The 142,801-nt window shown below is 46.1% G+C and overlaps 1 protein-coding gene, 1 non-coding gene and 1 pseudogene across 6 annotated transcripts; 2 read left to right on the top strand and 1 right to left on the bottom strand.

Moving 5' to 3' along the window:
• The first annotated feature begins 2,876 nt into the window (after positions 1 to 2,876).
• Positions 2,877 to 11,097, top strand: LOC142574683 (uncharacterized; annotated as a pseudogene).
• Positions 11,098 to 13,831: 2,734 nt separating this feature from the next.
• On the top strand, positions 13,832 to 121,147 carry LOC142576175 (venom metalloproteinase antarease TserMP_A-like). Of its 5 annotated transcripts, none has more exons than XM_075686165.1 (14): positions 13,832 to 13,943; positions 54,495 to 54,745; positions 70,333 to 70,428; positions 70,667 to 70,799; positions 73,257 to 73,295; positions 73,370 to 73,494; positions 74,245 to 74,313; positions 74,369 to 74,499; positions 78,685 to 78,734; positions 87,455 to 87,563; positions 91,051 to 91,194; positions 101,812 to 101,968; positions 113,410 to 113,538; positions 120,977 to 121,147. In XM_075686165.1, the coding sequence occupies exons 1-14, from the start codon at positions 13,892 to 13,894 to the stop codon at positions 121,007 to 121,009; spliced, it is 1,518 nt and encodes a 505-aa protein (XP_075542280.1). In that variant the 5' UTR covers positions 13,832 to 13,891; the 3' UTR covers positions 121,010 to 121,147. The 5 variants fall into 5 exon arrangements, with proteins under 5 accessions (XP_075542280.1, XP_075542283.1, XP_075542282.1 ...); XM_075686168.1 differs by having other exon boundaries at positions 70,730 to 70,799; XM_075686167.1 differs by having other exon boundaries at positions 70,333 to 70,414; positions 70,671 to 70,799.
• Positions 111,495 to 111,567, bottom strand: TRNAT-UGU (transfer RNA threonine (anticodon UGU)). Its single transcript has one exon. It is a non-coding gene; the product is annotated as a tRNA-Thr (tRNA).
• Positions 121,148 to 142,801: the final 21,654 nt, after the last annotated feature.

The raw sequence follows: 142,801 nt of genomic DNA on the forward strand, positions 1-142,801 counted from the left end.
ATGAAATACAGTCGCCGCGGTTCAAATGATGTTTCACGACAGTGTCCGCAATGAGGGACTCCCTGTCACACATCTCTTTACTCAAGTAGCTTTCGCGAGCTCCCATTGAAGTGTCTGATTACTAAATTCAAGTTCCGTGAGTCTGGATTATAATGCTGCTTAAGATTTCAGCTCCAGCCCCTTATCACAATGGTATACTGACAAGACTGTACTTGATACATTGAAAATATACTGCGTGAATGCGCACGTCTCAGATGGCGGCACTACTTCGAGACACCAAGGCTGTTTTGTAACTTTTTGTAATATGGTTTCAACTTTGTATATTATCAGCGTGTCAACGAGCAATATGACTTTCTCGTATGTCTTCCTCAAGATTCATATCGCTCGTTCGCCGAGTGCTTGCTCTGCTCCCTGTGTAATAGTCGGTTGGGGCGCTTACCATATTTTTGAAGAGTAGCAGAAGTTCTAGGTAGAAGGGAGCAGCCGCTCCGATGAAGCTTTCGACTCTGCCTGCCATGATGGTGGCACGGAGAAAGCTGTGTGTAGGGTAGAGCTATGGCACAGCACGTTACATTTGTAGACCACAATGGTGAGCGCTGAAATGGCAGAGGTGTACTGCTCTGATGATGACAAAAAAGAGCCAAATTAAAAACGAAACAGCTCTGCTCCCCATTTGCTTGTCAAATACTTCACCAGTGATTGATCCAACAACATTACGTTTCGGTATTGTGCTTTACGAGTGGCTCCAAGCGCGTCGCCGGATGTTTTAGCCAAGACTTACACGAGAAAGACAATTATCGTATTCTAGAGTCCATTTACCATTTCATGAAGCTTCAACGTTGTCACCCATAAGAGCAGATCATAAGTCAAAATACGCAATTGCCGATTAAATGTCACAAAGGAAAGCGTTAAAACATTAAGGACGAGACCAGCGACATATTTGTGTCTACCTTTTCCTACTTTTTAGTAAATACTAAGACATGAAAACGTTTTTACGACACCTTGCCGGCAATTATTATGTAAAACTGTTCATCAATTCTAGACATCAGAGCAGTAATCAAATGAAGATATTCTAAACACATTTCCCACCAGGGTTATATGTATTGTTAATGCTTGTAAACGAGGCTGAATTAATTTGTCGCAGTTGTGCGATATAACAGCAATAATATGAAAGAAATTTTACCCATGATTACATCTTCGGAACCGCAGTGCTAAGAGCACCTTTTTTATCTGCCCCCCCCCCCCCAAAAGAAAATAAATGACGAAACATGCTGCTTACCCGACGACGCTTGTAAAGATCGAAAACCTTCCGATAAACTTTCTGAGCTATAGACTTAGATACGCCCCAGCTGTTGTCTTTAGGGAGGCATTAGCCAGAATTCTCAATGCAAACATAACATAACGCCTTCCTCTCTCTTAATTATTTACCTGTACTACCAAGATTTGAAAGATAATAATTAAACATAGCAAAAAAGCAAGGTTATATATCTCTGCGTCCGTTGCGATGATTTCATTTCCACTTCCACTTCGTTTTTTCTTCTTGGACAAAGTATCATGTTTATCCAAATTAAAATAAAGGCGTCGGCACAGATGGTTATAAAGTGCGTCCATTTTTCATTACTACTGCTATAAAGAAAGAACCTGCAATTGCTGCTTCTGGGATGCACAACATGCACCTTCTACCACGAAAATAAGCGTCTCTGGCGCAAGGCAGAACCAGATGTCTCTTGGCCTTGTTGAACACGGTAAGGACCTTCTCTCGCTTTGCAGCTGTTTTCTGACCTAAACATGTGCCTATCTCGTTTTAGGTTAGAGCTTGTAAAACCTGTCCGCACGCTCGAGAGTGTGATGACATTCAGATTAAATGGTACGTCGTACGTCGAAATAAACTCAACAAGAAGCCGAGCGAATGAACGTTATCCTCCCGTAATAACACCGGCGCCTTTGTTACAAGTATTATCACGCGCATGTGATCCTTTTAATTAAAATACCATTTAATGCTCTCGCCATACCTGCGATACATTATTTTCAGCTTACCAAATTGAACGAAGCAGGAAGAATGGAACAAAGCGCCATATTTTCCAGTTTTGTACAGCTGGCCTCCTATTGTATAATTCAGGTGAATTTCACACGGTCGGTAACCCAAATCACCGAGTTTAAAATGAAATCAAGTTATGCGCTCATTTCGATCTTGTAGAAATATCCACTTGAGAACCGTTACAAAATGTTTAATACACCAACAAAGGTCACATGAAACAATGCCCTCAATTAAATAAAGCGCCTAACAAGAAGGAAGACCTTAAGCACATCAATTTGCTTGAAGATGCTCCATAATAGATTCCAGCTGCCGGAAACTTGTTGAATTTGCTTCCGACCACGAACTCAGCATGATTAACGATGGCAGACCGACGTACTGGTAACACTGAGCTTAATGTCACACATTACTTCCCTCCCTCCTCTGGCTTCTGGATTGGATTGGCGCGGCTCGCTACGTGCTTACGCGCGCTTTTCTGAGCGCAGATTGATGTGCGCCTGGTTTCTGCACTAGGCTTTTATACAGTCGCTTTTTCGAGCGAAGATTGGTGTGCGCCTGGTTTGTGCACTGCGCTTTTATACGATCGCTTGTCGCTACTTTCCTTTTCTCTGGCTTAATTCGGTGCGGCTTGGTGCAGGCGCACATACTTGGTGTGCGCCTGCTTTTTTGCGCTGGTCTTTGAACACATCGCTCGCTGCTCGCGCTTATATATAAGGAAGTGCTGTGCCGCGGGCGTACCGTGTATGAAAGCGCGCCAGAAAACTGCGCTTTGTTTTCCATTACTTTGTCATGTACCTTACCACTGGGTAGCGCCGAGCGATCGCTTCTAACAAACGCAGAAATGAGTGTTTGCAACGCGTGTGGCCATTTGACCGACCCGCCCGACAGCTCGTTCCGAGGGACCGTGCATCTTCTGCGGAGGCAACTCGCACCCAAGGACAGCCTGCCCAGCGAGAGGCCAGAGGTGCTTCAACTGCGGCTTAAAGGGATACTTCTGCAAGGCGTGCCTCAAAGGGACTTCTCGAGGCTACCAGCGAAAGGTACAAGTGCCATCTGTACAAAAGGACAGTGGGGAGGTTTTTTTGGGCGCGGTCGAGGTGCCTCGCGCCAAAGCGCGTTACGCTCAGGTATTACTTAACTCCGTGCCTGTTTTTGCAAAGCTCGACTCAGGCGCAGAAGTGTCCGTAATTCCAGCATCATTTCCGGGACTTCCCACCAGCTTGGAAAAGGCCGACGAGGTCTTGACTGGCGCTAGCGGTGACCGCTTAAATGTTCTGGGCCAGTTTCAGGCGGATATATTTTGGAGGGGACAAACTTCGCGCCAAACGTGCTATGTGTGTCAGTCCTTTGCGCCATGTACAGCTGGGTTTGCCGGCTCTCGAAGCGTTGGGAGTCATCAAGTTCGTTGACTCTGTGGCTCACAAGGAACCCAACTACGAAGTTTTGTGCCCTCAGGTTTTCAACAACTTGGGCACTATGCCGGGGGAGTATACAATAAGGCTTAAACATAATGCTGTTCCATTTGCAATAAGCGCACCGCGCAGAATTCCTATACCGCTTCAGGAGCCTGTAAAACGAGAACTCGAGAAGATGGAACAAATGGGCGTCATTCGTAAAGTCGAAGAGCCAACAGAGTGGTGTGCCGGCATTGTACCTGTACAATATCACTCGGGAGATGTAAGGATCTGCGTAGACCTTACGCAATTGAACAAGTTTGTCTTAAGAGAAAGATACACATTGCCTACTGTCGACCAAGCACTGGGCTCTCTTGCCGGTGCAAAGTGGTTTTCCAAATTAGACGCGAATTCCGGCTTCCATCAGGTGCGACTCAGCAAGGCCCCAGAATTGCTGACCATGTTCATAACACCGTTTGGGCGGTACTGTTTCACTAGGTTGCCATTCGGGATTACATCAGCTCCAGAGTATTTTCAAAGAAGAATGTCTGAAATCCTGGCAGGCCTTCCTGGCGTCGTTAACCTGATGGACGATATTCTCATTTTTGGCGACAGCAAAGCGCAACATGACTCTAGACTATCGAACGTCTTAGCTAAGCTGGCCCAGTCTAACGTTACCTTAAACAAAGCAAAGTGTGTGTTCGGTGTTGGAAGCATAAGCTATCTGGGCCACTTACTCAGCGAGGAAGGCATACAGCCGGATCCGGCCAAACTCAGAGCCATTAAAGAGCTGAAAGCACCCTCTGATATATCGCAATTACGCAGTGTTCTGGGCATGGCCAACCGCCTAGGCCGTTTTTTGCCGAACTTGGCGCAAACCACTGCCCCGCTACGGGAGCTTTTGCAGAAAGAGACCGACTGGACTTGGGGCCCTGCTCAGAACACGGCTTTTGAAAGCTTGAAATATCTTATCTGCTCAGCAAAGTGCATGGCTATGTACGATCCACGCCTTCCCACTATTCTTTCGGCGGACGCCTCTTCTTACGGTCTCGGTGCGGTCCTTTTCCAGAAACAACGCAATGGCGAGCGCCGGCCAATAGCGTTTGCTTCAAGGTCACTGACCAAAACTGAGCAGCGCTATGCGCAAGTGGAAAAGGAGGCACTAGCGTTAACATGGGCTGCCGAAAGATTCGACGAATACATAAGAGGTATTGAGGTGATGCTTGAAACGGACCACAAACCTCTCGTTTCGTTGCTTGGTAAAATGCCGATTGATGTGCTGCCGCCAAGGGTTCAGCGCTTCAGAATGCGGCTGATGCGGTATCACTTTCACATTGTGTACATTCCGGGTAAAAGCTTGATAACGGCAGACGCTCTTTCAAGAGCACCGACGAAAGCAGATAAACTAGCCGGTGAACTTACCGTCTCGGAAGTGTCGTCTTTCGTCAAAACATGTGTGCAACGGCTTCAAATGGGTGACAATTTTGTTAACAGAATACGTCATGTGCAAAAGACGGACGTCGTTTGTCATGCCTTGCTTAAGTTGTGTCGCCAAGGCTGGCCAAAAAAAAGCAAAACTTCCTTGCTACTTAGTTCCGTACTGGCAAGAAAGAGCACTAATTGCCGAATGCAATGGCATGCTGCTAAAAGGGACCAGACTGGTGGTACCTCAGTGCCTAAGAAAGGAAGTACTAAAAAAACTACGTGATGTACATCAGGGAATCGCGAGAACTAGAGCTTTGGCAAAGGAATTGGTCTGGTGGCCAGGCGTCGGCGAACAACTTGCGCGGCAAGTGAAAGAATGTGTTACTTGTGCGCGCTTTGTCAACCAGAACTCGGAGCCATTGATTTCAACCCCAACGCCAAGTTTCGCATGGGAACGAGTTGGGGTCGACTTGTGCTTTATTAACAACTGTCATTATCTTGTCGTGGTCGACTACCTGTCACGGTATCCGGAAGTAGCCCTCCTACCCTCAACGAAAGCTAGTGCGGTGATAGAAAGGCTAAAAAGCATTTTTGCACGCCATGGCATCCCGGAGGCCGTATTGACAGACAATGGACCACAATTTTCTTGTACAGAGTTTGATAAGTTTGCACACGATTATGGCTTTGGTCACGTCACTACTAGCCCTAGGTACCCTCAGGCTAATGGGGAAATTGAACGTATGGTGCAAACAGTCAAGCGCCTGATCCTTAAATCTAGGGACCCGTACCTGGCTCTGCTTGCCTACAGGGCAACCCCAGGCATTCATGGCCCTAGTCCGGCTGAAATCCTCATGGGCCGGCGTCTTAGGACAAGAGTTCCAATAGCGCCGCAGCTGCGTGGTCCAGTGCAGCCACCGCTGCGTAATCTTGCGGCCAAAGACAGTGCCAACAAGAAGCTACAAGCACGGTACTACAACAGGCGCCACAGAACCCGAGAATTGAACAAACTAAAAGCTGGTGATTCCGTTTGGGTAACGGACATGAAGACTAGAGCAACGGTGCTAGCCACAGCCACTACACCGCGGTCCTACATAATACGCACCCAGTATGGGAGTACGCTGCGGCGTAACCGACGAATGCTCAACCACTTGCCAGAACAGAGGAAGGCAGAAGGCAGCTACGAGTTTCCAAACGAAAGTGATTCATCCGAATTGGTTTTTACGAACAGGGAGTCACCCGCTACCTTAACAGATTCGTTACCTTTAGCATCGGGGGCTATGAGTTCAACTTTAGTACCTTCTGCTTCAGTGACTGTGACCAAGTCTGGCAGAGTGGTTAAGCGACCAGTTCGATACGGGATTGATGAATAAGGTTTTCTTCGTGGTAGATTGCCACTGAGGGTTCTTGCTTTTTGTTCATGTGCGGGTGTGCTAAATTTCATGCGTGAAAACCACTTTCATTTTGCAAAAAGGGGGATGTGCTGGAATGTATTTCTCTGCGGCTGAAAGCACGCTCCCGCAGGGCGCGCCGAGCCATTGCGCCTGACGCATGTATGGAACCACGTGTCACTGACGTCACGCTGGTTCTACTTAAACCGCTGTGGAAATAAAGACGGGGCTCTTTCCCCTTGCTGGCGTTTTGGACCACAGTCGTCTCCTGTCTTTCGTCGATCACGCACTGATAGCGGCGGCGCCGATACGACAAACATAAAGTGTATCATTCATGCCAGTAAGGATGTGCACAGCTCACCTTGTGTGCCAATGGCCTGGCTCGTGAAAATCGCAGACGCAGGTCGCAGTTATTGCCGCTGACTACGTTCACGCCACCAATTGATGAACGCGGGACCTCAGAAAAAGTAGGGACTGGGGAATGTATATTGCTTCAGATTTTGTGTGTTAATATTGTGAATAATAACCTTTTTGGCGCTTAGAATATGCCAAGTGACTGATAAAATGTGGCAAGTGTTTTCCAAATCCTTTTTCGTACGGGGGATGTACACGTGACCAACCATACAGTGGTTTGTGGGGGAGGGGGTAGCGGCTCCAAAAACAGAAAATTACTCCTTTTTTCGGGAATGTGTTTTTGTTAACGGCGTAAAACAGTTATTTTCTGTATGAGAACACAAGATTTGCCCAAAATACGCAATATTTGCGTTGTAAAGTGACGTCAGCCGCAATCAGACTGCCTTGCAAGCGCTGACGGTAGGTGCGCTTATCGTTTGATATCTTTCCCTTGTTCTCCCTTTCTCCTTCCCCCTCTTTGTTTCGTATATATACGCTCCGAGATAGAAGCAATAGGTTGATGTTCCGATCTTCGAACGGCGTGCTGTCGTATACAGTAAGACAGGCCACGCATGTCGTAACTATGTAACAGTGGCGACGAGACCAGACAGAACCCTCGAGGTGAAAAAGAATTAAACCAGCCAGCTGGCTCATCACCAGCTACCGGAATACGATTACCAGTCCGACAACTGTAAGGCCTATATAACCAAGGCAGAAGCTTATTTTGAGGCAACTGGCGTCAGTGACTCGGGAAAGAAGAGGGCGTTGCCGGTAGCAGCATTAGGTACGCGCGCCGTGTGTGGGCTCTCAGGACAGGCTGCACCGAGGAAGCCAAACTTGCTGACGTTCGAGGAAGCAGTCAAACTTTTGGATGACTATTTCGACTCCAAGCATCATGAAATAACGAAGACCTACCGGTTCTTCAATGGCTGCCAGTCGGAAGGTGAGTCCATTCAGCAGTTCATCGTTGAAGTTCACCGGATTGCGGATGGGTGTAATATCGGTGGCATGCTAGACGGGATGCTTCGTGACGGTATCGTTTGTGGAGTGATATCAAGCGCTGCTCAGAAGCAGCTATTAGCGAAAGCAGATTTGACGTTCAGGGAGGCTGAAGCAATTGCCATATCAGCAGAAGCAGCGCAAAAAGATACAAAGAAGATGTCTTCTGGCATTGAACCTGTGTTCAAGGTCAATGCACGACCAGCTGATGAACTGGTGTCAGTATGTGGGCGTTGCGGAAGTAAGAAACACACCAGAAACACCTGCGGCTGGGCGAAAGCAAGGTGTTACCGCTGTGGTGGATACGGCCATCTCACAAAGATGTTCCAAAGCGACGTGCGGAAAGGACGCCCAAAAGTACGTTCACAATGCAGGCAAGAAGAAGCGTTTGCAGTAACAGCGGATGTCACTGACGAAAATGAAGACCATGCGCACATTTGAGCACTAACCGCACCGTCCAATGATCGGCTACCACCAACTATTCTTCGTACTTTCACATGATGTGCCATTGACGTACCTATGATTGTGGACACCGGCTCACTCGTCTGTGCTGTGTCCAAAGCGATTTTTGAGAAAAACCGTGAAAAATGGCCGCAATTAGAACCCGCACGCATTAAACAGTCCTGTTATCTCGGAGAACTTCCAGTATAGGGGAAATTGAGCATGTCAGTGTCCTACAGCGACAAGGAGGTCAAGAGTACCTTGATGGTCCTAAACTGTTCAGGTCCGAGCCTCTGCGGACGAGAGTTGATTTCCAAGTTCAATGACGCAGGAGCCTCGGTGTGGAACGTATCAGTGCAACAAAGCTCTGGTTCAGGAAGCAGCCGTACCCCCGCCATGCATGCCGTCCTGTCAGAGTTCAAAGACGTCTTCAGCACCGAGCTGGGTCTAATCGACGGACACCCTGTCCATCTGAAGCTCAAAAAAGGCGCCATGCCGAAATTTTGTAAGGCCCGTTCCCTTCCAGTTGCTTTACGCGATAAAGTTTCGAAAGAGATTGATAGGCTCGTAACGCTTGGAGTACTGTCACCTGTAATGCACGCCGAATGGGCTACTCCCATTTTGCATGTAATGAAGAAAAACGGTGCGGTTAGAATCCGTGTTGATTTTAGGATGACCTCGAATCCCGTCTGTGAACTGGAGCAGTACCCGTAGCCAGCTATTGATGACATTTTCGAGTGCCTGAACGATGGGGACTGCTACAGCACGCTGTATTTTAGAGACGCGTATAACAAAGTCTCCTTCGATGAGGACTCAAGGAAGATGTGCGTAACCAATACACAGCGTGGTTTGTTTTGCTACAACCGACTGCCATTCGGCATAGCTTCCGCGCCTGCCATCTTCCAGCGGAAAATAGAAACAGTTCTGCAGTGCCTGACAGGTGTTCAGGCTTACCTTGACGACGTTTTGGTATCAGAAAATCTTGGTAGTGCCGACAGGTTATGACAAGTACTGCAGTGTCTTCGTGAGCATGGAGTGAATCTTAGACTTGAGAAATTCAGCTTTCGCCAAGAGGCAGTGACTTATCTGGGTCATAAAATTGATTGTGAAGGTCTGCATCCAATAGAGAAGCATGTTAAAGCAATCGCGCGAGCTCCCAACCCACAATATGTTCAGCAGTTGAGGTCGTTTCTGTGCATGATTACATTTTATTCGAAATTGGCGTCCAACAAGTCTTCCGTACTTGCACCGCTGTACAAGTTATTAGAGAACAGCACACGTTGGTTCTGGGGACATGCGCAAGAACCAGCTTTTCGTGAAGCAAAAAAATGCTTCGGGAAGTGGCTGTACTCGCTCACTATGATCCCGAGAAACCCCTCAAGCTAGACTGTGACACTTCACAGGACGGAATAGGTGGCGTGCTTTTCCATACATTCGGATAGATAAACAAACCGGTCGGGTTCCGTTCTAGAACGCTAACAAAGGCTGAGAAAAATTATTCTCAGCTTGAGAGACGAGCCCTCGCTCTTGTTTTTGGAGTGTAAAAATTCTGTGATTACCTCGTAGGCCGAGAATTCGTATTGGTCACCGACAACCAGCCGCTCGTGGCCCTGCTGAAGGTGGATCGACCAACTCCAGCATTGAAAGCCGCCAGAATACAGCGCTGGGCGGTCTACTTAGGCGGATATCGCTATCAGCTTCAATACTCTCCTGGCAAACAACTGCTCAACGCTCAGGCCCTTATTAGACTTCCACAACGGACGTCTGAGCCGAAGCCACCAGAAGCGGACCCACCAGACTATCTATTTGCCTTAACTGTGTTCGATGAGGGAACTGTGTCAGTTGAGGAGCTAACGCAGTTAACTGCTGGTGGCTGTTATGTCAAGTCAAGTTATGCGATTCACTAAGAACGGTTGGCTGCCCTGCGCGAAAGGCTTGAACGTGTGTGTGGCAACATTTTGACAAGAAATTGGAGCTTTCTTTGGCCCACGGGTGGTTATACTGGGGCAAGCGAGTAGTCGTTCCGGTGGAGGCGCGACGTCGCATCTTATATCTTTTGCAGGAGACGCACCAAGAATTCTCCGTTATGAAGGCGGTTGCTCGATCGTCATTCTGGTGGCCAGTGTTAGATCGCAAAATAGAAGAAGTGACAGCGTCATGTCATAGCTGTGTGCAAAACCTGCAAATGCCAGCAACAGCAACGCCAAAAAGCTGGCCCGCTACTCTTGAAAAATGGGCAAGTGTGCATATCGATTTTGCGGGTACTATTGCAGGAAACATGATACTCGTGGTCGTGGATGCATACAGTAAGTGGATTGAAGCTGTGTAACTCCGACAAGCAAACGCTTCATGCACAATTAACGGCCTGCGGGGTATCTGCTGCAGGTTTGGCGTGCCACGAACCACCGTATCTAATAATGGAACGCAGTATACCTCTGACGAGTTCGCTACTTTTGTCAAAAGGAACAACATAAAGCATCTGCGCACAGCTGTATATCGTCCTCATTCGAACGGTCTAGCAGAAAGGGCTGTCAGGACAATTAAGGACGGCCTCAAGGAGATTGGTGAGGGGCAGTTGGAAGATAAGATAAACAGGCTGCTATTCAATTACAGAAGGACACCTAACAGCTCTGGAAAATCGCCGTCAGAGCTGCTCTTCGGATATCAAATTCGATCCCGTTTAGATACATGTTTCCCTGTACGCGTAGGGCCAGCCAACGAATCAGACGAGTGGCCACTGCCATTGCCTGAAGCTACCGTGTACGCCCGCAACTTCGGAAGGGGTTAGAAATGGACTCCAAGAATTGTAACATCTCTCGGATGGTGAACAGGCTCTCGGATGGTGAGCATTCGAGCGCCGGCCGGATTAGCAAGACGGCATGTTCACCAGGTGCGGAACCGGGAATATGTGACGCGCCGCCGCTTGGTACACACCAAGAAGCGGCAAATCGAGAATCAAGAACAGATACTCCTAGGGACTACCCACTGTCACCGAGAATGTCAGCCAAACAAGGGGGCATAACAGAACCTGAGCATGAAGTTCAGCCGAAACTCGCACGGAGCAACGCTGAACCCGTCAGATCACCACAAGCCTTGCGACGCTCTACACGTCAAAGAAAACCAGTGGAGCGACTTCAGCATTAAGGAAGGAGAGATGTTGTAAAGTGACGTCAGGCGCAATCAGACTGTCGTGCAAGCGCTGACGGCGCGTGCGTTTATCGTTTGATATCTTTCCCTCGTACATTCATGTTCCAACCTTCGAACGGTGTGCTGTCGTATACAGTAAACACGCCAAGTGTGTCGTAACTATTTAACAATTTGACACACATTTATTACAGTGTATGTACAATGCGCAAGTCTCTTTGCATGTTACGACAGGTCCGTGTTTTCAGCTAATTTCATTTACTGCTGTTCCTCAGCTGTCTGGAGCTGCAGAGGGGTATTATTTACTACTCCGAGAAAGCGTCTTATGTAGCCTTTTCGCATATTTCCGATGTTGTTAATCGATTCTTTGAGTGATTAGTAGTTCAGAGTACCGTCTTCCGCTTAGTTCCTAAACGCAGTGAGTCCTGCGATGCTGTCGAATGACCCAGCGCTGACGATTTCCGCGCTTTTATACTGCTTAATTGTATGCGAACTCTATTAAATCACGTGAGAGAACTAAGAGAATGCGTAGCGCGAAAGCTATAGTCGAGCTCCAGTGTCGGCCGGGGCTGATTTGAAATGCATGATAACAAAGGCCACAGAATGGGTGCAAGATGGTTGGTTCAAGGTTTGCCTCCTTTAGCCTGTAAAAGACTATCTACTTTTCAGGCATGATTTCCATGATTTGTTGGACTGCACCATCTTGATGCCAGCCTGCACCTGCGCAGTCAACAAAGCTCAGTTGAAAAATACCTCGGTCATTCCACGCGATGTGACCCTAATGTGTCGCTTACTCATATCAGATTTTCTAGTAAAATTTCGTAGCTACTTACTTCATTGGTGATTCTTGTTTTGTTGAAAAACATATTTTTCTCCTGTGACGTGCTTTCCAAGATTACGGTACATGAAAGATGTCTGTATAGAAAGATATTATAAAAGTCGTTTTAGCATGTAATTAATAACCATTTTGTCTTCTGAACCTTCAAAAGCTTATCTATAAAATGAAGTTTACTCTTAATTTGAATCCCAACATGTCAATAGAAACGTAAAATTATTACAAACCTTGCAGATTTGCCACTTTTGCTAGCCAAAATTGCAATTGATTTTTTTTATCCTGGTTATTTTACCTGACTGTCCTAGAGTTGTGCTTCATGGTAAATGTGCTCCTGTGTCAATACGATGCACGGATTTTCATACTAAACAGAAGCAACATGGAAGGCATACGAAAATGTCGGTTTTGGTATATTTTTGGTATAGGTAGTTACGACTACGATGCCATTGACATCTTCCACGACACGGAAGACTACTACCTTGCTTTGTTGTTTCAACATTATTTGATTTAGTGATATCAAGACAATCAAAGGCAAGGGATGATATAAAGACTACATAAGCGCTCACTGCCAACACTTTATTTTTGCAGACATTGAGCACCTAAATGGTATTCTTTGTCATAAAGCATGCGTACTAAGCATATCCTCACACCCTCTCTTCGCATTATCAAAGCGAGCAAGCTTTTTCAGGTAATCCATTTCCGAAACAGACAAGCTCGCCAATGTCTGACTAACACAGTTTATACCTTTACCTTTAATAAAAAAGAATGCCAAGATTTGGCAAGGTGTTTTTAGTCCTTCATAGGATCTATATCTCCGCAAAAAGCGGTAAGCACCCACATGAAGTCACATGTGCGCTTAAATGCGCATTGTCCATATTCCTCACACTTTGTGCATGTTCACGCGACTCTTTTATATTTACCCCTCCGTGGTCATCTATTTGCGCCCTTTGTTTAAAAGTGCAGTGACAATATATTCAACTAATAATTTTTAGCGGTAAATGAATCTTATAGACCTCCAAGCCCCACAAAAATAGGAACTGGCAAGCGCGAGAGCGGCCGGCACATTTTATTCCAACAGTTTTTCTTCTGGTAGCATCGATTTCGTTCTAACCTCCGTCGTGATGTCATGAATCAGATGGTGGTCATGTGGGAAGAAGACACTTAAACTTTTGGACACTTACTGCGAATCGACCGATTACCACCTATGCTCCTGCTCGTTGCGAGAGCCGATGTAGGTGCTTAGGAGACGACTGAGCGCGCTCAATTTAGTGTCAGAACGTCACAGTGTTCTGCTCCCACGTGACCACCTTCTGCGTGATGACTTCATTACACAGGTCCGAACAAAGTAGAGACAAGCTGCGAAGCATTTATATTCAAATATATAAAGCGCACTGGGGTTTGTAAGTACATTTTAGAAAGTTTATGTGTCCCACCCATTTAATTAATGGAAAGGAAAGGAAATTTATGTAGAGCCAAACAATATATCATTAGCTTTTTAAAGTATGTGAACGCACATAAGTAAGGTGTCATTAGTAAGGCGGAGTTCTGCGAACGACATTCCCTGCCACCTTCGCGCACTTTCGTTTTCAAGAAGTCGAACCAATGACACTGAACCTTAGTGCACTTTGCACACTGTCAGAAAAACCCACACCTGAGCTCGTGAAAACGCACCGCCGGCTCACGCATCTCAGTGCGAGGTGCAAGTCGTGTCATTGCTCTAAAGTTCTTCGAACAACTAAATAAAAAATTACTTCCGCAGGACATTAGTCGAGAACTTGATGAGCTCGGAAATGTCTGCAAACACGTAGGAGTGCTCAGGACGTCTCAATTGAGATCAGAAATGGTCCTCTTGAGGAACATCTTGTACTCCCACCTCTTCGTGACGGCTTTCGGTAATTGTACCTACGATTTAGAACGCTTTTAATTTGCCGCTTTGTGTGTTGAACCATGTATACTTCTTGGATTGACTAAAGTGTTGAAAATGTTAGAACAGGACCCGCACTTAAAAAAGCTCTAACTCCAAAATTGTTCGCCAGACAATCTTTATCTAATCTTGCTGATGAACATGAGGCAGCCGACCAATGAGTAAGACCACTAACGAATGAAAAGCTGCGTGGATTCGGCCGCACTTGCATAACCGCATTAAGCGATTTTGTACGCTATTCACCCAGCCACAAACGAATACTATACTTCACTTACCTTTAGCTAACTGCGCTCTAGATTTTACATGTTTGTGATGTTTCTGAATATTTTACAATATCGTTTTCTTATTGTGATTAGTATAGCGTGAAAATGTGTTGCCGCCAACATTGTAGGGTGACTAAATGTCGTTTTATTGTCAGATAAGGAAGCAAAAAATGTAAAAACATTTCTAATTTAATTTGTTTTGGTTGAGTCCCACTGAAGCAAGGATTCCATCGCATTAGAAATACCGAACATTACCGACAGTTACACGTAAAAACAGTCGATTTTATGCCTGCATGGTGTACCTAATCTTCCTCGCGCCAGTTCATCGCATTGCTGTTGTAAGCGTGTCTTTTATTTGTTGGGATATTTTTATTTCTTGTCGAATTCGAACAAAGGAGAAAACAATAGAGCAGCAGGCAGCGTTGGCGGTTTCTAAACAAGAGCAACCCACGCAATATCTAGCTTTCTCCCGGATGACTGATGATGTGGCTGTAGCGCTAGGCATTCCTCTTCGCTACAATCAGCCCCATCGGGAAAAGAATCATCCTGGCGACTCAAGGTGAACACAGTATGCGTCGTCGTTATACGACTTAAAACGTTTTACGTGGACGCTTTCGCGACCGCGACTGCGTTGGACCGTAGACGGCACGACACGTGTGACGATATGGTTCAAAGGTAGTAATAGTATTAGTAGTAGTAGTAGAAAACTTAATTGTTATTTGGTAATGAAGTCCCAGAGGATGGATCCCTCAGTCAATTGCCCCACTTGCTGCTGCTATCCGGCTGGCCCGGTCAATCAGGTATTGCTGGTCGTCCAATGCTGTGCTGGAAAGAGCGGCTTCCCACTGGGATCGGGAGGCGTTAGGTAGGCCGGGTGGTATGGAGCATTCCCACGTAGAATGGTAGAGGTGCGGGTGCTCTCCGCAGGAAGGACATTTGTCGGGAAGCGGGGTAGGGCAAAAAAAAGTTGCGGAGAGCAAGGCTGGGGAACGTATTAGTTTGGAGCTGGCGCCAAGCGGCTGAGTCTGCATGGTTTACTTTCCCGTATGACGGAGGGGATGTTTTACGGGATAGTCTGTAGTGTTATAGTATATCCGTGTATGCAGGTGGTATCTTTTACACCTTGTCTGGGTTGGACGGGCGCTCCACCGGCGCCCGGAGGGCGACGCCACGGGCTGTCGTATGAACGCGCTCATTGCCAGGGAGAGACGCATGCCCAAGTGGCCAAACTAGGTGAACTAGTGGGATATGTTGGTTCTTGTGTAGTGATTTACGAGCCATCAGGGAAATACAGCCTTGTGCGCAGTTTCGACATGCTTGCTGGGAATCTGTGCGAATATATATTATCTTATCTGGGCGTTGAGCGCTGATAGCTAGAGCTATAGCACATTATTCCGCTTCCGCGCAATTGTTAGTCCGTATTGTGGCGGATAATACTGTTTCGTCCCTCCAGTCAGTCACCGCTACCACTTTTCTTTTATTATGGGGTTTTGCGTGCCGAAACCACTTTCTGATTATGAGGCACGTCGTAGTGGAGGACTCCGGAAATTTCCCCTACCGGGGTTCTGTAAAGTGCACCTAAATCTAAGTACACGGGTGTTTTCGCATTTCTCCCCAAACGAAATGCGGCAACCGTGGCCGGGATTCGATCCCGCGACCTCGTGCCCAGCAGCCCAACACCCTAGCCACAGAGTAACCACGGCGGGCCGCTACCGTTTAGGCTGCAATGTCGGGGTAACACACAGCGTCTGTATAGAACGGGTGGCGGTCATTGCCATGTGCTCAACGCAGTGCCATTGCGCATGCAGAGCGCCTGCTTTTACGGTGTTCTCGGTGCATATACCGACCTATGGCGGTCAGGTAATGTTTTCTGTGATGTTTGGTGCGATTGACAAGGGCTCGAATGGACAAAACTTTGATGTTGGCTAAAGTAATTGTTTGAGTACGTGGCTTCAGGTAGATGTGCACTTCAGTCTATCGATCTGATTGACTTTCTGAGCTTTGAAATATTCGTCCAAGGTGTTGTGAAAATCAAGTATAGTGTGACTGTTGAGGTGTATATAGGAAGGCCTGTCGCCGTTTTCACCGCAGTGCGTATGAGGGTGTCTAGCTGACTTGTTTGTTTTTGGGTGAGTCGATGAAGGTACGTGATAGGTACTGCGGATTACGATTAAGGCGTGTACGATGCACGTGACGTGGGATTCATTTAGGCTGTGACGGCGATTGTACACCCCACGGATCATGTGAACTACCTGATTAAATTGTTTCTTCAGCAGTGTCCGGTTATGTGTCGCCATCGCGTTGGCTTCGGCGGGGAGTCCTAGTAGTCGTAATTTGCTTACCTTATTTACAGGTGCACCCTCGACCGTCATCGTTAAGTCAGGGGGTTGGTCATGTTTCCTCTGGCGTTTTTTTTACTATAAGCCGTTATGATTTTTGAGCTGCGCACGTAAGCCCTCCTGCTCGTGCATATTGCTGGGTGACATCCGCTGCTCCTTGTAGTGCGTTCAAAGGCGATGTCCACGCTACAACGTGGTAGGGTCTTTGACATTCGGAGACAAGCTTGAAGGAGAGGGCAGCCCGAACAGCTGGAACCCAAAGCCACACAAGGTAGTCTCGAAGAAATTCACAAGGCGGCTGGTCATCGTCACATCGAACTTTTTGTTGCCATTTGTGGCTGGTTTGGCCGGAGCGGGGGAGCTAACGGCATTCCTTGGTGCAGTGGGTAGTTTCAGAGATGGGCGAACATTGGGATGAGTCGGCTCGGTACGGAAAACTGGGGAGAAACCTGCGGTCGCCTGTGGTGCAGTGCTATAGGGGTACGCCCTGAAGTACAAGATGAGCTCCCAATTATTGTGATAAGAGGGGAAATTTTTGGAGAGCATGTCGCCAAGTGTGCGCCTGAAGGTTTCCGTCAGACCATGAGTTTTAGGATAATAGGAGGCGATGGTGCGATCAAAGATACCACATTCAGCAAGGAATGTTTTCGATTTCGGAGAACACACACTCTCTCTCGTTCAAAAGAACGCGCACTGCGCCGTGGCAGACAATGAAATTTCACAGGAGGAAGGGTGTTATGTCACGGGCTTTCGAACCAGTCAGAGCGGCTGTTTCTGCTTATCGTGTCACATGGTCGGTGGCGACGGCTTTCCAGCGGTTTCTGGAAACCATGCTGTGAAGAGGTCGTACAAGTTAATGCCTATGCAATCTAAGGGCCTGGCAGGGCACGGAATTATCTGGAGCGGACCAGAGACAAGTTGAGCAGGAACCCTGGGGTGTTGGCACTGAGGACACGATCCAACGTATTTGCACGTAAAAACGTAGATGCTGCGCCAATAAAACCAGGAGCAAAGTCCGGTGTATGTTTTGAAGACAGGCGCATTCGCGCACTGTGGGTCAGCGTGAAAGGCCGAACATATTTCACCATAAAGATGTCGAGGTACGCCCAGAAGCCATTTGCGGCCATCAAACAGATAGTTCCTGCGGTAGGGAAGGCCATCGCGTATCTCTAAGGGAGGAGTTTCACAGCGCAAAGCTTAAGAAAGTCGAGGAAGAGCCGATGGGTTTGAAAGGAAGTGGAGAAGAGCGCTAATCCACGCGTGCTTGCATTGCTCCGACGCCCTGTCGAAGCCTACTGGGAACGAAAGTACTTCAATGGCAAAGAAGTGGGCAGCATGTTCAATTGACACGGGTGAAAGTGAAAGCAAGTCGGCATCATTGTGGCGGCCGCCAGACTTGTAGACAACGCGCATGTTGAAATCTTGCAACCCTAAAAAGCCCAGCGAGCTAGTCGACCTGAGGGATCCTTCAACATGTACAGCTAATAAAACGAATGGTGGCCTGTAAGTACGTCGAAGGTACAGCCATAGAAGTAAGGTCTATATTTACCAAGTGCACAGGTGATAGCCAGACATTCGTTTAGACTCAAGAAACAGGACCTGATCAAACTAGGGCAGGCTCTGGTTGTGAGTCTCATTGCGTACTCGGCAAAATAACTAAATTTCAGCAAGGTAGAACTGGAGGTACTCGACCTGCTGATACGCAAGGCATATAAGCAAGCGCTCCGTCTCCCGCCCGGAACGGCTCCATTTCGTCTCGAGGAGACGAGGGTGTACAACAACGCACGGGAAATTATAGAGGTCCACTGTTAGATCATAAGGAAAGGTTACAACGAACTACAGCGAACAAGGCGTCTTGAAACGTCTTGGATATTCCTTGCGGAAGACCAGCGCACTGACGAAAATCCCAACGTGAATACAGGAAACCACGCACGTCCGACCAATAGCCAGAAACATGCACCCGACCTTCCACATCGAAGGGCGAAATGCCCGAGCGTAGGCGCTCGCGAGGAAGTATGAGAACCACCCCAATGTCTTGTACGTAGACATGTCCAGCACATCAAGAAGGGCTGCATTTCTCACCAGCGTAGTCGACAATCACGGAACCGAAATGAATGCGTCTTCAGTTTCCAGAGCGAGCGCTGCAGAGTTAAAGGAACTAATTATAGCGATAGCCATCACGACGACACCACACTGGTAGTGCGTCATATTTCTGACGAACTCTCAGACGCTATACAGAAATGTTTTCCGGGGCAAAATTTCTTCGGCAACACATCGCATTCTGATTGGGGCGCACCAGCTCCCTCCATACATACAAGCATTGTGGACTCCGGGGCATGAGTCGTTACGCGGAAATCAGCAGGCACACGCTGATACCCGTGCGAATGCACACCTGCAGCCGCGAGGGGGTCACGACGAGCAGGTCCACCGCGAGCCCACACCGTTAACCTACACGCACATCCTACCACATTATCACCTTTCACGAAGAGCACTGTCGCCTTCTTATAATGCTCCGACACGACAGGAAGCAGCAATATGGCGAAAACTCTAAACAAACAGATATCCACATTTGAATCTCTATTATAACATACACCCTGCGCTGTATTCCTATAAATTCCCACACTGCGATTAATGCGCAACACTTTACCACATGATATGGCCTTGTGCAAGCACACTAGAACTTACACCCATAACACACTCCACAACGCGGCAATCGGAGGCAGCACTGTCCAGCTCTGACTCGACGGATAAGCTCGACCTGGTCAACCATGCGAGAAAGGCAGCTAAGGCTACTGGACTCCTGCACTGAGGGGATCTTCCACTGTACAGCGGAAGAGCTACCTACGTTTATGTGCACTTTCTTATATAAAGTTAACTCTCTCTCTCTCTCGTCGGTCGACTGGCCTGCCCACAGTTGATCTTCTTGGGCTGATGTGCGCAGCACAGCACACCAACGCGCGCGCAGGCTTTCGCTAGAGACCGTCTCCCCCTTGCTACTCGTCTGCCCATTGCAGTCCCAGGGCATACACCGAAGTGTTGCTCTTGAGCAACATACTTTAGATTCGTTTGTGTTGTATATGTCCAGATAAAGTATATTTCACGTTAATAGATTAGGGTGTGCCCTTTCTTGTAACTACCGTAACTGTAGAGACTGCAATTTATTTAGTTTTCGATGAGGTGGTGGATAAATTCACCTCTGCATTTTGTTATATCTTTGTGACCCGCCGTGGTTGCTCAGTGGCTATGGTGTTGGGCTGCTGAGCACGAGGTCGCGGGATCGAATCCCGGCCACGGCGGCCGCATTTCGATGGGGGCGAAATGCGAAAACACCAGTGCTCTTAGATTTAGGTGCATGTTAAAGAACCCCAGGCGGTCGAAATTTCCGGAGTCCTCCACTACGGCGCGCCTCATAATCAGAAAGTGGTTTTGGCACGTAAAACCCCATAATTTAATTTTTTTAATATCTTTGCATTTTGTCAATCTGGCTTCCTCACTCCCAATCACCGTCTTCACATTCTTTGGCGGCCCCCGACTTGACGGCAGCAATGTTTGCAGTAACTTGGTCGGTTGGCCCTCGAGCTGTATTGCGTACCACCTCGTTGTTTCCGCCGTCCCATGATGCAGTCTGAGTATGGGCAGATGTCCACAATAATTCAGCGTTTGTCTCTTTTTTTGGCTCCTTTCAATAATATGTGTAGTGCCTCCGAGGGAATTCGCCTATTTGCATGCTTGCAATTTGCTGCCTGTGACTCGCTCATTATTATGTGCGCCGAGGTTATGTTATTTCTTGTGCTATCGCTGTTTCTTCTGCTTCTTTTGTATATTATGTCTTTATTGTGGCGCTTTTTACAGATTCTTTTTTGTGATCTACTACAGCTGCAGTGGATCCTTTTCCGCGTTTGAGTCTAGCTGCGTCTACAAAACCTGTTGCTTTATGTCGTCCAAATGTTTCCTGTATCTCATTGGGCCTGCTGTGTCAACGTCCTTCATGTAGTGCGGGGTGCATGTACTTTGGCAGGTGGGGAATCTTTATCATATTTCTGAGCTGTTGTGGCATTTCCTTCTTTTCTCCGTGTTGTGTGTGGTAGTTAATGCCCAATATTTCTAATAAGTTTATTCCTCTTTTTGTCTGAGACAGTCTTTTATACTGTGTTATTCGTTGAGCTTCTGTGAGTTCATCCAATCTGTTATGGAGTCCTAGTGCTAGTCGTCTTTCTGTACTAACGTTTATTGGAAGTCCTAATGCTTGCTTGTATACTTGTCTTATTAGGCATTCTAGTTCCTTCTTTTCAGCGGCATGCCATCTGAGATATGATGCCACGTATACTATTCTGCCTGCGACAAATGCCTGTAGCAGATTTATTGTCTCTTTTTCTCGTTCCATTTGGTTTGATGGTATTATTTTAATTATTATCATTACTTGAGAGGCCGTTCCCTCAACCTCTAGTTTCGTGATTGTTTCGCCGTTGTTTCCTTTGGCCTGTATTAAAGTCTTAGGATTCTGACTTCATCTACTTTAGGTATGAGTGTTCCATACGAAGTTATTAGTTATATGTCTGCTTTTTCGGGCTCGTTCCCCTCTGTCCTATTATTCTGTTTGCGTCCTCTTCATGTGGGCCTGTATAGCAATATTTCTTACTTTTCACCCGAGCAGGCAAGCCCCGTCGCTTTTAAGTAGCGCTCTTCTGTCTCTATCGCGTTCTGAAATGTTCGTTCTATTTGCCCATCACTGCCTCTAATCACCCATAAGGTGATGTCTTTGGCGTATATGGTGTGATTTGGGTCTTCCATTACGTTCAATTTGGTTGACAATGCAATTAATTCTAGCTTAAGGAGTATTGGCGATGTTACCGACTCTTGTGCCGTGCCTTCGCTGACTATATTTATTTTTTTCCGATTCCAAGCTTTCTATATTGATTTTTTTCTATTCTGCCATTTAGTAAGTGTCGAATATATTTGTAGGTTCTTTCTCCTAAGTCTAGCTAATTTAGTCTGTTCAGTATTTCAGTGTGCGTCACGTTGTCAAATGCCTTTTTTAAATCAAGGCCGTGAATGGGTCTGGTTGATCTACTTGGGAAGTCTATGACTTGGTGCTTAAGCTGGAGCATTGCGCATTGAGTAGAGAGGTTCCTTCTAAATCCAAGCACTGCGGCACGGAGAAGATCTCTGTCTTCCATGTAATTAGAAATTCTCGTTAAGATTGCATGTTCTATTAGCTTTCCTGTAATACTCACCAAATGTGACTTATGCAGGTCTTAGATTCTCCAGGCGTTTGCCTGTCTTAGGTATTAATGACATCAGCTCTCTTTCATTGTTTCCGAATTTTGCCCACTTTCAAGTATTCATTCATATGATCTGTTAGTTTTCTTATAGAAAGATCGTCTAAGTTTCTGAACGTATGTTGGTTATGCCGACTGGTCCGGGTGCCGATTTGGTGTGGAATTTATGCAGTGTTGCTCTTACTTCTGGTTCACGCGAGTCTTCGTCTATATCTTCGTTGGTTATTCCGGTGACATTTCGCTGTGCAATTGGCTTGGCTTGCGAAATATGTTTTTCTGCGAGTTCCTTTAGTAGGGCACGTTCCGTTTATTTATAGGCATGGATTATTTTATTATTATTTGCATGTATGCTGTTTGGGTTTCTTCCGGATTGAGCAGGTATCTGATTAAATTCCATGTTTTTACTCATCGTAACATACTGTCCGTGTCATTACATGTTTCTTCTCAGTCCTGCCTACATAACTGTTGTGCATGTTGTTCTATCTTTCCATTGAGCTATGCAACTTTTTTCTGAGTGTTCTCTTATGTCTGCTTTTTCGATCTCGTTTGTAACCCCTCTTTTGATTCCCACATATGGAGGAGTCTTGTCTTTACCTTCCAGTTGTGCTTCAAGCTGGACGGTTATGCTACATTGGTTACGTCTTTTTTTAGCTGTTCGGTGGAGCTCTGAATACTTCTTATTTACTCGTAGTTACTTATTCCCCCTGATACTTCAAAATTTGTCCCAATCAACAAATTTGAGCTTTCTGGCTTTATTCTTGAGCGGGCCTGCTGTGACAGCTATATTTATTATATTGTGATCGCTAATCAGGTCGTGTAGCGTATTTTTCTACGGTGCTTCTCTGGTATTCTTGGTAAATTTTAGGTCTGGTGTGGTATCCGCGCACACGCTAGTACCTCTTCTTGCTGGACTTGTCCAATCTGTTGCTAGAGTTAGACCTTCGTGTTGCGTATGTAGCCAGAGGATTCTCAACTTTGTATCCCCATGCCGCGTGTTGGGCATTCAAATATCTTCCTAATAACAGCGTCCAATTTTAAGCTATCTGCCTTTTTTCCAGTGGGTATTATTTCTATTGGAATGTTTTCTATGTCTTTGATTTCTGTATCGTGTTGCACGACAATGAGTATTCCTTACACTAATGTGGTTGTGCCCTGCCTCTCCCCTTTAGCACTGCCAATTGGCTTGTAGCGTGACTGTACACTTTATGACGTAGGATTGTGCGGTGACACTGTGTACGACTAGGAACGTCTTTGCGAGCTGCGTGAATGTGCCCACAGAAACTGTTCGTGTGTGCGTGCGTGTACGTGCATGTGTAGGCTTTTTCCTTTTATTTAATCTTTTTCTCTCTCACCTATCACATCCCCTTGCCCCTCCCCCAGTACAGGGTAGCCAACCAGAGATAATCTCTGGTTAACCTCCCTGTCTTTCCTTTGCCTTTCTTTCTCTCTCTCTTGTAGCGTGACAGTTTTGTTAGCCCCTGCGTCTCTTGTAGTATTATATCTTGATTCTTTTCTTTAATCACATGCTGTAGAAAGGATCTTTTCCTATTTTACCTGCACAATTTCATTGCCAAATTTTGCATGTACAGTGTCTGCCGATGACGGCGTTACGCCTTTAGTGCCACTGGTTCCCAATTAGGGCGTCTGCTATAGGGCTTGCCTGACATTTTAATGGGGTCCCCTCCTCTGGATGCAGGTCCCCATTTTCTTTCAAGTTCCGCTACCCTTGATACTAGTTCCTCAAGTTGTAGTATAGTTCTCAACTATTGCATTACTTCTGCACCATTTCTTTTATCTTTGCTCCCCAGGTTTCCGCCATTGTTTCCTCCGTTTTGTCTATTTTCCTCCCCATTTCTTCTAATTTCTTTTCGATTCTGTGTATGAATTCACCCAGAGGTTCTTGAATCGTTTTGGTTGTTTTCGCTCTCTTTGCACTGCTACTTATTTCTCGCGTGCCTTCTGTCGCTTTGCGTTTTGCTACAGCCATATCTTTTTCCTCTTCCATATCAGTACATTGCCTTTGATTACTGTTATCGCTTCTTCTCGTTTTCTTTTCCCTTTCTTATATTTATGAAGTTATGAAAATTTTCTATTTTCGTGAGATATGCAATTATACTCTCATCATTTTTGCCCTAGCATTTCTTTAAGCTCTGCTAGTCCGTCATTTGTTCTGTTAAATCTTGTTAATAGTAGCAGCTTAAGCCTCAGGGCGTGCTCCGGCGACTGCGCCTGCCGAGCTCACCTTTAATGATCCAGACTGTCCGCCTCTGCTTACTTCTCTTCTTTCATGGTTTCTGTGATGTCCGGTCTCCTGGTACACCCGTGTCGACACTTCTATCTCGATCTAGAGCCACCCCTGGATCTCGATCGGCTTGTTCCTCCGGGTCCTCTTCCTTTATTTGAGTCCGGTAATCTAGGAAAGGATTCCGAGCGATCTCTTGTCTGATTGTTTCTTCTGTCCTCTGTTGTTCTTGTCTCTTTGTTGTACCCATTGCTGTCTGTTGTTTGGATCTCTTGATTCCATCTTCTTTGGCTTGCACTTCCTCCTCTTCTCTTCGTCTTTCCCATCTTCATCCTTTGACTAGGCATGAAATTTTGTATCTGGCCGTACACCTGTGGTCTCCTGTTGGGTGGTCCTATCCGCACAACTGCCACTATATTAGGTACTCATGGTCAAGTTGTGGATTGTTCTCTCCACATCCATGGCAGGCTTAGTCACTGGGATTGCGGTACACGTCCACTTTATGACCAAGCCTGCCGCATTCGTAACATGTGTCGAACAGTTCCTTGTATAGCGCACAACGAACAAGTGGGGCACCATAGTTCACAAATTTTGGCACGTAGAATCCGTCGAATAGGACGATTACATTGGTCGTGGCTCCCATTCTTTTGCCCTAGAGCACAATGGGACTCGAAGTGACCAGTTTCCTTAAAATTTCTTCTGGACTGACTTCCGTGGAGATGCATTTTCTCGTGATATCCTTAGATGTACTTTGGCGCTGCTCTGTACATACTGATTTAGTATTCCTTCTTCCTCATTCGCAGTCACGTTAGGGTGACGTACTGTTTGGCCCGATCCACTGAAGGTGCGCTGAGGACTATCATGTTTTGTTGTTGTTTGCTGTTGTTGTCCTGAGTGGTTGTGGCACATACCCATAGTTGGGGCATTGGTCATGAATCGAGTGGTTAACTAGTTGTAGAAAAACAAGGAAGTTAAAGATTTTAACGTTGGAGCGCAAAAATTAAACACTTTGTATGTAAAGAAAAATGTAATCAGAAGAAAACCATGTACAAAAAAAACGGAATAATGGACCAGAAATAAAACCTATGGTGGGGAAGGAGAACTACCAGTCTAACAAGGTAATCGATTGGTTTCAATTAGGTAATTTTGGATTGCCAAGCAAACATTTCTGTGACTGAACCTAATGATGGAGGCTCCAAAAGATCGGATCACCGGCACTGATAAATTTAGGCCAATATTTCGAAGCGACATTTCATGTAGTCGTTTTCTTATAATAGATAAGCGCCTGCAATACAACAAGCTTGGTCTATTGTTTCCGCTTCGCCACAGAGTGAGCATAATGGTGAGGGGACCAGACCAGACATGTGTAGATGGCAGTTCAACACAGGTATACGCCAGTACAGCCAAGTGATAGACACTTCAATTTTTCGTGTTTCGCAAAAATCTCTGTGCCAAGGGTATAGAAGATGTCGGTAATCCACAGAGTTGGTAAGTGCGGAGTCTGATACTGCTTGCATAATGACACTCATGCGAAATTTGGCAGCAGTAACGTGACCAGTCAAAGGGGCAATAAGGAAGAATCGGGTCACTTATTGATGCCTTGGCTAGACAGCCTGCAATTTCATTTATAATTAGTTCTTTATGGTCAGGCACCCAAATCGAACCCACGCTTCTCAAACAGTAAAGTACCAATTATTAAAACGTCATCATCACGTGAGAATCACGAGAAGCAGTAAGGAACGAGCACAATTAGAACGAATCAGTGATTGTCCCGGCTGACCTAATTGATGGTCATAATTTGCGTAATTCCAGCACCACTGCCATGAATTCGACTAAAAGGATCGGTATGAAATCTGACAACTGAAGAGAAAATGTCCAACAAAGAAACGGCGCAAATATTCCTACACCTGACTTTTTTTCACACTGTGAGGCATCTATCGCAATTAAATATTTGTTTGATAGTTCTTCAAATGATATTGTAATATACCGTCTAGAATACGATGTGGAAATAATTTTGCATTATTCGGAAAAAATGTCATCGAATGTGATATACATGGTGACAGCTCTGTCGGGAATAGGAAGTGCATCGTATATGCGCACGTCCGAAGAGTCAAGTAATTTTCCCATGAATGCACTTTCGGAGATATGTGATCGCGGCCAGTTGACATAGAAAAACAACTCAGGTTATGAAATCAAGAATGTTTGGGGATGACACTGCAGTGACTCATAAATCCTTAAGAACGTCTGCAGTGTGAAAAGCCGGAACCTGCACTAAAGAGGAGGAACACGGTATTCTAGATAAAGAATAGGATTTGCAAGAAACTTAGGAAGACCTAAACACAAACGTAATGCTTCTCTTTCTACGAGGAATAGAGGACGGGATCTGTAGGCTGGAGCTCCAGAGAAGAGCACGCAACCAAATTCTTATACAGAGCGAACGTACATACGATATATCATTAGCAGTGTATCTCTTCTCAATGCTATTCGACAACTACTCAGCCTACGCAATACGCCAATTGCACGGGTACTTTTTCCAGTCACGTGATCTATGGGTACGCGCCAGTTGAGAGAGGCGTTATAAATAATTCTAAGATATTTAACAGACTTTACCTGTGGTAGAGATTGTTAAGGTGGTAGACAATGAAAGTGGTAAGACAATGAGATATGCACTGTGTCATGTATCGGAAAAACGAGAACAGCACATTTGCTGGCATTGAGCACAAAGTAATTAGCATCAATCCATCGCTCCAGTGCATAAAGGTACGTTTGCGGTCGTTCTTATACCGTGTGGACGTCGTATATACTGTCTGTTGTGTTGGCAGATGCCTTCTTCCGCTTCTTGACCCATTCCTGTTTCTGGGCACATACTTTGTTGTATTCCGTCAACTCTGTGTTCAGTCACGTTGAAACCTCCTCTTGGTTTTAATAAGTTTCAGCTGTTTTCAGTTGGTAAATTGGTCATGCCGCGTCTCAATATTAGTTGTATAATATTGCGGGCTCCTTTCTTGCTTCCTCCCTCATTTCTGCTTGCACGCTGTCATTGCTTCGTGCCTTTTCTATCGTATGTGTGTCTGGAATACTGGCGGTCCTGTCATTTAGTTCTTCTCTTAACCTCGTACCATCCTGATGCGCTGTTCACTTCTGCCGCTTTGTTATTTTCTCCTTCCATTGTCACGCCCTCCATATGTGCCGTCCTAAGACTGCTACCGCCAGCGCGGGGTCTACGTTGTTGTGTCTGGCGTGTGGCCTAAGTCTCGCGGCCATCGCAGCAGCTAGGTATAGGGCAGCTGTGATTCTTTTAAGCTGAGCGTAGTCTCCAGCGTGGCACTCCAATAAAAAATTGATGTGCCTTGATAAATTGCTTATTTCACGTGTTCTTGGTGTGCAGGTAGTCCTTGTACATTCTCGCTTCCGCTCGTAGAGGTCCTTCCTAAGAAATCTTCGATATAACGCCGAAAATAATTCCAAAACTGTGGAGCTGACACGACGCGCATCTGCACTCACTGCTTTTTCTTCGTCTCTTTCTCCATCTTAGAATATTTGAAAAGTTACTGTCTTTATTCTGTTCCGAGCTCTTCAGCCGATATTCTGGCTGCACTCCTCTCCTTTCATCACATAGGTTCTCTCTGCTTCGGTATATGTGTGTAACGCGTAATGTAGGTAATTTTGTGTTATTGCTTGATTTTCGCTGCTTATGTCCCTGTTTGTCTTGATATTTATTGCTTTACGCTTCATCCTTTATTATGTAACTTTCGGTCATAGTTGCTTTACTTCATCTTTTTTTGTGTGCTCAAGTATTTAGGCCACGGGCTGTCCCTGGACGCAAAAATATTATTGATTGATAAGTATGATATTATTATTATTATTAATATTATTCAAAGATGACGCCAAGTCAGGACCCCTATGTTTTGTGCTCCCGGCCTTTCATCGGAAAACAGCAGTTCTTTCGCTATATTTCTTGCGGAAAACATGCACACGCGAAGTGTACTGCGTGGCCAGACAACTACCTCGAGCTGCTGAATTCTGGGGAACAGGCATTCACCAGACCCAGCTTATCCCACTAGGTGTGGTACATCTACATGCAGGGACTCCACCCCAGACCTTACTTTTGTATCAAACTTAGCGAACGCTGGCTGGAATAACTCCAATATTGACCTGGGTAGTGATCATTACATATTACAAATACTACTGGAAACACCAAGTAATGAGATAAAGCACTTTAACTACATTGACTGGGATCTTTTTCGGAAAGCAAGGAAAATCAGAGCTGAGACAGAGGAAGGACAAAAGAAAACACTCCAAACTTGGACCACTCAGCTCAGGGAAGATGTAAAGGCGGCAACGAAGGATATTACCACAGAGGAGGATATCGAAATCATGGACAGTAGGCTGGCGCACTTGATTAAAGCGAAACAATCCATGTTAAATAGATGGAAAACGCAACGGCTGAACAGGAGACTCAGGAAGCGCATAGCATTGTTGAATAGGGAGATTGAAGAACACTCCAGAAATTTACAGAAACAACAATGGGATGAGCTTTGTAATTCCATAGATGGTCGAATCAGACGTGGTGGGAATTGGAACTTACTTAGACATTTGCTTCATGAGAACGACACGAAATCTAATAGGAGAACAGCAGTAGCACGACTCGTCCATCGTGAGAGTCAGGACACAACGGAGGAGGCCATTCTGGATCGGCTCGCAGCTAAGTATTTACCACTTAAGGATAGCGATGAGAGTACAGACCTGCCTGAATATACAGGGGAAGACTGTGAGCCTATGGATCAAGACTTCACAGAAAGCGAAGTTCGTGCAGCCCTGTACGACCTCAACAGTAGATCTGCTGCCGGTCCAGATGGCATTTCCAATAGGCTGTTGAAAAATTTGGACGATCATTCCATAAAATATTTAACAGAGTATTTCAACGAACTCTGGAAAAACGGTGATTATCCGAAGGAATGGAGAATTGCTAACACAATTCTTATTCCCAAACCAGGCAAGCAACTCAATCTAGATAACCTAAGACCCATATCATTAACATCATGTCTGGGCAAAACCATGGAGCATGTCATACTCAATAGACTGACTAAGTATGTAGAAAACAGAAATATTCTTCCGCATAACCTGATTGGTTTCCGTCCTGGACTTTCGACTCAAGATGCAATGCTTTTAATCAAGCATCACCTTATTCTTGCTAGCCCGCTACATACGAGAGCTCTTCTAGGCCTAGATGTAGAAAAGGCCTTTGATCGCATCAAGCACAGGGCCATATTGGATATCCTCTCGGAGATGGGATTGGGTAAGCGATTGCACAATATCGTCAAAGCCTTTCTCGGTGGCCGTTCTGCTTGTCTCAGGTTAGGCGAACTCCAATCGACAACCCTGGAACTTGGTAATCGTGGGACACCACAAGGGTCTGTCCTATCTCCCATGTTATTTAATTTGGCAATGTCAAAAGTGGCTCGAGGTCTCGCGCAGATTGAGGGTATCCACTTTGCTATATATGCAGATGATGTAACAATCTGGAGTGCCGAAGGTAATATCGGACAAACAGAGATCAAACTACAGGAAAGCATTTATGTGGTAGAAACAACACTTGAGGGTATGGGACTGAACTGCTCTGCTAAAAAATCTGAACTATTGGTATTACGGAGCAGTAAGCGTGGGCGCAGGCCGAACGGATATATCCCAGAGGAAGAACCCCGCATTGAGATATGCGCCAAGAATGGAGAACCAATCAGGCAGGTGGAGACTATTAGAGTGTTAGGACTTCTCCTGCAAGCAAACGGATCTAATTGCAGGATGATAGAATACATCTCTAACAAGTCAGAAGAAGTCATTAGGCTTCTGCGTAGAGTTACCAACAAGCATAAGGGGCTAGGAGAAGACAGTGCCATAAGATTGGTACATGCATTCGCCTTTTGCCACTTCTCGTACGTGGCTGGCATGCTCCAATGGACACAGGCTGATAAGAACAAGCTAAACGCTTTAATCAGACGACTTATAAAGACTGCACTAGGACTTCCCATCAGCACGGCCAATGATAGCTTATTGCGCCTAGGGCTGCATAACACACTAGAGGAGATAGCTGAGGCTCAACAGGTGGCCCACCAGGAGAGACTAATGGGGACACGCCCTGGGAGGGCGCTACTTGAAGAAATTGGCGTAGAAATTAACCACACCAACGAAGGAGAATTATTAACACAATTGCAAGCGGGACTACGGGAAACAATAAAGACGACCCCGTTCCCTAGGAACATGCACCCGACACATAACCTCGAGAGACGGAAGGCAAGGGCGAAGGCACTCCTTCAAGACATAGATCAACATAAGCAGCAGGCGGTGTTCGTTGACGCTGCCTGGGTTAAAAATAAGGATGCGTATACCTCCGTTGTCGTAGACACTCAAGGTAACATACAGGATGCCATCACCGTCTATACCAAGGACCCCACAGTAGCAGAACAAGTAGCAATCGCCTTAGCCATCCGGGCTAATCGGTGGACACATATTTACAGCGACTCTAGAACAGCCATACGCAACTTTACCAACGGATATGTGACACGGATAGCAACAAAATTATTAGAGAAGGTCAAGAGTGAGAGGATCGAAATCCGCTGGTTTCCTGCACATCTGGGGGTGGTGGACGGAGCTCGGAGAAACCTCAATGAGGTGGCAAATGAAGCAGCACGAGGACTTTCTAGCCGTGCTCTTCAAGACCGAGCAACTTACACTTCACCCGGGGAACACAGGGATCGATTATTAACATATAACGAAATCACGAAGCATTATTATTTAAGCAGAAGGGAATACCCATTGCCACACGGTAAGCTTTGCAGAGCCCAAGCGGTCACATTACGTTTGCTACAGACAAGAACATACCCAAGTCCATATTTTATTAACAGGAGCTATCCGGAGAGGGAAATTCAAACCAACTGTAATAAGTGCAATGGCATCATTACTCTTGACCACATGCTTTGGCAGTGCCCCGCGGTCTTCACAGACCGTGACAAGGAACAAGAATGGTGGCGGCAAATGCTACACAGTGAATCACTCTCTGACCAATTACGGGCAGTCCAGAAGGCCCGCGATGTGGCTGAAGGGCTCGGCCTGACAGTCCCAACGTGGGAGCGGCCCGCGTCAACGTATGGTTGACCTTCAGGACCCAATAAAGTTCTCCATACCATACCATACAGGCATTCACCTGTAACTCGTGCCAGAAAGCCGACATTTCTGCGATTAGGCTTAGCGGCATCAACACACTAGCCTCCCCATCGGCGGCCACGTCTCCCGTCGTCACAGATTCCGATGCGGTCTTCTCGTTCAGGCACTTGAGGGAATATCCTACCTCAGCGACGCAGCGGCGCAATGATAACGCATGGTGGCGCAGGGAAAGCGCGCAGCTTTCAAAAGATGAAGCGCTAACAGGGATAGCACACTAATGAAGAAACATCCATGTCAGGACAAGGCGCTTCCTGCCCTTGATGTTTCTTGACTGTGCTTTCTTGTATACGTACCGAATACGAGGGACTCCGGGGCCAGAGCCCCCTCTAGAGCTTTCCGAGAGCGGGGGGTTTCCTGAGCTCCGCCCGGGCGATACCAAAGCTCCCCCCTGAACTAACGCAGAAAAGCGACAACGGCCCAGGAACAGAAAGGCAACTGACTTTATTGCCAAGAATGGCTTCTTTTTATACAGAGAACGCTATGACGTCACCGGGCCGAATGCAATCTTTAATCGCACCATATAGTTCGACATCATATGATGTCCCACACAAAGCTTGCGCTACGACAGTCCTTCCAACTTAGATTAAGTCCACACTTCCTAAAGTCCTCATGTCTAAACCTATCCGGCGGACGTCGCGCACGGTCGCTTCGTCGAGGCATGACTTCGGGCTTGCTGGGAACTTATGTGCTCTGCTCTGTTTCGGATGTGTCCCTGTGCGAAGTCGCTGGTACCGTAGTCGGAGAGTTGGTCGAAGCCCGAGCAGTTGGACTCTGCACACAGTCCAGCAATGCAGACTCCCTGGGTTGTGCGGCGGCCATCGGGAGTCTTGTAGGGGTGACTACGGGATCTGTATGTGGCAGTTCTTGCGGCTCGGCCAGGCGCACCGTGTCGGAAAGCAGCTGCAATGGTTCAGCTGATACATGTCTCGCAAAGGAGTGACGCAAATGTTCAGCTTGCACAAAGCGCGCTTCACGCACCACATTCACCAGATATGTCACTAGCCTAATAATCTGCGTAACTACGTCGTCTTCCCAAGCCACATTTTCATAACGAACAAATTTAACAAACAGTTTGTCACTCACTAAGAATCCACGTTCAGAACTCTGGTGCTTGTCTTTCTGCCGCTTGCTGCCCAGCTGTTTATTGAGTATTTCTTGATGAAAATCGGGTTTGAGGTTTGACAACTTGGTTTTAGGTTGCCATTTTAAGAATAGCTCTGCCGGAGTGCTGCTTTTCTAACTATGTGGAGTGTCTCGATAGCTGATCAAAAAGCTGTCTAACCCGGTTTGCACCGATTCTTTGATTTGCGAGACATCTGATAACAGTTGTTTCAGCAATGCGCGCTTCGTTGTTTGCACCACACGTTCGGCTGTGCCGTTCGAAATTGGGTGATAGGGCGGCATTCTTGTAAGATTTATGTTGTTTTAGCCAAGAGGCCTCGAACTCTTGCGATACAAATCGCGGCCCACTATCTCTCACAATTTCGTCGGGAAATTCGTAGGCCGCGAAGACACATCGAAATTTCGAAATCATTTGGCTTGTGACGGTTGAGGTCATTAGCCATACTTCAATCCACTCAGATTAGGCGTCAACTAAGACTAGAAAGTCAAACTGTCCTTTCATAGCGAAGTCAACATGCAGCCTTTGCCGAACCTTGGCCAAGGTTGTAAGTTCTTAATAAGGCCAAGGGTGTGGTGGTACAGGCTGCGCGACTGGTTGCACGACTTGGCCAACCCGACAGGTTCGTACGTAATCTTCTACTGCTTTATCGAGACCTGGCCACCAAATGAAGCCTCTAGCCAACGTTCTCGTCCTTGACCTACCTGGGTGGTCCTCATGCAGCAAAGACAACACAGCCAGCTGCAATGCATAGGGCCCGATCACCCTTGTGCCCCACGTGACACAACCTTGCGCGAGGGGTAGCTCTAGGTGTCTAACATAGTATGGCTGGAGTTCGTTGGGCACTTCTGAAAGCCAACCACAGCGCGTGTACTCGACGACTCTGCACAGTTTACCATCACGTGCACTGGCCTTAGCTACGTCAGAGGATTTCAACGGAGTACTTTCGAAGAAGGAAAAGCCTTCCGAACCCTCAGATTTGGGACAAGATGGTAACGGTAGACGAGACAGAGCATCATCCACTTCAATTTCAGCCCTTTTCCGGTACTTGAGCGTATACCGATACGCTGATATCATCAAAGACCATCTTTGCAATCTGGCTGCTGCTTGCGACGGTGTCGCTTCGTTTTGTCTCAAGATGTTTACGAGTGGCTGATGGTCTGTGTACAAAATAAAGTTTCTGCAAAAAAGAAACTTGTGGAACTCTTTAAGTCCATATACAAGCGTTAAGGCCTCTCTTTCACATACGCCTTACGCAGACGCGTCACATTGGAACCCGAGTGGCTTGCGTGTGTCGTAGTAGGCAAGAGCACGGCTGTTTAGAAGCAGATGCTTAGTCACTTTGAAAGCGTTACTACACTGCTTCGTCCACAGCCATCGTTCTCCCTTCCATAACAATCTGTACATTGATTCCGCTACAGATGACACATTCTTCATAAATTTGCTGTAAAAATTGAGCAGCCCTGAGTATGCTCTTAATTCAGTTACATTTGTCGGATCAGGAGCGTGCAGGATCGCCTTCACTTTCTCTTCTATCAGGTAGATGCCATCGGCGCTGATCTTGTGCCCAAGGTACGAAACAGAATCTTGGAAACGCTTACAGTTGGTCAGATTTAACGTAATGTTATGCTCAGAAAGCTTGCCTAGCACCCGCTCGAGTATTTTTTGGCAATCGTCCACGTTCTGGCCTGCAATTATGACATCATCAGTATAACAACCAACATTTGGAACACCATGAAAAACCTTATTCATTATGCACTGGAACAAAGCAGGGGCACTTGCTATTCTATACGGAAGTTTGTCATATTGATAGAGCCCGTTCTGCGCGTTAACTGTCAGAGTATACATTGATTCAGGGCACAATACCACTTGTTGGTATGCCGATGACAAATCTAAGACACAAGATACTTTTCCTCCACACAGTGCTGTGAACAATTCCTCTGGTTGTGGTAGTGGGTAGGGGTCTGTTTTAAGTACAGGATTTACTGCGATTTTTTAATCGCCACACAGGCGTATTTAATCACCTTGCTTCTGTGGGACCAAACCCAGTGGAGTTGCCCAATCGCTTCCACTTACAGGCGTGATTACGCCTTGGCTTTCAAGCTCGCGAGGCGTTTTTCTGCTTGTTCGCGCAAGGAAAAAGGAAGCGGGCGTGCTTCACAAAACACCGGCGTACAACCCGTTTGCAAAAGAATTTGCGTCTCGAAGTGCCTGATAGCACCAAACGATTATGAAAACACGTTTGGAAACTTCGCGCGAATCTTATCCACTCTGTCTTCACTGCGCACACTGCAAAGCGATTGTTGTGAACCTTGCAAAGCCACGTTCTTCAGAGCAATTCAGGTAACTCGCGTTCATGGTCTTTCCAACAACGATTGGTGAAACCACACCCTGCCCTCCATAGGTCGCTGCTACATTGCATTACCTTATGACATCCATTTTCTCGCCCGTGTACGTCTTTAGAACAATCCGAGTTGGTTCACAATGCACATGCGAAAACTTTTCGTTGTACACACTTTCAGGTACAACTGTGACTGCGGCTCCCGTGTCCCCCTGAATTGACACTTTCTGGCCCTCCACGTCTACAGTCGCCAGATAACCGTTCTTCACATATGTGACGACTGCGCAGTTATACGGTGTGTGCTCGTCTTCCTTTGATGATTACATTACTACATGTGCCTGCAGCTCACTTTTTCTTGTTCGACACATGTTTTGAAGGTATCCAACTTTTCAACATAGCTTGCAGGAGTAGTTCTTATACCAGCGATTTTCGGGCGCATGCGTCTTGCCACAGTGGTAAAATTTGCGTTTCTTGGTCTTGTTTCGCGCCGAACGTTTAGCCTTCGCTTGGTCATGGTCGCTGCGCTGATGCTCGTTAGTTTTCATTTCCACTGCGTTTATGCTCTCCGCCCGGCTTCCTGCTTGTATTGAGGCGGTTTGTTTCGCGGCCAGGTCACTGTCAAGAGCTATTGTGCATGGCATTTCAGCCGTGAGTGCGTCAGCCGTGCCTTCTGCGTTTCTTCACTTCGAATCCCAGCTACCGATCTATCGCGTAGGGCGTCCAGGAGAAATGCCTCGAAGGTACATTTCCGGGCTAGGTGCTTCAACTCTACCACGAAGTCTTCGACACTTTCGTAGTCAATTTGCACGCGGTGCTTGAATTTCCACCTTTCTGCAATTACAGATGTCTGCGGGCTGTAGTGGCTTTGCAAGTGCTTTTTTCCGCGAAGGTCTTGTCGGCTGGTAGCAATGGAACAGCCAAGTTCTTGAGAACTTCATATGTTTCTGCACCAATTACTATCAAGAAAACGCAGTTTCTTCACTTCCGCTATCTCGTTTGCCCTGACGTAATACTCAAATTGTTCGACATACGATTCGAAGTTCTGAACCTTAGGGTCGTACTCGTCTAGTGTGCCGAGCCGAGACATGGCTTGGTAGGAGAAGTAAATGTGTTACTTATTTGACTTCCGGATCCCTTGCTGGCCTATGGTAGCGACGCCTCTGGTGGTAGCGTGGCCTCGTTGAGCCACCGCATCTTTGTTGATGGTGTCCAGTAGGCCAGGTCACGGCAATCCAATCCTCGTCCCCAGCTGGGCCAACGCAGAAGAGCGACAACGGCCCAGGACTAGAAAGGCAACTGACTTGATTGCCAAGCACGGCTTGTTCTTTTACAGAGAACGCTGTGTGCAATCTTTAATCCGTGTGCAATCTTTAATCGCACCATATAGTTCGATATCACAAGACGTCACACACAAAGCTTGCGCTACGACACGCGCCCCCCCTCCCTCCACACACATACCATACACACCTAATGTGCCATTACAGAGCTTCATCACCCGCATCATTTGAGGTTTCTGTTGACTTTCTTCAACCTTGTCGCTTGAAATTTTACTGGGGCTAATAACTCACTGCATCAATATTGGCGCCGACATCTACAACTTTTAGTTAGTACTTTCACTTCATTTCTGCAAATCCTGTCAATAGGAGGGCACGCGCATTCGAACCTCTAACGGCAGCTGCCTCATCCGTATTTTCTCATTTCAACAGTGCTTTCCATTTCCTCTATAAACACCATGAACACACACAATATATTTAAACATACACACGGGACAAAATTTATTGCATCTTTGAAAGAGATGTAGGTAGCTAATTAAACTTAAATTTCTAAAGGTATGGATACCTTATACTTGTAAAATGAATATATTGCTGTATGTTCACCACGCTTGAAATTGCTTTGCGTGCTTTTTTGACCATGAACAAAACCTATAGACTTCAGTGACCTCTTCGGCAGAGACATTTATCAATGGCGTGTGAAAGGCACGTGAATGTTGTGCATCTCAGTATTCCTTTTCTTTCCAGTAAGAGATGCTAACGACTCATAAAAAAACTCTTCTAATAATTTACAACATTTATAAGAGATCGAAACAGCGTCAGTTGCATGAAAATGTCACAGAAATATACAGCGCGTCCAAATTATCTATCATGCGCCAAGATTAAAAAACAGCCATGCGTTACTCGAAGAAAACCTAGTGTGTATTGGTTAGAGCACTGTGGGGTAGCTGCGAGTAGTTGTTTCGTTACTGAGATTTAATTGGGTAATTGTAACTAATTATCTAACTCGAGAAGTACTATCCTAACTACAACGGGTCAATGAGGCATTTGAAGGCACAGCCAGGGCACGTCTAACTGCGGTATTTTCAGCGATGTACTAATTGCGTACTAATTTTTTTCCGACTGGTAAATAAACCCCGCGAAATAAGAAAAATGTCACTTCACTATGCTCCCACTCGGATAATGAAGCGGCGCCCTCGAACAGGCTCCGTTGGAGTTATCCAGAACAAAATAAAGAAAAACTTCCGTGATCAACCTAGTGCCTCATCTGCCGCGCCCCGGCCGAAGTAACACGGCGCGTTTGGCGTTAGTTGGAAATAAGCTGTGATAGCTGTTGTCTTAGCGTAGATAAAGTGCATGGATTTTCGTACACGGAAATCTTTTGAATAAGAAGAAGATGATAATAAGTTAGATTTATCGCTGTTCCAAACTGTATTAGGAAAATTAAAGTCACCAAAGAAGAAAAGAGGTGTAGAAGGAAACTTCGCCGTAATGGAACTAATTACAGCACCCAATTCATTGGTAAATGTGGGTGACGAAGAAGGTGGACGACAGAAAACGCCTAAAATTACCTTTTGATGCTTTAGAGTTCGTGTAGCCCACACTGATTCCAGATTGGTGCTGATGTAAATGGGTGACGATGGGATGCGTTTCGAAATGGCAAGGAGTACGCCGTCACCACGGCGCTCTATTCGGTCGCAGCGGTATATCGTGAATTGTTTGCTATCATCAAACAGTTCTGAGTCATGAATGTCTTTCGAGAGCCACGTTTCAGTTAAAGCTATTATATTGGCTCAACACGTGCCAATTGCCGATGATAACGAGTCACGGTTTTCCAGAACACTTCTGATGTTGGTAGAAAGGATGCTGACTTGTTTATTTTGCGCATGCCCACCGCCGCTCCCGTGTCCCTAAGTAGGAACGTGTTGCGAGGCAGCAGAAACATGGTTGAGGCCGACGTTGCGTCTTGGCATCTCCTGAATACTATTCAAGTTAGAATGCTGCATGTAGCATTTATTGTTTAGTAGCAGTTTCTTGTAGCTGAGTTTAAACTATGGTGAACCTGGTTGTGATTTAGCGAACTCAATTTGTTTTTTACGGGCAAGTCAAGTTGCAGGTGAAAAATCCTCATTAACTGTAATGTTGCTAAGTCTTAACTGCGCGGGCGATGAAAGTACTGATTCTTTTGCTTTGTAGTTAGTAAATTTAGCAATTATCTGGCGACATTTGTTAGTTTGGTAAGTGCCGAGCGAGTGGGCTCGCTGAATTGAATTCCTGGGAAAAGAGCCAAGAGCGGCGTCAAGTACTGAGGTTAGTTTTTCTTCTGTCTGTTGCCAGGCTTCTTTCGAACCACGTAGGCCATGAAATATTAAATTATCGCGACGAGACCTGTCTTCCAGATCCTCCAGACGCGATATTAATGAGTTGTTCTGAGCAGCGAGGCTATCTACGTTGTCTTGCATGTGTGTTATGTTAGAGCGTGGAAACGGTCAAGGGATTTTTATTTTTCTTCTAAATCGTCAAGCCTTTTCCTGATACCTGCTAGCTCAGTTAGTATATTTTTCTGCCCGTTTTTAATGGTGTTGACATCCGCTACAAGTTCGGTTTGACACTTCGAAGACTGTAGTGAACGAGAGTGTACGACCTTAAGCAGCGTAAACATTATCTTCATTTGGTCTGCGGGATCATCAAGTAAATCATCCAGTTCAGATAAGGCGACAGTACGTGTGTTAGGTCCAGGGTTAGATTCAATGTCACCAGGGCATAACAATAATATAGCCATCGCATAGCACTGGCGCAACAACTCTCACAACACCCGTGGGCAAGGGAAGACAATCAGGCAGAGTTCATCAGATTTTTTAGTGTATAGCAAGAACTGGTGTACGCGCCTGCATTGCAAAAATGTGCTGATTAGGCACAACGCTGCCAACGCTGGTCCCTTGTCCGCTGAAGAGCGTGTCGGAGTGCCAGCAGTTTAAATTCGCAGGAAGAAGTGATGACGTTGACGATGGCGCTGGGTAGCCTGGCGGGAGCTGCGCGACGGAAGTTGAATTCAGCAATGGACTATCGGCGTAGGAGCCATGTTCGTAGTCGAAGCTCGGCAATGAGGCAAGGCCGGTACGGGATGCGGGAGCTGACGAGAGCCAAGCAAGGGCTAGCGTTAATACCGCCAGCATTGCAAAAACGTGCCGATTAAGCACAACGCTCAGTTAGGTGCAGTTAGGTGTCTTTTTGGGGTGCCTACAAATGCCTCATTGACAGTTTCAAAATTAGGACAGTACTCTTCGAGTCCAACAATTAATTGCAATTACCGAATTTAATTTCAGTAACAAAAGAATTGCTGGCGGCAACTCTAAACAACATACACTAGGTTTTCTTCGAGTAACGCAATTGGTGCATGATAGTTGAGGAACACTGTCTAATTCACTCAGTAACCAATATGAGGTGAAGCCGGATTTACTCGAAATAAGAATCAACAGCAATCATGTGCAACAGCGCTTATGCACGGACTCACAGAAAAAGAAAAAAAAGAGAAAGAGAGAGGCTACAGTTTCGCCGAAAAGTCGAATCAGTATTAGCCATAGCCAAGTACGCGATAATTGCACGAAGGAAGATTACACTACCGAGAGTACTCAGGCTGTTGAACTGAACTGTATCATACTATATAGTCTTGTACGTACTCGTGTAACACTCTCACTTCAGCTCAATTCTTCGAGGCCACTATATATATATATATATATATATATATATATGTATATATATATATATATATATATATATATATATATATATATGTATATATATATATATATATATATATATATATATATATATATGTATATATATATGTATATATGTATATATATATGTATATGTATATGTATATATGTATATATATATATATATGTATATATATATGTATATGTATATATATATATATATATGTATATGTATATATATATATATGTATATATGTATATGTATATATATATATATATGTATATGTATATATATATATGTATATGTATATATATATATGTATATATATATATAAATGGGGTTTCGAAAGCTGGTCGGGCTTTCGCTACCCGCCCCGAAAAAATGAACACTCCGCCTGCGGCTTGTGCCGTCATTGCTGTTCCAGCATTGGTGTGCTGTCTCTGTTGGCGCTTCCTCTTTTGAAAGCTATGAACCAACTAGCCCCTTGCGACGTAACGAGCGAGAACCTTCCGATACTGCATTAGGAAGCGGCTTGTGCCGACAGAATTCACCGCGTTGTTCAGTTTGTTTGGACCGTCTGTTGGACATGGGAAAAGAATGTGCCGGATTTTACTTTCGGAGAGATGGCGACAAGTTCGCCTGTTCTACGGTTGGCTCCACCTGTTATGCTTTTCGCTGGACCCAGTGAGCATTGCAAGCATTAGGCTGCAGTCCCTTAGGAAACTTGTAGCTCAGACCACAGAATTTCCATGGCGTAAGACCGTACCTACTCTTCCCAAAGAAGGCGAGACAAACAAAACCAGCAGTACGGCGCTTCAAGTTGTCGGGGGAGCCTTCATCACAGAAGACCTCCACTGACGTCCTCAAGAAAGGTCCCAAATTCAGCTCCAAGCCGAGGATTCCGGCACATGAGCTTCTTTCCATGAATAGAATAATTTCCAGCAAAGCCGCCCCAGAGGACAAGGAGAGGTGTCTCCTGGACGGAGTTCACAGTATGGCCAGAACGGTGTCTAACAAAGGAACTCATCAAAGAACCCCTACAAAACGTTTCATGATTTTCTTTCAATGACAATGATCTTCAACTGCTGCTGCCCGGCAAGGAAGGAGGGTTTGTAGCCATGCCGTCAAGCATGTTTAATGAAAAACTGTACAAGTATTCATAAGAACTTCAAGCGAACGAAACTGAAGCCAGGAAAGGAAAACAGCCATGCCATCTCTGAAACAGCAATAGTACTGAAGCTCGCTAATTGTGTCCACAAATGCATGGATAATAGTTTAAATAGATTCTTCACTACAAAAATGCACAAAGATGATGTACCGTTGAGAAGTATGGAAAGTGAAAGAGGTTCCTGGCAAAATCAACGTTAGCCCTTACCTTCTAAAAGAGCTTAACATCTTGGTTGTAGATGGCCCGTTTACGGAAAGGAATAGCCTTGACATCATAGCTTTTCTACGTGAGACCAAGTGACTAGATTACTTGTTTTCAATAGATGTTGGTGATCTTCTCTACTCTTTTCGGAAAAAAGAATTGTTAACTGCCGTCGTGAGCTGCACTGAGATGAACGGGCAGGTATCCATCCAGAATACCGCGGGAGTGTCTGTGGACAACTTCACAGCCCTCCTGGGGTTTTATTTGTGTTCAACAGCTGTTTTTTTTCAAGGCCAGTTTTATGTGTAAAAGAAAGGAATCTGTATTTTCCTTGCGTTTCCTTGCGGGCATCGAAAACATTTTCCTTGCGGGCATCGAAAGAGTGCTTGCTATCCAAGGTGTCTGACGAAAACAAAGTGTTCAAGGGTTTTAGGTATAAAGGTGATTTTTTTACTTTACTTAAGAAACGATCTCCCATGAGTTAATCACGTACTGTGCAGGGCATTTTATCTCATTTTGAACAGCACAACAAAGGATTAGATTTTGCTTTTGAACTAGCCGAGAATAACAGCTTGAAGTTTTTAGATGATGCCAAATCCCTTAACGCCGAAGGTGCCGGCTGGATGTACCGCACCTGTGCCCGCAAGCAATCGTTGCCGTATGGGTCGACACACCCTAAGACCGTTAAACACGCGATTGGCACTATGTGCCGTGAATCCCGCCTTAAGAAATCGTGCCGTCATAAGGTACACAAAAGCTTTGACGAACAGTTTTATAATTAAAGGAAGGCTGGCTTTCCTGGTTTGGTTTTGAAATGTCAAAAAAGGTGTAAAAATAAAGAAAAAGAAGCAGAAAAGAAGGTCAAACATTGGCAGAAAGAAGTCAAACCAGTGATGATACCGTATTCCCACAAAGTGGCGCACAATCTTAAATACGTCGCTGTGAAATGCAAAATTCCTGTGGTTTTTCCCGCACACCGAAAACTTGCTACTTTGTGCCGCCTGATTGGGTCTGATGACACTAAGAATCTATAGTGCTCTATTAAACATACAAACCCTTTTCTGAAGTGTGAAGAAGGGGTCCTATACGGCATAACGCTGAAGTATGGTAAAGAATATATCGGACAAACTGGTCAATGTATTAATGAACGCGTACGGGAGCACAAGCTTTCGCTGAAAAATGTCCTGCGGGAAGGGCAAGACTGACAAGGCCTGCTGGAATGAAAATGAGCAACTATGGGAAGCAAGGCTTCATGATAAGACAATATTGTTTAAAAGCAAATATACTGTGGCACGTGAACTGTTGGAGGAGAACCAGATTAAAAGAAAGCGGACGCCTGTGTCAGCAGCCCATCCTTGAATATTTAGAGAAATGAGAGCATGTTTTTAGATAGGTTTTAGATTTTGGGTAATCTTGTGATTCCCTTCCTATGCATCTCCTGCGTTCTAGCACGTGCGCGTTCATATGTTCTGTGCTCCCCCTTTTTCTCCCCCTCTCCCCGTTGCTTTATATTCAGCCGCTTTTGATCTGAATAAAGAGTTGCGAGAGCGCCTTGTCCTGTCACTGATGTCTCTTCATTGGTGGGCTGTCTCTTTGGCGCTTCATCTACTGGAGCTAAGTAATGCTCCCGTAGGCGTTCATTAATACATCGACCATAACATATTCTACTGCAAAGCGCGCAGGCATCCGCACAACGAGCCGAAGCTATGGGCGCACTCTGAGCCGAAGTGCACGTCCTACGAGACAGGCTTGCCAAAGAGCGCAAGCCGTCATCGCCCACTTCTGCTACACCACCGGAGCACCCGTCCAAGGCAACGACGTATGCTGTGCGGACGGCTTCACCGAAAACCACTGACCATCTGCCGCGGTTACCTCCTGCACTAGATCGGCTTGCTTTGTCGTAGGATCCTGCTGCTGAACAGTTGCTATGCCTACCTGCTTCAGTGGACCTGTCACCTGGCAGTCAAGCAATGTCGGAACGAAAATCAACACTGAGTGCTGCCTTCTGTGACACCGCTGGAATCGTTGCTGTCTCTCGCTCTGTGCGCCCTTAAAGTTTGCCGCCCACCCATCAGCAGTTGTTGCCATGCCCCTGTTGAGCACTCGACTAAAAACCAAGTACGATTCTTACGCGTCATTCTATTTTTCCGTAAATGAGGACTGCTATGAGCGACTAAAGAATCCTTCACTGTGGCCGTGCTATTGCCCTGGAGAGGAGCACATTACGATACAATGATACAGAAAAATATTCAGCGAGACGAAAACATGGATCAGTGATACGCAAGTTTTCTATCAGAATGTTTGTTGAATACCCACAGAGGTGAACGAATTTTTCTCCAATGTCATTTCATCGTTTTCCCCCATCTTTGCCTTTACAGAGACCTGGTTGTGCCCGTAAATACCACCTAATTCATACTTACTGCCCGCTTATGAAGTTTTCCCACGAGACAGCAATCCTCCTTCACCGAAATCAAAGGGCGGTGCGGTCGTGATTGTGATCAATCAATTACCCAGATCCGTTCGCCGCCCTAATTTAGAATATGCAACGGAAAGTGTCTGGGGAGAGATTGTTGGTACTGGTAGTAATAGGCTATTAGTAGGGAATTTCTATGTTGCACCTGATATTCCTATTGAAATCTTCATGACCATTTCAGCCACAATTGAAAATGTTATATCGGTCAATGTTAACCACAAAATACTCATAACTGATAATTTTAATACGCCCGGCATTTAATGACAAACTGTTGAAACTTCAACCGATTCTGTTCACTTATCTGTCAAGTGTAACCTGTTACTTGAATTTATATGGTTTGCATCTCAGTACGAATTTAACAATATCCTGAACACATACGGCAATGTACTAGATCTATGCCTTAGTAATGTAGAAACTGAATGTTTCCTGTGACGATTCTCCCATCGTCAAGCCAGATAAATATCATCCTCCACTTCATATTTCATTACAATTCGCTATACCTAGTAGCAGCAGATTAAAGGATACATCAACACCTCGGCCTTTTAATTTCTCAAGCGAAGATTACGTTGGTCTTTGCGACTATCTTAATAACGCGGTAGGTAGGCAATAATGCGGTAGTTTACGATAGGTGGCGAGGCACTGGAAGTGGTAAGGGAATACATCTACTTAGGGCAGATAGTGACTGTGGATCCGGAGCATGAGACTGAAATAATCAGAAGAATAAGAATGAGCTGGGGGTGCGTTTGTCAGGCATTCTCAGATCATGAACAGCAGGTTGCCATTTTCCCTCAAGGGAAAAGTGTATAACAGCTGTGTCTTACCAGTACTCACGTACGGGGCTGAAGCCTGGAGGCTTACGAAAAGAGTTCTACTTCAATTGAGGACGACGCAACGAGCTATGGAACGAAGAATGATGGGTGTAACGTTAAGGGACAAGAAAAAGGCAGATTGGCTCAGGGAACAAACGCGAGTTAAGGACATCGTAGTTGAAATCAAGAAAAAGAAATGGGGGGGGGGGGCATGAGCAGGACATCTAATGAGGAGGGAAGATAATCGATGGTCATTAAGGGCTACGGACTAAATTTCAAGGGAAAGGGAAGCGTAGCAGGGCGCGGCAGAAAGTTAGGTGGGCGGATGAGATTAAGAAGTTTGCAGGGACGACATGGCCACAATTTGTACATGACCGGGTTAGTTGGAGAAGTATGGGAGAGGCCTTTGCCCTGCAATGGGCTTAATCAGGCTGATGATGAATAACGCGGACTGGCCTTGAGTAGTAGAACTAAGAAATGTTAATTACCAAGTCATGGCATTCAAGAATGTTCTTCACGCTGGAATGAAGAATTATATACCACTAAAGGGTGGTGCTAAATACTCTAAATTTGCCCACTGGTTTTCCGTTTAACTGAAAACAGCTTTGAAGCTTAAGGACCACGCTCACAAGAAAGCACAGCGTACAAGTCAGGAACACTGGCAGAAATGTTAAAATGTACAGGGCACTCTCTAAACGTCTTTAGAAGCGTGATCATTCCACCTATATATCACATGTGGAAGCTAGTACTTCTAAGAATGCAAAGTCTTTTTTGGAAACGGTTCTGTGAACAATCATCCAGGAATACCGAACAAGATATCCCTTTACTGCCAACCTGTTCCAGATGTAGTGGGCGCATTTGTCCTACACTACCGGTCGGTGTACGGTGAAGTGTACAGTGACGGTGTTAGTGAGCTTTCCAATCACCCTTTCCTGATTTTGGTAAGTTACCGCAAAGAAAACACGAGATGAAGAAATGAACAGCAGGAAGCGGTTTCTTCAAGTCCCGTATTTTTCTTGCGGTAAATTACCAAAACGACAAATCACCGGCTGGCCTACACCCACAGTCTGCGATGTTACATTACCCCGACCCAAGTCTATCGGTCTCAGAAAAGCTTGTTTTTAAGGGCATCATACTCATTAAACCCTCTTTTTCGTATGGTGCTCATGACATTCCACCTGGTTTGATCAAGACGTACGGGCCCTGCTTGTTCCAGTGATTACGCGTATTATTAATTCACATTTAAGAAGAAGAAGAAGAAGTATTTTAATGACTGGAAAATGTAGAGAGGTCGGCCGGATAATGGAGCATCTGGCCTGCTACTGTACGTAAGGGAAGGGGAAGAGGGGAAGAAAAAGGGTCACAATGGGGGATGATAATGGGAGGAACGAGGTGAAGGACACATTACACAACTGGTATCACAGGCGTGAGTCCAGGCCCGTGTCACCTAGGAAACGTGAAAGAGCACGCATTGTCTCTGTCGTCTGCCAACTCTGTGGCCATGTGCCTAGCAAGAGATCCTCCGACAGTGGTCCATTGTGTAAATGTCTCAAGGTATCTGCCATTGTCAGCCGTTCGCGCGCATACTCAGGGCACACCACGAGCACATATTCTATAATCTCTACAGCGCCACACACTGAGTAGTCCGGGGAGTCTGTCCGTCCAATAATGTGCAAATATTTGCGCGTGAAGGTGATGCCTAATCGCACTCTGTGTATCAGGCATGTATGAGGGCGAGGAATTCCACGCAGAATAGAAAATTTCATATCGGGATCCAGCCTTTTAAGGCGGACGTGACGAGCGTCTGGCTGGGCCCAGTATCTTCTCCTCGCACTCCTCATTAATTCCGACAGGAGGCATGTGATGGCCGGTCTGGAGAATGGCACTACAGTTCGCAGGCCACTGCTGAGGGCGCGCCTTGCTGCATCATCGGCCATCTCATTACCGTTGAGCCCACAGTGTCCCGGGATCCATTGGAACACTATGCGGTGGTGTTTTTCTTGAGCGCATGAAAATAGTTCGGTGATCTGCAGTGCCAGAACCTGATATGCGGTGTGGCGCAGGAAGCATCGCAAAATTTGCAACGCGGGTTTTGAGTCCGTGAAAATGCACCACTCTTGAGGTCTTTCCCGGCAGATGTGGCGAATCGCTTCCCGAATAGCCACAAGCTCTGCAGCGTTTCATGAAGAATTATGGTCTAGTATGAAACCTCGAGTCATCTGTTGGGCTGGTATCACCACAGCTGCTGCTGATGTCTTTGGTGAGGTGGAGCCGTCTCTATAAACATGAACATATGTCTGGTATTCTGACCAGATGTACGCGAGAGCAAGTTGTTGTAGTCAGCTGACGGGAACCAATGATTTCTTTAGTATGCCGGGGACATGCACGCATACGGAAGGTTGAACCATCACCCACGGTGGTTTGACGGGGTGATATGGAAGGGCAAAGCCCGATATTATGTGGGGCAGATGGCAGCGGAGTGCACTTGTGAAACTGCTGTCCGGCCGCTCATGTAGAACCGACGTCAAGGGATGGCAGTGGTGTCGTGTCAGTAAGCGTAAATACACACGAAGTGGTTCGTGGGACAGGTATATCGATAGCGGGCATACGCGGGCTTCCTTAATTCTGCCTTTCTTGGAGGCACACCGTGGCAACCCGCGGCATATTTTGAGTGCCTGCGCTTGAACGCTCTCTAATTTCCCTAAGCAGGAAATGCTCAAGTTTGAGAGTATCCTAAGGCTGTATCGAATGTAGCCTACGAAAAGAAACTGATAAAGTCTTAGTAATGAGCCTTCTGTGGGGCCCCATTTCATGCCTGCTGCGAAGCGAAGAACATGGCAAAACCGATTAAGTTTTTGCTTCAACATATTAACAAGCCTCGACCATGACAAACCGCGATCGATGATAATGCCCAAGAATCTGTGGTCGGAGACGTAAGGTATTATGACCCCGTAATGGAGATCAGGTACCGGCAGACGGATTTGCGCGTGAATACAACCACAGCACATTTTTTGGCAGCTAAGAGCAAACCCTGACGCCGTGTGTATCGTGAAGTAGATGACACAGCCCGATGTAATTTCGCACGTAGTTGTGGGCTTGTTGTACCAGAAGCCCAGATGCAGATGTCATCTGCATATGCACTGATGTGGATGTGAGGTGGAAGTTCGCTCACCAGGCCAATCAGTGCCACATTAAATAATCTTGGGCTAAGAACTCCTCCCAGAGGAACTCCACGGCATACCTGATGACGGTTAGTCTCTCCATCAGGCGTGGACATGTAAACAAAACGGCCGCTGAGGTAGCTCACAATCCACAGGTAGAGCCGGCCGCCGATACCCAAGTCATCTAGGGCATCGAGCATGGCTTCATGAAAGATGTTGCCGTAGGCCCCTTTGATATCGAAGAAAACAGCGGCGGCGATTCGGCGTTGACGTTTTTCATGTTCCACTTTCGTAACAAGGTCAATGACGCTGTCAAATTAAGAACGACTCCGCCGAAAACCCGTCATCATGTTCGGATAAAGATCATTCCTCTCCAGAAACCATTCCAGCCTTGCCGGGACCCTCCCCCCCCCCCCCATTCGTTCCATAACTTTTCCAACACAGCTGGCTAATGCAACTAGCCGGTATGAGGTAAGCTCATAAGGAGTCTTTCCAGGCTTCAAGCGAGCAACCAGGCGGTTGATCTTCCACTGCTGCGGAACAATACCGGAGACCCATGTGTCGTTGTAATAATTGAGCAGCGCAGTGCGACCAGCCCTGCCAAGGTGACAGAGAGACGAGTACGAGATCCCGTCAGGGCCAGGAGCAGATGAATCCCGACACGAGGCAAGAGCAGCCTCTAATTCGGGCATCGTAAAGAGGAAGTCGTAGTGGTCACTTGAGGAACGTGGCGCAAAAACTTCGAATTGGATTGAGCCTGGTTGAGTTGTGCCCGCAATCATTCTGCAGAAGTCGTCCGCTACCTCTACATCATTGCGGCGTTGGTAAAGGGCCAGAACACTGAAAGGGTACCTTTCTTGTGGGGGAAAACGTAGGCTCCTGACTACATGCGAAGTACGTGACAGCGGCTTGCGAGGATCCACTGATGAGCAGAACTTTTTCCAGCGCTTCCTTCCTAATTTCTCGAGATAGCGCTTTATTTGTCGTTGAGCTCGGCGACAAAAGGCGAGATCGTACGTGGATTTCGTCCTTCTATATTTTCTTTCAGCGCGCCGTCGGACTGCGCGCAACCTCTCGAATTCCACGTCGATAGGAGACCCCGGTGTAGGCGCACGTATGTTCCGCGTGGACTCACCGAGGGCGGACGTGATCAAGTCTTATGTTTGGGTTGGTAACTCGAGATTCGCACAGGAATTCTCCACGAATGTCTTAAAAGTGGGCCAGTCTGTGCACCGCACATGGGACGAAGTGGTAGGTGGGAACCACTTTACGGAGATATACGTGGCATGTGATCACTGCCATGTGTTTCCGCATCACTGAACCAGCTAATAGAAGACTAGTCGTGAGGAAACAAACGTCAGGTCCAAGCAGCTACTATAGGACGTGCCACGCAGAAACGTAGGAGAGCCATCGCTAATATTGACGAAATCCTGTGAGTACATAAAGTCGGACAAGGCTTTGCCTCGGTTATTCATTACTGTACTTCCCCATTGGGGGTGATGAGCATTGAAGCCGCCCACAATAATATCAGGAGCTGTGTCACTCTGGATTGCTGAGGACAGGTACGAGAAATCAATGTGATCTTTGGGTGGAATGTAGCCGCCGAGTATCGAGAAGACCCGTCCTTTAAGCGTTAACGTCAATTGTAGTGGTTCGTGTTATGGGGGGGCTGGACGACATGGCGGTAGTGTGGAATATCTCGGCGTATGCACACTAATACCTTGCTGGTTTCACCAGCTTCTCGAGACCACAGCAATACACATCCAGAAAGGCGGAAAGCAAAAGGCATGATGGGCTCACATATCCCAATGACGGGGAAGCGGTATTTCTGAACGCGCTGTCGGACGTCAATTAGGCGACCACGCAGGCCTCGGGCATGCCACTGCATCACTACACTGCGACGTATGTGCATCGACACAGAGGAGGGGTTGTGTGGTAGCGCCATAATGAATTACTACGGTGCCGCCAAGAGCGGCGCCATTGCGTCCAAAAACTGAACAACAACTCTTGCTGCTGGCGCATTGAGGCCTGAAAGCAGCGTGCGCATGGAATGTAAAAGTTGTTTCAGAAGAACGTTCACCTGCTGGCCTTCCGGCTTGTCCTTATTGTCCGCTGGAACGGCACGGAATGATGGACGCGTTGGTTCGACGACTTTGGATGACAGAGCAGGCCATTCCACATCAGAGGAGGTGGATAATATACCCGCATCTTTCTGAATCACCGTGGTAACGTGGGGCGCTGCAGCAGGCGGCGTCTTATCATTCTGCGGCTCAAGACGTTGAGGCAACGGAGCTGAGAGTTGCTGTGACGGCGGCTGAGACAGACTAGTGACGTGTGACTCTGGGCGTCGGCATCCGGAACGATGTTTGGGGCGTCGAATAGACGCGGCCGCTTCTTGGTGACTTCAGTTGTCTTTTACCATGTTCTTCAGGATGAGCCTGTCGTTCTTCTCATTTAACAAGGAACACATTCCGAACGGCTTGGAAAACAGCACGGGTTGTTCCTGTCTTTGTTAGGGGTAAGAACTGCTTCGAGCAATCACATGTCTATTTCTCTCCTATGCGCAGCGTCTAAATTATTTGAGTTAACTCTGCACTCAATAATTTCATCTACTGTTTAAATACTATCATTCCTCAGCAGCATGGTTTCATACCGGGACGCTCAACTACCAACCTGGTTAACATCTTGATGCATGCCTCTCAAGCAGTGTATAAGAAAGGATAGCTGGAAGTCATTTATTTTGAAATCAGTGAGGTGTTTGATATTGTACGCCACAAAATACTCCTTCAAAAGTTAACACAACCTTATCGGCACCACTCTGACACAGCGCTGATAAGAAGCTACCTACGCTACCGGTTCTGCTAGATTAGTGTAAACGATGAGTCGTCAGAACTTTATGTTGTTACAAGTTGAGTTCCTCAAAACTCTGTACTAGGCCCTCTTTTTTCTTCGCTGTTTATTAACGGCATTTGAGCAGTCCCTAAAAACTCTTCAGCTTTGTTATATGCATATGACGCGAAACTTTTGAAAGCGGCAAAATACGATAACGATTGTGCCGCTCTTCAGAAGGACGTTGCGAATTTCGCGTCATGGGGCGCGGAAGCAAGCTGGTCATAAACGCATCAAAAACGAAACTTGTAAGCTTCACGCGGAAGACTAACAGAATCTTATTTCCCTATAGCGTTAAAGAGGTCCTCCTGCCAAGAGCTCAGGGAACAAAGGACCTTGGTGTGTACTTCAATAGCTCTCTGAGTTTGTCGCCCCAGGCTCAACAGACGAGGCAGCGTGCATTTCAAACAATCTGCACAGTATGTCGAGTGACTAGACACTTCAAACAACCCGGGCTCTTTGTAACTTTGTATAAAAACGTATGCCTTCCAGTTCCTAAGTACGCCTACGTCGTTTGGGGCGGCATTTGTTGGTCAAATTGTGAACTGCTCGCAAGTGTGCAAAAAAAAGTTCACCTCTATACTTACACACCGATTCTGTCAAAAGCCTTCCATCTACAATAGAACTAACACGGACACTCACGCTACCTACCCTCACCTGTAGACGAAACAAATCGGATGTTCTTTTTCTCCACAAGAATTATATGTAAAAATCTGCTGCTCACACTTGCCTTCTAATGTGCGATTTTTCATTGAGCAGAAAAGCTCACGGAATGAGCGGCCATTTCAGCCTTCCGATTTTTGTGAACCTCTATCTAGAGTGCAGGCAACACATAATGCCCATTCAGAGTGCTTGGGCATCTTCAAACCTAATTTTAATACTTTCCTGAAAGGAGTTGCAGATGAATTTCAATAACTGAAGAACCGCTAAGCAATTCACTAAATCTCGCTAATAATGAAGGAAATGACGCAGCTTCTGTATTTGTGCATTCAAGCAAAATATTTGAGGAAATAAATCATTGCATCTTATTCCATAAGCTTGAATCATTAGGAATTACCGGTCCAGCACTTCTGGTACTACAATGTAACTTAACAGACAGAATGCAGGTAGTAACTATTTCAGGCGTTCATTCTAGAAGCATCTTGACTCACACTGGCGCGCCCCAGCGTTCTATATTGGGTCCGCTTTTATTTTCACTTTATGTCAATGATCTGACTAACAGCCTCTCTTCTAAATATACACTTTATGCAGGTGATACTACTATCATTAGCTACGATAAATGTCTTACAAATTTAGTATCCAACCTTAATGGCAATTTACACAGCCTGGGCGAGTAGTGTGATACTAACCAGCTACAGATAAGCCTGTCGAAAACAAAATTTGTTGTATTCACTTCCCACCAACGAACAACCCCCCCCCCCCTTTCAATTGATTCCTCCTACCTTTCTTGGGGCCAGCCCTATCCCCGCAAGTCTTCCCTGTAATTATCTTGGTGTAGAAGTAAGGAGAAATCTTAAATTTATGTCACCAATAGCGAAAGTCAAACAGAAAATTACCTACGGGCTCAGGGTACTTCTGAAGATGCGAAGCATGTTTCAGCCTCCAATATTACTATCCTTATATTTTCATTTATTCATTCCCACATTAACTACTGCGTTACTTGTTGGGGAAACACTTACGCAACCCATTTAAACTGATTACAAATTCTACAGAATCAAGCTATTAGGGTAAATACCATTTAGCCCATAGAACCACAATGCCGCATATCGTTTAGGAACTAATCACATTCCTTCAGTCACACAACTTATTAAATGTAACCACGGTACCTTTTTCTTCCGTCGCATCAATTACACATGACGTGATAGCTCGATACCGCAATCTTCTCTAATAAATACCAATCTGAACAGGTTTTCAATAAATAGCAACTTAAATTAACACAATATACATACTAATTATAGCAAGTAGACGGTCCATTTTTCATCTGTCGCATTGTGGAACACACTACCATTAGATATAAAAAAACCTAAAATTCACGAATTCAAGAAACAACTAAAATAAAATACTACATGATGCCTAGTTCATACTCAAAACAATTCCTGCAGTGTGCCTTCATTGCATTTTCATTATCATACCATACATTTCTGTTTGATGTCCTTGCCATGTATACATAAGCGAGTCCACAAATCATGCTTTGACGTCATGTCATTTGCGCTGTCAATTTATTAGTGTCCAACGAGATTATTCATATTAAACGTGCAATTGTTCCTTATTAACGATTTGTTGAAGCAGCCGTAATCTGTGTTTTATTACATTTCGTTCGTAAAGGAGGTACCATTGCAATATTTGAGATCTGGACCTTCTTCTATATATTAACATCATGTCATCTTTCTAATCTTAATAATCCGATTCTGATTCTGATTCTGGAAAACACGCATCTGTTGTGTGTTCCGTCATTCTATAACCCTTTTCCTTTTCTCTACTTTTGCTTTGTATAACCTTCGGGTACACATTTCATTCTTTGTTAAAATCTGTATTCGCAAAATTATTATTTTTTTGTGTAGGTACGCACGTGCGGTATGTGTGCGTGGGCCTGCACCATCATTCCTGTGCATTGTTTTGCCGAGTGCGCGAGCATCAAGACCCTCGAGGTTATTCCTGGGAACTTAAACATACACCTGTGATTATTAATATTATTATTATTATTATTATTATTATTATTATTATTATTATTATTATTATTATTATTATTATTATTATTATTATTATTATTATTATTATTATTATTATTATGATTACTGCGAAGCTGTATATAGCTAGCCTATTCGTCCATCCGTCCGTTTGTCGGTGGTCTGTACGCCGAAAACCCCTCCGGCGGAACTGCATGCGCTTCAACGAAAAAACAGAGAGAAAGAGAGGTCCCGGCTTAGCCAACGCCACCTAGATTTCGCAAATCCTGTTTACTCCGATGAATGACGTCACTCTATCTGGCCAGAAATTTCCACTGACATGGCAGGCGCGATGAAAGCGGTGACGTCAAAATTAGTGTTGCCTACTCGGGAGCATCATTAGATACTATTGTCACGTGGTGGTGACGTTGAAGAACACAGTAGCAATACTGTGAAAGACAAAACTAACTTTTATTGGGCGAACCTGTGCCCACAAAAACAGGCTACACTTCTAGCTCAACGATAGCCGCGAACACGGTCGGTGATCGTCGAAAATCTGACCAGCGGGTCAAGCGCGTCGGCTTTTATACATCGGTCGTCGAACGTTCCAGAGTAATCGCTGGGACCCGCCTGCCTTCCTCAAAGTTCTACACACATGCGATCAGATTACACAAGGTTCGGTCAGAGACAGCGGATAGAAGCATCGATAACATCCCAGAAACTTCCGATACATGCAGGCGCGTCCTGCGCTGTGCGATAACATTTGTTAGGCGGTAAAACGTGTCGCCCGATAAAGACAAACAAGTACACGTGTCACTATGGCAGTCGGGCCAGGTAACATGACTTCATAGATTGGAGTGAAAAGGCCTTGTGATTCTATGTGTTATAGGATTAGTAGCGCCTGTAGTGACTTCGTTGCTTTTCGTCACAGCCGAGTTCGCGCGCAGCACTTTCTCTCCGGCTCTGAACTGAGTAGGCCACGCGTCACAAATATTCCTCAAGAGAAGACAGCTTTCGAACGGTAACGCCTCAAGAAGAACCGGGAACGAGCTTATCTACGACGTGCCAATGCTACAGCACGGGCACAAGAACAGGTTCGTGCAGCCGATCACAAGCAGCAAATGCATACAGAGGATCCGGCAGCCTGCCAAGCCGTGGTTGAATGAACCATCGGGATTCACCCAGTGATAAACAACGGGGCCACACGTTTCAGCTTGGCTGATTAACCATCTGTACGGAGTGCTTCGGCGGTGACTCTTATTGTTCTTATTATATATGGTGTGACGTGCACCAGTAACGTGAGCGATAAGCTGTTGCTGTGAATTTTACAAAACATTGAATCATATTCATTAACAGATTTCCTCCCAGGGATGGCAAGAAAATCCTTGTTCGCCACATTGTCGATGGCCTATCCGTTTGCAAGCAATCAGGATTATTCACCCGGAGAAGGTGTCATGGTTTACCCTCGAGTTTACGAAAGTCGGCAGGAGAACTCGGAGAAAATGCTTGTCATCGAAGGATACTCTCTTGGCCTGAAGAAAGCTTCCGTCCTTGCCGACACAGTCCTACTTCTGGATGTAACAGAAGACGGTATTATTGAGCGATATGTGAGTATGCGCTGCATTTTGAAGTGTTCTGCGTTATTTATTTGGTACAATGTTTACGTGAAGACCAGCGCAAAAAAATCTCGGACTCGGTTAGAAACAGCACGAGGTACCAGAAATTTTTTATGACACTCTCCTGTAATATATTTTCCTATGCGACATTCTGGGCACTGTTTGATTCAACGCAAGAGAGCCCGTTCTTAAAAGAAACATCTTTCTAGTGCTTCAGTGCTGACGAAAGATCTGATTTCGCGAGGATACCCGTGAAACAACATTTTATCAATGGATGCCTCTCCAACATTTCACATGAGCCACTTTTTTGCCAAGGTTGTGTACATATATACTTTATGCACCGTTCATTTCTAATAAGTGGTTTCCCGTAAATATGAGTCCTCTGACAAGATTACCGGAGCATAACTGCGAGTAGGCCTAGTTGGAACAGATTCATCTTAAAACTTTTTGTGCGCAAACAAACAGGGACAAAGAATAGAAGACAATAGAAGAAAGCGCTCGTCCTTGTATTTCTTCTATTCTTTGCCCCTGTTTGTTTGCGCACAAAAAGTTTTAAGATTACCGGCTTTTATTTGTAGGTTCCCTTGGAAACCTACATCTATAAAACAGCTAAAGCCTTCGCCTTGAGAATGGCCCTATTTCTAATACGTATAATACGCACATGTTCAGACGAGTCTTCACAGGAGAATGTCCCTCATTTGTACATGCATCCAGGAATGCATGCTCCTTTATCGCATCAATTAAAGCCCATCTTGACCACGTTCAGATAGCGTTACTGATCAAAGCTAACGTTTTGCTAACGCTCTGTCTGGAGGGAATGACACTGAGTATAGATACCTGTGAGCTAATCTTGTGTTCTACGCTCTGACGGAGAAAGACCGCGCATCATGGAAAAAATATACGATATTGTACTTGATAATCGCAGTTATAACCCTGGCTTCAAGTTACAGGCGATGAATGTCATAGACGCACATAGAGTAAATAAGCGTCATTCTAACAAAAACCGAACTATAATTAAAGAATTCTCTCATTTCAAAGTAGGAGACCATGCTCTTTCATATGGTAGGGAGCTGATGTGTTGTGATTACGGCACCTCCGAGGCCTACTCTCCAACATCAAGGCCCGTTCACAAACAGCTTTTTTCGTACGGCAGGTAACAGCGAATGCTCATTACACATCGGCGTGATAAATGAAATATAGACATCGAAACGTACCAATTTCGTCAGCATCACAACTCCGGTAGCGCACTAAGTCTTCAAAACGTCGTATATTTTATTTTGATTTGAACCTCAAGTGTACCCAGACGGGACCTTACATGAGGGGTGGGCGCATGATGGCAGATAAGAATGGTTGTTGCGCAGAATCATGAAGGGTACATAGCTTCTTTGATGGCATTCTTGAAATCAGCGGGATCAGGGATAAGAGCTTGGGTGCAGGGAAGGTCATTCCATCCGCGAGATGTGTGCACAAAAACTGACGTCTGGAACGTAGTAGTGCGGGCACGATGCGGGATTACGCTGTTGGGATGGCCTGTGCGTGGTGCTCGACTGCTCGACACACTGCTTGGGTGAGCTGGCTGTCGCGGGAGGAACAATGAAAAACTTGTGATAAAGGCAGAGGCGTGAAATACCGCGACGGGAACTGAGAGAAGGTAGCTCTAACTTAATCTTTAGAGTAGATCTACTAGGGGAGTATCGCGAGTAGTTTGAAAGAATGAAACGTGTAACACGATTTTGAACTGATCGGAGAGCTAAGTAAGGTTACACTGATGTGGATCAACGACTGCGCTAGCTTATTCAAGTTTAGGTTGCACAAGTCCTTTGTAAGTTGTTAATTTTAATGAAGAAAGTGTCATGTGCCGGTTACGACGAAGGTTCCCGAAAGTTCGATTAGTTGAATTTATTATGTGGTTAACGTGGTAAGACCATAATTAATCACTGGTGATGTAAGCGCGAAGCTATTTAACGGAGCTAGTGAAAGCAATGGGGGTATCCTTGATTTTATAACTAGGTAGAGTATAATTTCGGTGGCGGTGAAAAGAAATTAGTAATGTCTTTGCAGTATTCCGCGATATTAGCCAAGTAGCGTATCATTTCTGTGTGTTATTTAGGCCATTTTGGAGGACAGAAGAATCGTCAGCCTTAGTTTTAGGGCGGTAGATTACGCAAACATCAGCAAAAAACGGGTAGAAGGTATTGCTACAAAGGCGAGTCGTTAATGTATATTAGAAGAAGTAAGGGCGAAGAACTATGCCTGGGAGTATTCCCGAAAGAACATCTGAGTAAGAAGACGAGAAGCGATTAGCGGAGACAAATTGCATGCTGTCGATTGAAAAGTTTGGAATCCAGTTAAGGACATGAGGATAAAGGTATAAAAGAGACAGTTTGAGTAAAAGGTGGGAATGGGGCACTTTTTCGAATGCTTTCTCGTAGTCTAGGAACAGCGCATCGGTTGAGATATTACGGTCAAGAATATAAGGAACGCCTTCCAGTAACAAAGCTAATCGGGTTTCACACAAGTGGCCTATCCGGGATCCATGCTGGTTGGGATGAAAGTTGACAGATGCTAGAAATTCCGCGACATTGGAGTAAATGACATGTTTCATGATCTGAGAGCATACGCTAGTTAGCGAAATGGGTCGGCAGTTACTTAGGCATGATCGGTCAGCTTTCTTGAAAACTGGGATGACCTTCCCAATTCGTCAGTCATGTGAAACGGAACCACTATCAAATGATTGTTAAACATGGTGGATAGAATAAGACTGCATAAATGTTTAGTATTTTTTAAAAACTTTCAAATTAATTCCATTGATACCAGAAGAAGATGAGTACTTTAGTGAATCAATTATATTGACAATACCTTGTGGGTTGAAGGTGATGGTTTCCATTGATGGATGCTACAGTGGTGGGAGATCGGGAACATCTTAAGTTGTGGTGTTAGTAAAAACTGTACAGAACGTGTGGTTCAGTACATGAGGTACGTTTGCTACGTCTATCGGCGAGCCAGTGCTGTCACAGAGTAAAACAGTGGTGTTTACATTGGGGATAATAGTATTCCATAAGCGCTTTGGGTTGGTTTACAAGTTTACATCTTTAGGGGATGGCAGTGGAGTATAACTAGCGTTTAGCTTGAGCATATAGTCATAGCAGAGTATTGTTCGGCAAAGGTGTGATATTTCTGCCACATGCATTCAGTGTTAGACAGCTTGGCGGAACGAAAAAGGCGCTTTTTTATATTCTTTAAACGTTTTAGTTTGGTATTAAACCATAGAGAACGCGTTCGCTATGTTATGCTGATGGTAGGGATGTAAAGTCTTATTAAGCGCAGCAACTCGGATTTGAACCGAGACCAGTTTGACTCAACAGAACATAGGTCGTAGGTAGAGTCAAAATTGTTATAGAACACAAACAGATCGCGGTTCATGCTAGTGCAGCCTCTATGTCGTATAGTGTTAGTACTTTTTTGGACTTTGGATTTTGCTAATATTGGTAGAGAAAGTAGTGTGCCCTACAACGTTGTCGATGAGGCCCGTATTTACGAAGAAGCGCTGAATTCTTCAGGGTGAGTAGTCAAAATAAGATCAAGAATATTAGATGAATGGTCAGTCGTGCGGGCGGACTCAGAGCTAATTTGACGCCGGCCAAAGGTTCGACAAGTGTTATAGAATTCACTACAACCATAACTTTTTGTTAGGGTGTTGGCCATATCACTGCAATCGATAGACGGAAAGTTGAAGTGGCCGAAGAGCAAAATGAGCGTGCTGGGGTTAGGTCAGATTAGTGAACTGAGCGTTCCATGAAATATAGTTACGAAGGAACTATGCATATCAGGTGGTCAATTGCACATGCCGATGAGAAGGCGGCGGTACGAAGCTTGACAGCACATCCCAATCATTTTTCACGAGGTTACTACGTTCACAACCGAACAATTTAAAAAAATGTTTGGCAGTGATGAGAACACTGCCGACACGGTAGCCGTCAGGTCTCTCTTTCCGGAATATATCAAAATCAGTTAGCTCAGGCATGCTTTCAGAATCTAAGATCGAGGAATTTCGCTACGTTTCGGTTAGCAGAACGACCTTACTGGATGAATAGTTGATAAGACTACATAGGGAATCGCGTTTGGCATTATACAGCAAACGTTAATGTAAAGAAGTGATAGGTGATCGTGTCTGGGCTTTACATTGCTGGGGCTGGGTTGGGTTGGTGGCTGCTATGTTTTACGCCCAAGTACTTTCTCAGCTGCGTGATCAAAGGTGTAAGTTGTGCCACCAGAAACTAGTCTATTGTGACGGAGCTTGCAAGACATGTGGTTAGCTTTCTCGAATTCAATAAGGCGTTTACGGGCGAGTCCAGTGTTAGGGAAGAAGCCTTCACTCTGTGCGTAACCGGTTGATTTAGGGTTGTAAGCTGATGGATAAAACACGTTCTTTGTCCTTCAAATGCAGAAATTTAACTTTTATTGGGCCAGTCTTCTTTGAAAGCACCTAGATGACGCGCGCTTTAAATATGCTTGCTTTCAAGAGCTATATTTAGCTTCTCTTGACTATGGCCAATGGTGATTTTTTCAGACTCCCTCCAGCTTTCGTTTTCTGCATCTCTAAGGCCATACAATACTACGCTGCGTCGGCGAGGCATGTTCACAAGCTCGCCAATGCGGGCAGTCAGAGTGTACACCTGAACAGAGCAGTTAGTGGCACTGCTTTCTATTTGGCCGATCTGGGACTTATCTTTGAAATAGGCTGGAAATCAGACTTGATCTTCGCAAGCCTAGTGTTTAGGTCCGTGAATGTTTTCTCATGGTTAGCAAGGGTTGACCTGATAGACCCTAATTGCACAAGTATTGCTGGTTTCCCAGATTGTAATGCTGTAAGAGCGGCAAGTATATTACTGTAGTTGTCATCGGCAGAAGGAGGGACATGCCCGGGATTTGTTTGAACGTCCCCAGCCAGCAGTAGTAATTTCAACAACATGTAGGAGCACTCGTAAAAAATAGCTCTGGAGCGCCGTGGGACCATACAGCGGTTTCTGGAGAGCTTGGCGTAAATACTTTGGTAGTTAATCACCTGCGTGACGAAGAAGCGAAGGCAGCTAGGGCGATCCATTGTTGCAGTACCGCCGAGCCCACTAAGCGCTGCGATGGTTTGATCGAGCTTTATATAATCGAATCCAAGGGAGGGCGCGGCCATTGTCCCAGATACCGATGACGTTGACCACGGGCAATGGAGATACAGCGGCGGAAACACGGTATCCACGGCCGTCGATGCGTGACACTGCAGCGGACGGTCCGCGTCGGTCGGAACCTGCGTAGGGGTAATCACCAGCAATGGATTGGCTGCTGATGAAGTGCAGGTGGGCTGCACTGTGAGAACAGCGATCAGCCGGGGCCAGGAAAGGGCGGTGAACTGAGTTACTAAGAGTTGAAGGCCATTAGGGCGATCCATTCCTGTAGTCCCACCAAGCCCACATTGAATTTAACGTCTCAAACACATTTTTGACCAAACTCCACGCATTAAAAACATCGCAAGCAAAAGAGCTTAAAAAGGGGGCGTGAATAGGTTTTGAAAACGTTATCATAAGACGGGCAGTATCTGTTCAGTTAGCGTGTTGTATTTTCGATGGAACCGTTCTTGGCGTCGAGAATGAAAGGCGGAAATTAGAGGCCTGCGAAATGCACAGTGGCAACTCCCAGCTCATCGCTGTTGCTTGAGACGGAGTGACGTATCGAGCAAGCAAGCCCCCGCGTTGAGGAGCAACAAAAGAGAGGGTAAAGTGGAAAGGGAGGCATCTGGAAATGCGCGACACGATTCACAGTCGATAAACAGAAACGCGCTACGCGCACGAACCGAAACCCTCATACCACAGTGCTTCAATAACCCATCAACATGGTTCAACCTTACGCAAGGTGGCGATACGATACCGTCGTCACATCGGCCACATGACCAAGCCTGTCGTCAAGGCTGCCGTTTGAAACCGGTATGTGCATAGTTCGGTAATTGTGCACGTTTGGGCAGTCGTGTGTTTCTCACTGTTTTCGGTTGCGCTCTTCTTTGTCAAGCAAGTATCCTGCTTTATTGTCTCACTTGGCACCGCGTGTGCAGTGATTTGTTTGTATGATTTTAATTTGGAGAGCAGCTGAGCTTTTCATTCGAGAAAGCCGAGTAGAGGGCACTAATTTGCTCTTCCAGCTCATTGTCATGTCGCCATGGCTATGCGAAGTGCCTTTTCAGTGGCGCTGTAATTAAGGCGTTAAGTGCAGTATTAAGATCAAAGTTAGAGATGAAACTTCGCTTTTGGGTGACTGGCATCCGGATAGGCTGTCATGCGGGAAACTAGCAAGATTTGCAGGATGCGAGGTAAGGCGGGAATGGCTGTGTCTGCGCACTTTGCCTGTATCAACGTGGTATTTCAATCTCCCGTTATGAAAAATGTTGCAGACAAGGGAACTGACAAACGGGCTCTTTCTTAATGATTCATTTCGTGTACGGTAGCGAAAGAGATGTGGTCAAATGCCCGTCCTATTTTCTTCCCTTGGGCTGCAGTGCATTCGTAGAATATTGCATGAACCACACCGTGCTGTTATCACTTGCGATTCAGCTTCGATTATGCTTTGGCCTACTTTGGCCTACTTTGGGTTCTACTTAAATGGAGGACGACGCAACGAGCTATGGAAAGAAGAATGATAGGTGTAACGTTAAGGGATAAGAAAATAGCAGATTGCGTGAGGGGAAAACGCGGGTTTATGATATCTTAGTTGAAATCAAGAAAAAGAAATGGGGGCATGGGCAGGACACGTAATAAGGAGGGAAGATAACAGATGGTCATTAAGAGTTACGGAATGGATTCCAAGGGAAGGGAAGCGCAGCAGAGGGCGGCAGAAAGTTAGGTGGGCGGATGAGATTAAGAAGTTTGCAGGGACAACATGGCCACAATTAGTACATGACCGGGGTAGTTGGAGAAGTATGGGATAGGCCTTTGACCTGCAGTGGGCGTAACCAGGCTGCTGCTGCTGCTGCTGCTGCTGCTGCTGCTGCTGCTGATGATGATGATGATAATGATGATGATGATGATGATGATGATGCTTTGGCACCTTTTATCCCCCGTATTTCATGGTCTTGCGAGCAACTTCGTATGCAATATAAGACAGCCAAATTCGATTTTCTTTGGCGCCCCGGAATGATATCAATATATTGCGCTGGTCGTAGGTTTGTTCTTGTTATAGTTTTTTTAGATCGCGAATTGTTACCGCATATCTTTTGCGTAACTCGCTAGTGGATGCTGCATTCGTCAGTAGCGAATCCCCTTCGCACAAAATATCCTGTTGCTCCAGGTATAGTCACTATTTTTTGCAGTTTGTTACTGGCGCCGGTCTCTAGGCTGCGCGGCCTTCGCGGCACTTAGTCGCCGCCTGCCGAGTTCGTGCGTGTACCATGTGTAGGCACGGAGTTTTGGGAGTGCTCGGGCGGTTGTTTTTTTTTCTCGATTTGTGGGCTGTTCATGTACTTCGCGCAACAGGCCATCCGTTGTTCGTGGGCCTTGTGCAACAAATTTTCCAAACGTACGTCAAACCGAAGAACCTCTATTTACACGTCAGTTCATTAAGTAAGTTGATGGGTAAAAGTGCATAGCACTTGCTGCATTTGCTGCATAGCATAGCATGTAATATGGGTTATTTGCACAGGCGTATGTTTAATGGCAATTTTAGCCATGTCATCGATTTGTGCATCGTTAATTGAACAAATCGGTCCTTACCTGGAGGTTTTAGTAGAAAATGTCATGGCGACAGTGTGCCAACAGGTGCATCAATATTGAACTAATGCTTAGTAACTTGTGCTGTGTTGAATTGGTGTAAGCAGATGGCAAGTGACGTTAAGTACATATGTAGCGGCTTTAATCCTTGCTCCATAGCAATATGCCAAATGATAGTTCTCATTCAAACTACTGGCATCAACACAGTGGCCCCTGGCCAAATAGCGGGCGAATATGTGGATATACATCGGGACATCCGTCCCCGTCTGCTGTTAAGGACGTCCTCCAAATCGCTTAACAAATGCAAGCAGTCACATTGCTAGCACAGGAAGGGCGAGTGAACACAATTTACGCTGTCATTACATAGTTGAAATGTTTAGTATACTTAATGTAGAATCTTCATATTAGGTGCCCATTTCGTTGAACAGCCTGTACAAAATAATTTCCAGAATACATTTTTAAGGTTAGAATTGGTTATGTTTATTTTTATCATCTGGATACACTGTTGTAGTTGCATAGTTTGGGCTTATACTACTTTCGACGAATAAGTCATCTGGCTTAATACGAATAAATCACAAGCTTTGACGAAATCTCTGTCAGTGAACTCCAGAGAAATTTTCACGCAATTAAACATGTATTGCTATCTCTTTTAAACTCTATTTTGGATGGTGGTGGGATTCCAGTTGAACTGAAAACTGCAATTGTAATTCCCCTTTATAAGCAAGGTTCACGCAAAAATATTGAAAATTACAGACCTATTTTGATAATTCCCTGTATAGCTCAAATATTAGAAAAATACGTGGCTGTTGCGGTAACACAGTTTCTAGATAAGTATAGTATATTATCATGAAATCAGTATGGATTCGTAGAGAGGAAGGGTACACAAACTCTGTTAGAATCTTTCTCCGATCTTTTAAACTTGACACTAGACCGTAACCAGGTAGCATGTGCCTATTTTATGGATGCCTCTAAGGCATTTGACTGCGTTGGCCATGACATTTTGTTACAGAAACTTTATCTGCTAGGCCTTCATGGATCATTCTTTAATTTATTAACTAAATTTCTGCAGCATACACGACAGTGTGTGAAGGTGGGAAGCAGTTTAAATGTTTTTACCTGTATTACCTGCTATGGGAATCTGAACCTGGCAACGTTCAACGTTAGAACGTTATCTAGTGAGGCGACTCTGGCAGTGTTATTGGAGGAATTAGACCGTGGTAAATGGCATATAATAGAGCTCAGTGAGGTTAGGAGGACAAAAGAAGCATATACAGTGCTAAAAAGCAGGCGCGTCCTGTGCTACCGCGGCTTAGCGGAGAGACGAGAACTAGCAGTCGGATTCCTCATTAATAAGGGTATAGCTGTTAACATCCAGGAATTCCATAGCATTACCGAGAGAGTGGCTGGTCTTGTTGTGAAACTTATTAAGAGGTACAAATTGAAGATCGTACAGGTCTACGCCCCTACATCCAGTCATTATGACCAGGAAGTCGAAAGCTTCTATGAGGACGTGGAATCGGCGATGCGTGAAGTAAAAACAAAATGCACTATACTGATGGGCGACTTCAATGCCAAGGTAGGCAAGAAGCAAGCTGGAGACAAGTCAATGGGGGAATATGGCATAGGCTCTAGGAATAGCAGGGGAGAATTGTTGGTAGAGTTTGCAGAGCAGAAAAATATGCGGATAATGAATACCTTCTTCTGCAAGCGGGATAGCCGAAAGTGGACGTGAAGGAGTCCGAATGACGAGACTAGAAATGAAATAGACTTCATACTCTGCGCTAACCCTGGCATCATACAAGATGTGGACGTACTCGGCAAGGTGCGCTGCAGGGACCATAGGATGGTAAGAAGTCGAATTAGCCTAGACTTGAGGAGGGAACGGAAAAAACTGGTGCACAAGAAGCCAATCAATGAGTTAGTGCTGAGAGGGAAACTAGAGGAATTCCGGATCAAGCTACAGAACAGGTATTCGGCTTTAACTCAGGAAGAGGACCTTAGTGTTGAAGCAATGAACGACAATCTTGTGGGCATCATTAAGGAATGTGCAATAGAAGTCGGTGGTAACTCCATTAGACAGGATGCCAGTAAGCTATCGCAGGAGACGAAAGACCTGAACAAGAAACGCCATTCTATGAAAGCCTCTAACCCTACAGCTAGAATAGGACTGGTAAAACTTTCGAAGTTAATCAACAAGCGTAAGACAGCTGACATACGGAACTATAATATGGATAGAATTGAGCATGCTCTCAGGAACAGAGGAAGCCTAAAAGCAGTGAAGAAGAAGCGAGGAATAGGCCAGAATCAGATGTATGCGTTGAGAGACAAAGCCGGCAATATTATTACTAATATGGATGAGATAGTTCAAGTGGCTGAGGAGTTCTATAGAAATTTATACAGTAACAGTGGCACCCACAAATGTACTGTGAGAGAGAATAGTCTAGAGGAATTTGAAATCCCACAGGTAACGCCGGAAGCATTACTTTAGTTTTCTGCAGATTAATTTTTAGACCCACTCTTCTGCTTTGCCTCTCCAGGTCAGTGAGCACGCATTGCAATTGGTCCCCTGAGTTACTAAGCAAGGCAATATCATCAGCGAATCGCAAGTTACTAAGGTATTCTCCATTAACTTTTATCCCCAATTCTTCCCAATCCAGGTCTCTGAATACCTCCTGTAAACACGCTGTGAATAGCATTGGAGATATCGTATCTCCCTGCCTGACGCCTTTCTTTATTGGGATTTTGTTGCTTGCTTTATGGAGGACTACGGTGGCTGTGAAGCCGCTATAGATATCTTTCAGTATTTTTACATACGGCTCGTCTACACCCTGATTCCGCAATGCCCCCATGACTGCTGAGGTTCCGACAGAATCAAACGCTTTCTCGTAATCAATGAAAGCTATATAAACTAAATTAATGCTTAACAGTCTCGGAAGAGAGCAGCAATTTACAATAGGCAGCGAGGCACTGGAAGTCGTAAGGGAATACATCTACTTAGGGCAGGTAGTGATGGCGGATCCGGATCATGAGACGGAAATAATCAGAAGAATAAGAATGGGCTGGGGTGCGTTTGGCAGGCATTCTCAGATCATGAACAGCAGGTTGCCATTATCCCTCAAGAGAAAAGTATATAATAGATGTGTCTTACCAGTACTCACCTACGGGGCAGAAACCTGGAGGCTTACGAAAAGGGTTCTACTCAAATTGAGGACGACGCAACGAGCTATGTAGAGAAGAATGATATGTGTAACGTTAAGGGATAAGAAAAGAGCAGATTGGGTGAGGAAACAAACGCGAGTTAATGACATCTTAGTTGAAATCAAGAAAAAGAAATGGACATGGGCAGGACATGTAATGAGGAGGGAAGATAACCGATGGTCATTAAGGGTTACGGACCAGATCCCAAGGGAAGGGAAGCGTACCAGGGGGCGGCAGAAAATTGGGTGGGCGGATGCGATTAAGAAGTTTGCAGGCATGGCATGGCCACAATTAGTACATGACCGGGGCTGTTGGAGAAGTATGGGAGAGGCCTTTGCCCTGCAGTGGGCGTAACCAGGCTGATGATGATGATGATGAACGCTGGAAGAAGTAAAGAACGCCTTGCGAGCTATGCAAAGGGGGAAGGCAGCTGGGGAGGATCAGGTAACAGCAGATTTGTTGAAGGATTGTGGGCACATTGTTCTAAAAAAACTGGCCACCCTGTATACACAATGCCTAATGACCTTGAGCGTACCAGAATCTTGGAAGAACGCTAACATAATCCTAATCCATAAGAAAGGGGACGCCAAAGACCTGAAAAATTATAGCCGATCATCTTACTGTCCCGTGCCTACAAAGTATTTACTAAGGTAATCGCAAATAGAATCAGGAACACCTTAGACTTCTGTCAAGCAAAGGACGAGGCAGGATTCCGTAAACGCTACTCAACAATAGACCATATTTACACGATCAACCAGGTGATAGAGAAATGTGCGGAATATAACCAACCCTTATATATAGCATTCATTGATTACGAAAAAGCGTTTGATTCAGTCGAAATCTCAGCCGTCATGAAGGCATTACGGAATTAGGGGGTAGACGAGCCATATGTAAAAATACAGAAATATTTCTATAGTGGCTCCACAGCCACCGTAGTCCTCCATAAAGAAAACAACAAAATCCCAATAAAGAAAGGCGTCAGACAGGGAGATACGATCTGTCCAATGCTATTCACAGCGTGTTTACAGGAGGTATTCAGAGAGGTGGAGTGGGAAGAATTGGGGATAAAAGTTGATGGAGAATACTTTAGCAACTTGCGATTCGCTAATGATATTGCCTTGCTTAGTAACTCAGGAGACCAATTGCAATGCATGCTCACTGACCTGGAGAAGCAAAGCAGAAGGGTGGGTCTGAAAATTAATCTGCAGAAAACTAAAGCAATGTTTAACAGTCTCGGAAGAGAATAGCAGTTTACGATAGGTAGCGAGGCACTGGAAGTGGTAAGGGAATACATCTAATTACGGCAGGTAGTGACCACGTATCCGGATCATGAGACTGAAATAATAATCAGAAGATTAAGAATGGGCTGGAGTGCATTGGGCAGGCATTCTCAGATCATGAACAGCAGGCTGCCATTATCCCTCAAGAGGAAAGTGTATAACAGCTGTGTCTTACCAGTACTCACCTACGGTGCAAAAACTTGGAGGCTTACGAAAAGGGTTCTACTTAAATTGAGGACGACGCAACGGGCTATGGAAACAGGAATGATGGGCGTAACGTTAAGGGATAAGAAAAGAGCAGATTGGGTGAGGGAACAAACGCGATTAAATGACATCATAGTTGAAATCAATAAAAAGAAATGGGGCATGGGCAGGGCATTTAATGGGGAGAGAAGATAACCGATGGTCATTAAGGCTTACGGACTGGATTCCAAGGGAATGGAAGCGTAGCAGGGGGTGGCAGAAAGTTAGGTGGGCGGATGAGATTAAGAAGTTTGCATGGACAACAAGGCCACAATTAGTACATGAGAGGGGTTGCAGGAGAAGTATGGGAGGGACCAAATTTGCCCTGCAGTGGCCGTAACCAGGCTCATGATGATGATAACCTGTATTCATTCTGGAGTCCCTCAGGGCTCAATATTAAGCACTCTGCTTTTTTAACATTTACGTGCATGATTTGTCCAATGTAGTAGGTAATTATATATATATATATATATATATATATATATATATATATATATATATATATATGTATATACGAATATGCCGATGATGCGGTTCTTGTATCCTGTGCAACTCATTACTCTGATGCAATCAGCTTCTTACAGAATGAGCCAACTAAAGCTATGAACTGGTTTGAGGCTAATTTAATAAGCATCAACCCTTCTAAAACGCGACTTGTCTGTTTCCATAACCCCATGAAAAAAATCCTGCCTACGACATCATTATCTTTACACACATCTGGCTGTTATGAATGCACATGTCAAACTGTTAAAAATGTGTCTTCTGTTAAATATCTTGGGTTGCTTTTTGACTGCGATCTTTTATAGAACTCGCAATTATCCCATCTCTGTAAAAGGCTGCGCGTGTTCTGTGTATTATACAATATGCGATGTCTTATGCGAATCTCCGTGCGAAAAATCATTGTCCATCATTTAGTCTATAGCGTGCTGCGTTATGGCTTGACTGTGTATGACCATTGTACTCTTAGGTGGAGCTCAAGAATTAATTCAATTTCACGTTCACTGCTGTGAACGCTGATGTACGATTTGTGTTCAAAGCAAGATGCGGACGTCTTTGGGTTGTTGAATATGCCAAACTTCACTTCCCTGATTGTATAAAGTATTGTAATTAAACACTTCTGGCGTATATCGAGCGGACAGGCATATATCGTAAAAATACGATATACGCCTGTCCGCTCCTTAAAACCGAAGGAACCCTACGTCATCCCCAAGACTGCGACAAAATACGGAAGGAGAACGCGGCAATATTATGTTCCAGACGTAATTATAAATGGCCAATGCTTGTCTTAGAAGCAAACACAAGACGTGGGATTAGGAAACTACTTAGAATTTTCGAGATTTAAAGTAACATATTGTGTAACTAATCAATATTTTGCTACGACCCGCTAATAGCTAACTCCGCCATTATCCCTGTGCAATTTTTTGTAATCTTACTGTCAGGCACTGCCAGTCATGGACACAACTTTATTTCAGTCAAGCCCTCTGAGGCTTTGGTAGGCCTGCTATCTGTGCTTTGTTTTCCTTTATGCACAATAAAGATCGTATTGTATTGTATAAGATATAGCATGCCTTTCACATGTTAGCTGAAATCTGCTGCTATATATTTCATTACAAGGTGTAAAAATTCAAGTGTGAGGCCTGCCCACTTATCTGCCAAGCACACCGAGAGGGAACGCTTAAAGTCCAGTGGTACTAAGTGAAGAGTGAGCGAATACATGTCAGGGATAGTATGTGGGCAAGTCCTTCTAGTGAAGCCACTGCATCGGCATTCAAAATATGTCAACTAGCAGCGTAGTTCAAAGTTTCGTGTCGAGATTTCACTCCGTCTCAAAACAGAGCAGTGAGCTAGCCGTTCCCGTTGTGCATTTCACAAGCCTTTCATTTCGGACGCCGCCAGCGCTACATCATTGTGGTTAGACGATCGGCGCGTCTGACCATTCGTGATCACACCAAGCTATGCGTACAAGGGGGCCGAGCTCATACCGTTGGGTCCCATGAATATTAAAGCGAATAGCTTACTGTCTCAGGCTGTTTTTATGGTTGTTAGGAGGTCAGTGGTCGGCAGAAAGTACTGTTGGTGTGCAAGGAAGACGTTCGTTCGTTGTTTCGCTCTCTCTAGCCAACTATATTTCGCCGGCTTTCTCTCGTTCTTTCGTTCGCTCGCACGTTCGGTCTATTCGCTCGTACTGACATTCATCGACGATGGCTCCTGCACATTGTTTTCGCACACATTGTGCTCACAGTAGATTTCACCACGACACCTTCCGCAGAGCACAATTCCTATAGTAACGTATGTGCCGATGCAATCCTTCGGCGCCATCGAAAGTGATGCTCACTCTTAAAGTCGATACTTTTATTCATACGTAATATAGAAAAAGCCTTATAAATACACCGCATGAGAATGCATACAAAATCTAACAGGGTAAAGATTAACATGCCATCGGTAAAATATATCTCATTGTGTAAGAAACTGTGAAAACAAAGCGCATAGGAAGTAAACAAATCCATTAGGTCGGGCACTGCTATCAGTGTCTAGCAGCTCTGAATTTTGCTGCGTATCCTTCGGTGCCATAATATTATTAATAATAATAATGCTCACAAAATAGTACATGCATGCGCCGCTTGGGATCCTGTTCACATCTGACTTTCTAATGCGCTGTAATCTGTCCAAGACCTCGCCATGCGATGCATCTTTGTCAACTACTCCTCTAACTACAGTGTGACTGAGCTTCAATTTGATGACACTGTCGTTTCTACGTTATCTCGTCGTATAATAGCAAGAGTTCCTCTCTCTCTCACATAAATTTTTCTACTTCCATCTATGCAATCTGGTATTACACTGAGTCATCATACGTCAGCATGCATCAGCCATCCATGTGCAGTCTGTCCTCCTCCCACCCAGATATGATCGCGCTAGTTCTCGTATTTTGCCATTACATCAATCGACTGCAGTGACTTTGCCCCTCCTACTCATTTAGCTTTATGTTTTTGTTATGTGAAATGATCAGCTGACTCGGAGCCCACCCATTGTCTAATAACCCCTCATTAGGAGCATTTTAGCTATTCGAAGAAGAAATTCATAAATAAAGCCTCACCAAAAATATGTGCAGGTTCAAGGTGCACATTACGAAAGAGACTTGTTTGAAGATGTGAACAAACAAGCATCCCTGATCCTGAAGCCCGTAGGTCGAGGTGATTATCACATTGTGAGTATATAGTTATCTCAAACTAAAGCGATATTAGCACAGCGCAAGGTATCTGTATACTCCTTTAATTCGCATGGGATGTTTATATTTTGTTCTGTACTTTGAATGCATTTCGCTGTTATCACTTTTTTAATGGGATCAGAGATAGCCCTTATGACTATGCAACAGTGTGATATACCCCTTGCAAACAAAAAAAGAATATTTGCTTCGGGCACTCAAACCCGTCTCATTCGTTCAGACAGGGATGGTAAATTTCACTCATAGAATTGAGCCTTACCGAAGTTTCGAACGATCGTCTCAGGAACGACTCGCTCACCGAATATTCCCAATTGACACCCCACCTGGCACCTATGATGTTGTGGATAAAGTTGGTAAGTCTTGAACTTTCTTATTCACAATTTACGGGCTATTAAAAAAGGTGCGACTCAATTGTTCTTTAAATTTTTTTATTAAAGTGACATTAAAGGACAATAGCTAAATCGATAGATTATACGCCTAGAAATTTATCATGGCTCTCTATGTTCCAATGTATGGCTTTATACGATAAGAAACACAGACAAGCGCTTACTTCCCACTGAGTTTAATGCTGAAAACCAAATATTTTATACGTGTTGCTATTAAGCAGTCTTACAAGGTAAGGGAGAAAACCGCCACATTCGAAACAAACTCTCCACCAAACGTCGGGCGTTGGCAAGTTAACGACTAATCGAAACATCCCGAACGCCTAACGCACCGACCGTTTCATTAAAAAAAAGTCAGTTTCTTTTCTGATAATAACACAGAAGGTTTAATGGCACTTGTGAACTCCTCCCATTTCATTTGTACCCCTTGCACTTATAACCTGAGTGCGGACATCATTGTGCTTGTAAATTACCGTGGTGTCTTCAAACACGGAGGTACAGCCACAACTATTACAATGTAGAGCCACAAAACCGTCTATTTTGTTCCGTACGCTGCTGGCAGCTCTATGAAGGCAGTCATTCAGGCACCTGCCAGCTTGACCGACGTAGCAAACACCACAAGGCAAAGGAATCCTGTGAACCACCTGAAAAACAACTTAGCGTTTATGGTGGTTCATTCTGCACCCATATTTATGTAGTTTTTTTTGTCGCGGCTCTTGTTCCCTTTTGCTATTACAGGCAACTTGAACGGAACGGAGAACACCACACGAACACCTGCATGCTTTCCTATCTCTTAAGTCTGTAAGGCAATTGGTGTTTCAGCGGGGTTACTGCCATTTTGTCCCGTCGTTCCGCGCTTTCTCGCACATTGTTGCTTGCTGCACTCTCTCTAGCCTTCTTTTCTTTGCGCATTTACTCTGCAACAGAGACTAGCAACTCCTCCTGATAACTCCAAGCTTTAAGGCGGTCTACCTGAGCCTTGAAGCTGGCCTCTATAGCATGGTGGCACGATCTGTCGAGGAGGTTCAAGAATAACTTGCGAATTATTGCCCTCTTGACCAGATTACTATGACATGATGTGTAAGGTATCCATGGTTTCTGGACTCGATCATCACACTGCCAACAAGCATGGTCCGCTTCGAGGTGCAATCTAATATCTAAAAGTCCAACAATGAGATTTTCTTGTCGGATTTTATGGGCCCGAGTAAGCGGTCAATGACACGTGTTCAACGTGGCACGCATTTTCGCGGCAAGAGCGACAAAGTCAACTATGCCGCACTCAACAACGACGACAAAATCATCGACGTATTAAACAAATATTTTGACGCAGGTGCTTGATAAAAGTTCATTGAAAACTTTTCTGCCTTGGCGAAATAGAAGTCGCTTAATAGAGACGTGATACAAGACCCGGTGGACACCCCTTGTTTCTGCAGATAAACACCTCCGTTCCACTCAACAAGCGTGGATGTCAAGTATAAGTACAAACGGTAGAAAAAAGCCTTTACACTAATGCAAACATTCTGCTGGAAATTAGGTTCACCCACGCAATCAATGAGTTCGTTTACACACTAAAGCAATTTAACATGAGGGAGCGAATTACATAAATCTTCAAACAACTTCAGTTGGCACTTTCTGCCACATTCAAAGAATTCAATGACCTCGATAGAACAAAGCACCTGTCTGTTTCTAGTCGACCCATCCTTGCTCGCGCTGTAAGCTTATTAGTCTTTCTAGGAATGACTAACTCTTTACTACAGAAGCCTACTATTTCAATCTACGTCGACTTATTAACTTCCTTTATTGTCCATTTAATAGACCTGCAGTGGGTGAATTATTATACTAATTTATACGTTGTATTCCGCATATTTTAGTGGCATTCACAAATGTGCAAGCCTGTTCGAATCCGTATGGCCGATATGACGTATGCGAACTTGGTCCTGCATCAACAACGATCATGCAATTTTTATCACTCTCATTTTAGTGTGTAGGCAACAGAGAGCAGCATTCTCCGCCACAAACGATAACAAAGAAAAAAGGAGGTAAACAATGAGACACAAAGGATTCTCTATTAAAGAATATTTTGAAGCTTTCAGAGGGTTTGCTCGTGCTAGTGTCTCAATCCACCACCCCGAGTTCCCTTCTTCAAGAAAAAGGGCTATCGTAGGTTGTCGTGAAATATGAACTTCTAGACTTGTGTTGTATGATGTGTAACAATGCGGTAGTTGGGGATAATTTTATGCATGTTGATGAAGTGCGAATACCTATCATGAACTGTATACCAACTCGGGTCTGTTTGTAGCTGCTTTTGCGAGGGAACAGCTCTTAAGTACGGCACAAGGTGGCATGCAAGAGCGTTCCTGTTTTATATCTTCCTTGTCCCATAAAAGTTCCTGCTAAAGCTTCATTTCGTTCTGTTTTTTTTTTCAGAAAGCGAGCTGGGAAATGAACCCCAGTATGCAAATATTGGTACGTGTCTGGATGAATAGGAGTTTGTAATGCAGAGTGTAACATGGTAGGCTCTTTGAATTGCTTTTTCACAGAAAGTCGGGAACTACCACTGAACTATACTGTAGAGACGCACTTCATCACGTGTATCAATCACAGTGCCTACTTTGGGAATGAAACGGAAGACCGTGTGGCCTATGCAATGTTGTTCATGCACTCGGTAAGCCGCATGCAGAAGGCTTCGGCATCTGCGTCATTTGTCGTCTGCTCTTTCTGATTACGCTCGGCGTGTTCTCAGTTTTGAGCGACGGTCAATAAGAATCAAAAACTGCCTCACGCTTTATTTGTATAACACTGTTTAAAAACTTCATGTGCGCCTTGTTACGCAATAACAGAAGGAACGGTGGGCCCGTTAACGGATCCTCATAAGAATGGGAAAAGAATAAATTCAGGTTGTCTGTTTTCTGCACCCAGTGCGGTTTTGCTACATCGTAAACAGGAGGCTAAAAGGCGTCAGAAAAGCTGCGACATTTAAAGTCATTAAGGTCACGTTGATCAACAAAGAATGCACGCAATACTGGAACGCGTATTTTGCTTCGCACTGAAGAAATCTTCCACTAGCTCAACACGTCTACGAGCCTGAAAATGATCCGCACACGAAATTTAATTAGCATTCCTGCATGTTCTCGTTGTTCAACGTTGGTATTATGGACATCTAGCGCAGTATAATAGCGACAACCAAAAATCTAAATGAATTTTCCAAACAATTGTTTCGGTTTTGGTCATTCCAAAATTAAATAGAACCGTAGATGTGCCTCTTTGGCACCATCAGCTTAGGGGAACTTTCAGTCCTTTCAGGTATGCCAACACTGCACACTATCACGCCCGCAAATATAAAGTAACAGGCTCATGACGCAATGTCTCGCTACCATGAACGAATGCACGGTGTAGCCTTCTTCGCCATTTGCAGGTGAGCCTTCGACTGCAGCAGCTCGACCCTCCCGCTCGGATAGGTTTAACAGTAATCGAAGGACTGCAGGTAAGAAAGTCACGTTGGAGTTCTTATTTGGTCATTAAGAGTGCCGTCTTTGCAGATCGTACAACCTTATTTACATATATATAAGGATGGAAATATCATGGTAGATCAAACCTTGGATGCATTGGGCCAGTACGCACACAAAAGCCCAATATCGAATAGGTCTGACATCACCTATATGGTAACAAGGTGATAACTATTAACCACATTTACTACGTAAAGCAGTGTTGTTTTAGTAACGCATGCAAAAGGAAAGTATTCCGTGATTTTGATTATTTCTTCTGTCTAACTAAGCAAATATATATGTGTATATATATATATATATATATATATATATATATATATATATATATATATATATATATATGTATGTATGTATTTGTGTGTTTGTGCTCTGCAGTGGCGTAGCCAGAAATTTCGTTCGGAGGGGGGGGGGGGTCCTCACCTTGCCCCTAGGCCTCCTCCTCACCAAATTTGTCCAGGGATGAGATAAATGAATGATAACTGCACTGCGATTGCCAAAGATGCAGCAAACGAATTCTTGAGCGCTACGCATTGTCAACAGAAGTAAAATATGTATTTTTTTATAAAATAAAGCACTCGTATGTCCCAAAAATTGTGTCCGAAAAAACTGATGTGACTTCTTCCATCTTTTTTTTTGTCTATTTAATAAGTAAAGAAAATATCACATGAACTTTAGAACTATGTCAGATCGAAACCAGCGAAGCAGTGCATGCCGCAGAAATGAAGCATGTAAAGGCCATGAAATGAACAAGTTGAGGACGAATGTTTTAATGAAACTTTATCAGGCAAGTAACATGTTTACGCTTTTGTACATATGCGATGGCCAGGGAAAAATTCTAATGACGCTGTCATTTGTTCCAATGTATTGCTCAGGAGCAGTTGTCACCGGTCGTGTATTGGGAGTAATTGCACCGAAATTATACTCGCAACAGAGAGCACTATAAAAAGCATGAGATCTGCAATATATACGAGGGCGAGTCAAATGAAAGTGAGCCAATGCGAATATATGACAAACGAGGTATTTTATTTCAAAGTAGTCTCCATGAGCATTTAGGCATTTGTCCCTTGTTCCAGTGACTAATGACTCGCGTGATTCCCGTCTCATAAAACTCCTTGGGTTGCTGCTTTAACAAGTCTGTAACTGACTGTTTTAAGTCATCGTCTGATACGAATCTGGTTCCCTTGAGCTGTTTTCTCAATTGCCCGAAAAGGGGGAAGTCGCAAGGCGACAGGTCTGGGCTGTATGGCGGCTGCTGTAGCATTTCGTTTCCCACTTGAACTTTGCCAGTTTTGTATTAACCACATCAGTGACGTAGGCACGGACATTTTCGTTGACCAAGATGACCCCATTCGTCAATTTTCCACGTCATTTGTTCTTGATTACGACACGCAGTCTATGCGGGCGTTTCACAATATTGGAAACGATTGATACTCTCTTCAGGTTTAGCAAATTATATCAGTAACGTCTCCTGACGATCGAAAAAAACTCAACAACCTTCCGGTGGAAATGGCGGCCATTGCTTTCTTTAGGAGTGGTTAAGTCAAATATTTCCACTGCAAGCTTCGTCATCGTGTTTCAGGCTCGTTGTAGTGGCACCGTGATTCATTCCCGGTCACAATATCAGAAAAGAAGTCATCACCCTCATTCTGATACCGGATCAGATGAGTCAAAGCAGTGCCGAACTTCTGTGTCTTGTACCGACGGTTCAAAATATTGGGCATCCATTGCGCACCCGAAGCCGATAACCGAGAGGTTAATGAATAATGGTGTGAAATCAACCGTGTCTGATGTGCACATGCTCTGTCAGTTTATCGATGCTTATCATTCGTTCTTGTCTAATCAGCTCGTCAACCTTTGCGGTTGCGCTGGGTGTGATTGCACGGTGAGCAATGAAATGCAATGTTTAACGCATACGGCAGTCACACGGCGACTAATTTCTTGTTGGGAAACATTTTCAACTGTCGAAAACCTCATGACACCATGCTGTCCAACTTTTTCAGCGTCCATTATGTCACGCAATTAAGTTCAACCCAGTGTATGAGAGCATTAAAGAACATTTATTTTCACACCTCCATGTCACTTTTGTAAATGAGGGATGCATGTGTGCTACGCGCGTGCCTCGCAGATAACGAACGGAACCATTACTGCGCAAGGTTGGTTGGCTCACAGCCATTTGGCTCGCCGTCGTACTTTAGGAATGCGAAGATACAGTGGAATATAGAAATGTGAAGATGCAGCTTGATATAGGGCAAAAATATGTCTCTGGAAACAAAGTTCAATGCAAGTATACACAATACCTCGCAATAAGATATTTAAGTATACGGATAAGTCTCCAATAAACCTATCTATCTAAGAAAAAGTCATGGTATATAATGGCAAAACAAGGCAAATAAAAATGCTACGCAATCACCGATTTGCAGATCACCGAATCCTAGGGCCCACCCCTCCTCCCCAAATATATCGCGCGCGACGGAAGGCGGCGCGCGTTATTCCCGCTTTTCTCGCTTGCGCACACAAGACTGAGCCACCATCGTCGGCTCACCCACACCACCCACGCCCTACGCTTTCATTCGCACATACAGCATGCCGCGCGCGGTCGCGGTGTTATGCCCATTGGCCTTTATACGGAACATGAGGGCGACAGCGATGACAGGAATACGCCCGGAGGGTCCATTGCTATCGCAAGAATATAATACGAATATCCGGCAACTGAAGTGTCCCGGGGCCAATCACTTTCCTCAAAAGAAGTAACAAAACCGAACTTACACCATGCGATAATTCGCTACGCCGCAACAATGTCCTTTTCGTGTGGGGCAGGGACACCGAAATGCATAAACGGAAAGGAAAGCATATTCGTCACAATGCTTTCCTCGCCACAGTATATATAGGTGGGTTTTTTCTAAAGGGGAGAGGGCGTAAGGAGAGTGGGTGCGGCCACTAGTGAAGGTGTGTTAGCGGTAAGGGTGTCGGATTGAGAATAAGGGAGTGCTGCACACAAGGCCAGGCACACAGCCGTCTGTCAATCACGTGTCAACGCCCGTGTGTCAGCCGAGGTGTCAATGTCGTGCAGTGCAGCCCTCTATTACATGTTTCGGGTAATAGAGAAACGGATAATAGAGGGCTTATGTACATGCCATTGACACGCCGGCTGACACACGGGTGTCGACACGTGATTGACAGACCGCCGTGTCCCTGGCTTTGTGCACAGCACTCCTTTATTCTCAATTCGACACCCTCGCCGCTAACCCACCTTCACTCGTTTCCGCACCCACCCGCCTTACGCCCTCTTCCCTTTAGAAAAACCCCACCTATACATACTGTGGCGAGGAAAGCATTGTTGACGAATATGCTTTCCTTTGCGTTTATGCAACGTTTATGCAACGTTGCAACGGGTCGTTGTCGCTCTCAGAGTCAAACTCTGACGAAAAAGCAGCAACCTCAGACTCGCCGCTGCTCGATCCATCGATAAAATCAGCAGCAAAGGCCGCATAATCACGATATCTGCGATCTTTCAAAGCGCGCGCTGCTCCCGGAGGCGGCCATTTTAGCTGCCCGCTTTGACGATCGCGAGGCTTCAGAGTACGCTTCGAAACTTCTTCCTGGCGAAAAAAAAATCCAACTGCTTTGAAAACAAAAATATAGTTCTCCTTCACGTCTGATAGCGCAGTGTGTGCGTGAGCGGCATGGAAGGTCTCCCAAGCGGTGTTTCAAACCATCGTTAGCGATTAACGATGCCCAATGGGCGCGGTACGGAAAAAGGCAATAATGCTCGCACATAGCGCTAATGAAGAACTTTGAGTGTAAGCAGCGCTAAATAGTCGCCGTAATGAAGCGTTTCAGTCCTAGAAATATTTTCGGCAACTGAAATTTCGGGTCATGCTTACAAATCAATTGTATTTAAAGCAATTACATTTGCGTCGCGATGGCATATCCCTTACAGGTTTGCTACCTGAAGTAGCCGTTTAAGTGGTGCTCATTAAAATGAATGCAGTGTTCGTAATTAGTCTTTTCTGTCAAACAGAGGCGTCGATTGAGGCTGATCATAAGCCGTAGAACTCAGATTAGTTAATTTGGGGTTAGGATGAACCTTGCTGATGTAGATGGCAGAGGAAACTTCACACATCTGGCGCAGGCCTCCATTTATATGTGCTTTGAACAATGATTGTGGTGAAGGCGACAGCTATGATATTTTGTAGTGACACGGACCTATTGTCAAAATCATACAGATTCACTCATATTTTACATAAGGTTTATCTTTACAATAGAAGCCTTTGTTCTGGGGTATGTAGAGGTGCATGAAAATATACGGTGCCGTCCAACAATGCAGAGTTTTTTGTTATCTTTTTCAGCCTAAGTCTCGTGAAAATTAGAGGAGGGAAACACGCTGGTTCTACTTTAGGTAAGTAAGCCAACATTGCAACACAGCTCCTCTCGTGTTACATATTCGGAAGATAAATTTCAATACACTGTAAAAATCGGCAGCACGAAACTAGTTACAGTGTCGCCGTGGTCAGCACAATGACTGTTTTGTCTTATCATCGGCTGAACTATTTTTTTAATTTCCGTGTTTTTTAAACCTGGGACACGTGGGCACGAAAACAAGTGAGGGGCAATTTTCATGAACTTCCACAGAAGCACATCACAGACAACTTTCTTAATTGAGCAGCTATTTCGGCCCACCTAACGTTATAATCGGCACCAGTGTGCACAAGGGCAGTGACCGGGCAATTGTCAACCTGAATAGGAATGCCAGCGGAAACAGTTTCGTTGTCGACAGCATGCGGCTGTGAAAGAGTATCGTCGGTTGTCAGTTGGCGCTCGGGGCAGGAGGATATTTCGAAGTTCGCTTAAGAGCAGCCCCAAGTCCCGGAGCCGCTATTCTAGTTTCTCCGGTGTGAGCTTGGGGACCTAGTAGATCAGCGCCCAACACCATGAGTGAACGCCAAGCGTTGGCCAGATGACGCAGAACGTCGAGGAGACGGATAGCGGGACTGACGTCATGGAGGGGTCCGGGACTGATGGCTCGCCAAGTACTCCAATATTGCTCGGGGACGCTCACCCTTCCGGGGACGACGTGCACGTGGGCGAAACCCAGGCATGTCCATGTGATCTGTGTCCATGTGTCCCTGTGATATGTGATCTGCTTTACTACAATGGTAGCAGAGTGGTCGATTCTCAGGAGCGCGCCACACACTGGATTTCCGCACGTTTAGACTTCGGCTTCTAGAACACAGAGGGCTTGAGAAGTACTGTGTCGTCTGTTGCGTGAACGGACAGAAGAGACAGCTGACTGCCGGGATAGGAGATATTAAGGCCTCGGCGTTTGACAGGAAAGGGACTGCAGCTGGTGGCACGATCAGCGGTTGTGCCAGCTGCTTGACCTCTTCAACATATATATCAGTCAGAGCAGTAACGTTTTGCAGCTTCTCACGAACAATACAGCGCACGAGCTCCCTCATCGTCGTGAAATCAGCCATTGCCATAGACGACGAGAGACATGTAAAGTTGCTTGGGCACTCGTATTGCGATGCTCCATCGTACTGCTCCATTGTAGTTTCATTGAGTAATACGGCTACGGTACCCGGTGGATTGCACACTCGACCTGCGAACCACTGCTTCTTCACGCCTTGCATCAACAAGCGTACTCTCTTTTCTTCTGTCATTAAGGGATCAGCTCGCCGGAACAGCCGTGAGAAAACCTTAGCGAACACGGCGACACTCTTATTTGATCTCTGATTCCTATAACTGAGGGCACGTTCTCCTTGCTCATTCTGGTTCTAATTTTCGTAGGTATTTCGCAGCTGGCTACAAAATTCTTGCCAGCTCGCCAAGCTCGCTTCATAGTTTTCAAAGCAGATGCGCGCCGAGTCCTCGAGGGCGAATTAGACATACCTGAGCTTCTGGTGGTCGTTCAATTTGTTGACACTAGCAACTCCATTGAAGTGGTCCAGCCAGTCCTAGATATTCTCGAAAACGTCACCATAAAACGACCTTGGGGTTTTCGGCGTGCTGAAAATCCACCGACGAGGCGGAGTGGTGGTCTCTCCAGTCTGTCTAGCCATTGAATTGGTAGTCATCTTTCTCTAATGGACTGAGAGATGGTGCTGTTCTGGTGGTAGTCCTAGTTGTCGTTGGAGGCGCCGTAGATCAGTGTCGAAGATGTCGCAATAGTTGTTGGAAGTTTCCTCTTGGTCGCAGTGCTTGCAACAGATTACCCAGCACCTGCACCAGTCAGGTTTACTCTATATATGACAAAAACTATTAAATTTGTTCTAAATAAATCACACAGATGAGATCCAACACCTTGTTCTTGTTCCCTAGTGAAATGGCGCAACCCACTCTGGGGGATCGGTCATGAATAGGGCCGTGAAAAAAACGTTATCAATTTTTTTATTAATTAGGTTGAAAGAAATAAGTATCTTGCAGATAGTACTTGAAGTGTCTACTGCTACGGATATGGATAATCAATTTTCTAACTATTACATAAAGCATTTTGTGAGCATAATAAATATTCAGAAGAATTTTAACATGCAATTCTTTTTGCCTCACGCAGAAAGATGCGAAGTGCTTCACAAACGTTCCTTTGGCTGTAACCTAGTACGGTAACCCCGAAGGAAAGAACTACAGGAAGTGTCAATTTCAAGCATTGCTTTTGAAAGGGTTCCACTAAAGAAGGACTCGCCTGCGATACTATAAATCGTCGCGTTCCTCGCAAGCTGACAACAACCTTGTATGCCGTGAGTTTTGCTACTCCCCGCGCCTCTGCAACTCTGAAGCTGTTCCAACGCGGCTGCCCCTGCCTGGGCCATAGCTGCCTTGGCGTTGTTTTCTGCACCATGAACCAAGAGCGTGAAGCCACCAGCTCTTCCGAGGCCCATGTTCGAAACCGGAGTGCAAAGGGCATTCGGTTGATTCACTGCTCTACTTCGATGGAGAATTTATCTACTGCAACGTCATTTTCCAACGAGGAGACACAATCGGGGACGGAGAATGCCGCCGCGGGTTCTTCGGCAACAACAATGACGCCCTAGGGGGATACCGCGGGACTGGCCGCCAATTTTCCCTCCCAACAACGAGAGGTGGACCCTCTGACCAAGAAAACGATGGAGGAAAATGCTGTCCTGAGCATTTACGACGACAAAAGTGACGACAACGTAGGTGGCTGTTGGAAAACAGACATACATAAGCGACACGTCCGTCAAACGCACGCTAAGACGCAACCCTCTGAGAACATCTTGGGCATTCCGCACGCCTCTCAGCTTACAGTAAGCACGCCAGCGCAGTCGGAATCAGAAGCTGCCTCGAATTCCTTAGCACGATAAAAAGATAATTCTGCGACCTCACTGAGGACTTTGTCTCAATAAGTGGACGCGCACAGAACTCGCCAGCGTTCTATGGAGTGCAGTCGGCTTGACCACCGAGGATCATCAGGACGTCATATTCCGCCTGCGACCTCAGCAGAACTTGGCAATGATCAGCACACCCCAGTCACACATGGCCGACGCATTGTACAAGGTGAAGGAGGGGAACCTTGATCAGCGGCGGGTCTATCCCATCATAACATATCTTGCGGCCCCAGACAACTCATGCAAGGGAATTGTTCCTGGTGTTTTGTCCGGTACACCGTCTTACAAGCTAGTGGGTGAACTTACAGCTCCTGGAACTCAAATACTTCAAGCACGAATGATGGGTCAGACCAACGTTGCGTTGGTAACATTTGAAGGACCTAAAGTGCCTCGCTACGTGCGTTTTTATGGTGCAAAACTCCACTGCTACCCCCAACGCCCGCGCCAACTGGTTTGCAAGATATGTCACAAGCTCGGCCATTGGGCTGATTACTGTTCTACGCCGCACGTGGTTATTTGCGCAAAGTGCGTGATTGACAACCCTACCCCGTCGTATCCTTGCTCCCCATACTGCAGGTCCTGTAACGAGCCCCCCCTACAAAGAATCCAAACTGCTCGCGGCGTGCTTAGGCAGACACTGAACAAGGCTTGGGTGCGGAAAGCTCTCGACAAAGAGCAGCGTGAACTCCCAACCCTCCAGTGATCAGACCACAAACCACAGATACGGCGGAGACCCGAACGTCACACGCCCCAACGAAGGAGACCGGGCAAGTGCCGTCGGAGACCTCCTCGAAATCCCGTCGCAAGTTCCGGACCAGCTCCAAGTCTCGGTCCCGATGCCACGAGGCATCGGTGCGCCTCCCGGAGAAGCGCCCTCCTTCCCCATCTTCCCAACAACCCTACAAGAAGGCTCTGCAGGCCAACGCCGCAGCCAAGGTGACACTGGCATCTTCAGGAGTGCAGCGGATCCCGGAGAAGAAAACAGCAACGGAGGCGCCTCGGGAGGTAGGTCGGACGGAGGGTCCCCCACAGCTCGCTCCGCCCCCTAAATATCTCCCTACCCCTTCCCCTGTTCCTAATTCGTTATCAGCCCCCAATCTTCTACTAGAAATATCCCGTCTACTTTGTAGCATGGAGGCGCGCTGTTAGCGCCTGCAAAAACAAATGGACGCGCTTGTGGCAGACATGAGCACTAGTATGCAGGTGGCTCAGGAAAGGATAGGACGCCAAATGGAAAAAAAAATTATGGGGTTTTACATGTCAAAACCACTTTCTGATTATGAGGCATGCCGTAGTGGAGGACTCCGGAAATTTCGACCACCTGGGGTTCTTTAACGCGCACCTAAATCTAAGCACACGGGTGTTTTCGCAATTCGCCCCCATCGAAATACGGCCGCCATGGCCGGGATTCGATCCCGCGACCTCGTGCTCAGCAGCCCAACACCATAGCCACTGAGCAGCCACGGCGGGTGACGCCAAATGAAGCACCGTCGAATAGGGATTACGGAGCAAGTCAAATAATGTTTAGAGTGCACTTTCGAACGCATGCAAGTTCCTGAGCTTAGCGGTTACAAAGAAGGCGGGCTTTCCGACTTTCAAACGTGGGCACAAGGCGTCCGCACTCATATGCATGACCTCCTGCTTCCTCGCACGATGATGATGGAGCCGCGTAACGCGGAGCAACTAGTGGGGTGGCAGTGGAATAGTAGGGGATAGCGCCAAAAACAAGGTTCCCTACAGCAATATATCGTCACATCCACGAACCCTCCCGATGTCATCCTCTTACAGGAAGTCAATTGCACCCCTTCTTTCTCCGGCTTCAGCACGCTCCCGGGTGTCTCTCCTCTTGTAGGAGCCTTAGCTTCGAAACGTGTTACATGTCAAATGCATACGACTAACATCCCTCACCAAATATTGGAAATAATGACGCAAGGTAAACGCAGCGAGAGCCTCTTTATAGTCAATGTATACAGTTCCCCGCGCTCGCTAAGCACTGTTTTCAGCACCTACTAAAAGAATTTGGTAGTTTTGGACGGGTTTGTTTGGGGGCCGGCGACTCTAATGCTCCGCATACTGCATGGGGTTACGTCAAATCGCAGGCTAAAGGGACCCGCTTATGAAATGCCATCTATAACATAAGATACGCACTGCTTACCGACCCAGAGCACCCCACTCAGATAGGCAACAGCGTGTCTCGGGATACCTGCCCTGACCTTACCTTCGTGCGCAATACTGGCCCAGTCATTGCGCGCGGGCCTTTAGAGGAGCACCTTGGTAGTGACCACTATATTGTGGTGACCGCCTTGTCATTAAGGGTGCACGCAGGCCCGAGTGAAATGAGCGTATAATGAATTGGGCGAAATTCAGTGAACGCTGCCAGGACCCACCGGAGGGCAAGGGGTACGAACGTTGGCTTGACTCTCTCTCACAGGATCTAGAGGCCATCATCAGGATCTAGAGGCCATCACACTGATAACCACAACCGGGACACCAGACATAGGCCCGCATTTACTTCATCTTCGGAACACCCGCAGTGGGTTGACACGACGATGTAAACGACAACGCCTCAACCGCAAACTTAGGATACGTAAAGTTCAAATTACACGGGAATCCCAGGAGTATGCAGAGACCCTTTCGAGGAATAACTGGCGAGGGTCTTGCGATCGCCATTTAGGCACATTGAGCACACCAAAAACGTGGTCGATTCTTAGCTCACTCGCAGACCCCGCCACAACAAAGGGAAAAACATTTTAACAGCTGCGCATCCTAATGCGCGAGTACAGGGACGATGCCTCGGCACTCCTCAGGGATCTAGAGAAGCATTTCATACCCAAAGGCCCGCCATCGCAGTACCCTGACCATCCGTATGTAGGCGAAACCAACGAATTGCTCGACGCAGACATCACATCTGACGAGGTGCGGGCGGTCTTACAAGACCAACGCCGCAACACTGCACCGGGAGCCGGCTACATCCGATTCGCCACCCTTCGTAACCTCAGTGACGCGGATATTAACCACCTCACCCATAACTTCAATTATTGCTGGCGCAAGGGCTCGCTTCCCCAAGCATGGCCACACGCCGAGATTACACTGATCCCTAAACCGGGCAAACCTGTAAAAGTGCAAAACTTGCGGCCCATCTCTCTAACATCCTGCATTGGCAAGCTCATGCAGCATGCACTGTTGCGGCGTCTGCAGCCCTACCTCGAAGAAAAAATCATTCCTTCCTCACTCTCCATTCGGATGCCGAGCTCATCTGTCTGCCAAAGATGTGGTTTTACAATTGCGGGAGGAACTCATAGGACCTCTGCCGTGCGCCCAAACGAGAGCACTCATCTCCTTAAACCTAAAAGGGGCATTCGATAATGTTTACCATGACCTCATCCTTCGCAATGTTGCACACTCGCACTGTGGAAATCTTATGTACAACTATATCCGCACATTTCTTCGAGATCGCATAGCCACCGTAGGAATGCGACCACATCGATCCAGTACGATTCGCCTCGTAGGACGTGGGACACCGCAGAGCTCACTTCTTTCGCCTACTCTATTCAATATTGCGCTCGCAGTGTTCCTCCGGCTACTCGACCAGATCCCTGATGTCTCCAACGCAATTCATGCGGGCGACATTACTATCTTGTCGACACGGAGTTCCGACGGAGCCATCTAGCACCGACTGCAGCAAGCAGTCGACACAGCCTCCGAGTAAGCGAGAAAATACTGCTTAAGATGTGCCCCGCAAAAGTCGGAGCTCACAATGCTTCAACCCCTTAGCGGTTCCTCTACTCCCCATCTCTGTGCACGTGGATGGCATACCCCTACCAGAGGTTCATCGTGCTCGCATCCTCAGCCTACACGTCCAAGCGGACGGCAGGTAACAATACTGTTGCCTTTCTATCCAGAAAGATTGAGCAAATTCTGCCCATGGTCCGGAGGGCCCCAACATGCGTTCGGGCCTTCGAGAAGAGGACCTGCTGCGCTTGGTGGAGACATCCGTGGTCAGGCGGCTTACATACCATCTCCCATTTGCTGTTAACCCAAGCGCAAGGACTTCGTGTACACGCAATGATTTTCAAAGCGACGAAGCTGGCCTATGGCTTCCCGAACTATTCTTCCACACGCCGTCTCCTTAACTTAGGGACACATAACACACTAGGCAAGCTACTACAGGCACATTGGGTCAGCCATCATCATCGCATCCTACTCCCTCCTACGGGCCGCCATCTTCTCACACGGCTAGGATACTCTGTCCCACACCTTGAGTCTGAAACCCGTCCCACGATCTTGTCGTCCGCGATACGCCAAGCACTAAGTATTCATCCATTACCATGTAATATGCACCTCGAGTGTGACAAAGGATGGCGCAAAGCCCGTGCACGATACCTCGGCCGCATGCTTGCAAACATCCCGGAAACACATACCTTATACTAGGATACATCACGCACTCAAGAGGGCTATACCTCGATAGTTTTGGGTGGCACCGAATCCCTGAGAGACTCTGCTGCAATGCGTGGAAAAAATGCCGCTTACAGAGAAATCCTCAGTGTTGCTCTTGCGATTGGATAGGCCATCCGTGTTCCTGAGGAAGTATATATATTGACGGACTCGCAACAGGCATGCGGGGTGTTTCTATCAAGACATGGCATCCCGAGATCGGCACACCAAATTCTCAAACAGACCCCCGCAAAATGCACTAACCACACCTCCCCGCATGCACTTACTCTGGACCCCTGGTCATACCTTGCTGTCGGGTAACGAACGCACATATGCGGTTGCCCGAGAAATTTCCCTCCAGGCGGCTCGGCATGGTGACGCGCCATGGTGAGGCGACACAAAGACATCCTCCGTCATTATACATGCATTGGTCGCACCCACGGCGCACCACCGCCGTCCTTCTCGAGAGAGGAAGCTGTGGCATTACGCCAGTTACAAACCGCAACTTTTCCAAATCTTGTTTCTCTCAATAAATTCTACCGACACTGTTATGCAAATCGATGCCCTAGCTGTGGCAGATCGTCCACAATCTTCCACGTCACGATTGAGTTCACTGCAAACCTCTTTCCTCCCTTGCCAACTCTCCATTACCCCCTTGGCAACAAAGAGCTGTGGGACGATTCCCTCCGCGATGGACCTCCCGAGGTCCTCTGAGCTGTGATACAACGGGCTCGAAACATCGCCGGAATCATCTTAGGGACCCTCGAATTAGGGTACCTCCCACGCTGCTCTCTCCGTTCAAATATTAATAAAGATGGTTTACTCTCTATCTCCATCTCTCTATCCCTAAAAAACGTTTCGGTTGAATAATGAAAAGGTGTCATGCCAAAAAAAAGTGTTAAAGAAATTCACTCCCATTGCATAAAGGGCACAAGGGCGATGTAGCCAGACCAGACCTGTGGAAGTAGAAACTTGATAAGGGACTCGGCACCATAGTGTTGCAATAGTTACTTCAATTTGCCTAGAGGAGCACCAATTGTTGCTCCAAAGGAAATTGAGATGCAAGAAATCCGATGTTGTCAACGATGCCTGCACGAAGAACTGGTATTGTTTTATCTGTAGCAAACGTTTTTTAAAAATTTCGTAAAACTCAAAAATGATCATCCCGTATATTAGTGGCGACTGTATAGTCCACTCAGCCAGCACGTCATAGGAACTGACATTCAGCGTTCGTACTGTTTCTGCGTCCTCGTGAAAATATTACTTTTCTAACAGCATGTGGAAAATTTCTGTTTGTTAATTTTTCATTCATGTCGCATCGCATTGCTTGAACTCGCAGGAATGGCATACAAGGGGAAAGCCTGCAGGCCTGGCAGAGCTGGCATAGGATTGGACAGGCCTGTTACCTTCTCCGGTGTGCAAACGGCCGCTCACGAAATCGCACATTTGTGAGTACACTGGCCTGCTCGACAAGCTTTCGGCATTTTACACGTATTGCCTCGTGACTCCAAGTGAGGCCCCTTGAAATAATGTCCACATAATACATCATAAGAAATGTGGAAAACAGTTGAAGAATTATAGGTCCGTTTGCTTGACAGTGGCGCTGTGCACAGCATTCACAAAGGCAATTTCGAAGAGAAGCTGGAATGAAATTGTGAATCTAATATGCATGTGGTCACATACGAAATTATAAATAATGTTGAATACAATACTGACGTCTATTCCCACTATTTCCTACAAGTCTCCATCATCCTGTGAACTCTCGATAATGTTTGAAGGCCGTGAGATTGACATATTGTGGAAAACCTTTCGAGTCAGTAGAAATACCGACAATACGAAGGCACTGCGCAACGCAGGCGTACAAGCAGCTTAATGGATACCCTAGGAAAGAAATAGGAAGTTTCTACAGCAACCATATTTACTCATAACGAAAAAGAAAGCCAATTAAGAAGGCCGTGACGCAATCGGACACGATCTCTGCAATGCTGTACACTGCATGCAGGAAGAAATTATTCAAAATAATTGAATGGCCAGAATGGTGCACGTACGTATCTGAGGGCCGACACACGGTATGTGAGAGACTTGTGGTTCCTCGGTTTTATTTTGTTGTTGACAAACCATTTGAATATCTTACTAATTGAGGACGTTAGAAGGCAAAGTCCAATTGAAAACATATTGCAGAATCTGCAGAATAGTTGCGTAAGGTATAGCAGCCTGGCAAGAGAACTGAAGTTTGTTATTAGTAATCTGGACTTCTGAAGTGGAGCAAGGATATCGTTTGCGCCAAACGTTTGGCAAGGCCCGAATAATGTGGCCAAACTTTCAGATGAACGAAAATACGTGAAAGTGCATGCACCCTGTGTTTTGAAACTGTGGACTTCAGTTTGCCAATGACGTTCAGTTGGAAATAGCAACATCGAAAAAGAAGAATCCGCAGCGTCGGCCCAAAGGTGGAAGTATTGTTTGCTATAGCAAATTACTACACAGCTCTACGAAGCAACGTTTGTAGTCTTATCAGCCGTGTAATTGCAGTCGACATTTGCTTACTAAGTTACCAAGCACAAGGCCACTCGCGCACAGGCAAACGGGAACCAATTTGACTGGGTGACCAGGAACAAGCGCCATCGCACAGCTGGCGTGATCAAAAGCGAGCACAGAGAGCAGCGAGTGCTTCCTGTATCTCACGCTTCGAGGCCTCTTTGAAACTCACGATTACGCGACCTCCACCACTATTAATGTGTGGGAAGACAGTGCTCATGGAGCCACCAGCCATCACGGCGTCTTCGGTAGCGCCCGCTTGGTCACGTTACCGCACGTAATTAGAGATTGATAGGAGAACGTGTCGTACTACAGGGAATGCAAATTTAGATGATCAAGGAGCTAACTGGCATAGGGTAGTTTTCAAGTCTATATAGCATAAATTAGTCAAACAGATATTGCAGTTAGTGGAATAGTACAGGTTTCACAAGAGAAAACCACGTTATTTAGCAAATCTTGTTAGTTTACAAACATTTCTCTATCGAGGGCCAACCGATTGATGGGCATCAAATACGAAGGAAGCTAAAATTGTACATGTGCATTGAACAAATATTGCCTCCCCCACGCTATACTTACTTAAAGCACGACTTCTTCCAGACGAAATTTTTAATTATACATCTCTCTAAATTTATTATTGCCACAAAAAATTCAATATAAAGGGAGTTACTTTCAAGGCGTTTATCTGGTTTCCATTGCCTTGCGAGCGACTTGTGTTTGTGGCTGCTATTCGAACTGAAAGAAAAATACTTCGGATGTAGTATATGGGATCACTATAAGCAAGTCGGCTGTTATTAAGCGCATCTTGCTTACTGCTTAAAATGGCAGTTCGTGTATTATTAGGCGTTTCCGATACTCTAACCGTATTATGAAATGAAAATGTCCACGCTAACGAGTGGCGCTCACATTCGTCAATATATTCGGGACGCATTTGTTGGTAGAAAATTAGGGGCACCACAAAGAACGAAGGCGTACAAGAACATTTCTCAAAATAATGGTTCAAAAAATCTTGTCCTGGAAATTTTTCGTCTGTAAAAAAGAGTAATATAGTTAAGAGTTCAGGCAAAATAGCGAAAGACAGCTTAGTGGTGCTACCCACCACCCCGTTTCAAAAGGGACGCTAATAGCATCCATCCATCCATCCAGCACGGCGGCACCGATGGGTGATGTTGTACGTGCTCGAAATTCTGAAAACGCATGCAAGCTGGAGTCATTTATTCTGGCTCACTGCGGTTGAACTGGCCGTCGTTGCTTAGTGGCTATGGTGTTAGGCTGCTCAGCACGAGGTCGCGGGACCAAATCCCGGCCACGGCGGACGCATTTCGGTAGCGGCTAAGTGCGAGAACGCCCGTGTACTTGGACTTAGGTGCCTGTTAAAGATTCCCAGGTGGTTCAAATTTCAGGAGTCCCCCACTACAGCGTCCACCATAATCAGATCATGGTTTTAGCACATAAAATGGCATATCTTCTTTTTTTTTTACACTGACACTGTTAACAGCTACTTTTCCCACTATTGTGTTCGCCTGTAGAAAAACATACCGAAGATAGTGCAATGCCGGGCCCACCCACGGCTAAGGTGACGCACGCGTTAAACACTCCCCAACTGTGGGCAGATCGGGAAGATATTACAATACCGGCGCGACCCACGGCGAAGGTGAGTCAGGCGTTAAGCACTCCCCATACGTGGGTCGATCCCGACAATTGTGAAATGCCGGGAGGACCCGCAGCGGAGGTGCAGTTCGCCATTAAAGAGAATACGCAGCTTCGCTGCTCTTCCTTTTTCACAAAGTGTTGGGGAGCTGAGTTATTTATCCCATCAGGTCTTAAAAAACTGACATGCTTCGGAAATCACGCTGCAACAGGCTGCAATGCGTATCACTCGTGAAAGGTTCGTTTCGCTTTCCGGAACATAAGCTGGCCTCGAAAAAACACCCTTGATTTGTTTATGACCAAAGCTGTAGGAGAAAAAATCATGAAATCGCGTAGCTATTGTATTGTAGAAATAATTTAACCTTCGGACGAGACGAATCGCAAGAGCGTCGGCTCGATAAAGAAAACAATACTTGCTCTCAAGTGCGGCCACACTTCACGAATGCCGGCATGTAATCGCTATCATACTCCTTTATCACTGTTTCCAGCATGCTTCCAGTGAACGACTACATCCTCACTGCAGGTCAAAAATTTTTATAAAAATGCTCCAAGGTGTTTTCCATGCTACCACTGCATTTTACACTCTGACCGGTAAGCTTTCCGTCGTACTAAAAAAATACGTTGCGTAAGAATTCGTTGTCACTTTCCTTATAGCCATTTGCACAGCGCAGCCCATAGCAGCACCTTGCAGCATTTCTATGCAACCTACCCTATGAACATTTCACAGTTGGCGAATTCCAATGTTTACAGGTTGAATGCTCCTCATGACGGCGATGGAGAAGCGAAGAATTGCCCATCTACAGATGGATATTTGATGAGTAGCCCACGAAGAAGCGGAAATAACAGTTGTGCGTTTTCCAACTGTACCAAGAAGATTATTGCCGACTTTCTAACGTAAGCTTGCTGCCAAACCATACATAAACCTTTCCTAGTAGGCTACAGCATTTGGGAGCGAGCATTGAGAGCCCCGTGCTAACGTAGTGACTGGAACCACGAGATGAGATTTACAGTCGGTTTCTGGAGCAAATGACCAAGCAAAGCTTACGGTTACGATACCATGGTCATAAACACAATATTCGGTAGCCTCACAAGAGACCAAAACTCTGCGACTGATAGTTGGCATCTTCAACTGGCTAAGGAGTCACGTTATTTCAGATTATTTAGTTTTCAGGAATGCGAACCATTCCATAGTAAATATGCACACAAATAAAAGAAGGTGTAGGAGCACATTTAGCACGCGCGGATACCCTTCAGGTGTCGAATGATAGCCCACCTGCACTCTTGAAAAGCAAAAGCATACAAAGATCGCAATGAAACTGATCGTAAAGCTATTGACCATGCATCGAGCGATAGAACGGGAATTGTACGCGCTACGATGAGTGACAGGTAAACTATGGTACCAATTAGACTAGCGGACATATTTCTTGAGCACAAGAATAAGTCAAACGGGTATAACCATGGGGCCACTCGAGCAATAACAGGCCTGCGCGGCACACGCAGCACAGTCACATGGTAGGCTCCAGGAGAAGCTCCATAGGTGCTCTATTCTGAGCACCGTGCACTACAGGGTCTTCGCGGCGAAGTCTCTTCGCGCCGTTTTAACGGGAACGATCTGAACTGTCCGACTAGAGTCGACGGCGAGCTACGCCTTGTGCTGCGGCTTATTCCACTCTCTGCACAGCAGTCTGCTGAGCCCGATGTTGCCTTGTTGCAGCAGCGCGCGTAACTGTACGATTTGCTTATACGAACCGCTCTGTAGCGGTTCGCATCATACGAGGAGGTGTCATAGGCATTGTGCAGCGTAGAGCAAACACAGGCATCGAGATTACGTGGCGCGCACAACACATCCCTTGACCTGGGGCACGGTACGTTGCTGCTGCTGCTGCTGATGATGATGATCGTGTATTTACATCTCTTTCGAAACGCGTTGGTAACAAATATTTACCTTGCCTGCTTCAGTTAACCAGGTCCTGCTGCATGCAGTACGCAAGTGTTATATGCAGCTGCTACACGTCGTGACACCATTTGCAATATAACGGAACTGCAATGCAAAGTTTGTACGTATCGACGCTATGCGGTGCGCATGTAATATCGCGTGACACAAGGCACGATACTATGCTAATGATGATGGTGAAGATGATGATGATGATTTAATGGCATCCCCTTTGAAACGGGACGGCGAGTCATCATTATTCAAAAGAGTAGCGCAACATAGCAGGGACAAAGACAGAGAAGACGACAGGACGAGCGCTAACGACTTTGAATAATGATGACACACCAACTAGCCCAGCTTTCTGCCTTGATCGACAGTCACCCAGCCTGCTTTAATTATTCAGGCATGCCCTACATGTTTTTCATTGCATCAATATTTATACATCTCCATAATCTTCTTTTTCTTCCTCAAGATTTCACTGTCTACATTTTACCGCTACTTATGCAACCTCTACACGGCGAGCCACCTGGTGCAATAATATGCAACTGCTATACAAAAGGCGCACGTATAGGCGCTACGGGGCGCGCATCTCACATCGCAAGGCAACTGGCACGATGCGATTCTAGTGGTGATGATCATGATCATTTATTTGCGTACCGTTTGGAACACGGCGGTGAAATAATCACATAGCGAGGTTAATTTATTCGGTTAAACAGAAAAATTGCACATTTGGCTTAGAGACGGAACGTCGGTTGCGATACTAAATTAGTGGACAGCTATGCGACTTAAGGATAATAGTTTTATCGGCCTTGTACACTTGGATACATTCGCTTACAAACTGAATTAACTAGCATGGTGTCAGAGCACAAGCGCACATGAACATTCCACACTTGATGAGCGCAGAATCGCTCTCATAACGCTGGTGTGAGCAAGCGCGGCAGCTGCAGCGAGCGAAGTGCCCTTCGTGCTGTCTATCGCTTCGACGCAAGAGCGGCAATGTGTCAGCCGTCTGCTGATCCCTTCAAAAAAACAATGCGAGCGATCGCGCGCGACCATGTAAAGTACGTACTTACTGGCGGAGTCGAAGCCGCACTCCGTCCCTCCTGCGTTACCACCTCGCTTTCCTCCCTATCATGCGGCGCGCGAGCTTGAGCCGCAATCATCAGTTCCCCTTGTGCCTGGTCGTCAAATACGCATTTGCTGCCGTAGCACAACGCCGCCCCCCTCTCTTCCATCCTCCAGCGGCTTCTCGTGCTATGGAAGACGACGCGCTTGCTCACCGCTTTCCTCTTTACGCACCAGATTGAACAGCGATCGTCTGTTTCCTCGCGCCCTTTCACTCGCACACACAGCACACGACGCACGGCGACGGTGCTATCGCCCTTGGACTTTATACGGAAGATTATGGTGACGGCAACGGCAAAAATGCGTCTGAAGTGTCCGTATAATTGTTATCGCAATAATACATGTTTCTTCTAGCACGCTAGTATAAATCTATTTAAACCTCTTTTTCTTCCTCAAGCATTCTTTAGCAGCCTTGTACCACTGCCCGTGCATCTGCTTCATGGCGTTCTAACTGGTGTAATATTATGCAACTGCGATACAATATTCGCACGTATTGACACTACGCGGCAGGCATGCCACATCGCGTGTCTCCTAACCAGAGCTTAAAATCTCCCTTCAGTCGAGGAGGGGCGGGCATCATAGGGCGGCGACCAGTATAGAGTGCGCACACTCACACACGCTCAGATATATACGTCGCCTACAGTACCATTTGCGCTGGCAATAGTCTGCGAAGAAATCGATAATCTTGGAGTTCCTTCTGTATATGCCGTTGTCATTTCGCATCTGTCTAATGTTCCTTGATCATCCACTGGTCAGCGGTATCCGGAAGGCTACCGAAATGCAGCCGAGTGACGTAGCGTAGACGATCAGCCAATTTGTTTCGCCGGCGGGCGTCTCAGTCACGTTGCTCGCCATTGTAATAACCGTACTCTCTCCTCCCCTCTGCGACCACCATTTGCCACCTACTATCGCCCCAAGCATAGCTCGCATCGTTACGCCGCAGCTTCACCAACTTGTTACGCTCTGTAAGTCACATATAAAGATTTATTTACAATTTTTTAGTAGAAAGGCAACGATACGCAAACAAGATGGTTTTCGAGACCTATTTCACCTCGACACGTGAAATCGTGTGCAGTCTTTGGTGCCAGTTTGTTGCCCCACTTGCGCCACCATATATATATATATATATATATATATATATATATATATATATATATATATATACACAGGAAAGAGACGACGAACTTTTTGGGAGACTTCTTTTACTTAACGTTTTCGGCTGGTGGACCAGCCTTCGTCAGAGTACAGTGTACTCTGTACTGTACAGTACAGTGTACTGTACTCTGACGAAGGCTGGTCCACCAGCCGAAAACGTTAAGTAAAAGAAGTCTCCCAAAACGTTCGTCGTCTCTTTCCTGTGTATGTTACGTCGGGTCCTGCGTGCTGAACTTTGAAGAAAACCCCTATATATATATATAGTATATATATACTTCCTCCCACGTTTCCCACCAGGTTACCTGCCAAGACTGGGCCATGACGCACGCCCGACAAGCGCCCAATAAGTTTCTATTGTGGCATACCTAGTTATGTGGTCAAGAGTTCGACGAAAGTTCGTCTGGTCAGGTAACATGAAGATGAAGAAATTGCGGTCACTGACCAAGTCAACGCGAAAATAGCACAGAGACGTTTCGGGACCCGTACGGGTTCCTTGAATACACTAAAAGCGGGCAAGAGCCGCAAGTCGTTTTTATGCCAAAATGTGACGTAGAGAACGGGTGTAGTTGGCAGGCCGATTTGCATCAGACCTGTTGACACTGTTGTCTGTAGTTTGAATAAAGAAAGATTCTAACAATAGTCACGTGATCGGATTCTTTTGCTTAGCTATTTAGCAGCGTTTTCCCCATCGATGCGGTCACTGCGATTATCGGCGTGTTCGGCAAGGGCATTCGAAGCTTTCTTTTTCTTGTTGGAGACGTCCCTTTTGGTGCTCTTTAATTCTTCTCCTGAATTTGCCGGTTTCGCCGATGAAACTGCAGCTGCAGTCTGCGCATTGTTCCTTGTAGATGACACCGGGGGAATTCTTGCTTTCAAGCCGATCCTTTACCTTAACAAGCTGATTTCTCAGCTTGTTGGATGGCATGTGGGCTATTATAAGATCGTAAGGCAAGAAACGCGCAGGCGTCCCATATGTGCCTGGCGTCGGCGAAGCTCTTAGCCGCGTATTCTCAAGAGAGAATGCGCGGGTAAGAGCTTCGCTGACGCCAGGCACATATGGGACGCCAGCGCGTTTCTTGCCTTGATACGGCTTGGGATAAAGGACTCGAGCTTCCATTTTGTTAATAAACGTCGTGGGGTACCCGTTCCTGGATAATTCGTGACGAATTGTCTTCAGTTCGTTCTGCATTTCGTCGCCACTTGAGCAGATGCGTGTGGCCCACGTCGCGAGAGATTAAACGACGGATTGCTTGTGGCAAGCCGGGTGACATGAATTGAAATATAAGTACTGGCCGGTATGAGTCGCCTTCCTATGCACGGCAAATGAGAGCTTCGTTCCACTTCGACGCACGAGGACGTCAAGGAAGGGGAGGCTATTGTCACACTCGTAGTCTGTAGTAAATTGAGTGGCTGCTTCTGCTGAGTTGAGAAGATGCAGGAGGCGTAAAGCGTCCTGACTTCACACAATGCAGAAGCAGTTGTCTACGCAGCGGATGAAAACCTTTGGCGAGGGAGCGAAGTCAGCGAGGGCCTTCTGTTCAATGACCTCCATGACCAAGTTGGCGGTAGTAACGGAAATGGAAGCCCCCATGACAGTTCCGTTGATCCCCTTGTAAAGTTGTTTGTCGTAAGTAAAGTAGGTTCTGTTCAAATAAAAGTCTAAACGCTCGAAAATGTCCTGTACTTCCAAAGGGGTGCGCTCAGCGAGCGCGTCTTCAGCCGGCAGGACATGTCTACATGTAGATACGGTCAGGTCAACAGGTACTGAAGTGAAGAGCGATTTCCGGTCAAATGACACGATAACGTCGCCTTCATCCAGGTAAATGTCGCGCACTTTCCCCACGAAGGCTGAAGAATTCGAAATGTACGTTCCTCTTTTTCCCGCGAGCAAGCCCACCACTTGGGTGTAGATAACCTGATATCCGGTGCAGCGGAGACCTTGTGAAGTCAACAATAGGCCGTAGTGGAACGGCTGGCTTGTGAACTTTCTGTAAGCCTTATATTGCAGGTGTGGAACCGTTAGTGCCCAAGAGGCGATGGTAGACAGGCTTTTGCTGCGGTGGTACAAATTTAAAAACCTTCAAGAGGAGCTTTTGCTATTTTGTTTGTAGGTTTACCGTGGGGCCTTTTTCGATCGCGACGTAGGTGCCCTCGCCTGAGAGGAAGCGGCTCTTGCCCGCTTTTAGTGTGACCAAGGAACCCGTGCAGGTCCCGAAACGTCTCTGCGTTATCTTCACTTTGACTTGGTCAGTAACCGCAATTTCATCATCATATCTAGCTATGTGGCACGCTTCTGTAAACGTCGCGCATTGCTTATCTGAGCTAACGGACCTAAACACTCCTATACCTCCGCACTCCGCTGTGATTGCGCCTGCCTGTTTTTACTGTGCTACAGATGTCATTGCGCTTTTTATGCCATTTCCTATATTTATTCATCGCCGATGTTCTCTTTCTTTTGCTGTCATCACTGTCAAAGGGGCTTCACTGATATGCTCGTCTCCAACAATTGTACCTCGCCTCTAACTTTGCGTCGCGGAGAATGCCTTGGACGTCTTGAGCACATGGACTCGGTGACCATCTTCGACGCACCTCTCTATGGCACGTGTCCCGAGATCAGCACCCCCCTCATTGCCCTACTTCTCCCTGCCTACGCTAGACGTCTTAGACAACTCTATGGGTGAACTACAGAGCCCTACTCAATGTTCCAAACTCCTCAACATGTCTTGCAAGTAGCCATCTACGTTCGACTGTCAACACTCGACTTTGGGCCGCGCATCGACGGTCTGTGACGAGATCGATACGGCCACCCACTCTCCGCTGCTTCAACGACCTTGTGGATTATCAGCCACGGAGCTCCGTGTTATTAAAGACCAAATCAGGAATATGCTTCAGCGCCGAGTTTCTCAACCTTCTAACAGTCCGTTGGTGGCCCCTGTAGTCCTCGTAAAGAAAGAATATGGGTCCATCCGGTTTTGTGTGGGCTACCACCGTCTTAACAAGGTAACGCGTAGAGACATGCATCCTTTGCCGCGCATCGACGACGCTCTCGATTCTATGCTAGGAGCGGAACACATTTCCTCACTCGACTTACGTTCTGGCTATTGGCAAGTGTCTATGGCTCCTGCCAATCACCTCAAAACAGCTTTCGTAACACCCGATGGCCTGTATGAATTTAACGTTATGCCGTTTGATCTTTGCAATGCCCCTGCTACTTCTGAACGGACGATGGACACTCTCTCCCGTGGGCTAAAATGGAAGACTGGCTTATGTTATCTTAATGACCTGGTTGTCTTTTCTCCTGATTTCGCCACTCATTGATGCCGTCTCTAGCAGGTCTTTCAATGCTTAACTGATGCAGGCCTTCAACTCAATATGAAGAAATGTAGCCTTGGAACCAAGCAGTTCACAAAACTCGGACATGTGGTTTCTAAACACGTCATTTTACCCGACGCAACGAAACTTCGCGCTGTCATTGATATCCCGAAACCCACGTACTTGGAGTAATCGCGAAGCTTCAAAGGGCTCTTGTAATACTTTCGTCGTTTGATCATAAATTTGGCTATCATCATTGCTCATTGACCCAACTCATGCGAGGCAACATTGGCCTCTCTACTTCGTCCCCAGATTGCGACGACGCGTTTACAACATTGCGCCATCGGCTTATATCGCTGCCCGTAGTGCGTCATTTCGACCCCATTGCGCCCCCAGAAGTCCACACTGATACCAGCGGCGTAGGACTTGGTGCTATGCTCACTCAGCGCAAAAGTGGATACGGTGACAGCATAGTATCCTCGGCGAGCAGGACACTAACCAACACTGAATAAAATTATTCCGTAACCGAAAAGGAGTGCTTGGCTATCAAAGGGGCCCTTAGAAAATTTACAACATACCTGTACGGTCATCCCCTTGATGTCATTGCCCACGTTCACGCCCTGTATTGACTGTCTACATTGAATGTCCCGTCAGGCCGTCTTGCCCACTGGGCCCTCGGATTACTAGGCTTCGACTTGCGCGTTGTCTGTCAGTCTGACTGTAAGCACGCCGACGCAGGCGCTCTTTCACACTCGCCCATATCAAGGGATACAACATGTCTTTCCGCCATCTACTCGATATTTTCGTCACCAGCACTGGTCGATACAGCTGCAGAGCAGCGCAAAGATCCGCGGATTGCTGCTTTTCTGAATTTTTTTCAAACTCCTCGCTGACTCGCCCTTCCCGTGCTCTCCGCTGCCAAGCAGCCTGCTCTGCGAATAGGGATGCATTACTCTATTTTCGTAACTATGCTTCGCTACTATGCTCGCAAGTAGTTGTTCGTCGTCCCTCGCCACCTCCGCGCGGATGTATGCGCCGCTTTCCATGCGGACCCGCAATGCGCCCACGCTGGCCTCTTCAAAACTTATTCCAGGCTACGTTTGCTCTTTTTCTTGGCGTGGCAAGTACATCTTTCTCTAGAAGTACATTCGCTCATGTTCAGGATGCCAAAGCCACAAGTCTCCTGCTCACCATCCTTGTGGTTGGTCCCTCTCGACAATTCGACCCCGTCGGCCAACCTCTGGGGCTCCGTACCATGCACACCTACTGGGAATCGCTGGATTGTTGTTGCCGTACATCGCCTGATATGTTATGTAGAAACAGCTGCGCTACCAACCGCCACAGCCCCCGACGTTGCGTCTATCCTCTTGCAACACTTCGTATTTCACCACGGTGCGCCTCGGGAACTTCATAGTGACAGAGGGCCTTTTTTCCTTTCCGAGGTAGTTAACGTGTTCGGTTGTTACTGCATGCCGTGCTGTTCATCGCACCACTACTGCCAACCCCCTCAGACTAAGGGCACGACTGAGCGATTGAGTCACATTTTAGGTGACATGCTATCCATTTGCATTGCGTCCAACGACACCAACTGGGACCTCGTTCTAGCACATGTGACCGAAGCCTACAACACCGCCTCACAGGCCAAGGCAGGATTTTCCCCCTTCTTCCTCCTATATGGCAGTGAACCTTGCTGTACACTGAACCTAATTTTCCCTTAACGACCCGATCCATCCGAGTGCACGCCGCTGTCGGAGGCTTCCAGATACGCTGAGGAATGCCGCGAGCTCTCGCGCTCTTTTATGAGAGAAAACCAAAGGCAGCAAAAGTTCTGTCGCGATGACCAGTGACCCACCAGCGCATATAAGCCGGTCTGATTAGTCTTCCTCTGGATACCTTCGACCACTCCCGGTGTTTCAGCCTCGCCAAGTACCACAGAACCTACCACGTCGCGCAACAGACGTCCCCTGTCAATTACCTCATCGAGCTGCTCCCGCAGTCAACCAACTTATGTAGTCGCGGACATGAGACGCTGCATGTACAGCGACTCAAGCCGTACTACGGTCCGGTCGTACTGTCCTCCTCTCGAGTCGTGAGCATGGCGCTTGGTTCTCCGAGCCGAAGTTGAAGCGAAGAAAACAGGCGCACGGTCAGCGCCTCGCTCGAAGATAGAGGTCGCGCGCTCGGTATCTGACGCTTGACCAACAGACCTGTTTGTTTGTACTTCTGGCTTTGTAATTAAACCGTGTTACAATATACAGGGTGTTGCAGCTAATTTGCAACTAATTTAGCTAATAAGGCGCTAAGCGTGTTGCGCAGTATTGAAACATCATGATATTTTTTCCAATCCGCACAGCGGGGTGATTAACAAAGATTGCTTAAATAAATTTTTAATTAGTAAATCTAGCGAAAGATCTTTAATACACGGTCCGTACCGTGTATTAATACCGGACCGTAGTTAACCGCGCTATTTAATTTTTTTCTAGCTTTTCTTTAAAGTGCGAGAAATTAAAGAAAACACCACGTGACCGCCGGTTAACGCACCGCACTTTTAGTGCCATCAGATATAAGTTGAACGAATTAGCAAAGCGTGTTCGGCGCACAGAGACCCATTGAACACGCTTTCGGTGACTACGATGGACGTGAAGTGACAAAAGGGGCGTAGCATATTAAGAAAAAAAATCCTTCTGCGAACACACGGCCACCACATGCGAAGGCGATTTGGGACCGAAGGTTTTAACTCCGTCCTTCATCACACTATCCACCTCCGCCACTCCATCGTGTTTCTTTATTAGACCGAAAAGAAACAAAATGCCTGCGCTGCGTGACATGCTGATTTGTCCATTTGACATGTTAGCCGTAGAGTAGTGAGCTTATAAGACGCCCGGCTAATCTGCGTCATGAATTTGCTATGTGCAACAAAAGCGTTGAATTTTCGCTGAGTTATTAACTGTTACTCCGTTGGAAAACAATTTCCACGTGTAAAACGCTGAACGTAAAATTGGCATCCTTTTTCTTCTTTATTATTAATATTTTTTTCCACAGCCTAGAGCCAGGGAAAATACACTAAGCGCGGAAAAAAGGATGTGTTGTTTATTTTCCACTGTTGGGGTTGTCTACGCAAACACATAAAAAAATATTGTAAATAAATGTAAAAAATTCTTGCTATTTCATTGGCAGCGCCACAAACACAATGTAAACGCCAAAAAAGAAGTAACAAAGGTCCAAGAATGCTCCAAACGTTGGAATCTCGCCTTTTTTCTTCTATGGCCAGAACGTGGTGAACTGTATATTACAGCTTGTTAATGTATTTTATATCAGGTAAAATGCATTGCGCCCTGGTAAAAAGTGCATATAATCTACATTACGATCAGTTAGTGTGATATGATAATTTTATATAGCATGTTGTGGGCTAGCGATCACAAAATGTCATTAGCATTTTTACTACTTTGAAAGTATTTCCCGAATGTTTGCAGATGGCACAGCTTCTCAGGCGTGTTGCTTTGTATCTTGAGGTAGCAGCCTACACTACAAGCTCCGGTAGTCCGCTTCTGAAGAGTGGAGTAAGTGGGAAGACTGCTTACTTTGGAGCACACGCAATCAGTGTTGATCAAAATAAATTTAGAGAACACCAGAAGGGTATAGTTTTCAAGCCAAATTGGTAGCTTGCTGGAGAGCGAAGCATGAACTCTGCCGGGGAACGCAGCAAACACTTTTTCTTAAGGACATATAAATTTTTCACGCGAAACTCTTCGAACAACATTAATTTCTGTAATGCGGTCTATTTATCTCTCGTTAGCGCGAACACTATGCGATTTGTCTTAAATCGTAAGCCTAACGTGTTGCTGCGCCCAGACTAATCGTACCGAGTCAACAAGAAATTTCGACGTTACCAAAAGGAGAGAGGCTCAACGGGAAGAAACATCTAGTAGTTTGAAACATTTCCCGTTGTGCTATTTAGAAAGGTACAATACCGTTTTTTTTTTCAGGTGGCCTTACTCAAAGTGTCTATTGCGCAATGCATTATGCCACGTTATTTCTCTGCCAAACAAGGCGGTAAGTCTGCCTGGGGATACTATGGATGGACCCACCTTCTGCAAGGAATACTACCGAAAACCGAGATACGCGAACTCAACGTACCTAAAGGTACGATGGTTTTAACGTTGCCGCTTTCTTCGCCTGCTTCGCTAAATTTGTGTGGTTGGACGGACGCTGTTTCGCGCGATTAACACGGGAGGGTCACAGAAATAAGGCGTAAAAGATCTGAGAAGAAAGCGCTGTAGCGGGAGAGGAGCTAGAAATGTGATGGGATGGTGCAATCGATACAGTAGTCATGCGTGGCGTGACGTCAGCAACATTATATGAGGCATACGCTCCATTGATATGTGGTGTCTGTCACTACATATCACGCGCGTTGTTGGGTGAGGTCTGCCTTTACCGCATTATCAATGTTATCCAGCTAATTGCTCTGCGCACCGTAGTGGATTTTAGCAGTTATGTTGTTACACCGCTAAGCACCAGATCGGGGGAACAACTCCTGGCGACCGCGGTCGCGTTTCCGTAGGGTGAAATGCATGAACGTCGGTTTACCATACATGTTTTGTGTGTACGTTGAATATTGAGATGGTCAGCAATAGCATGGAGTCCTCCGGTACGGTGTGCCTCAAGGTCAGCTCATTGGCTTTGGCACGTAAAACCCCAGAATTTACTTTTATAAGGCGACAGCGTTGAGGAGCTCGTGTCGCAGAAAAGCCGGTGTCGTCAGCGTCGGTGTCGGCGTCAACGGCGTTGGCCGTGAGCGATAAATCCCAGAAGGCACTTCATAAATAAAAAATACATCTTGCAAGATGGGCTGGTGGGAATCGAACGAGGGTCTCCGGAGTGTGAGACGGAGACGCCACCACTCAGCCACGAGTTCGATCTTTCAAAGCGGGACAAAATCGCCTCTAGTGAATGCGGTGTTGCCTTAGAAACGTGCCATAGAAAGTTATACTGCGGTGTATATCGGTAATTATGACCATGTAAATTACAGAAGTCGCAGTTTCACGAGTAGCGAAGTACGTTTCCGCTACATTTCTTCTGCGCTATGCGCACACGCAAAGCCATCTTGCGGCAAGCACAGAAGACCCCCTCCTCGCAATGTACGGCGCTGTCCCGACACGTGGCGCGCCACTCGCCCCATGATCGCGTCCCCCTTCATGGCGCGTCGCGGCCCGGCTGTTTGGCTCGCGTAGATCGCGACGTTTGGCGCGCGTAGATCGTGTGAGTAGGTGGTACGAACGGGGTGCGATAACGCTATCGCGTTCCACTCTTGAAGGCGAAGCTTAAGCGTCCTCCAATTTCTTTACCTATTGGTCTGGCCAAGACTCCCTTATCAAAATTTCTTGAACTGTGTCGCTGATTGCATGCCAATGCAATCGTCTCTAATCAATTTGCTCGAATAAGGTTTGTCCTGAATCATGGCCTGGCATGGACATAGACAGCTGGGTTAGAAGAAAAAGCCATCGCAGACTTTCACAGTCATGCACAATGAATTACGGCACATTTCTTCTGTTTTTTGTCTTATCTAAGAACGGTCCAGTGATTGTTCCTCGCCACGTGGTTTACCGACGTGACCTATAGCTGTGTTTCGTTCATAAAGACCCTTGCTTTAGCAGGAACAACTTTCGTGTTCCTTCGAGCCGCATTCCGCTTGTCGTAAGTTTACCGGTAGGTTTAGCAAAGTGAAGCGGCAACACAGCCGCTTTTCACACCAGCCTCCCGCCTTGTGGGTGTACGATGCGCTTCTATGCGCAAATGGAGTCTGGTTGGTTGTCCGGGTGATATATTGCTCTTGGCTAGAATGTTACGGCCTGATTGACAGATTGATTCTTCAGCACAAAAGGAATGGAAAGGACTCTGAAGCAAGTGACGCTGACTTAAAAGTGAGAGCTTATTCAAACACACACACACACACACACACACATATATATATATATATATATATATATACACATGGTATGCGCTAACTTGTCCCGCTACATTGCAGGATCGCTGGAGGCGTAGGATCCGCCGTAAGAGCATTTCAGGAGTTTTGAGGCATTATATAGTAGCAGAATTTTCTATCAGAAATTCACCGCTTCGGCCGCACTAGGTTTTAGTAGGTATTTCATTTCAGTGAAGTGGCCGAGGTTCTAAGTAAGCATGACAATCTTGTTATTTGTCTATGGTCACGACAGAAAGGGCGCCAGACGGTCCATCCCAATCTCCCAATCTGCTGGAAGGGGTGGGATAGTGATTCATTGGCCATAGGAGTCGCATGCCCTTTGTCTAGAGGAACGTACTGCAAGTAGCTGGATGTTGCTTATGCCCTAAGCTGTAAGCGTGCTCGTGCGAGTATTACGGAATATAGTGTGATTCATGTATAAATACCGGACGCACTTGATCGGTAGATCAAACTGCGATAACCATTGCAACTATGGCCATGGCCGTTATCGTTGTTTCGATTTCGATTAATATAGAGGTAAATTCGTAATGCTGGTTTCTTGGAACGCTGTTGTTCTACGCAACACTACCATGTGTGTATATATATATATATATATATATATCTGTACGTGTATGTGTGTGCGTTCAAGGAAAACGCAGCAGTACCTGTTTTGGGAGTAGCATCGCACGCGTAATGCGAAGACGTGGCTACCTGCCCCACCTGCGGCAAGTTGTTTTTCATCCACTGTCATTTCTATTTATTTATAATTTATTTAATTCATTTAAGAGCTACAGATAATTTCGGCTATGCTGTTCTTCGTTTCACTGTTCGTTGAGTACTTATGATTTGACTATATACGTTTCTTTTTTCAGTCATTACCGCCGGCGATTTGCCCGCCTACATGTCCTAAATATGAATCACAAATAATTAGCGCAATTTACCCGCTTCGACCGTGTACAAACGACAAATTGATATAGGCGGCCTAATGTGGAACATTGGAGTTTTACCATGCGTACGCAATATCTAAAACTACCTATTATTTTCCTTTATTCTACGAATATATTCAATACAATGAAGGACGTGTTCTATATGTGGGCTGTGAGGACAGTGTTGTAGCATATATACGTAAATAAAAGAGAATTTGCATGTTTGACTTCTTGAATAGGCGAGGAGTGACGCGCTGAACGCTCCCGATAATCCTCAAAACAACGTACGCGAAATATTATTGCTACGTACTCTACATGTAGGGTGTAGAAAGGCCGCCTTGCAAGACAGAATAAAAGCCCTCGACGAAACATTAGTTTGAAGCCTTTTTACGAGAAAAAAAAAACAGGTTGGAAGTGCTGTCCAAATAAGATTTCATAGTTAGTGTTAACTGCGGAAGCTGCTTCGCCACCTAGGTTTCACAAACGTGTGGGGTTCGTAACCCAACAAAGTAATCGCAGTGGCCAGTTATAGCGACGAACCTAAATACCAGCTGATGCAAAATCCGATGTGGGTAACATGAAATTACACTGCCTCGGGTTCCGGTTTTAGGCTGATGCGGTCTCGGGTCCCGCAGGAGTACCGACGACCGCCACCGCGGATTCGAGCTGAGCAAACCATGTGCACACAGCCGCGTCAGTCGTCGGGTCTAGAGCGCCGCTGTGCGCGCGCTCAGAACACAAGGAGCTACTGAGCGACGCACGCAGGAACACAGTATTGCACTGATTTGAGAGAAAGTGTTTATTGTCCCCGGCAGCACCCTGCACAAACGCCTGGTCCCGGGGCCGGCCCGGGAACCACAGAGGTGTAGATGTTTGGGCTAGTTGTTTCGCTGCATCAATTGAAGTCATAGCGCTGGATTGACACGGACTAGAAAGATGACAGGACGTGGGCTACGCCCTGTCGTATTTCTTGTCAGTGTCAATCTAGAGCTATGACTTCAATTGAACCAAAGGGGTTCGGCACCAAGGGCGAAAATACAGGCAGGGGTGCCTTTATAGAACGTCGCTGCGAGAACACGGGGTCAAGGTGGCACACGCCGCTAGGAAAAGTACCGGCGGCTGTGCTGCTTGCTGTCGCGATGACTAATGTGTCAATTCGCGAGAGCTTGGGCGATCTCCTTTAGCTTGGGCCTCCGATAAGTGCGGCTCGGCGTGGTACGCCCTCGCGCGAGCACTAGGCACCCGTTCTTCCGCTTAGGGTCCGGAAAAAATCAACACAAAGCACGTTCACGCACGGGCAAAGGCCCCGTGCGTGAGCACAAGTCCTAGTAACAAAGGTGTCGGCAGACGAGAAGAAGCATGTACATACCCAACTGACATCTCGCAGAAAACAGACATGCTCCCCACCGTCGGCAGCCGAACGCGCCCGCGCCGTGACGTCAGCGCCCCCCGTCACCGCATGCAATCGCGAGGGGCACGCCATCGCAGACAACCGCTTCCGAGTGGGAAGGGGATGAGACGTAGGGCAGGCAGAGCAGTTGAATACGTCCACACCATGGCGCCGACGAATTCCTGAATCCTCACAGGCTGTGCTTTCACGGGCCTTACACGTCTTTTTCAATTGCGTACGCGCATTTTTGAATATTGAACAACTGTTATGAAACGATGTATAGTTTACGTTAATTTATTGCGTATGTCATCCTGTATGCTCTGGGTAACGAGATTAGCCCTGGTTAAAATCAACGGCAGTCAAAGAAGTGCGGAAATTCAGTTTCCTCATATGGTTTTAAAGGCGTCCTGAACCCCTCCTCGGTCTTGGTGAAATAGAATAATCCTCGGGTAGCATACGCTGCTGTGAACATCTCAGCCAGCTTTTGCTGTCGTACGCAGTGCGTGGAGCTCGCAAAGGGATTGCGAAGTCACCTTCTCTCAAGCAATCTCTTTTCAACGGAAGGTCCTACCCTCACTGTCTTTCGGACGCTTTATCTCGTCATCGAACGCTTTATTTCATCATTCCCTTTGACGGCTGCTATTAGCCGATAGCTCACATCAAGTTGTGGTCGAATACATGTCGTGCATACCGTGGCCGCAGCGCGTTGCCGCCGCAAGTCAACTGGCTAAGCGCACTGCGGCTCGCTGAGGACAACCGAGCTTGGCTTATGTTAAGCGCGTCAGACGCACCAAAGGCGGAAGCCGTGGCGTCCACGGTGAAATTTAGACGGCTGAACGTTCTTGGCACGCCTGAGTGCGCCGTAGCCTTCGCAGTGCAAGGCATTGAAGAAGGAACGGGAGCACAGTGTATGCCGTGTTTGATTGCCAGTAACTCCGCTTCTGCTGAACGCATTGAACTAGTTTTTGAAATAGTAATGGCGTAGAGCTGGAGCAACCGCCTCGCGTGCAAAAGGACCGTGCTTTGAAACCCGATCCCGCGCAATTTTCCACCGGATAAAAAAATACAAACACCGTGTGTTGGTAATATAAATAAGCCAAAACAGCTACGACAGAGTGTGCTCTTTGAGATGCATGACGCACCCACTGCAGGACATCTTGGGGTCACCCGCACGTACGACCGCGTCCGCCGCCGCTTCTATTGGCCTGGTCTCGCTCGCTCCGTTCGACGCTATGTTGCTGCCTGTGATCCCTGCCAGCGTCAGAAAACACCTCAGGTGCTACCTGCCGGTCATCTCCAGCCGATCACCATCCCTGTGGAACCGTTCTTTCGTGTTGGATTAGACCTGCTCGGTCCCTTTCCCACGTCATCCTCTGGGAACAAATGGGTAGCCGTCGCGACTGATTACGCCACCCGATACGCTATCACTCGGGCTCTCCCTACCAGTTGCGCCACTGACGTCGCGGACTTTCTCTTGCGTGACATTATCTTGCTTCATGGCGCCCCGCGACAGCTCCTTACTGACCGTGGTCGAAACTTTCTCTCGAAAGTTATCGCTGACATTGTGCGTTCCTGCTCCATTCAACACAAACTGACTACCTCATACCATCCTCAAACCAATGGCCTGACAGAGCGGTTAAACCGTACTCTTACCGACATGCTGGCCAAGTACGTTTCCAAGGACCACCACGACTGGGACATTGCCCTTCCTTACGTAACATTTGCGTACAATTCTTCCCGGCACGACACCGCTGGATTTTCTCCCTTTTATCTACTGTACGGTCGCGAACCTACCTTGCCCTTAGACACGGCACTTCCTCCTGCTTCGGTCTCAACAAGCGAGTATGCGCGCGACGCCATCGCCCTCGCCGACCATGCACGCCAGCTTGCCCGTGCTCGACTGACGGCCTCACAAACCACTCAGCAGTGCCAGTACAACGCCCGCCATCGTGACGTACAGTTTTCGCCTGGTGCGCTCGTGCTCCTGTGGTCGCCCACTCGTCACATCGGACTTTCAGAGAAGCTCCTTTCGCGATACACAGGGCCCTACCGCGTGCTGCGCCAGGTGACGCCTGTGACTTACGAACTTGCTCCTGTGGGTTCAACCTCGTCCACTCCTCTGGCATCTAGTGATGTCGTACACGTCAGTAGGCTCAAGGCCTACTACACTGCTTCCGAGTCCGATCTTTAGTCGCTCCGGGACGGCGCTTTTGCCGCCGGGGGTAGTGCTACGGCACAATATGTGCGATCACGAAAGGCGAGCAGTGTGAAGATGACGACGACGATTAGAAGCTAGCGCGGGCTGTTGCCTCTTGGCCAAGCGCAGCGTATTGCCTTGTAGCCTTGTAAATATACTTGTAAATAGCTTTTCGTCGGTGTCTTCCTACGTAACAATATTACATAAACAGGCCTGGAGTGGCGCCTGATCCCGGTGACCAGAACCAGTAACGCACTCCCTCACTAGAGCAGGATTGGCCACGTTGGTGTAGTACTTGGCCACAACCTCCTATATGAATGCAACAATCAAACCTCGGCCCTCAGTCCCCAGCAGATGCGAAGCAACTGACCACGGCGGCAGTCAGACCTGTGACGAAGCAGAAGGGGCTAAGAATCTCTGGATCCGGACAGGCCGCCGTTGGAATCCTGACCTGGCAACGTTTGACGCAAGAACGATATCTAGTTAGGCGAGTCTAGCAGTGCTATTGGAGGAATTAGCGGGTATTAAATGGGATATAATAGGGCTCAGCGAGGTTAAGAGGACAAATGAAGCATATAGAATGCTAAAAAGCGGGCACGTCCTGTGCTACCGGAGCTTAGCGGAGAGACAAGACCTAGGAGTCGGATTCCTGATTAATAAAGACGTAGCTGGTAACATACAGGAATTCTATAACTTTGATGAGAGGGTGGCAGGTCTCGTTCTGAAACTTTGTAAGAGGTACAAATTGATGTTTTCACTTCAAGTGTCTTTATACAATTTGATAAATAAGAATTCGCAGTTTCAGCCGAAAGGCGAAGCACCGATAGCCATAGCAAATTAGTGAATAGCTATACGAAGTAAAGTTAGTAGTTTTAGGGGCCATATATACTTGTAAACATTCGCTTACTAATTAAATTAACAATGTTAGAATATATAAAAATGACTGAACGAGGACGTATGAAAAAACAGACCAACAGAGACAGCGCTGGCTTTGTGTGTCTACTTCTTTCCACGTCCTTGTTCAATCGCGCTTACACATTCTATCGTTGATTCAAACCAACTTGCCCGCCCATGTATTTTAATTAAACTGACCAGCCCGTTGAAACGCGTGCACAGGTAAACATAAATACAGCTCGCTCAAGGGACACGGAAACTCGCTATCAAAATTCTGGAGGGACGAATCGCGGCGGCCGCAAGGGAATTGACCGTCATGCGTCTCTCGCTTCGAGGCGAACGGACCGTCAAAAGCACAGCGCATCCATCCAACGTCGATCCCGTCCATAACGAGGGCAGACGCAAGGCCAGAGCAGCAGCGATCTTCAAACAGATCAAGCAACAAGACATTAGAGCAAGCTTCGTCGACGACGCGGAGTACACCGATAGGAAGACCTTTGCCGTCGTTGTGGACGACTCCAGCGCCAAGATTTCCAATAGCGCCTCGATTCGCACTTCAGACCACGGAGTTGCCGAGCAAACCGCCATCGCCGTCGCCCTGCTAGACGGTTGTGGGTCCGAAATCTATAGGGATTCCAAAACGGCAGTTATGGCTTTTAAAAAGGGTAGCATCTCCAAGCAAGCTGCTTGTCTTCTTAGCGGCTCGAGTCCACATGCTCTCACTGATCATTCGATTCACTGGTTTTCCGCTCACGCAGGGCTGGTCGAGGGTGCTCCCCCTAACCTCAATGAGTCTGCTCACGAGGCTGCGCGTGACCTCAACTACCACGCCGACTACCCTCCTCCCTACGGCCACAGGGATGCTCCCGCTACTCACAACGACACGACATTATTAAATTCTTCTACATGTTTAGAAGGTTCTTTCCACACCCTCACCCCGAGTTGAATAGGACGCAAGCTGTTTCGCTTACACTTCTACAGACCAGCACATATCCGGGCCTGTCCATGCTCCACGAGACTTACCCCGCCGTATATCGCAACGACGCCTGCCCGTCCTGCGTGCAGACCTCCACATAAGCACACATTCTCGGGGAGTGCGGGTCGACATACCCCAAGTTCATCAAGGACGAGTGGAACTCGCTTCTGCGCAGCTCCGCTCTAAATAAGTAAATCCTTGTTGTCTGGCGTGCCGGCGACCGAGCCAGTGGGCTAGGCCTGCCGGTCCCGACGTGGGATTAGTCGCGTGCGCGACGACTTCGAGTCCTCGCTGAACCTGCAACAAAGCTTCACTCACTCACTCACTCACTCACTCACTCACTCACTCACTCACTCACTCACTCACTCACTCACTCACTCACTCACTCATTCATTCATTCATATATCACATATTTCTCTCGGAAATAGTCCTAAGGTCAACATGCTCCTTACAAACTAATATTATCTTTCTAAGAATCTAAGGCACGTGCTTGTGTCTCTGTATATATTCTGTTGTGTCCAATGTTCCAGGCCTTCTTTTTCACCATGTGAACCAAAACAAATATGAAGCATAACGAAACATCTGTCACTCACGACGCAAGGTTTCGTGCATATAATCATGCAGCGACAAGCATGGACCGGTAATTTAACACACACACACACACACACACACACACACACACACACACACACACACACACACACACACACACACACACACATATATATATATAGTCATATCGTCAGAAGCCAACAAACACTGACACTAAGGACGACATACGGGAAATTACCTTTGCCTAATTAATCAAAATAAGGAAGCGATAAGCAAATGGAAACGAAAGTGGATGAAAAAACAACTTGCCGCAGGTGGGGAACGGTCCCACAACCTTCGCATTACACGTGCGATGCGCTACCAATTGAGCTGCAGCGGCGCCATTTCCCCATCCACTTTCTTTGTTACTTACGTTTCCTAGTAGAACCCTAGGAGTGTTAGCCAGCGCCACCGCTCACAAACCTTGGCGGTGCATTTGGAACATCATTTCTGCCGCAGGCATCACGAGAACGCGATCTTTTTGGGTGAAGGCAACCAGTCAATAAACGCACGCATGCTACCTAGAGGCATCAATGTTGCCCGATTCGAGAACCTCGTTATGTAACGAACGAGAAAAAGGGGATTAACCGAGGGGCCGGATTTTATTAGCTATATAGTAGGAAGCCAACAAACACTGACACCAAGGACGACATAGGGGAAATCACCTTTGCCTAATTAATCAAAATAAGGAAGCGATAAGCAAATGGAAACGAAAGTGGATGAAAAAACAACTTGCCGCAGGTGGGGAACGGTCCCACAACCTTCGCATTACACGTGCGACGCTCTACCAATTGAGCTACCGTGGCGCCGTTTCCCCATCCACTTTCTTGGGTATTTACGTTTCCTAGTAGAACCCTAGGAGTGTTAGCCATCGCCACCACTCACAAACTTTGGCGGCAGATGTGGAACATCCTTCCTGCCGCAGGCCTCACGAGAACGTGATCTTTTTCGGTGAAGGCAACCGGTCAATAAACCCACACATGCTACCTGAAGGCATCAATGTTGCCGGATTCGAGACCCTCGTTATGTGATGAACGAGAAGAAAAGGGATTGACCGAGGGTCCCGGTTTTAATTAGTCGTATGAAAAGAAGCCAACAAACACTGAGATTAAAGACAACATAGGGGAAATTACTTCTGCCTAACAAATGAAAATAAAGAAACGATAAATTAATGGTAATGAAAGTGGATGAAGAAATAACTTGCCCCATGTGGGCAACGATCCCACAACGTTCGCATTACGCATGCATATATATATATATATATATATATATATATATATATATATATATATATATATGTGTGTGTGTGCTACAGTATAAATTACTGCTCCATGCTTATCGCCTCATGATTATATGCACGAAACCTTGCGTCGTGAGCGAGAGCTATTTCGTTTGGCATCACATGTGTTTTGGTTCTTATGGTGAAAAAGAAGGCCTGAAACACGGAACACGACGCAAAATACAGAGAGAAGCAAGCATGTGCCATCGTGTCTTCTTTGTTGTATGCCGCGTGTTAGAGCGACCCATCTTCACCGTTCTTCCACTCCAATTGACTCTTTGGTCAATGACTACAGTGATGATTCTCTTTCTTCGAAACTTGATTACTAAGATTGTGTCTCTTCCGGCGATTCCCAGTTGAATGAATGTAATTAAATTGGTCCTTAAATGAGAATGTAACATTTGGACTATTAGCGAATTAGCAAGCCAAATTTTCTTATAGATACGTAAAGAGATTTCTGAATCCACGGGTGACACTGTGCCTGCTGCTAAGGCGAATGGTAAACTCCGTTTCTAGCCACACTTAGTCACTCAGTAACGCGCCGTCAATCCGTAGCACATGAAATGGCGACTCTCTAAAGTCCGAACGAATAAGGGAAACAATAAAAAATAACCACACCATCTACCCAACAGTATTGGTGGCTATAAGAGCGACGAAGTACTTGAAAGAGGGATGTCTTTCCCTAAAGGAAGCGGTGGTGAAGCGGCTCCCCTGTGGTCCCACGTTCTTGCAAAACGAGCTCGGCAGAGAGCCGTCCTGCTCGCAGAAAGAGTCATACCTCCTCTCTTTCGCGCTCGTCTCGTGGAAACGCGCTCGTAGAGTCGTCTTCCCCGATGCAGTGTGATTGAGGTGTCCTCCCCCGAGCAGCGTGGACGCGATAGCGGATCGAGAGGGCATGGTGCGCATTTACTGCCCCTTCTCCCCGCTTCCGGCCGGATCACGGCGCTGGTGTACGCACGTGCTTCGCACAGTGTCTACTTTTCGCACACACGTATAAAAAGTCATTTTACGGTAGAAGCTTGTAAACCCCCACATTCATTTTACGCTGTGACCATCATTATACGCATATTCAAGGCCACTAAAAGGCGAAGCGCAGTCTCAGTTGTGTGTTTCGCCTACACTACGTTAACAGGATTTGCCCTATGCCTGAAATCTCTCGTTGCAACATTCCACTGGAAGTTGTTTCCTCAGCTATTGCGCTTTCGCTGTCACTTATGCTGTTACTGTTTTGCTATGATGAACCACTAGTAAAATACTGTGCGCAATATAAGTTCTACCCACTTCACCTCATACATTTATTAACCAGTACAACGTATGGCAGGCTGTGTAACGTGGGCGAGGTAAAACATTTGTTCCTTTTTTTTCGCAGCTGGATTCCGACCTCCAACAGTGCGTATTCCGCTGTTTGGTAAAGTACACTGATCCTAAGAAGCCAATGGAGAATCGCACATCATTTGCGATGGATGGAACGCCCTGCTCTGAATCTGAGCCCCTGAAGGTGAAAAGTTCCCAGACGTCCCTAGGGGAAGTAAAAGCCCAGTTTGTTGAGTAGCTGGGTCGCTAAGGCCAAGAAAAGAGAGAGAGAGAGAGATGCAAATGAGAGAAAGGCAGGGAGGTTAACCAGACTTAAAACCTCCGGTTTTAAGTCAAGCTAAGTTTAAGTCGGCCAAGAAAAAAAATTTTTGTGTACTACTGTGTGCAGCTCAGGTACCGCGCTGCCTATTTCAGGTACCCTACTGGAAAATTCAGTAACTAGAACACGACCAAGAGAAATGCATTATTGCAATTCCCTTCTGAGCTCATAGCGGTGTATTGTCATAGGTTTTTTCTTTATTTTTGTTTAGTTTTTATGGAGAGGGATTTTTCTGCAGCCAACATTTGTACGAGAACTTATTTCACTACTATTACGCATTCGACGAACTCTATAAGATATTAATGAATGAGGGCTATATTGTTTTTTTTTTCTTATCGCAATCTCACCAAAGACTGCAATATTCTAAAGAGACGTTTAAGTCCTTCCAGTGTTCTTGGTTGGTTTTTTTATGTGTATATGTACTTTAATATACCAATTAAAAATCTGCCAACCACACATTTCATTTCTTTTGCTTCTATAAGAGTTGGTGCTTGCTGACCTAAATTATGTCACCATGTATGTAATTTTTTTGTTACCACATAGCCCTTTAACGCATATTCCACCAGCTTATTATCAGAATATAAAGTTTCAGTAACTGACCTCATTCCTAACTTTTTTTATCATGCTGATTTAATAACGTTACTAAATATAAAGTGTTCTTGACATTGGTGTACTGCATTTCTGAAATCGAAAAAAGATCACTGCTACCACGATCAGAGAAGTGGAACCTGTTTTGTGCCTTCTCGCAGCACTAGAGATGTTCATTTTCGCTACAGTTTCATTACAGCAGAAAACCTTTATATGCATTGTTTTTTTTCTGCCTGCACACTTTTGTACGCACATAATGCATGTGCAGTGTTTGCGCATATTTTTTGCAAGCGGGCTCCTCGGAAGTACTGCCCATGTTCAGCATTCAGCAAGAAATATTTCAAGCTCATATTATTATTTCATCATTATTTGTTATCTAGTCATTTTGCTTGCGCAATTCCATTTCCATCACCATGGAATAGCAGAAAAAATATGGATGCTCCTTGAGGCTGCATCTTGACCTTTCGTGCTATGAAAATTTCTGCTCTCACTTTAGCTATTCTTCGAATGCCTTCTGTCTGTCTAAATCCATCTGCGCATTCTCTGCCAGACTGAAATGACTAGCCACCCATCCTTTGAATATTGGGTGACACTATCGGGAGTATGTGGAGGTGACCTTTTTTTTTTCTTTTTGCACTAAGCAATTCAGGATGGAAAATGGTATTCTGTGATACTGAAGAAACTTTGAGAGCTATTTTATTCGTGAACCAGCCTACGCGACCGCATAGGCTGGGGCTGGTGAGGACCACAGAAAAAGGTAAAGTAGGCACTAGGTCTGCAGTTTGTGATGTGACCCCATTCTGCGAGACTGGCTAGGTCACGGCGTTCCTTCAATTTTACAACTAAGCTGGTAGCATCTCCTTGGTCGGCTTTTTTTTTTCGTTTCCACGTCTGTGTGGCAAAAATGTGGGCTGATCTCCGCGGAGCTAGTGCAATACCGGGCCAACCCGCGATGCAGGGGAAGCAGGCTTCAAGCACTCAGCAGAGTGAAGCGAAAGGTGCATACATTGTTTGCAATTACGCGTACAGCATACAGAACAGCATTCGTACCCGCCGTCGTTGCTCATTGGCTACGGTGTTGGGCTGCTGAGCACGAGGTCGCGGGATCGAATCCCGGCCACGGCGGCCCATTTCGATGGGGGTGAAATGCGGAAACACCCGCGTACTTAGACTTAGTTGCACGTTAAAGAACCCCAGGTGCACGCTAAATGTTGTATCGGCCGCTGTGTCATAGTGCGAGGTACAAACTGCGCAACCGTGAAGTTTTCTTTCTAATTCGCTATGTCCCCTTTCCATTCCCTCTCTCTCCGAGGCCTAACGGCAGCGGCTATGCTACAGTGGCGACGAGTCAAAACGACACCCTCGCCGTCAAGGCAGACCCAGACACTCCGGCCCTGAAGAGAGCGGTGCCAGCGATTTTCATGGCTTACCAGATGCTCCCGAGCTTCGACGAAAGCACAGATAAGAGGAAGCCGTACTTGATCAAAGTGGAGGTGAATTTCGAAGCAAATGGCATCGTTGAGTCAAGTAAGAAGAGAACACTTCTTGTGGCTGCACTGAGCACGCCGATTATTCAAATCCTTGCCGGAAGAGTGGCTCCCCGCGCACCACACTCTTTGAGTTATGACGAAGTTATCAAAGCCTTGAATGAATACTATGACCCTAAACGGAACGAAATTTGGGCGAGCTACAAATTCTTCAGTCGTTGCCAACTGGAAGGAGAATCTATTCAGGCTTTCCTTGTCGAGACCCGTCGCATCGGAGCCAACTTCAACTTCCGCAGTTGCCTTCACAGGATGATCTGAGACAGGATTGTCTGCGGTGTACGTTTAAGTGCAGTACGCAAACAACTCTTGGCAAAGAAAGAGCTAACGCTAGAAGAAGCCGAAGCGACAGCAACAGCTACTGAAGCCGCGGAAAACGATGCACTAAAAATTTCGTCAGAAGTAACGCCACTATTGAACATGCAAGCGCGACGCCGGCCAACACCAAGAGAAAGCGCCGAAAATGCAGCGTTTCCGCAATGCGGTAGATGTGGAATCTTGAAACATGACGCTAACAGCTACAGCTGAGCCAAAGCGCGCTATTATCACTGTGGTCAACGTGACATCTCACAAAAATGTGTCCCAATCGCCGCGACAAGCAACTCGGGTTGCTGCGCCTGCGCCTCATGGTCAAACATTAACAGTGCAAGAAACCACATCGGAAGATTGCTATGAAAATTCTCATATCTGGACTTTTCTGTCGGCGCGAACGAAGTGTCTCGAGCCGCTAATTTGCCGTACATTCAATTGGGGCGGTATAGAAATGGCAATGGAAGTACACAGGGTCACCAGTATGCGTCATAGGGTGACAGATTTTCGATAAGCATTGCAAACACTGGCCAAATTTGAAGCCTTCACATCGGAAGCTTTCGTGCTACGCTGGAAGGCTGCCTGTCTTAGGGGAGCTTCAGCTAGCTGTTGCGCACCAAGGTGTGTCACTTGAATACACGCTCATAGTACTAGACTGCACCGGAACAAGCCTGTGCGGTTCAGACCTGTTAACCCTGCTGGATAGGGCTGGAGTTCCAATACTGCAAGTCAGTAAAAGAGAAGGGCCGGTGACGGGAGAAGCCATCAGCCACATCAGCCTCCTGTTATATTTCAAAGGAAGATGGATACCATTCTAGCGGGCCTGCCTGGAGTTCAGGAATACTTAGATGATGTGCTTGTGTCTGAAAAGGCGGCAGACAACGGAACTCAGCTGAAAACAGTGTTGCAGCGATTTAGAGAGCATGGCGTGAGCCTGCGATACGACAAATGCAATTTTAGCCAGCTATCGGTTACTTATCTGGGACACCATATCGATCATCTCGGTCTTCACCCGACGGAAAAGAACGAGGAAGCTATCGTGAAAGCACCGAGCCCTCGCAACGGGAGTGAGCTGCGTTCGTTTGTCGGAATGCTAACATTTTATTCAAGGTTTTCCCCGAACATGTTAAGCGTGTTGTCCCCGTTGTATCAGTTACTAGAAAAGAATGCGCGATGGCAGTGTAACCAGCCCCAGGAAACTGCGTTCGCCAAGGCCAAACAGTGTCTCATGGATGCCGAACTGCTTGCCCATTTTGACCCGTTAAAGGAGCTGAAACTGGAGTGCGACGCTTTCCCACACGGCATTGGCGCAGTACTGTTTCACACAGTAGGCAGTGTCCACAGACCGATCGGATTCCGTTCAAGGACTCTCACGATAGCCGAACGGAATTACTCACAGCTGGAGCGTGAGGCGCTGGCACTAGTTTTTGCGGTCACGAGATTCCGAGACTATCTCTTGAGCCGTAAATTCACCTTGGTTACAGACCACCAGCCTCTCCTCGGCTTGCTAAGACCCGACCGCCCGACACCCTCTATGGCTGCAGCCCGCATTCAGCGTTAGGCGCTCTATATCGGAGAATATCGTTACAAACTTCAGTACACTCCCGGAAGGCAACTGCTGAACTGGGACGCCCTCAGCAGGTTTCCGCTGCAATCACCCGGTCCCAGTACAGAGCCCCAAGAGCCGCATGAGTACCTTTTTTCTTTGGAAATCCTGGAGGACGGCACAGTCACGACACGAGAGCTGAAGGACCTTACAGCCGTCGACTCGACACTAGATCGCGTGAAGCCTTACGTGCTACATGGTTAGCCTAGAAGCTCGAAAGGCCTTGAGCCGTGCCTGGTGGTATTTGTTGACAGTAGACTGGAGTTGTCCCTGGCACATGGGTTAATTTATTGGGGCCATCGAGTGGTTGTACCTGCCGGTGCGCGAAAACTATTGCTGCAGCTGCTGCATGAAACCCACCAAGGGTCTTCGCCGATGAAATCCATTGCGCGATTGTTGTTTTGATGGCCAAGCCTAGACTGCGAGATTGAATAAATGTCGGCTCAGTGCAAGAATTGCATCGACAATTTCCCCATGCCGCCAGCTGCTCCACCAGCAAGCTGGCCACAAAGGTTTGAGAAGTGGTTTTGCCGGATCGATAGAAGGCAAGATGATGATTGTGCTTCCACTGAAGCAAGCTACCACGACAGCTACAATCCACTGTTTGCGGGACATATTCAGTAGATTTGGCATGCCAAGAACGATAGTTTCCGCTAACGGAACACAATTCACTAGTCATGAATTTGCAACATTTGTCGAGCACAACATGTCGCACGTTAGGACCGCCCCCTTCCACCCGCAATCTAATGTGGCTGCCGAAAGAGCTGTCCGAACACTGAAAGATGGTCTTCGGAAGCTGAAGGAAGGAAAATTGGAGCACAACCTCATGTGGCTGTTGCTCAATTACAGAAGGACGCCCCGGAAGAGTGGGAAGTCGCCATCAGAGATGCTTCGCGGATACCAGATTAGATCGCGCCTGGATACGTGTTTCCCGAAGGGTAGTGGAGACGCACCGTTTGATAACCAGGATTCGCTGCCCCAACTAGAGAGCCGTGTGTACGTTCGCAACTACGGGACAGGAGACAAATGGACACCAGTACATGTGACATCTACATCTGGGACCCGAATGGTTACAGTAGAAACACCTGGAGCAATTGTCCGGCGGCACGTGGACCAAGTACGTCGTCGGCCTACAGAAACACAGTCACCCGACACTGCGGAAGACGCGCGCTCGGACGGCGCTACATTCAGGCCAGAGGAATCCGTGCCACAGCTCGATGTGAGACTGGAAGCACCTGCTTTGCGGCCTGCAGTTGGGGATCGTCATGCTGACGGTGCCTTCCCGGCACTTCCGTTATCCGGAGCAGTGGTGCCAAACGAACCAGCCCAAGTCCTACGACGCTCGACGAGGACGATGAGACCAGTTGACTGATTTTAGGAGGAAGAAGTGTTGTATCGGCAGCTGTGTCATAGTGCGGGCTACAGACTGCGCGAGCGTGAAGTTTTCTTTCTAACTCTCTATGTCCCCTTTCCATTCCCTCTCTCTCCTGGATTACTATATGACCACCCTACTGTTGACAATAAACACTGGTTTTTACCTGTCTCGTTCCCCGGCGTGTACGTACGTTCCGTTCCTGCCGTCACCTAACGGCTACGGCGATTACGCGTACAGCATGCAGAACAGCATTCGTACCCGCCGTCGTTGCTCAGTGACTATGGTGTTAGGCTGCTGAGCACGAGGTCGCGGGATCGAATCCCGGCCAGGGCGGCCGCATATCGATGGGGGCGAAATGCGGAAACACTCGCGCACTTAGATTTAGGTGCACGTTAAAGAACCCCAGGTGGTCGAAATTTCCGGAGTCCTCCACTACGGCGTGCCTCATAAACAGAAAGTGGTTTAGGCACGTCAAACTCCATAATTTTTAACAGCGTTCGTTTCTATAAAAACAAGCACAAAACAAGCATCCGATCCACATATTTGATGACGAGCCCGGGAGAAATTCATAAGGGCGTTCTGCACCCATTCTAGATGCACCGTCCATGGCGTAATGGCCTCAATCTCGGGCTTGTCTACTAGAGGTCCGGTGTTGGAATTCTGGCATTGAACGTTTTTAATAATACTTATTTATTTCATTGTGCTCTGTATAAAATGTCGAGATTACAAAGTCACGACGCCGCTTAAAGCTCCATGAAAGAAGTTGAGGCAAATCCATGTACTTCCTATAATTCACATGCTGGCTCAACCACGATTCCAGCTCTCGTTCGCACTCCAGTTGCAGCCGTGCTATGAGTAGGCGACGCAAAGTTAGGGCTCCCGAGGAACTGCAGTGACCGCATAGCGATTCTGACTACCGTTACTTAAACGTAATCAAACATTTCATACACCCATCGGCAGGTGCAGTGGTTTTCAGCAGCTCTGCTGGACATCCACTTTCACAGGGCCGGGATAGCGAGTCGATTTTTTTTTTCGCAGACGAACTACTGTCGGAGGCCTAGCCATAAGCAGGCAGCTCCTGCTGAAGAAATGTAGCCTCGGCGTTTTCTGCGCGCCATTATTGGTTTCAGAAATAAATTTGGCAATGAAACCAGAGAGGTTCATTATATGCCATACTTATCCTTTGCGTAAAATTCTGAAATCGGCAGAATCCTTCACCATTTAGTCATAAAGCTGTAACTTAGTGCAGCACTGTAATAGGGTTATACAAAACCTTGCACTATCAGAGCGAAGTCTGGTGCTGTATTTAATGTGCATGTCGTAGGCTAGGTAGTCGCATGGGTGATCGACTTCGCCGACGACCAGAAACATTTAGTTTATCCGCAAGAATGCGCGGCTCCAGGTGCCTCAACATGGCACAGAAGTGCGTCCAAGTAGAGCTGAAGAACAAAGACAAAGTAAAACGCCACGAGAGTGCTCTAATTGCGTCTTTGCTATACCTGCGTTCTACAGTGAAGCAAAAATGCAAGAAATCTGCATGGATGAAACCCTGTTGTGCGCACAGGCATTCGTAAAGGAAGGAAAGTGCCTCAGCACCGCAACAGTCATGCATTATGAAATAAATTAAATTATACATTAAAATCTTACGTTGCACTAGACCCTCTTATATGCCATAGTTCGAATACAGATAAGCGACGAATGCAGATGCCGGTAGAGGAAATAGGTATGCGCTGATACTCAGGCAATATGCCTGAAAGCAACTGAATTAGACGTGCATGCGCAATATTCACTCTTTACGAGCATTAACAAAGTTCATGATCACATTAAGGTATCTGAAAGTGTCGAAATTAATAATTCCGTTGTTTGCTTATTCTTTCACAGATATGCCACAACATGAAGTGCGTTAGCCCGTAGCGCAATAGTATGCTTCCATGAGCAAGAATGTGAATTTGCCACAAAACAAAAAAGAAAGAAAACAATCTACGGCGGGCATCCTACCACGCCAAGGTCAACTCATAACCAAAATAAATGATTTTATTTCTGAATGGATACTTTTGCATTATTCTTACTCTCCACATACCGCAATTTTATGAACTATTCGCTCCGATCAGCCTTTATTTGGTGCGATTACACATGGTGAATAATTGTTGTTGCTGCAATACAATGAGCTCGAAAAATAAGCTGCGGCGGGCATCCTACCACGCCAAGGTCAACTCATAACCAAAATAAATGTTTTTCTTTCTGAAAAACAATCTGCGGCGGGCATCCTACCACGCCAAGGTCAACTCATAACCAAAATAAATGTTTTTATTTCTGAATGGATACTTTTGCATTATTCTTTCTCTCCACATACCGCAATTTTATGAACTATTCGCTCCGATCAGTCTTTCTTTGGTGCGATTACACATGGTGAATAATTGTTGTTGCTGCAATACAATGAGCTCGAAAAATAAGCTGCGGCGGGCATCCTACCACGCCAAGGTCAACTCATAACCAAAATAAATGTTTTTCTTTCTGAAAAACAGTCTGCGGCGGGCATCCTACCACGCCAAGGTCAACTCATAACCAAAATAAATGTTTTTCTTTCTGAAAAACAATCTGCGGCGGGCATCCTACCACGCCAAGGTCAACTCATAACCAAAATAAATGTTTTTCTTTCTGAATGGATACTTTTGCATTATTCTTTCTCTCCACATACCGCAATTTTATGAACTATTCGCTCCGATCAGTCTTTCTTTGGTGCGATTACACATGGTGAATAATTGTTGTTGCTGCAATACAATGAGCTCGAAAAATAAGCTGTAGTATTTCCGGACTAACTTGTGAGGAACTTTGGCCTATGCGATGAGAAAGTTAGGCAGGACAGCGGTTCAGTAGTACGAATCGCAGAAAACATTCAAAAACAAAAGGTTGCATGATTGTCGAGTCTTTTTGCTGACCAAATAACCACGATACGGTGAGAATAAACATTGCAAGCTCCATAGCACTGTTGGTGATATCAGAAAACATACCTTTTGCAATATGCGTCAACGATTTCGCAGAAAAATTTAACAACACGTCCAGATGTATAGCCTGGCTCCCTCACTTAAGGTAACTCTTGTCACTGGCAAGTTACTTATTAAGTAATAGTGACAAAGTAACAATGAATACCCACCGCTCGACACACCTTTCAAAACAGAAGCGCCGGGTAAGCCACGTGCAATTTATTATGCACTGTTTGTCTTGACACTGCACTACGTTTGCCTTGAGACAACATAAAACCTCGGGTGATCTTATGCGCTGACTACTCGCCGCCAAGAATGACTCGTTAGTTTAACTACCGGTCTTGCAGTTACCACTACCAACCCCCGACGCAGTGGGTGTAATTAGCATATCGATATTACGTATAGGCGTCGGCATCCGTACCCTGGGGTATCAGTTCTTTATTTAAGCACTTGCTTTCCTCCCGGTGCATGTCAAAGACGCTGCCACCGTAAGACCGAGTACCACACGGCTAAATTCGGCAAATTATTCTCGACGAAATGCACCACTTGAAACAGGCCCTTAAATCACCTCTCGGGCTTCGTGAGGAAACACATTTCGCGAATAATATACGCAGCTGCGCAAATCTCAGCCAAGTTTTGCAGTTGTGTGCGGTAAGTGTAGTTCGCAAGCGGACTGTGAAACATCCTTTTTTCAAAGCACCCTCTTTTCGATCACAGGCCTTCTCCTCACCCATTTCAAAGCAGCCGGTGACTGTCATATGTCGTGATATGCAAGACTACCATAAACGGCTGGTATTGTCCGAAAGCTCACATCAGTAAAGATGGGTGTGGGGATCCATGCGCCTCTTTCTACTGTTACCCTCTATGCTAATTGACGCAGTTAACTTAAGAGGCCGTAGTGCCGCGATAATCTCCGTTTCAAATTTCTACAAGAACTACGCACCTGCGTAAAAAGCCGAATAATTTGAGGACGCTTAAACTTCGCCTTTAAATGTATAACGCCCTAGCGTTCAAAGACCCCTTACTGCTTTTCATGCTTTATGCTTTTCATGCAACTGCAGCATATGCGACTGTAACGTTTACCGGAAAATGCATGCTGCGAACGCTATGCACAAGGCGAGCTCTCTGGTAGAAACGCGGCCTCTTGCGTGGGTCGATCTGCTGTTATTTTTTCGCACTTTCAATATTTCCCTTTGAGAAGAGTCAACATAAGGGACCTATACGGTCGGTGTTTTGTTTTTATTGCATTTTTTTGTGGGCTGCCGTTCTCAAAATTCCAAGGAATAACTTTGTGAATAATGTTATACAAGGTGTGCGCAACTCTGGGGGTAGAGAAGGGGCTGGGTATGCGTGGTTTAGAATTTCGTTCGACATTATTTTTACCTGAAGCGATGTCCAACGACGATGCCGGAATTTTCGCGACACGGCTCCTTAGCGCTCTCGCGTTAATACAGCGTGCTTACGACAAAGCCGTGCCCACTCACGTATAGAAATGAATATTTAGCCATAATTACTAACGGTGTCCTAGCGGTGGGGTATGGCTAGTTTTGAGTGCTCAACTGTTTTCGAACCTTTAGAAACTTAATCCCAGACCCCACGTACACTTACGCCTTTCGAGAATTGGTGATCTTGCAACAACTTATGTTATCTTTCCAAATTTAATTTTTTTTTCGAAATATATTTTACCCCAAGATTGTGTGTTGACTGTTTAATTTACGCCTTGCCTTATTAAAATTTACAGAAGTACGTCAAAAGAGTAAAATACCAAGATTATTGTGTTTGCTTTTAGGGGCACAGAAAAAGAAAATTTCCTAGAGGGCCGTGTCAACGCCTGGCGACAACTTTTTTTCGTGAAACACCGACTATCTCAACCGAAAAACAAGACGGCGAACCCGCCAGACGATGTAAATGACGGCATTTCGTAGCCAACAAGTACCGGCCAAAGAAGAAATAACTTATATTAGGGTAGGTCATCGAGTTATAGATATATTTGGCTCCTCGAGCAACATCAACAAGAACCACAACAACCACCATCTCCCGCCGTGGACATGTGTCATGCCTAGTCAGGCTGGGAAGAAGATGAAGATGTTCTACCTCGTGGGTATGCACGAATGAGGGCCACAGGGCCAAAGAGGCTACATCCACCGAGATTAAAACACCCTCAGCAACAAGAACGGTGCTTCCCGGAACTGTTTTGAAGCCTGGTGCGTTATTCGAGCCCAAGAAAGACTCGACACCGACGTCCAACAGGCAGGGCCCTCAGCCTCAAATCTAAGGCGATGCACACAGACCGCGCTTCGTTTCTGCACGAAGTCGAGCCGTTCGACGACAGGGGAACTGAAGTGGGCCTCCAACAGCCTTCGTCCGCTGCCCCACAACAGGCGGCTTCGGTGGCCAGTGTGAGTGTAGACGCTGCAGCCGTCCAGGTCGGGGATGGCTTGACTGATTCCGGATCCACGCACGACAGTCAAGGGGGCGGAAGTGGTGACAGAACGCTTTTCGAGACACTCCGAGCCCCTCTTCTCGATCAGTGGCTCCCCTCATAGAAGCAGAAGGTGAGATACGCGCATTTCTGTTAAGGTTTGAAGGAATGCTCAATTCTCTTTCAAATGGTCTAAAATGTGTCGACGAGCGATGGGCGCCGCATGATGTATTTTTGTTTTGCGAGATTGTAAAGTACGCGTTTTGTGTCGATTTCGTAAACCTCGATTACCTTCAAGGCGTCGATTTATATTTTAAAGCGTATGTCGATCTGTTCCCGTTGACAGATGATTTTTATGAAGCATGGGCATTATTGCCGGTATGACCAGTGTTTGCGGCCATGATGTCATGCAAGGCGATTTGCCCCATTCGCGGTTCTGGCTTTCTGAACGCGAATATAACTTCGTAGATTTTTTTTTTCATATCTATCTCCCCTGCCCGTTTGTATTGTGTGAAGAGCGAACGTGTAACGGTGACACAGAAAATATACACGAGGACCTGAGCTCACCTCATGTCTAATATCTGCGTCATCGTCAGTGGCTCATGTTTAAAAAAAAATTATCCAACCTCAACCAGCTCATGTAGGTATACTAGGGACTATACCTACGCTACTCTTTCTGTTTTCTTTCTGCACTATTGTCTCACCGTTCACATTCCTGAAAGCGCTATCACTTACGCCATGTTCTGAGTGCCGTTTACGAGGATTGTGCATTCACGAAGCTTATAAATGTGACAAGCACTGTGCCGTGTGAACTTCACTGAATCTGAAGTTTCCAATATAAAGCTAGTAAGCTTTTCCTCACAATAAGTTGTTCACTGGCGGTATTATTTAGGTAAGAGCGCGTTTGGTGCACCACTTTAATATTGGAGCGTATCTGCTCGTAACTCATCCGAAGTATTACACTTCGTGCGATTCGTGCGTTGCCGTGATTTCTATTATACCAACTTATTTCAATCATAATGTAGCGTTCTCCACATAAAAAAAAACTTGATTGACAACAATTGCGGGAAAATTTTCGGTAGTCTGTCTGTCTGTCTGTCTGTCTGTCTGTCTGTCTGTCTGTCTGTCTGTCTGTCTGTCTGTCTGTCTGTCTGTCTGTCTGTCTGTCTGTCTGTCTGTCTGTCTGTCTGTCTGTCTGTCTGTCTGTCTGTCTGTCTGTCTGTCTGTCTGTCTGTCTGTCTGTCTGTCTGTCTGTCTGTCTGTCTGTCTGTCTGTCTGTCTGTCTGTCTGTCTGTCTGTCTGTCTGTCTGTCTGTCTGTCTGTCTGTCTGTCTGTCTGTCTGTCTGTCTGTCTGTCTGTCTGTCTGTCTGTCTGTCTGTCTGTCTGTCTGTCTGTCTGTCTGTCTGTCTGTCTGTCTGTCTGTCTGTCTGTCTGTCTGTCTGTCTGTCTGTCTGTCTGTCTGTCTGTCTGTCTGTCTGTCTGTCTGTCTGTCTGTCTGTCTGTCTGTCTGTCTGTCTGTCTGTCTGTCTGTCTGTCTGTCTGTCTGTCTGTCTGTCTGTCTGTCTGTCTGTCTGTCTGTCTGTCTGTCTGTCTGTCTGTCTGTCTGTCTGTCTGTCTGTCTGTCTGTCTGTCTGTCTGTCTGTCTGTCTGTCTGTCTGTCTGTCTGGTCTGTCTGGTCTGTCTGTCTGGTCTGTCTGTCTGTCTGTCTGTCTGTCTGTCTGTCTGTCTGTCTGTCTGTCTTGTGACGTTCTCGGGACGGTGAAAAAATCTAACATTCCCAAAATTGCGAATTTCCCTGCCTCTCCTTTTTGACATTTCCGGATATTTGTGTATGTGCACTTATAATCCTAGTTCTAGGATCTTCAGCCAACGATACTCGCGGTCATCGCGAAAGGTGGAAACTCGGAACATCCTTTGGTCTGTTCAGCAAAAAAGAAATAGAAAAATATCAATCCCTTGGCTGAACTCATTATTGCAGCCGCAAGCTGTAGATTTTACCTTTGTTAAGTCGGTAATGACCAACGTATCATATATGATAGGTGTTTTGTTGCCTGAAAAATCTAATTTAAAGACAGCAATTTTAATGACAGTCAGTAGTGATTTCGATATTCTATAGTGGTATAATAGTTATAAATTTTTCAGCAAACCAATCACCAACTAAACAATATTGTAGTAGTTACATTACAAGACACATAATATGTGATTGTTTTGTACAAATGCACCCTTCATGAACATAGATTAGGGGGAACAAGTGGTTCTAATTTTCGATGATGTGGACCAATGTTTGGCCATTAGAGGGTTGGTGCGCGCTTATGTAGTTGTTATTGTTTGTTCATGAGTGTGTGCAGGGAAGAGCATAACTTCATTACAGTACCGCTTGGACGTATAGCCGACAGACACAAAATGCCGGAATAAAAAAAAGCTCTTTACCTAATTCACCGTAAACCCAGGTGATCGAGCATCTCCGACGGGCCGTCCACAACACCTTCGTAGGCGAATCTCGCACATCTCCCTCTCGCGGTACTCACCGACGCTCCTGCACATCACGCTGCTCAACCTGACCGTGATACTCCTGCTCCTGCTTTTCTGGCGCCAGAAGAAGGTCCAGCACTCGTCGAAGATGCTTTGAATTGCTGCATTCGACCTCTATTTATGCGTGGCTGACTTTTTGGTGTGGAAAAAGGTCTTCTCGAACCTGTGCCGCCGCCTCGCCTGCCATTTGAAAAAGTGGGTATCGATCTTCTGGGCCCATTTCCCCGATCATCTAACGACAACCGGTGGGTGATCGTACGTGTCGACCATCTGACCCGTTACGCGGAAACGGCGGCCGTACCATCTTCAACAGCTGAATCCATTGCAACGTTTTTGCTTCGATTCATTATTCTTCGACATGGTCACTCCCGTGTGATCATTAGCGATCGCGGTCGTCAGTTCGTTGCGGACGCCGTAGAAGAACTGCTTCGTCTCTGCAGTTCGCACTTCCGTCATTCAACGCCTTATCACCCTCAGACAAATGGGCTTGTAGAACGTACGAACAGAACTCTAACTAACATGCTGGCCATGTACGCATCTTCCGATCACAAGGACTGGGATGACGTACTCCCCTTCATCACCTATGCTTATAATAGTGCAAAGCATGAGACGACCGATTGCAGTCCTTTTTATCTCCTTTACGCACGTCCACGTATAAGCAGCATTGACACTATACTACCGTTTGACTTTCACAGCGAGTACTCTGTTGACAAGACGCTTTGTCCCACCGAAGAAGCCCGGCGTATTGCTCGGCTTCTTACTGTCGCATCGCAGCACCGATCGAAAGAGCGCTATAACAGCCGACAGCACTCAGTCTTGTACTCTAAAGGAGACTCTGTGCGGTTGTGGACTCCGGAACGTAAACGTGGCTTATGCGAAAAGTTTTTACCCCAGTACACGGGCACATTCGTCATTGTAAATCGCTTGGGTGACTTGACATGCGTGGGGGCACGCTTGACGTCAGCTGGTCGTCGGTCTGGCCGGACCCAGTTAGTAGATGTTGCCCGTCTTAAGTGGTTTCACCCTACGCTTTCCGAGTGATTTGGACTTGCCCAGCGGGCTTCGTCTGGCTACCGGGGATTGCTACGGCATGAGCTTGGCGAGGAGAAGAGGAGGAAGACGTTAGCTGACGCAGCCTCGGGACGCCATCTTGACTTCATCAACGCCGTCCTTTAAATAAAGCCGGTTCAACATAACCCTAATAACCATATATATATATATATATATATATATATATATATATATGTGTGTGTGTGTGTGTGTGTGTGTGTGTGTGTGTGTGTGTGTGTGTGTGTGTGTGTGTGTGTGTGTGTGTGTGTGCGTGTGCGTGTGTGTGTGTGTGTGTGTAAATTACAGCTCCATGCTAGTCGTCCCGTGATGATATGCACGAAACCGTACGTCATTAGTGACTGATATTTCGTTGGCTTCACATGTGTTTTCGTTCTCATGGTGAAAAAGAGGGCCTGGAACATGGAAGTCTACACAAAATACACATAGAGAAAAGCATGTCCCATCGTGTCTTCTTTGTTGCGTGCCGCATGTTAGAGCGGCATCTTCACCAGTGTTCCACTCGAAGTGGCTCAGCAGTCAATGACTACAGTGATGATTTTCTTCCTATGAAACTCGATTACTGAGACAGTGTCTCTTCATGTGTGTCCCAATAGAATCAATATAATTAAATGGCTCCCTAGATAATAAAGTATAATTCGGGCTACTAATGAATTAGCACGCCACATTTTCTGGAATATAGGAAAAGAGGTCTCTGAATATATGGGTGGCACTGCGCGTGCAGCTAAGGCGGATGGCGAGCTCCGTTTCTACTCACACTCAGTCATGCAGTAACGCGCCGTCAATCCATAGCACAAGAAATGCCGACTACGGAAAGTCCGAACGAATAAGGGAAAAATAAGAAAGACACCGTATACCCAACAGTATTTATGTCTATAAGAGGGACCAAGTACTTGAAAGAGCGATAAACGACAAGAAAGGGGGTTAACCGAGGGGCCCAATTTTTATTAGTCATATCATAAGAAGCCAATAAACACTGATACCAAGGACAACATAGTGGAAATTAATTGTGCTTAATAAATAAAATAAAGAAATAATAAAATAATAGAAATTAAAGTGGATGAAAAAACAATTTGCCGCAGGTGGGGAATGATCCCACAACCTTCGCGTTTCGCGTGCGGTGCTCTACCACTTGAGCTACCGCGGCTTTTTTTTTTCTTTCTTTCATGGTATTTATTACAGCAGCAAACCGACATTCACCAGTTGTGCATAGTCAGAGAATGGAAAGCACAATGAAAGTCACTCAGACAAAAGGCATCGTTCATCCTGTGGGTAGAAATGTTGGTTTCACTTTAGAAGGGTGGTAAGTATAGGCACCTCACCAAAATGGGGTACCAGTCCGGCTGGGTATCAAGTCCGTCATAAACCTGCTTCAGGTGCAGTGTCATTTGGATGGAATGTACCCCTGTAGGTACAACCGTTTCGGCGTTTCTGTCCATCATTCGCGTTTTTCCCAAACTGTGCATTCCGATGAGAAAAAAAACATATCGAAAGGTGCACTATTATCAAAGGTCGGCAGCAGGTATCGCACAATATGAGCGTTAACCTCAGTCTTTTTTTTATGTTTTTAAGTTCGTTGGAGGACATACCAAGATAGTATGGCATCGGTGCAGCTAATAAAAAAATGTTCAATCATCTCTGGCACGTCCCAAAGGCGACAGTTAACAGAAGAGACAAAGATACCCTTTTTCTGTAGCCATGTTTTAACCGGTGTGGTTTCACTATGAAGTTTATAAAAGAATGTTTTGCAGCAAGGGGATATATGCATTTTACGAACTTGCTTTAGTACATCGTGACCTGACCATGGAATGTATAGTGATCGGTAAAATAAAGGCGGAAAAAGCATGGGCAATAGATCTTCGTATAACGTTTTACGCGACACAGAGTATAGGTATTCAGTGGAAAAACGAACTGTCAGGAAACGAACCGCCAAGTAAACTTCTTGCATGAACCCGCACAAGCATAAACGCGAAGAAAAATTGGAAGAAACAATTAAATCAGGTAACATATTAACAAGTGTGACTTGCATGAATGACCGAATTATAGGGTGCGATGTATCGCGAAAAAAAGAAGAAACGAGACACTATTTGCCGCACACAAAGGTGTACTAAACCCAGCCCACCTTCACTAACGGGCCTGAAAATATTGTCTCGCCTCATGGACTCAAAAGTGGAAGACCATACGAAGGTCGCCGTTTGCCCATCCACTTTCTTGGGTACTTATGTTTCCTATACAACCCTGGGAGTGTTAGACAGCGCCACCACTCGCAGACCTTGTCAGCGGATGTGGAACATCCTTTCTGCCGCAGGCGTCACGAGAACATGACGAAGTAAAACATTTATTTCTTCTTTTTTTTTTCGCAGCTGGATTCCGACCTCGAACAGTGCGTATTCCGCTGTTTGGTAGAGTACCCCAAACCTAAAGGGAAAATGGAAAACCGCACGTCATTTGCAATAAATGGAACGCCCTGCTCTTCATCTGAGCCCCTGAAGGTGGAAAGTTCCCGGACGTCCCTAGGGGAAGTGAATGCCCACGCTTTTGAGTAGCTGGGTCCCTAAGGCAAAGAAACAGAAATATTTTTCCTGTGTAACTGTGTGTAGCTCACGTACCTCGCTGGCTAATTTAGGTGGCCTACTGGAAAATTCACCGACAAGAACACGCGCAAGACAAGTGCCTTATTACAATTCTTTTCTCAACTCATAGCGGTGCATTGTCTCACCTTTTGTCTTTATTTCTGTTTAGTCTTTATGGAAAGGGATTTTTTGCAGCCAACACTTGTACGAGAACTTATTTCGCCAATATCCCGAATGCGACGAATACTCTATAAGATATTAATGAATGAGGGCTATTGACAGGTTTTTTTTTCTTATTGCAATCTCAAGAAAGGCTGAAAATTTCTAAAAAGACGTTCAAGCCCTACCAGTGTTCTTAGTTGGTTCTTTCTATGCTTAAATATACTGTAAATATACCAAATAAAAATCTGTCAAACATAAATTCATTTTTTTTCCTTTATAAGAGTTGCTGCTCGCTAACCTAATTTATGTAACTATATGTGTAAATTCTTCTGTTATTTTCTTAGGAAATAGGCTTTTCACGCGCATTTCACTTTCTTATTATCAGAATATATATTTTCAGTAACTGTCCTCACCCCTAATTTTTTTTATCCTGCTGCTTTAACAACGTCACTAAGTATAAATTGTTCTCGACATTGGTCACGCGACGTTCAGCAATGGATACACGCCGAACCTATTCCTTAAAACATGCACACAGACAACAACAAAGAAAGCAGGAAGGCACGAGCTACCTCCCTCATCAAAGCTTATGCCAACACCGCGGGCGTCACCTTCGTCGACGCAGCTGAGTACCAAGATGGACGGCGCTTTGCGGCAGTTACCACAGCAGGCGGCTTGCTCCGACAGGCTGCCAGCATCGTTACCCAAAATGCCGAGACGGCGGAGGAAGTGGCCATCGCTCTGTCCACTCTTGAACCAGCCTGTAACACCATACTGAGTGATTCTCGCGCAGCAATCAACAACTACATGAAGGGTCGTATGTCTCAGCAATCAATCCGTATCTTACAACAAGCCCCGCATTCGTCAGAAAATCAAAGCACCCTCGTCTGGATCCCAGCACATGCCGGCGTTGTCCACACGCACCTCACCAGCCTCAACGAGGTTACACACTCCGTAGCACGAGGACTAGTCAACCGTGCCGGAGACGGTGCAGGTGCACCGGCAGGACGCGACCGCCTTGCAAGATGCAACGACCTTGTGAAGTCATTTTACTTCGCAAGAAGAACCTTCCCCACCCCTCACCGCAAGTTAAACAGAGCACAGGCAACCACTTTTCGCCTGTTACAGACGAATACACACCCCTCCCTCACACGCTATCATACCATATACCCCGACATCTACCCGTGCCAGACGTGCAAGGTCTGTAAAACTGAATCAACAACACTCCCCCACATGCTATGGGAGTACAAACATCAATACCCAGACCTTAATCCCGTAACCCTCTCGTCGAGATGGCACGCGTCCCTGCGCAGCTCCCATCTCGACGACCAACTCTGGGCGACTCAGCAAGCCTACGAAGTGTCGAAGAGGCAAGACCTCGACGTCCCATCGTGAGCCCCAGCAGTTCAGCCAACTGAACTGCTGGGGCTCATTAAAGTCCACTCTCTCTCTCTCTCTCGACATTGGTATACTGCATGTCTGAAATCCATAACAGATCACCGTTACCACGGTCAGAGAAGTGGAACCTGTTTTCTACCTTTTCGCTGCACTGGTGATGTTCCCCTGGGCTACAGTTTCATTACAGCGTAAAACCTTCATATAGACTGTTTTCTCGGTCTACACACTTTTGTACGAACATAATGCATTGGCAGTGTTTGCGCATATTTTTTTACAAGCGGGCTAGTCGTAAATACTGCGCAAGTTCAGCATTCGACAGCAAATATTTGATGCTCAAAGCATTATTTCATCATTATTCATTATCTAGTTCTTTTTACTTGAGCAATTCCGTTTCCCTCACTAGGAAATAGGAGAAAAATATGGATGCTCCTTCTGGTTGCATCTTGACCATTCGTATCATGAAAATTTCTGCTCTCACTTTAGCTATTCTTTGAATGCCTTCTGTCTGTCTAAATCGATTCGCGCACTCTGTCAGGCTGAAGTGACTACCCACCGATTCCGCTGAATATTGGGCAACACTGTCGTAAATATGTGAAGATGTTTTTTCCGCTTTTTTTTGTTGCGCTAAGTAATTCTGGAGGGAAAATGTTGTTCTGCGATACTGAAGAAAATTTAGAGCTATTTTATTGCTGAACCAGCCTACGTGACAGCAAAGGCTGGGGCTTGTGAGGGCCACAGAAAAATTTAAAGTAGGCACTAGCTGTACAGTTCGCGATGTGGCCCCATTCTGCCAGACTGGCTTGGAAACAGCGTTCCTCGGATTTTAGAACGAAGCTCATAGCATCTCTTTGGTCAGCATTTTTTTTTTTTCGTTTCCACGTCCATAGGCAAAAATATGGGCTAATCTTCGCGGAGCTAGTGTGATACCCCGCTAAACCGCGGCGGAGGGGAAGCAGGCTTCATGTGCTCAGCAAAGTGAAGCGAAAGGTGCATACATTTTTTTACTATTACGCGTACAGCATACACAACAGCATTCGTTTCAATAAAAAACCAGCACAAAACAAGCACCGAACCATATATTTGATGACTAGCCCGCGAGAAATTCATAAGGGCGTTCTGTTCCGCTTCTCGATGCAAGCGTCCATGGCGTAATGGCCTCAATCTCTGGTTTGTTTACTAGAGGACCTGTGTTCGAATGCTGCCGTAGAAGATTTCTAATAAGATCTATTTATTTATTACATAGTACTCTACTGAAAATGTCGAGATTACAAAGTCACGAAGCCGACTGAAGCCAGATGGACCAAGTTTAAGGCGAATCCATGCACTTTCCATATTTCACAAGCTGGCTCAACCACCCAGATTGCAGCTCCCGTTGACACTGCACTTGCAGCACTGCTATGGGTAGGCCACGCAGAATTAGGGCTCCCGAGGAACCGTAGCGACCACAAAGCGATTCATACTACCATTACGCAAACGTGATAAAAGATTTAATACAACCACAGGAGGAGCAGTGGTTTCCAGCAGCTTCGCTGGACATCCGCATTCGCAGAGCGGGGATGGTGAGTCAATTTTTTTCGAAGGCGAAATACTGTCAGAAACCTAGCCATAAACTGGCAGCTTCTGCGGGAGAAATAGCCTCGCGTGTATGCTGTGTGCCATCATTGGCTTTAGAAATAAGTTTGGCAATCAAATTAAAGAGGTTCAATATATGCCATACTTATCCTTTGCATAAAATTCTCAAATCGCAGAATCGTTCACCATATAGTCATAACGCTGTAACTCAGTGCAGCATTGCCATATGGTTATAGGAAACCTCATGCTATCGAGATCGAAGTCCGGTGCTGTATATAATGCGCGTGTCGTAGGCTAGGTAGATGCATGGGTGATCGACTAGGCCTGCCACCAGAAGAATCTGGCTGATTCGCACCAGGTAGCTGAACATGGCACAAAAGTAGGTCGAAGTAGAACTGAAGACCGATGAAAAGAAAGACGCCACGAGAGCGCTCTATATTAGTCTTTGCTATATGTGTGTTCTACAGTGAAACAAAAATATACAATATGTGCATGGCGAAAAACCTGCTGTAAGCAGAGGTCTTCGTAAAGGAAGAAATATGCCTCGGCACCACGACCGTCATGCATTATCAAATAAAATAAATCATTCGTTAAAATCTTACGTTGCACTCGACCTACTAAAACTCCATAGTTCGAATACAGATAGGCGACGAATGCAGATGCGAGGAGAGGAAAAGGGTATACGCTGATACTCATGGAATATGCCTGAAAGCCACTGAATTAGACGTGCATACGCAATATTCATCTCTGTACGAGCATTCACAAGGTTCAAGATCACATTAAGGTGTTTCAAAGCGTGGAAATTAATAATTCCGTTGTTCACCTATTCTTTCACAGATATGCCACAACATGAAGTGCGTTAGCCCGTAGCGCAATAACATGCTTCCATGCGCAGGAGTGGGAATTTGCCACAAAAAAAGAAAGAAAATAATTTGCGGCGGGCATCCTACGACGCCGAGTTCGACTCATAAGCAGAATAAACGTTTTTATTTCTGAGTGGATACTTCTGCATTATTATTTCTCTCCACATACTGCAATTTTATGAACTATTCACTCCAATCGTTCTTTCTTTGGTGCGCATCCACATGCTCCATAATTGTTGCTGATGCAATTCAGTGAGCTTAAAAAGTAAGCTACAGTAAGTCAGGACTTACTTGTGAGGAATCTTGGCCTAAGCAATGTGAAACAGTGGTTTATTAGTACGAATCTGAGAAAGATTCAAAAACAAAACCTTACGTGATTGTTGAGTCTTTTTGCCGGCCAAGTAACCGCAATACGGAGTGGATAAACATTGCAAGCTCTCATAGCACTATTGATGAGATCAGAAAACATACCTTTTGCAATATGCGACAAAGATATCGCAGGAAAATTTAACTACACGTACAGATGCATAGCCTGACTCCCCGACTTAATGTAACTCTGGTCGCTGGCGAGTTGCTTATTAATTAACAGTGACAAAGTAACAATGAATACGCACCCCTTGGCAAACATTTCAATATGGGAAACGCCGAGTAAGCCACGTGCAATTTCTTATGCAGTGTTTTACATTTATCTTGCAAAAATATAAAACCTTGGGTGACTTTATGCGCTGACTGCTCGCCGCCTAGAGTGGTTGGTTAAAGTGCCGGTCTTGCAGTTAGCACTTCCAACCCCCTACGCTGCACGCGTAATTAGCGTATCGATATTGCGTTCAGGCGCCGGCATCCATACCCTGGCATATCAGTTCGTTATTTAAGCACTTCGTTTTCTCCCTGTGCATGTCAAAGACGCTGCCACCGTAAGGCTGAATACCGCACGGCTAAATTCGACAAATTGTTCTCGACAAAATGTAGCACTTGAAACAGGCCCTTAAACCACCTCTCGGGCTTTGTTGGGAAACACATTTTGCGAATTGCATGCGCAGCTTTCCAAATCTCAGTCAAGTTTTGCAGTCGTATGTAGCAAGTGTAGTTGGCAAGCGGACCGTGAACTTTCATTTTTCTAAAGCACCATCTTTTGTAAAACAGGCCTTCTCCTCACCCATTTCACAGCAGCCGGCGACAGTCATATGTCGTGATATGCAAGATTACCATAAACGGCTGCTGTTGTCCGAAAGCTGACATCATTAAAAAAGGGTATATAGATCCGTATGCTTTTTACTACTGTAACCGTCTGTGCTAATTGACGCAGTCAACTTAAGAGGCCGAAGTGCACGAAAAGCTGCGTTCCAAATTTTCTTAAGAATTGTGCCCCTGCGTAAGAGGTGGAATAATTTGGAGGACGCCTAAGCTTCGCCTCTAAGAGTGGAACGCCATAGCATTCAACGATCCTTTGCTGCTTTTCAAGCTTCCCGGCAACTGCAGCTTATGTAATCGTAACGTTTAGCGGGAAACGCTGACTACGAAGGCGAGCTTCTTGTCAGAAACGCAGCCTCTTGCGTGGGTCGAATTCTTGTTATCGTTTCGCACTTTTAATAGTTCAGTCTAAGAAGAGCGAACATAAAAAGCATACGTGGTCGGTGTGTTTTTTTTTTTAACGCGAAAGCTTTACTGGCCGCGAACTTGCGATTTCGCCGTGGTGGTGCTACGAGGAGCCACATGACGTCACAACGTGCCTCGCCACACTCCCTAGTCACTACTGTGCATGCGCCACTACTAGCACCAAACCACAGGTGTTCCGCCGCTGCGCAGCACTGCGCCTTTCCGCGGCCGCCGTTTGGTGTGACGTCACACCGTGTTCCTTGTCGTTGCGTTCGTATCCGCTCGCTTCGCCAACTGCGTCGCATGCCTGAGGACGATTGAAAAGGAGAGCTCGCGTGCTCCGCAAACCACAGTTGAGGCGGCAGTATAGACGGCGACAATTCTGGTAAGCAGGAGGAGGCCTGGAATCGACATCGGAACGATATGATGAGGAAACGAATCGCCCAGGAAACAGACGAACAGCGCGCCGAACGACTGGCTAAACGACGCAACATTGCTAGACAATCAAACTAACCTGGACTTGCAATCAAGGTTAACCAAGGCTAATGATGCTGTGCCTAAGCTTTCGCTACGTATATCCTGGCATAGCCGAGGTAAGCCACTGCCAATTTTTTTTATTACAGTTGTTAGTGGGCTGCCGTTTTCAAAATTCTGAGGAATAACTTTGCAAAGAATTATATACAAGGTGTGAGCAACTATGGTGGTAGAGAAAGTGTTGGGTATGCGTAGTTCGGAATTTGGTTCGAAACAATTTTCGCCGAAGCGACGTCCAACGCCGATGCCGGATTGCCTGTGACAGGGGCTCCTTAGCGCCCTCGCGTTAATAATGTAAGCTTACGATGGAGCCTCGCCCACTCATGTGGGAATGAATATTTAGCCACAATGATTATCGGTGTCCTAGCCGTGGGGTCTAGCTAATGAGAGCAGCATTCCGGGCAAGTTGGTAATCCATTACCAAATTGCCTTCCATTTGTTGCGCAGTAATACTTGAGTAAGGGTCTTGCTAATTTTGAGTAGTTTTGAGTGCTAAACTATCTTCGTATCTATAGAACCTTAATCCCAGACCCCACGCAGGCTTACGGCTTGCGAACATTGGTGACCTTGCAACAACTTATGCTATCTTTCCAAGTTTGTTTGTTTTTTTTAAAGATTTTTTACCCCAAAATTGTGTGTTGACTTTCTGATTTACGCCTTATAATTTGTATATTAACGTTTACAAAAGTACGTCAAAATAGTAGAATGCCAAAACAATAATGTTTACTCTAAGGAGCACAGAAAAATAAAAATTCGTAGAGAGCCATGTCGACGCCTGGCGACTGCTTTTTTGATGAGACCCCGACCCTCTCATCAGAAAAACAAGACGGCGAACCCGCCAGAAGATGTAAATGACGGGTTTTCATTGGCAACAAGTACCACCGCTATGAGAAAAGAAGTAGCCGTCACCATTATAAGCTAACTACGGCTCTTTCTTTTATTTTCATATCAATAAAAAACACCCAAAAATCAAATAACTTATATTATGTAGGTCATCAGGTCATCCGTATATTTAGTTCCTCGAGCAACAGCAACAGCAACCACAAATATCACCATTTCCGGGTGTGGCCATGTGCCATGCCTAGTCAGGCGGGGAAGAAGATGAAGATAGTCCATATTGTGGGCATGCACCGATGAGTGCCCCAGAGTCAAAGGGGCTGCATCCACCGAGAGTAGAACGCCCTCAGCAACCATAGAGGCGCATCCCGGAGCTCTTTTGAAGCCTCGTGCGCGATTCGAGCCCACGAAAGACTTTCGACGCCGACGTCCAACCAGGCAGGGCCCTCAGCATCAAATCCAAGCCGATGCACACGGACCGCGCTCCGCTTCTGGGCGAAGCCGAGCCGTTCGGCGGCGAGGGAACTGAAGCGGGCCTCGAACAGCCTTCGTCCGCTGCCCCACAACAGGCGGCTTCGGTGGCCAGTGTGAGGGCAGACGCTGCAGCCGTCCAGATCGGAGATGCCGCGGCTGATTCCGGATCCACGCACGACAGTCAAGGGGGCGGAAGTGGCGCAGAGAACGCTTTTCGGGACGCTCCGAGCCCCTCTTCTCGATCGGTGGCTCCTCTCATGGAAGCAGAAGGTGAGATACGCACATTTCTGTTGAGGTTTGAAGGAACGCTCGATTCTATTTCAAATGGTGGAAAATGTGTCGGCGAGCGATTGGCGTCGCATGATGCATTTCTGTTTTTCAAAATTGTATAGTGCGCGTTTTGTGTCGACGCCGTTAAACCTCAATTACCTTCAAGGCTTTCATTTATATTTGAAAGCGTATAGTATTTCGATCGGTCTCTGTTGAAAGCTGCTTTTTTTGAAGCTTTGGCCTTATTGCTGGTATGACCCGTGTTTGCGGCCATGATGTCATGCAAGGAAATTTGCCACATTCACGGTTCTGGCTTTCAAAACGCGAATATAATTTTTGTGATCTTTTTTTTTTTTCATTTCTATCTCCTCCGCCCCTTTATATTGTGTGAAGCTCGAACGTTTAACAGTGGCACAGCAAATAGACACGAGAACATGAGCTCACTTCCTCTCATGTATCTGTATCATCATCGGCCGCTCGTGTATAAACAAAAAATATGTTATCCAACCCCAACCAGCCCATGTAGGCATACTAGCGACTATACCTACGCTTCTCTTTTTCTTTCAGCATTCTTTATTTATTTATTTATTTATTTATTTATTTATTTATTTATTTCAAGAGTACTGGCAGCCTCTGATAAGAGGCCTTAAGCAGGAGTGGTTACATACACGATGAACAATACATTGAGTGTCAGGTGCGAAGAGTGGGCAAAATGAAATACCACTGAATTTGAAGATATGAACAGCGTGTCATTTGCGAAAACGTAGCATTTAGCGCTAACAATGTGAAACCATTCCAGAAGAACAGAATGCAAACTGCTCTTAGCGATATGTTGACAAACACTCAAGAGACAGAAAAACAAAGCTAGAAGAATATATGTATACAACGCGCTGCAAACGATTTAATAACATACATCACATCCGACAAACATAATGAAGTAGTGTGTGTAAAAATATGTAACAGTGGCAGACGCATCAGAGAACAGGTGCGTACAATTACGTGAATGGGCAGGCCAAAAAAAGAAAAGGAGGGCAGTCGATGTACCCCGCTCATTTATACAATTTCTGTAAGCAGTTTTAAGAATGATTCAATGGTGTCGCAGGCAACCACCGCAGCAGGAAGTACACCTTATTCCGTAATGGTTGGGGGAAATATGAAATTCTAAACCCTTATGTTTCGCAGTAGTGATCTTAAGCTGCTTAGCGCGGCTAGACCGAGTTGATCGACGAGCAAGCGGCTCGGTATGCGTGTCCTTGTCGATGCCTAATTTTTTGTGATAGATACGTGTACTTTATTCCTTCTGTATATAGCCGTTTTTGTAGGGTAACTAGTTCAGCTGTTTCGAACATCGCACTTGGTGATGCATACCGGCTAAAGTAATTAAACAAAACTTGTCGCCTTTTTCTGAATTTTGTTCACCTTTCTTATGTTACTATCGCTATGTGGATCCCAGACGACGAACCGATGCTCAAGAATCGGGCGGACGGAAGTTTTGTAAGCTAGTTGCTTTATCTCACGGGGTGAATTTCTCAAGCAACGCCTCAAGTAAGCAAGCTTCGGCATGGCTTTCTTTTCGATGTATGACACGTGCTCATTCCACTTTCAGTCCGAGCTGATAACTACGCCCAAATATTTATAGCTTGTCATGCAGTCTAAAATTTGCGTATGGATCGAATACTGATTGTTTAAACGGTGTCGTTTCCGCGTCACGGTCATCGCTTTGATTTTCATTTGCCATGCTCTGCACAGTGATTGAACTGTAGACAACGTAGTATTTAACAGTGATTGGTCAACGGGACTACGGATTTCTTTATATAAAACGCAATCGTCAGCAAACAATTTTATTTCAACTGGCAATTCCTGTGCCATATCATTATCGAAAATGAAGAAAAATAAGGGCCCAAACACTGATCACCGTGGGATTGGGGAAAGTACGGGTCTTGAACGTGAATGTGTTCCGTCTATGTTTACAGTTTGCCGTCTCGAAGTAGCGTATGCTTGAATCCAAGATAGAAGCGACTCATTCTAAGTAGAGGTTTTAATTCTATCATGATTCTGGTGTGTTATGCCCTGTGAAATGCTTTCTCGAAATCTAAAAATATAATATCAATTGGCCCCTGCTCATCCAGAATAGCTGCGAAATCACGAATGGTTTCTAAATTCTGAGTAGTGGTTGAAAGCCCTTTACGAAATCCATGCTGCCTGGGGTCGACGGAACCATGAATCTCAAGAAAAACTGTTAGATGTTTAGAAATAATGTGCTCAAGAAGTTTGGAACATGTGAAAAGTATAGAAATGGGTCGATAGGAAGAACGCAGGGATGAGTCTACTCCTCTTGGCACGGGAACAATCTTTCCAAACTTCCAGTCATGAGGCAGTTTTGAGCGCTGAGTCATTGTCCCAGCGCTGACTTTCGTGAAAGTGCTATCACTTACGCCATGTTCTTAGTGCGGTTTGCGAGGAGTGTGCCTTCACGACGCTTATAAATGTGACGAGTATTGTAGCGCGTGAACTTCGCTGAACTTCTTGAACTTCGCTGAACCTCAAGTTTCCCATATTAAGTTTTCATCCGAATAAGCTGTTCACTAGCGGTTTTATTTATGTAGGAGATCGTTTGTGCGCCATTTTATTATCGAAGCGTATATCTGCTCGTAACTCATCCCACGTATTACACTGACCGGGATTCGTGCGTTGCCGTGATTTCTATTATGCCAACTTATCTCAATAATGTATCGCTCTTCACATAAAAACTTGACTGACAGCAATTGTGCGGGAAATTTCAGTAGTCTCTGTCTGTCCGTCCGTCCGCCCATCCGTCCTTCCGCCCGTCCGTACGTCTGTCTGTCTGTCTGTCTGTCTGTCTGTCTGTCTGTCTGTCTGTCTGTCTGTCTGTCTGTCTGTCTGTCTGTCTGTCTGTCTGTCTGTCTGTCTGTCTGTCTGTCTGTCTGTCTGTCTGTCTGTCTGTCTGTCTGTCTGTCTGTCTGTCTGTCTGTCTGTCTGTCTGTCTGTCTGTCTGTCTGTCTGTCTGTCTGTCTGTCTGTCTGTCTGTCTGTCTGTCTGTCTGTCTGTCTGTCTGTCTGTCTGTCTGTCTGTCTGTCTGTCTGTCTGTCTGTCTGTCTGTCTGTCTGTCTGTCTGTCTGTCTGTCTGTCTGTCTGTCTGTCTGTCTGTCTGTCTGTCTGTCTGTCTGTCTGTCTGTCTGTCTGTCTGTCTGTCTGTCTGTCTGTCTGTCTGTCTGTCTGTCTGTCTGTCTGTCTGTCTGTCTGTCTGTCTGTCTGTCTGTCTGTCTGTCTGTCTGTCTGTCTGTCTGTCTGTCTGTCTGTCTGTCTGTCTGTCTGTCTGTCTGTCTGTCTGTCTGTCTGTCTGTCTGTCTGTCTGTCTGTCTGTCTGTCTGTCTGTCTGTCTGTCTGTCTGTCTGTCTGTCTGTCTGTCTGTCTGTCTGTCTGTCTGTCTGTCTGTCTGTCTGTCTGTCTGTCTGTCTGTCTGTCTGTCTGTCTGTCTGTCTGTCTGTCTGTCTGTCTGTCTGTCTGTCTGTCTGTCTGTCTGTCTGTCTGTCTGTCTGTCTGTCTGTCTGTCTGTCTGTCTGTCTGTCTGTCTGTCTGTCTGTCTGTCTGTCTGTCTGTCTGTCTGTCTGTCTGTCTGTCTGTCTGTCTGTCTGTCTGTCTGTCTGTCTGTCTGTCTGTCTGTCTGTCTGTCTGTCTGTCTGTCTGTCTGTCTGTCTGTCTGTCTGTCTGTCTGTCTGTCTGTCTGTCTGTCTGTCTGTCTGTCTGTCTGTCTGTCTGTCTGTCTGTCTGTCTGTCTGTCTGTCTGTCTGTCTGTCTGTCTGTCTGTCTGTCTGTCTGTCTGTCTGTCTGTCTGTCTGTCTGTCTGTCTGTCTGTCTGTCTGTCTGTCTGTCTGTCTGTCTGTCTGTCTGTCTGTCTGTCTGTCTGTCTGTCTGTCTGTCTGTCTGTCTGTCTGTCTGTCTGTCTGTCTGTCTGTCTGTCTGTCTGTCTGTCTGTCTGTCTGTCTGTCTGTCTGTCTGTCTGTCTGTCTGTCTGTCTGTCTGTCTGTCTGTCTGTCTGTCTGTCTGTCTGTCTGTCTGTCTGTCTGTCTGTCTGTCTGTCTGTCTGTCTGTCTGTCTGTCTGTCTGTCTGTCTGTCTGTCTGTCTGTCTGTCTGTCTGTCTGTCTGTCTGTCTGTCTGTCTGTCTGTCTGTCTGTCTGTCTGTCTGTCTGTCTGTCTGTCTGTCTGTCTGTCTGTCTGTCTGTCTGTCTGTCTGTCTGTCTGTCTGTCTGTCTTGGGACGTTCTGGGAACGCTGAAAAATCTAACATTTACAAAATTACGAATTCCCTGCCTCTGCTTTTTGACATTTCCGGATATTTGTGTAGGTGCACTAATAATCCTTGCTCTAGGATCTTCATCCAACGATATTCGCGGTCATCGCGA

The sequence above is a fragment of the Dermacentor variabilis genome, chromosome 3, assembly GCF_050947875.1.
Source record: "Dermacentor variabilis isolate Ectoservices chromosome 3, ASM5094787v1, whole genome shotgun sequence".
Taxonomy (NCBI): domain Eukaryota; kingdom Metazoa; phylum Arthropoda; class Arachnida; order Ixodida; family Ixodidae; genus Dermacentor; species Dermacentor variabilis.

What these genes read in the sequence shown, in the direction of transcription:
- LOC142576175 (XM_075686165.1), top strand. Translation starts at nt 13,892, where the DNA reads ATGGTCCTCTTGAGGAACATCTTGTACTCCCACCTCTTCGTGACGGCT. An exon ending in CAGTAATCGAAGGACTGCAG is followed by an intron (nt 74,314 to 74,368) that starts GTAAGAAAGTCA and finishes CCGTCTTTGCAG; the next exon opens with ATCGTACAACCTTATTTACA. An exon ending in CTGAATCTGAGCCCCTGAAG is followed by an intron (nt 113,539 to 120,976) that starts GTGAAAAGTTCC and finishes ATTCTTTCACAG; the next exon opens with ATATGCCACAACATGAAGTG.